At 42.0% G+C, this 119,861-nt stretch overlaps 1 protein-coding gene across 2 annotated transcripts; it reads left to right on the top strand.

The window, feature by feature from the left end:
• Positions 1-11,038: 11,038 nt before the first annotated feature.
• Positions 11,039-113,125, top strand: STAG2 (STAG2 cohesin complex component). Of its 2 annotated transcripts, XM_060250111.1 has the most exons (34): positions 11,039-11,814; positions 64,890-65,044; positions 70,015-70,093; positions 71,616-71,777; positions 76,151-76,247; positions 77,971-78,047; positions 79,070-79,274; positions 80,215-80,366; positions 81,414-81,487; positions 81,593-81,716; positions 83,631-83,729; positions 83,830-83,909; positions 90,329-90,436; positions 91,107-91,218; positions 92,709-92,826; positions 93,475-93,578; positions 94,841-94,933; positions 95,155-95,244; positions 95,646-95,849; positions 96,872-96,942; positions 98,438-98,525; positions 98,613-98,693; positions 99,049-99,141; positions 99,780-99,954; positions 102,803-102,942; positions 103,273-103,374; positions 104,226-104,374; positions 104,906-105,034; positions 105,895-106,100; positions 106,944-107,133; positions 107,224-107,334; positions 108,708-108,834; positions 109,090-109,167; positions 110,986-113,125. In XM_060250111.1, the coding sequence occupies exons 2-34, from the start codon at positions 65,001-65,003 to the stop codon at positions 111,007-111,009; spliced, it is 3,786 nt and encodes a 1,261-aa protein (XP_060106094.1). In that variant the 5' UTR covers positions 11,039-11,814; positions 64,890-65,000; the 3' UTR covers positions 111,010-113,125. The 2 variants fall into 2 exon arrangements, with proteins under 2 accessions (XP_060106094.1, XP_060106095.1); XM_060250112.1 differs by lacking the exon at positions 11,039-11,814 and having other exon boundaries at positions 64,973-65,048; positions 70,019-70,093.
• Positions 113,126-119,861: the final 6,736 nt, after the last annotated feature.

Genomic DNA, 119,861 nt, shown 5'->3' with positions numbered 1-119,861 from the left:
GCTAATAAACAAATCTGTTCCACTCAGACAGTGCATGCCGTGGAATGCTTCACAGATTCACTGGCAATGCCGCAGCAGTTGTACAAGGATTCCTTTGCAAACCAGTCAATGTCAAAAAAGTTCTTCAGTGCTGGGAAGTTTGAAAACTTCTGTAACAGTCCAGTCCTCCAATAAGCATGTTGTTAGAGGTGAAGGACTGTAAGTCAGTCGGCCTATAGAAGGTTATAACCTTGCTTAGGGCCAACCAGCATAACACGCTGCTCTTTGCATAAGCTATTTGGTGCATCTGATGTTGCTCTAGTTTGTTTATATTCGTGGCATGATTGGTGGCTAGATGTGTTATCAATGTGGAATGCCGCCCTTTGCTTGTAATTGACATGACAAATAAGTGCAATCAATAATTACTTGGTATTTCCTGGTTAGGGCACTCATCACATTTTGACTACCTATGACTCAGGTTAGTTAAGTCACATTATAATGAGCATGTTGCAAGATGGAGTTGCCGTCCATGCACATCTTCCTTTGACTTGGGCGTGATTGGGCAGCCAATGCTTTTGTGTTCCCAACAGATAAAACATTGGGAGGCAAAGTTCCTTGATGATACTAAAACAGGGTGGCAGCAACAGAAACAGGCTCCATAGTGATAAAGGAAATTAACCAGCTCTACTCAGGACTGTGGAAGGAAAATCTTTTCATGAAGCAGTTCACATGAACCATATAGTTTTTGACAATGTACTGTGGATGATGCCAGTCTTCATTGTGCAATCATATTCAAAACTGGGATGCCCAATGAAATGAATGGAATTCTTTTTGTCAGATGCTGAGGGTGGCAAAGTGACATGGGTGTCATGAGTGGGAGGAACATGGTGACAAAACCATTGTGCTGTGCCATGTGGCAAACACTTGGCGTTGAGACCCTGTGTTGTGTTGTGGTTAGCTTCAGACTAATATCTGGGAGGCCAAGGATGGAATCCTCACTCTGCCATGGAAGCTTGCTGGGGAAATTGAGCCAACCATTTTCCCTCAGCCTAACTTACCTCAAGGGTTGCTGTGAGGATAAAATGAAAGAGAGAGGTATTTGGGTCCCTGGTGAGGAGAAAGGTGAAGTAAATTAATGAAGTCAATAAGTAGAGAAAATAACGATTGTGTCACTCATTTGTCAAAACAGCTTTTGCTGTGATAAATACAAAATGCATGACAATAAAAACATCATGTATGTTGTTTTATTCTATTGTGTGCATTTGCTTACAATTATTGTGAGCTTGGTTGGAAACAAGTTGGGTTTTTTTACATTTGTGACATTGCCTCGCTAATGTGGCTAATATGGGGGGGACAGTATTAAATGTATACAATCAGTTCATCAAACAGATTTTTGCTTTAGATTTATTGTTCTCAATCATAAGTGTCCTCCTTTGACAGAGCCTCTTCTAAGCATGGGTACTATGGTGGTCTATTTCTGTTGTTGTCGCCAAGGTATGTCAAAGCAAGTTGGCAGGGACTTCTCTTAGAAGTGAACCTTGAAAGCCCCAAGGAGCTGAGTGCTAGTAAGGAGAATGTGGAGGAGGATCCAGATCTAAACTATTGAGCTTTAGAGTAAGCATTTACGTATGTCATTTATTCATGTCTGTAATTCGCCCTGAGCCCTCCTATGGGAAAGGGCGGAATATACCTTACTAAAATAAAATAATAAAACAGTATCTTTGCACGCCAGGCCTCAGATTCAGCAGGAGCTCACAGCAGCACAGCTCCTGAAACTTTCTGAGGGTTCTCCCTCTTCCTCCCCACCTACCTTGTCCATTGAATAGTGGATGCAGCTGCATAACAATCCCTGGATTAGGAGAGAAAAAGATGACGATGATGACATTGGATTTATATTCCGCCCTCCACCAAGAGTGGCTCACAATCTCCTTTATCTTCCTCCCCCACAATAAACACCCTGTGAGGTGGGTGGGGCTGAGAGGCTCTCTCAGAATTTGCCCTTTCAAGGACACAACCTCTGGCAGAGCTATGGCTGACCCAAGGCCATCCCAGCAGATACAAGTGGAGGAATGGGGAATCAAACCCAGTTCTCCCAGATAAGAGTCTGCACACTTAACCACTACACCAAACTGGCTTTCCAGAGCAGCCAGCCAGCGGGGGCTTTGCCACACCCCCAGCAGCCCTCATTAATCCCTGGAGAAGCCTGCACCACCCCTTCTCCACTTATGTGATTTTGCTGGCCTCTTGACTGGGGGTGGCAGCCCAGGAGAGCCCCAGGTGAGCGAAGCCTACTTGGGCTGGCTGAATCTCTAGCCAGCCACAGCAGGCCTCACTTGCCCAGAGCTCTCCTTTCTTGCATCAGGTTGCTTTTGGCTGGGGTGGGGGGATATGCCAATGATTTATGCTAATGAGCTCCGCCACCTATCTTTCTACAAAATTAAACAATGAAAACGTAGTGTACAATTTTTTACAAATAAGCCAAGAGGAAGGGAATGGATGCTTTTTGGAAGTCAGAAGGTGCTCTTCTTGCTGCTGAAAGAATCTGGGAGTGCAGAATTGGCTCTGAAAGATGTATACCAAAAAGCACGTGTGTCTTTAGGCAGCAAGTCTTACTTCTCTTCAGCGTTCAGAAGTCCCAGCTGGTCCTGGCTGGTTCACACTGGTATTTTCTTTGCTTTAGGGACTATACAGCCTGCTGGTGGTTTGGGAGGTTTGAGGAAAGGCAGCAATTCATTTCAGCTCAGTCAGTATATTTCTGCAAAGTTGAGTTGTGTCTGTGCATCTCTGCTAGCATGACTGTAGGTAACCTTTCTTGTTCCATGGGGCTGAGGAACCACCCCAGGTGAGGCTTCAAAGAAATGAATGGAAAATCAGTCATTCCTTGATAACTAACTGCTAAGCATATACCAGGAATCCAGGAGTTCTTTGTAAAAGCTGAGGGCAAGCCCCTATCATGCTTACCTTTTTATTTTCTAGTAATGGGGGCTAGATCTCTCCTTCTGAGGGAAAGCAGTTGTAATTGGTTTCCCCTTTTTGAACAGTGGGAGCTTATAGAGTCCACCTGCAGTCTCCAGACCACCTCAGAACACTAGCTAGAAAGCACACTGATTGGTTGCTGGAATGACAAAATCTGACAGTTCAGGAACTCTTAATTAGCTAAGTGATCCAAAGGAGGGATTTCTTGGTCCTCAAACAGTCATCATAAATAACCCAGGCATAAAACTGAACTGGTTTCTACTATATTTTCTAATGCAAAGGATTTTCCGCTATATTTTCCAATACAAAGGATTTCAATATAAAGAGACACTGTTCTGGGTCCACAGACAATAATAGCCGTTACAGGTTTTCAGTTACTTACTGGAAGTTAGGGATTTATGTGATACTGGTCTGTGTTTTTACGGACATCTCAGAAAGATCTCCCATGCCCCTTCCTACTCCTGTTCAACTTGCCCCCAGGTAGAAATTGTTAACCAATAAGGAAATCTTTTGCTGTCTTGAATGTGAATTTCCGTCTAATCAAGGGGTAAATTGCTTAGTACTTTGGTCAGGGCCTCATGAGTTGTATTACTATAGGACCTGCTACCCTTTGAGATCTTACCTGGTAGGCTACGTACAAAAGAAAAATACTACCCAAAGGTGTTTTTAAAGCATAGCCACTATGCTTTTGAGGATGACAGAAGCCTCCAAAGGGTGTGTGTGGCTTGCTGTGCACTTTGAAAGATGGGTATCAAGCCACTGGTGGTCACTGGTGAGATAGGGGGTGGAATCCGCAAAACTGTCTAAATCAAAATAGGGGTTTCCGGGTTGCTAAAGTTTGAGGAGTCCTGTATTACATTCTGCACTAATCATCTGTACTGATTTTTAACAATCTGTTTAACTTGGCTACAGTCATTTTTGCAAACAGCCTATGTACATGTCTAATCTATGCTGAATTCATATTTAATATAATTTATCAAGTACATTAACAATTGTTTTAAAAGACTGTCTTGATAGTGGATTATATATCATTGAACCTTTCCCCCCTCTTTTGAACGAATTCCTATGCACACAAATGAGCAGTCACCACTGAGTGAATACAGAGGTAAACATGAACGCTCAGACTACTGTATTTAGGAACTGCCTACCCAGCTGGAGGGGAGCCCTGAGAAGGAAACAGGCTGAGAATTGCACTCTAGGGACCCATGAGGAAATGACACTTAGCAGCATATAATAATACTTCTTGCTGCTGTTATGTATAAGGATAAAGTTCCATGACTTTTATATGGCTATCAGTCCATTAGTCCCAAAAGAAAATCCTCTGGTTTTATGTATATTAGTTTTTAGAATCTTCTGGATTAATGAATGCATTGTATCTAAAATGTTTTGACCTTGTTACACATACATCATAAATGGTAGAATGCCCCTTTATTTTCTTTACATTTCCAACATACATTTGAAGTATTTTATACGTTTTTGCTAATTTCTCTAATGTCATAGACCATTGCCACATCATTTTATAAAAATTCTCTTAAAGATCAGAGCTCAGCATAAATTTAAGATCCTTCATCCACATATTTCCCATTGTTTCATTTGTATATTATATCCAAGTTTTTGATCCATTTTATCATAGAATCTTTCATTCTCTGTCTCAAATTTCAATAAGAGTTTGTACATTTTAGGAATAACATGTTTGTTATTTGTACATAATTCTGCTTCAAATTCGGTTTTAGATTGCATGGTCCTGAACAATCTTTTATCTGCTTTAAAGCTTTCTAATAATTGTGCATTAAAAAAACAGGTTTATTGAAGACTGCATTTGACTGGTTCAGTTTTGAATGACTGGCAGTCCAAACTGGAGTTTTCCATGGTGACTTTTAATGGGTTTTTATAATTTTATAGTCAGAAAAGATTTCCAAGTCATTCTAGTGAAGAATAAACTACATTTTAAAATTAAATGTGTCTTGGTTTCCACTGTGTCTCTATTGTACTGACTGCTTCTTTAAAATGGTGCTGATAAAGGCCCATTCTCTCTGCCATCTCTGGCTAGGGGTTCACACAACAGAGTGTTGGGCTAAGATCTGGGAGAGTCAAGTTTGAATGCCAGTCTATCTGAAAACTTGCTTGGGACCTTGGGCCTATCACATTCTCTCAACCTGGCCAGTCTCTCAAGGTTCTGGTGAGAATGGACCCTGACCTGCATAGCCCAGGCAAGCCCAATCTCATCAGATCGCTGAAGCTAAGCTGTGTCAACTCTGGCAAGTCTTTGGATAGGAGACCTCCTTGGAATACCAGAAGTCAAAAGGCAGGGGTAGGCTTTATTCAGCCACCTCTCTGAATATCCTTCATGCTCCCAGTAGGGGTCAGTCACCAGAGGTTACCATGACTTCCAGATTCGTGCTCTCTCTCTCTGCCTTTCTCTCTCTCACACACCCACAAAACACAGAACACAAAAAAACAGACGGTTCTGGTGATGGACTGAAACATAAGAACATAAGAGAAGCCATGTTGGATCAGGCCAACGGCCCATCAAGTCCAACACTCTGTGTCACACAGTGGCAAAAAATGTTATATACACACATACACTGTGGCTAATAGCCACTGATGGACCTGTGCTCCATATTTTTATCTAAACCCCTCTTGAAGGTGGCTATACTTGTGGCCGCCACCACCTCCTGTGGCAGTGAATTCCACATGTTAATCACCCTTTGGGTGAAGAAGTACTTCCTTTTATCCGTCTTAACCTGTCTGCTCAGCAATTTCATCGAATGCCCACGAGTTCTTGTATTGTGAGAAAGGGAGAAAAGTACTTCTTTCTCTACTTTCTCCATTCCATGCATTATCTTGTAAACCTCTATCATGTCACCCCGCAGTCGACGTTTCTCCAAGCTAAAGAGTCCCAAGCGTTTCAACCTTTCTTCATAGGGAAAGTGCTCCAGCCCTTTAATCATTCTAGTTGCCCTTCTCTGCACCTTCTCTAAAGCTATAATATCCTTTTTGAGGTGCGGCGACCAGAACTGCACACAGTACTCCAAATGAGACCGCACCATCGATTTATACAGGGGCATTATGATACTGGCTGATTTGTTTTCAGTTCCCTTCCTAATAATTCCCAGCATGGCATTGGCCTTTTTTATTGCAAATGCACACTGTCTTGACACTTTCAGTGAGTTATCTATCATGACCCCAAGATCTCTCTCTTGATCAGTCTCTGCCAGTTCACACCCCATCAACTTGTATTTGTAGCTGGGATTCTTAGCCCCAATGTGCATTACTTTGCACTTGGCCACATTGAACCGCATCTGCCACGTTGACGCCCACTCACCCAGCCTCAACAGATCCCTTTGGAGTTCCTCACAATCCTCTCTGGTTCTCACCACCCTGAACAATTTAGTGTCATCCGCAAACTTGGCCACTTCACTGCTCACTCCCAACTCTAAATCATTTATGAACAAGTTAAAGAGCATGGGACCCAGTACCGAGCCCTGTGGCACCCCACTGCTTACCGTCCTCCACTGCGAAGACTGCCCCTTTATACTCACTCTCTGCTTCCTATTACTCAGCCAGTTTTTGATCCACAAGAGGACCTGTCCTTTTACTCCATGATTCTCAAGCTTTCTAAGGAGCCTTTGATGAGGAACTTTATCAAAAGCTTTCTGGAAGTCAAGGTAAACAACATCTATCGGGTCTCCTTTGTCCACATGTTTGTTCACCCCCTCAAAGAAATGCAACAGGTTAGTGAGGCAAGATCTTCCCTTGCAGAACCCATGCTGAGTCTTCCTCAATAACCCGTGTTCATCAATGTGCCTATTCATTCTGTCCTTGATAATGGTTTCTACCAACTTTCCCGGTATTGAAGTCAGACTGACTGGCCTGTAATTTCCCGGATCTCCTCTGGAACCTTTTTTAAAGATGGGGGTGACATTTGCTACCTTCCAGTCCTCAGGAATGGAGGCAGATTTCAATGAAAGATTACAGATTTTTGTTAGAAGATCCACAAGTTCAACTTTGAGTTCCTTCAGAACTCTCGGATGTATGCCATCCGGACCCGGTGACTTATTAGTTTTTAATTTGTCTATCAGTTGTAGGACCTCCTCATTTGTCACCTCAATCTGACTCAGGTCTTTCAACACCCCTTCCAAAATTAGTGGTTCTGGGGCGGGCAAAAAGTTCTCGTCTTCTACAGTGAAGACGGAGGCAAAAAATTCATTTAGCTTCTCAGCCATTTCCCTATCCTCCTTCAGTAATCCTTTTACCCCATGGTCATCCAAGGGCCCCACTGCCTCCCTGGCTGGTTTCCTACTTCTAATATATTTGAAGAAAGTTTTATTGTTGGTCTTTATGTTTTTTGCAATATGCTCCTCATATTGCAAGAATAACAGTACTCAGGATATGGCAACATAGAGGCCACAGAAGCTGTCTTTAGCAACATTCTGAAGAGATGTCCACTTCCCAACCATTGTATTTCAGTCATGTACCCTAATGTTCCTTCCAACCCCTCCAGGAGGGAAGACTTACATTTCCAGGGACACTTCATCAACAATATTGGAAACAAAGTCACAGTTCAATTTTTTTTATGACTTGTTATTTCACACTCCATCCATACTGGGCTTGCAGTTAAGTGTACCGTGTGCTTTCAAGGTATGAGAGCCACCAATGACAGAGGGGCATGCAAAGATACTCTGTTTTATTTTTATTTTATTATATTTTATTATATTTATTATATTCTGCCCTTTCCCATAGGAGGGCTCAGGGTGGATTACAGACATGAATAAATAACAAAACAACGTAAATGCTTACCTTAAAGCACAACCGTTTGGATCTGGATCCTCCTCCACATTCTCCTTACTAGAACTCTGCTCCTTGGGCTTTCAAGGTTCACTTCTTTAAAAAGTCCTTGCATTCCCCAGGGTTTGTGCCCCAGGGTTTGGCATACCTTTGCGACAACAGAAATAGACTACCATAAGGCCCACCATCAGATGAGGAACTGTCAAAGGAGGACACTTATGACTGAGAACAATAAATCTAAAGCAAAAATCTGTGTTAGATGAATTGATTGTATATATTTAATACTGTCCCCCCCCACCCACAATTTTAGCCACATTAGTGAGACAATGTCACAAATGTTTTTTTAAAAAACCTTTTCAAAAAGTTACGTCTAATTTGTTCTGGGAAAACCTCACTTTGAGCAGCTGGCACAAGAACTTCACTTTGAACAAGAACACAGTAAATGTCCTCTTTAAGGGAAGAGTCCCCTGAACATAGCAGTATATGACATATGGTGATCCAACCCTAATTTTGGTGTATACTAGTAAACGTTATTTCTTTGGATAAGCATAAGTCTTGTCTTCATTTATATGTCCACCTCAATTCTAAATTAGAACAAATATCCAACAACAGGACATGCCATTTTTCCAGTTCCTTATTCAAACCCTCTTGGTGGCAATCCAAACAGAAGCTTGCGATGCCAGAACCAGTGTTTGGACCAGGCACCATTGTATGTCCTCTTCCAGGAGACAGTCTCTAGAGTGCGGGGATGTGTCATTTGGGGTAGCTCAAAGATTGTTTTGGGGTGCTGTCAAAACATCAGGGGGGACCTGCTTAAATATTTGGTCAAGTTTTAGATAACAATAGTGCCAATTAACAAGATAAGATTCCTTTACCTTAGGTAGCAAAACTACTTTCACCAGCACTCACTCCAATTTAAAATATACATACAGTTTATTTACAAAAATGGATAAAAAGTAAAAAAAAATATCATGTAAGGGGGGAAAAGAGCATATAGCGTACAAAGGAACACACAAAATAACAAACCTCTTTAAACTACTCTCATAGTCTCCTAGCTCAAGGTCACAATAAAGATAACAGTAACTCAGCAGCGCTGTCTTCAGTCAGCTTAGTGGAAGTTCTAGAGAAATTAAAAAAAAAAAAACCCTCCCTCAGAGCCACAGCCTTCCAGCATCATCCTTGGACAGAGTGTCAAGCTTCTCCCTGAGCTTCTGGATTGCTCTTCTCTTTGCTTCTGCATGAATGGATGATGGTCCTTGAATGGTGTTGACTGGACTTCCTTTATACAATGCTGGCTGTCATTTCTGCAATTAAACTACCTGTCACTGTGTCCAGCTAATGAAACAATTGATCTAAGGTGATCTAGATCTTGAACTGTCAAAACAGTCAGACAGTTAACTTGATAGTTCCCAGGTGAACACAATTAACAGGTAAATACTGTTAATAGTTAAAATACTACCTAACCACTTACAATGTCCTGCATATTCATCCAAAAACACTTACAGACCAAGGGTGTTGCTCTTTAGAGAATTTAAGAAGTCCAGGGTACAAACAAACACATACAAACGGTGGGATGGAAGGTCAGTTTCTTTCTTTAAAGTCAGTTTCTTGACAAGTGCAGCTAAGCCTCAGTGTCCACATGTGATTGTCCTGGGGGCACTCGGCTTTGGAACAGCTGGCATGAACTGTGCTTTGGACCAGGAAACACCATATGTCCCCTCAAAGGGCAGAGTTCCCTGAATTGTGGGGGTGTATGATTTATGGTGGGTTCAGAGCTTTTAAACTCACCTTAATGTTTTTGGTGTAGAGAGCCAGTTTGGTGTAGTGGTTATGTGTGTAGACTCTTATCTGGGAGAATTGAGTTTGATTCCCCACTCCTCCACTTGCAGCTGCTGGAATGGCCTTGGGTTAGCCATAGCTCTCACAGAAGTTGTCCTTGAAAGGGCAGCTGCTGTGAGAGCCCTCTCAGCCCCACCCACCTTACAGGGGGGAGAAGATATAGGAGATTTTAAGCCGCACTGAGTCTCTGATTCAGTGAGAAGGGTGGGGTGTAAATCTGTAATTATTTTTTTTCTTTTTGGCTGAATTCATTAATAAGTCATGAATAAGGAATAAATAAGGAACCAGGAACCCACTTCAGCCTCCTAGGGGGAAGTTTGTTTTTATTTTTCTGAAAGGGGCCCTGTGTAGCTTTTCTGCCTTGATACACATGTACTGGATTGCAGTTTAGGGTTAGGGTATACATGCCTTGCCGCTTGCAAAACAAACAGTGATTGCAGAATCAGATTGTATGTACATCTCCAAAAAAGGGTCCAGGCAAACAGGTGTGAAAAACCTCCGCTTGAGACCCTGGAGAGCCGCTGCCAGTCTGAGAAGACAATACTGACTTTGATGGACCAAGGGTCTGATTCAGTATAAGGCAGCTTCATATGTTCATATATATGTCATTCATATATGTTCATCTCATACACGCAGTGAAATGTAACAACTGCACAGGGCTTGTACAAGGTAGAGCTTTTTTGATGTACCATGTACAGCTTGCTCTTTTATATTCGTTTTGTATCTTTGTGAGCTGAGATTTTTAGCTGGATTTAAGACAGCAAGCCGCTTTGCGTCCTGCTGGCCAGGAAAAAGCCAAGATAAAGCTAATTAAGCAACAGAACAAAGTTTGAGTGGTGTCACCTTTAGACCAACAAAGTTTAATGCCAGTATGCACAGGAACGCTGCTACACAGAATTAAACTTTAGAACAAAGTAGGAGTCAAATTTGCACCTTTAAGACCAACAAAGTTTTATTCAGAATGTAAGCTTTTGTGTGTGCACGCACACTTCTTCAGATAAGGAATCAGGTACAGTCAGCAGAGCTACATATAGCTGGTAGGCAGTGGTTTAAAATACAAAATGGTACAAATTTAAAATCCAACCACAGAATAGTAAAATTAACAAATACTATTCTGTGGTTGGATTTTAAATTTGTACCATTTTGCTTGCATTCTAAACCACTGCCTATCAGCTATATGTAGCTCTGCTCATTGTACCTGATTCCTCGTCTGAATTAGAGTGACACACGAAAGCTTACATTCTGAATAAAACTTTGTTGGTCTTAAAGATGCGACTTGATTCCAACTTTGTTCTACCGCTTCAGACCAACACGGCTGCCAGCTTAGAATTAAACGTTGTCGGTCTTAAAATGTGCCACTGGACTTCAACTTTGTTCTCTTGCTTCAGACCAACATCGCTGCGCACAAGTTAATTGTGCGAAGAGCATAAAAACCAGGGTCCTGCCTCTGGAAGCCCAGCCAGCAGTACCGCCTCCAAGCCAGCCTTCCAAGAGCTGCTGCTACCGCCTCCCGCTCCCAGGGGCTCCTCCTCCAGCACACGATACGTGCAGCCCGCCCTCTCAGCCGCACGCGCAGAACAACCGGGGCGAGGTAGTCAAGAAGCAGTGACGTCTCCGAAGGGAGGAGGGGGCGGTGGCAGAATCTGGTGCGCCTGCGCGGCACCTTGTTTACCCCGTTCTTCTTCGAGCCCGGATGGGAGGGGGAGGAAAAGAATGTGGGAAAGCGGAGCGTGCCTCTCTCGCCCCCCTTCTCCGAGTCCTCCCGGCAGATGTCGCTCTAGGCCCAGCAGATCGGAGCGTGCTCAGTGGCCGCCAGGTGGCGCCTGCGCCCTCCATTCGCTCGCCAGCCGCCGAGCTGCGAACACCCCAAACAATCCCCAGCGCCGCTGCCGCCGCCAAATTAAATAATCCGCCCGCTTCATTCTTCTCCCCCCCTTTCCGTGCGCTCAACCGCCACCCCCCCCCTTCCTCAACCTAGGCTCGGCCGGGGCTTCTAGGCCTTTGCCGCCGGGGGCTTAACGAGGGAGGAGGAGGAAAAAAAAAAAGGTAAGGGCGGCCCGAGTGAGTTGGCCTAGAAGTGAGAGAAGAAAGGGGGGTAAATATAGGTGGGGGCGTTGGTGTGCGGAGGGGGAAAGAGAGGAAAAGAAAAAAGGGCGCGCAAGGCCTCTGAGGAGCCGTCACCGCCGAGCAAGGCCGCTGGGCCTCCCTCCGCCGTCGACGACGCCGGGAAAGGTAAGTTCGACAATGGCGTAGAAGCTTCGCGAAGTTGGGGGCTTGTTTGCTCCCTTCGCCTTCTCTGTTTTTTGGACGAGGAGGCGAAATCTTGACGGGGGGAGGGAAGGGTTCGGCGCGGCCGCCGGTAGGCGCTGGAAAGGAGGCCGCGGCGGCCGACTGAGGGAGAAACGCGCAGGCAAGATGGAGGACGCGGGGCCGAGAGAAAAACACACACACACGCACACACACCCCGGCTGGCGACCTCCTCCCGTCCCCAGGGAAAAGGCGGCGGCGGCGGAGGGAGAAAGGAAGGCAGGAAGGGAGCCCGGCTGCGGCGCCCGACAGGGAAGCCTCTCCTTCCCCCCTTTTCCCCGGCCACCTCAAGGCTTCCCCTTTCTCCCCCCCTCCCACCGGGCGAAGGCAAAGGCCCGGGCCCGCCGCTGAGAAAATGGAGCCGCTCCCATGTCTTCCTTCCTGTTTAGTTTCCTCACATCTTTCTCATGCCCCTTCCCGGTTGAGGAAAAAGAAAATGTTGTTTTAGGGGTTATTGGCGAGAAGTAGTCGTGGAGCAACTGTGTGTGGGAGGGAAGGAAGTGGAAAGGGTGCGCGCGCGTCTGGAGAGAGAAACACACACAGGCACTGTTCCCTCTAAGCTGGAAGAGTCTTGTGAGCAAAAATTCTACTTTGTGAGCTACTGGCATGAAAGTTGCGAGCTGTTGCATAAATTAGTGTGGTCTGGGGCCATTTCCCCCCGAGCTAAGACTAAAAGGTGTGAGCTGGAGACTAGAAATCTGTGAGCTAGCTCAGCTTAGAGGGAACACTGCACACAGGTTTGTGCAATATGGGGTGGGTGTTTAGAAATGTCAAGTTGCCTTACAGGCTTTTCTTGCCCCCCCCCCCTCATGCGCCTTTCTCTCGGCCTTTGGTCCCCCCCCCCACAGTCATCAAAGAGCCGAAAACACACAAAAAAGTGGACTCTTCCGCCCCCCTCCCCCGCTAGGATAGTTTCAAAGTAGTGGGCAAGCTTTGGCGTTTACCCAGAACTCATCAGGCTGGATGTTCAGGGTAGATTAAAAAATGGGGGGAGGGGGGGTCGACATGTTCCAGTGTTGGATGAGGGGGGCACAGTGTGTAAACAGAAGCCTCACTTTGACAGTCTCTCCTGCTTACAGAACGGGGAAGTGTAGTTTATTTGCGGGTGTGGAATGCTGTTTCTCCTCCGATTTGTGTGTGTAAAGGGTTACGTACTAGTTTTGTTTTTAAAAGGCTGGGATTGTATGTGTAAGACACAAGTTGTGTTCAGTGGGACCTTTGAATAAACATGCTTAGGACCGAGCTGCAAATATCTGCAACTTTTTTTTCTCCTCGTGACTTTGGAAAGAGACGGGTAGTGTGGAAATGCTGTAGTGGAGGAACTTCGCTCGAGTTTTCTGCCAATAATAATAATTTGCTAGCATGGAAGGGAGCGGGAAGAATATGTCACCTCCCTCTGGTTTTAACTATGAATCTTTTTAATAGGAGCTTCTATTCCGATCTCACGCATGTCTACTCAGGAACGTAGTGCCACTGAATTTAGTGGGACTTACTCCCAAGTAAACGCGCCTAGAATTGGCGCCCCAGGCACTTCTTTGCCCCTTCCCGGTCTTTCTTCCTCGCCTTTCAGTTTCTCTCGGGTCTATTTCAGTTCGAGGAGGGGAAGAGAATCTTCTGGACAAAGTGTCCCGATTGACTTTTTGATGTCCGCGTGCTGCAGGGAGACATGCTGGGTCGTCGCCGGGTGGGAGGGAAGAGGGGGCGGAAGAAGGCTGTTTAATTGGGGTTTTTGGCGCCACTTTTGTTTTAGACACTAGCTTGTTCCCCCCTCCCCCCTTTCAGCTCTCAGCAGTAATTCAGACGATCCTTGCCCAGGTAGGAAGTGATCCCGCTTTACCAGTCGCGTTTTGGTCCTGCTCCCTCCACCCCCCACACCCGTCAGTGACCTCGTTCAGTGTGTTGCGGGGGGGGGGGAGGATTAAAAATGATGAGGTCACCCGGCCTGCGATGGGAGGCCCGGTTCTGTTTTCTGAGCTGCAGGCGCGCTTCTTTGTGATTATTCCGATGGCTGGGTTCCTACATGGGGTTAGATTTTTAGGCAAATCTTGAATCGTGGCACGCTTTTGGAAAACAGCCCTTCCCAGTGACTTAAGGGGTGACTTCCTGCCACTCAAATGTGTATTGTGTTCATTTTTTAATACTAGGGGGAGGAGGGGCGGGAGCAACCCTGGCGGGCATTATAAGAAATGTTGGGTCCCCCGACCGTTTGTCCTCTACGTTTTCCACAGCGCGGCCGTAGTCCTTATTCGGTAGTTCCCTTCTCTCAGGGAGGAGGTGCATTTGATTGCCACACCCCATGCTTGTTTCTAGGCGAAGCTTGGCTGGGGCCCCCTACTCCCCCCCCCCCGCGATGTCGGCGCCTTTCTCTTTGAGGCACCCGAGGTGACCTGCCGAGCCAAATTCGCTGTTGTTGTCGTCGCTCCTGTTGAGGAAAGGAGGGGTTTTGTTAGCACCATAGTTGTGGGTGGGAGCGGGCGGGGAGTCGAGTTACCGAAGTGCGTCACACGCAGTTTAATGGGGCCTACTCGACAGCCTCTTGTGTGTGTTTCCATCTTCACAGAAATCACCCGCCCTCTCCCTTTTGCTCTCTCGGATTGGTCAGCCACACTAGCAGAAGCATCTAGCTTCCTTCTTCCAGGCAAGAACACGGCGGGCTTAAGTGCACTTGAGGAAGGGGACTGGGCTTTGAAAACATGAGCGGATGGGCCTCGAACATAGGAGTGTCTCTGGCTGCAAAACAACTCAAGTTTGCCATCAGTGTGGTGCAGTTTCATATGTTTGTTCCCAGAATGAGCGTTGTTAAAGATTTAGCTGTGATTGGCCAGCCACCTCGGCCAAGCAGTGCTTCCAAAGGTAGCAAGTCCTTTCAAATAAGACATTTGTGTGCTTTGTGTAATTGTTGGAAGTTTGGGGCCTCTGCTTTGAAATTGAAACTAGGGTGTTTGTATGATATAAAGGTTGATGTCTCTGAAACTGCCTGGTTCAACTCAGTGTCCTACTGCCATATAGGATGGCAGATACTGATCAGTATCTTAAGTAGTAGTACTCAGGAAACTACGTAGGTAATGGAGGAGTCTTTACTGAAAATGTGCCTGTTAATTTAAAACTTCAAGATCTATAAATGAGACTCGGGCTACTTAAATAGGCAATTGTTTTTCACCATTAGACTCAAATTGAAATATGAAACCTACAGTAATTGCGTGATATATATATTATTCCTTATTTAAGTTTTGCACTCTTTCCACCCTCTTAATTTAAACAAGCAAATGCCCTGAAACAAGCAAAATTTTAGTAGCACTTTTATAGCTATCCAGCATATTGGGACCAATACTCCCTTCTAAGCTGTGGAGTCTTGTGAGCAAAAATTCAACTACATGAGCAGTTGGCATTAAAGTTGTGAGCTACTGCATAAATTAGTTTGCTTTTGGGCCATTTTTTTCTGAGCTAAGACAAAAAATGTGTGAGCCAGAGGCTAAAAAACTGTGAGCAATTTCACACTAACTCAGCTCAGAGGGAACACTGATGGTGACCTATTTGTGGGTCACAACCTTTCTGTTGAAGATAATGCCCTAGAGTTTTGAACAAAGTTAAGGTTTATATTATGTAACAGTGGGTCTAATCTGCAGTGTCAAGCATGTTTGTGACAAAGTGTTAAAGTTATCAGCAGTTCCTGTGATTCTGCCATCTGTAAAACATGCAATGATTATTTTGTTTGTGCAGCAAACAAGAAATGAAATTGTTGTTGATGCAAGTGACATTTCTCCATTTATAGATCATATAAAGATAGATCCTTGGCAAAGTGTTTGGATAAGAATAATCAGTACAGTGGTATGCCACTGAAATAGTTTGTGGATAGTGTGATGCTGCTTCAGACTTTTAATTTGCAGATCTAGATATCTAAAAGTCAAACCCACAAAATGTTTTTGAGCACCACAGGAGATGAATGAATGTTGTGGCATTCATTCCCATGCAGATTTATAGATCCAGAAGGGCTGTATGCATACAAAACCCATTTAGGAATCATCCACGTTGCACTCAGAACCATTGATTTCAAAATTATGTTTCAAGTTTAGTGTAGGTTTTCTGGAAGACATTGTGTAATTGCTTATTTCTAGTTGAGGAACACTGGTGGAAGTTTAAACTATTGTTTGATTATTTTGTTTTAGTTGTTGCTCTTTGGGACTGTTTTGCCTTTTCACATATATATGGTGACACTGATGAAAAGTATGGTTGATATACTCAGTCTGTTCAGGTTAACTGGTAGGAAGGTTAGTCATTGCAAGACTTCATGCTAATTACATATGAACAAGTTGTGGAGGGGGTGGGGTCAATCAATAAGGGAAGCATCAGTAACTTTCTATTAGTGCATTTGCTTGTGCTGGATTCCCTCCTTCATACATTCTTTATGTTGTTTGCAAATGCATTGGTGAGAAGTTGATGATGCCACTAGCATTAATTTCTGTTAGAATACTATGGCTCCAGTTAGGGAAGGTAGTAAAAATTCTATGTCAGGCTGTAAAGAGTTCAGCTGATTTCTAGGTTGAATATATGACTTCCTGAAAATATGGGGTTATATTTTGCTATAAAAGAATCAAGTTTTTGTGTGTATGTGATTTTCTGTAGTGTCCTAACTATCTCTAATTTTGCTTAGGCAGTATTTGATCGTTGGTATCACTGTACAATACCCAGTAATGTATAATTGTTGCAAAAATTGGTTGTTACAAAGTGTTAAATGTACCTTTACTTGAATACATAGTATTGTTTTATTTGTACAGTCAGCTATAGCTATCATGTTGTATTCTATAAGGCTTTATTGAACAGCTTGGGATTCAGGTCTTTATTTGCCATTATTTGTTATGACAGCATCTCCTATTTATTGTTCATTCTTTTGTGAATATGTGTTAAGTGGAGCCATTGCCAACTTATGGCGACTGAATGAGTTAATGGCCTTCAGAACAATCCTGTTGCTGACACCTTTGCTTAGGTCTTGCAAATCTGTGTGATTATGCCTTTAATGTTGAGTTTTATTTAGTGCAGTCCAAATCCTTCTCTTTATTTTGCTGTGTAATTCTTCCCGATCAGGATTGGGTCACATACCAAATTGGTAAGTGTACAATCTGCTCCTTTATCCACTTTGTTAATTAAGTCTTAAGCAGAAGTAGATGCTACAGAATGCCATTAATCTATCTGCTCATTTATAGATGACTCCAGGGCTTTTTTTGAAGCAGGAACTCCTTGCATATTAGGCTACACCCCCCTAATGTAGCCAATCCTCCTGGAGCTTACAGGGCTACTGTAAGCTTTTGGAGGATTGGCTACATCAGGGGTGTGTGGCTTAATATGCAAAGAAGTTCCTGCTACAAAAGAAGCCTTTGGATGACTCATAATTATTCTTTGAGTGTATCTGACAACCAGGTGTTATAGGTTTTTATAATCTTAAACATTTTCCTTGTTTTCTTATGGGAATATAATGTAAAACTATTAGAATTGCTACTTGTAGCAAGACATGATGTTTTTATCATTGTTGCTGTCCATTAGTAGATGGGTTTTGCTGTAATTTACAGATTGCAATAAGCAGTTTATTATGTTCAGAGACTTGGAAACTTTTGGTAGGCATATGGGCAGTGATCCCTGACCTGGATAGCCTAGTCTAGAATGATCTCATTAGATCCTGGAAGCTGAGCAGGGTTGGCCCTGGTTACTATTTGGATGGGAGACCATCACGAAAGCCAGAAACACTATACAGAGGCATGCAATGGCAAACCAGCACTGAATGTCTCTTGCCTTGAAAACCCTAAGGAGTTGCCATAAGTTGGCTGTGACTTGACAGCAAAAGAACAACAAAAAAATGGACACTGGTGTCTGTAGGTTTCCTAGTCTAATAGGATAAACTTCCCAAGTCTTGCTGTCCTTTGATGTCAAGAAGGTGGAGCAGCATTCAAGATTATGCACTAATAAAGGGATGTCAAACATGCAGTTTGGGAACCGAGTCAGGCTCCTGAAGGGCTAATCAGGCCCATGAGCAACTGGCTGTCATCTGCTTCCTTCTCCTTATATCTTGTTTCCTTCTGCATAACAGCTTGCTTTGCAAGGCTTGCTCAATTACACAGGAGATATAGCGCAGACTCTGTTTTCTTCATTGGCTGAGGCTCCTCCCTGGGGGAGGAAGGGTGGGAGGGAGAGCTTACTTTGCCAGGCTTTCTCAATCCCACAACAAAGCTACTGAGCCACGCCTCTCTTCCTTCTGTTGGCTGAAGCTCCTCCCCCTCCTGGTTCCCTGGGGAAGGAAGGAAAGAACCAGGGCTTCCTTTGCCCAATTCCCTGGATCCCATGGGAGAAATACAAAGAAAGCATCTTTAAAACCAATGAGTGCTAACGTTTTAAGAATGTTTTAAGTTTTTTTAAAAAATATATTTGTGTTTGTGTTCTTTATAAAATTTATCTTTCTGTTACCTAATCTTAAATAGGTACACACATGGCCCGGTATGGCTTGGCCCAACCCAACATGACCCAGCCCAACAAGGTCTCATTTATGTCAGATCCGGCCCTCATAATAAATGAGTTTGACACTCCTGCACTAATATGTATGCTGTGTGGTCTACTTCCAGGTCTCTGTGGCATTGAAATGTGAGGGTTTGGAGGGTTTAACTAAGACTTACCCTGCTGTTTGGCCTAGGGCTTTTGTTGGCTGATGATGACATGAAGATTCCCTCTTCGGGACTTGCTGCTGTCTATCGAGGTCACAAGCCATTATTAGTAGGTTATTTATCTGGCTGAATCCTCTGTAGTCCCATCAGTGCTGGAGGATCTCTCAGGTTTTTTGGTGGAAAGAAACACATGTGCTTAAACTTTGACTCTTCAGTAACAGGGCTTTCTTTGCTTGCCCCATTCCTCCTGTTTGGTGACTGGAATAAATTATAAAGATATATAAATAGTAGAACATTTCTCCTACTTCTGTCTGCTTAGTTAACCTACTTGGAGACAAAATAACCCCCCCACACACAAAAAACTAGTTTTGGCTAGTTAAGCAATGGGTCTTGGGAGATGCATTGAGATGCCTGTGGCAGAGGTGAAAAAAATGTGCAATTGCAATGTTAACAGTTGTGAATGTGGAAAAAAAGTGTTGCAGTGCCATATAGCTCTGAGTTGTGCCTATATTGTTAATATATGCAATTTTGATTACCTCACTTAAGGGGAGGTAGCTAAGCTTGAAATTATGCAAAAAGGCTGAAATATGATTTATGTTAGAAAAATTATTCACCCTTAAAATTCAGCAGATGTTCACTGAACTCAGTGAGCACCAGGCTTAAGGCAAATGGAGAATTGCTACATACTGTATATAATTTCTTAGAATACAAACATGCAGTAGATGAATCATGAAAACCTGTGAACTACTGACTGGTCTCTAATCTGAGTTGGTAAGCAGATCTGGATAGTTGAAGTGCCTGTATATTAGATCTTCACCATTTTGGATGACCAGCAAGTTCTCTTGAAGGCAAGAGGTAGCCTATATCATCCGTGAGATCCATAAATGGTCTCACCTTCCTAGAGATCCAAGATGATGACTTGGTTTACTAACTAGCCATCATCCATGATTCCCATCTCCTCTTAGTCTTCTTGCATATAGTCTTAAGAGAAACATAGGGCCATTTTTGTACAGGGCTGTGGTGAAGGTAAAAATCCATAGAAATCTGCACAGAAGAGACGCCTGCTGTTTTACCCTCTTCAGACTGCAGGGTAAATAAGAACTCTGGCAAGGAGATCAGGCTACTGCTGGGCAATCTGTTTGTCAGGGGCATTTATCCTGATGAGCCAGCAGGTGGATTTGTAGGTATTTGTTCAGGTTTTATGATTTTGGCCTGTTATTGGTATAAAGGAACAATATAGAAATGATGGAGATTAGTTTTTTTGTTCGGGTGTAGTTGGTGCCAAAAATGTGAATCCCATAGATTTTTGTTGCTTTTTTTCCTGCTATTGTATGTACCATATGAAATTGTAAACAGAGTTTGAAATGAGCTCCCCCCCCACACACACTTGGAGTGTTTATTAATGATCAGAGCACTTTTGCATATTCACAACATTCACAAGTATAAGCAGAATCTGTTTAAAAATTGAATTAATATTCTGACTTTGGTGAAGATATGAAATGTTTTGTGTTTTTGAGGGCAAAATAATGATTATTACGGCATAATAATGAAAGTAATCTTTTTACTTTAGTAATCATACAATGTGTGTAATACAGAGTTGCCAGTAATGTACTAGTATCATGAAACTAAGGGATAGTCATGTTCCTTTAGCATGCTAAACAATGAAGAATACATTTATTAAATCTCCACAGCGGACATAAATATTTTGCATTTTCTGTGCACAGCCATTATATTGCTAAATAAAATTGTGGAAACAAGTAAAATGTTTGAGAATAAAACAATCACATTGCAAAACTATTGGATTTTAAGTCAGATAACATAAAGAAGGTGGCTTTGAAGTTGCATTTTGTAGACTGTAATCTTTTGATTCATAGTGTTGGTTAAAAAATGACTAAGAGTAGTGTGGATCTCATTCAGAGAAGCAAAAATATAATCCAGTAATAGCTCCAGTAAAGTACAGAGGAGTTTCTGATTACCACTTCTTCTCCTTTCCAGACTGGAGAAGAGACAGAAATCCTTTTGTGCTGCCCCAGGCTTCCCTACAGTTGTGGTAGCAAACAGTATAGTTGATGTTTTGGGAAGAATTGGGCCAAAGAAAAAAAAATTAAGAAAATTATCTTCCTATGACAAGAAGGCAGGAAAACCTTTTATCTGTTCTTTAGTTAATACAATGATGAATCTGGATAGGCAAAGTGAAATGCTTGTTATAGTTGTGTCCAACTAGTTATCAGGATAGTGTGATAGCTACATGGATAATATCCCACAATTGACTCTCGTGTAGTGATTGTGCTAAAAAGTTCTTATTGTTGATTGAGTTGGGAAGAGAACTCTGCATGTTACTCTTTGTAGAAACTTGGGAATAGCATAGGAACTAGTGATGTTTTTGATTGAAAGCTTTGTTTTATGATTTTTTAAACTTGTTTAGCAATCCTATGTTAATTGGGTTTTCATCTTTCTTGATGTTATGAAAAGCCATGGAATTGGCACAAGATTGAAAGAGTCAGCCTCTTCCATTAAGACGTGACATAAAGATGGATGTCATTTCCCATAAAAGAAGACATTTGTTTCCTAGTAAAAAACTATTTGTTGTTACCTTGTTAGGTTTGCATGTATACAAATATACAGTTATAAAGACTTACGAGTGAATTGTGAATTCCACCAATTCCCAGCCAACTGCAGTTTACCTTCCCCCTCATTTTTGTTAATGGGGGATCAGTGGATCTTCCATAAAAGCACAGGGAGTAAAATGGCTATTTCCCATGGAAAGGTGTAATTGGTGGAAATTGCCACCCACTCTTTAGAAATATATGCTTAGAAACAAGTCAGTGAAATTTCGTTATGTTCTTTCTGTGGGTGCCTTTTTAGAGGATGCCTGGAAGATGCAACTGTTACATTTCTCAGAGAACATTTCTGCATCACTGATGGGTGCAATGCCTGATCTGACTCCGGTCAAGGTAGTGGTAGTGTGTGTCTGTATATTTTTTCAGGGAGCAAAGCAGGAATGGATTCAGTGAAATAACATCTGTGGCAAGAAACACTAGGAAGCTGAGCTGTCTTGTTGCTTAGATATGAGAGCAAGCTTGACTGAGAAACTGTTATAGTCATCTGATGTAGTACTTGCTCTGCCCTAACATGATGATCTCATACAGGTTCAGCAGACCATCTGTTCCTTTTGGCTAGAGCTCTTTTGCCAATATCCCCATGCTTAAAGACCAAGTGTTGGCTCAGTCCTGTCAGAGTGTTGTTAAACCAGAAATCTTGAACTCATAAAGAATGATGTGTGTAATGGAATGTTATCCAGATATACATGCATCTGTTCATAGATAGCTTCATCCTAGTTCCAGAGTAAGAGGATAGCTCTGTTTCCTCAAGCACTTCCTAATCCTGCAAACTGGAAATACTTGCAAATTGGAAATATATATATAAATAAATAAAAATGCTGCTGTTGGCATTGCTTTAATGTTGATTTGTACTCCTGTATGTTTTGCATTCTCTGTTGCTGGAAGCTCTTTGTTCTTGGGTTGTTTCTTGTTTGTTGATGTCAACTTGGTTGCTAGATTTTACTTCCATGCTTGATCTGGTTTAACAGACTACCTGTTGGAAATTGCCTCCTAGTGATACTACTATTTGGGACAGTTCTAATGTGATCAGTATGATACCGTAAGTTTCCTCTTAACTATGCTGTTTCTGCCCCCTACATGACATTCAAGCAAGGTGGATTCTTGATGGCTGCCCTGTAGTCATGGAATGATGTAGGCCACTTTGGATCCCCATTGGGAGAAATATGGGGGTATAAATGAATTAATAAGTTATCAAAACCTATAGATGCATGTATGTTGTCAGTGTTGGACTGCTATCAAGTAGACCGGTTGAGACTTCATTTTTTGCTGTAACTATTGTGTGATATAAAACCTGTTTATATAGTGTGCGTGGCATAAACCTGTGATGAAAATCCGTAGTTGCTGTCCATGGGCTTTCCAGAAATGTATATAGTTTGACAGCAAAGCTTGTTTAGCTGGAAGGAGGAAATTAAGCTATGACTTGTTATTGTCATTATGTCTGTAGTTGATTTGTTGCAGCCAGTTTGTACAGCTTCTCTCTCTACCTCCCTTTTTCAATTAATGGAGAGCAAGCAAATTTATGACCTTAGCTGCTGGAAAAAATGTGTTGGAACAGATGGCTTCCTGCTGCTCTAGAACTTTAGACATTGGTACACACACACACACGGACTGATCCAGTAGATTGCACATGGAGCAGCTGGGACTGAACATATATGTGAGGCCCTTCAAATAGTGGAGCAGCTGATCGATGAAATGTTATTTGTTTTTCAGAAGTACTTTGTGTGAAACACTACCTCTTGAATTGGACGGGGGGAGGACACATGCACAATCCCCATCCAGTTGAGATGAGTTGTAAAAATTTTTGTTTACAGCAGACAGACATATAGAAAAGTTAAAGAATGTAAATATTTTCAAGAATTGTATTCATTTTGTTGAAATCAGTTTGGTTATCTCTAAGAACTCGTTTCTAGTTATAATAGAATAGAATGTCTTGAATTCCAGTGAGATCCAGGTGGGAAGTCATGTTGGTCTGAAGCAACAGAACAATAAGTCCAAAGGCACCTTTAAGACCAGCGAAGTTTTATTCAGGGTGTGAGCTTTCATGTGCACACACACTTCCTTGGACAGTATGGAGTGGAAATTGAAACAGAACTAACAATCTGACAGAATAGAACACCTCTAAAAAAAAGATTTTTGTTTAACCCGTGCTTGAGAGGAGACCAGTGGAGCATGACAACAGGCTTGAAATTTATTACTCTTTACCAGGGCTTATTTTTAGCAAGAACACACAATAAAGCAGTTCCAGCTGGCTTGACATCACAGGCTGTGGCCTAATATGCAAATGAGTTTCTGCTGGGCTTTTTCTACCAAAAAAGTCCTGCTCTTTACAATTAAAAAACCAATGACAGCTTCTCACCATCCAAGGCACATCAGTCTCCAATTCTGACATATTTATACCCTTGTGATTTTCTCCCCCCCGTTGATAGTCATATAACAGATTAAAAAAATAATAAGTTTAGCTAAAACGTCTTCATTATTCTGTATGCTGATTTATTGCCCACCTTCTTATATGTAAGATTGTTATTTCTGTTTCCATTCCATTCTGTCTGAGGAAGTGTGCATGCACATGAAAGGTCACTGAATAAAACTTGGTTGGCTTTAAAGGTGCCTTTGGACTCTGACTTTGTTCTATTGCATTCCAGTAAACAGTGATAACTATTGGTAATACTTAATTTGCAACCAGCAGTCTAGAAGTAAATCAAAATAAGGTTGAGCTTCCTATTTCAGTATTTATAATATATATATATATATATATATATATATATATATATATATAACAGATCATCAGCTTATATAATTATTGGTGATATAGCTTTTAGATCTTTCTAGTCAGTGGACTAGGAAATTCAGGAACTGGTGGGACTGACATACATGGGTGCAGCAAAATTGCCTTGTTACTTTGTGGTGGAGCTCAGTTCCTCTGTTGCCAAAGATGACTGAGAATGGGGCAGCACTTGAAATCTCAGTTGGAAGGGTTTGTGGAGGCAGTGCAGGATTTGCTAGTGTTTGTGCTAGGATGGATTAAAAAGGGGACAGACAAGGCAGGTAGGGAGAACAAAAATTCAGAGAGTTGAGCCCAATAAGCAAGAACAAATACTAGGGACCAATGTTCCCTCTAAACCAGGGGTCCTCAAACTACGGCCCGCTGAGGACGTTTATGCGGCCTGCCGGGTTATGGCAAAATCAGACCGGAAGTGACGTTCGACCTAAACTTGCGTTAGCAATGCACACTTCCAGCACTGGGCTGAGGTGATACCGAGGTGAGGTGAGTTCCCAGGCCGGGGTGTGTGGTGTGGGGAAGGGAGAGAGATGCAGAAGATGGAGAACTGACGGCCCGCGGCCTTGTACAGTAATGGCAGTCCAGCCCTCCAACAGTCTGAGGGACAGTGAACTGGCCCCCTATTTAAAAAGTTTGAGGACCCCTGCTCTAAACTGTGGAGTTTGTGAGCAAAAATTTTACTTTGTGTGTTACTGGTATTAAATTTGTGAACTACTGCATAATTTAGTTTGCTCTGGGACCATTTTCCCTGAGCTAAGGCAAAAATGTGTGAGCCAGAGGCTAAAAAACTGAGCTGGCTCATGCTAATTCATCTTAGAGGGAACACTGCTAGGGATCAGTCACCTTAGACCAATAAACTGGAATGTTGGGGAAAATTAACTGAAATCACTCATCTGCATGTAACCTTGATACTTCTTGGGGCTGTCCTGGCTCAGTAATGCAGCAGCAGGTAATGCATATGTATCCTGTAAGAAGTACCAGTTGGTAGAGCATGGATATCACATTAAAGAGTATTTTAACCACTTTATCCAAAGAAGTGGAGATTTTTTCTCTGTTTGCATGATATGGTTACAGCGGCCTGCCACATCATGTTCCTGTGCTTATTTCCAATATGCCTGCAACTAACATTTTCCTGTGCTTATTTCCCACTTTCTACACTGGACTATGTTTCTCCGCCTCCATCACAGTGTTGGTGATATGTCAAAGATGTACCTTTAAATTTCTTCATGGATTCAAGTAAATAGATGTCCCCCTTAACATTCAAAGTTATATAGTTATATTTATAAAGTATTTGAATTCAAAGGAATCCCTGTGTCTAAGCTACAATTCCACATTCAGGAGGAACAAAATGCATAATATAGATTCTGGACTGGGATTTTTAAAGATAAAAGGTGCAAATGGTAGGCACTTGGTACATCTTCCTTGCTTAAACTAAGCAGAGTTTGTTCTGATAAATGTCTGAATGGAAGAGCCTTCTCTGATATAGAATCTTTAATTTCGTGATAGAAGAAAGTCAGCCCAGAATATAACCCTGCTAAATAAATGAAGGTATTTGTGGAAGGGAACAGAATTCAGTACTGATTATAGTTTTTAAATGGCTGACTTAGGGGTGTTAGTGAGAAATCCTGCACCTTAAAAAAATTATTTTCACTGCTCACCTAATTTTTTCCATTTATGCAACTATCTAAGCGTTCTATCTGAATTCTTAATTCCTCAGATTTTGTTAGGTGTCTGTTCAAAATACGTCTTTTGGGCACCTGCAAATTGCTTTCAATTGTTTCTGTTATAACCTCCCCAGGGTTCCAAATCAAACATCTTAAAAACTCAAATATAGATGCTCAGTTACATCTTAGTTTGTAGGATAATACTTTATTGTAAGGTATTGCTGTTTAATACATTTTTATCCCATTCTCCTTCTAAGAGTTCAGGGTAGTGAACACCTTTCTCCTCTTTCTCATTTGAGTTTTACAACATCTTGGGTAGATGAGGCTGCCTTTGTATGCTGCCTTTCCAAACAACCACAGCAGCTCAAGGCAGCTTACATAAAAAGCCTTACCTGCATGTTCTGCCAATTATTTTTTTTTAAAAGAAATAAAACATAGCTGTATCACTTTCCCTCAGTATTCTCATAAATGACCTTATGTTTCTTATGGAGGGCAGACAGCATAAGGGCTTTTGCATTTTCTTGGGCAAGCAATTCTATTATGCTGGTATCTGACTATAATAAAGATTGATTGAATGCTGGAGCCATCACTAGAAAAGAGTTAGCCTTTAACTGAGACTGAATGACTAGCTCAAAAACATGGCTTAACCAAGGAAACAAAAACATGGCTTAACCTAGGAAAATTGGAGATGGTAAACTATCTTGTAAACTCCTCTTGAACTTACAGCCATCTTTCCTTTGTTAAAATACTCTCTTGAACATTTCTGTATTTTACATTCTCATAGAATGATAGAAATGTGAATTGTCTTTCTGACCTGCTTTTGCAGGCGTTCCTCATTATGAGAGCATCATCAGAGAATGCACATGTAAGATTAATCTTATTTGCTTTTGGAATGCTTTGCTCAGAGGAGCTAAGCTGATATGGAAGAGCATAGCAGGATATGTGATCCTGCAGATATGTGGGTCCATGTTTGTGAAGCAGTTTTGCAGGTGAAAACCAGTACCTCAGATTGAATGCAGTAACTGATTGGTAACTGGAGAAAAAAATGTAATGTGCATACTCCATCCAGCTCTCAATGGTAACCAAGTGTAGGCATTCTGAATCAACTGGAGTTTCCATGTTGACTTTAAGGTCAAGATCCCTGTAGAGTGCATTACAGTAGTTTTCTGTGGTAGGGATCCATATGGCTAGATCAGCTAAATTGACATAGGGAGCCAGCTTCTGGGCTCATTGATAGTGGAAGGCATCTGATGTGGAAATAAATGATAGTGTAAGAGATTTTGGTGCAGAGTGGTAAGCTGTAGTACTGCAGTCCAAGCTCTGCTCACGGCCTGAGTTCGATCCTGGTGGAAGCTGGGTTCAGGTAGCCGGCTCAAGGTTGACTCAGCCTTCCATCCTTTCAAGGCTGGTAAAATGAGTACCCAGCTTTCTTGGGTAAAGTGTAGATGACTGAGGAAGGCAACGACAGCATCCCATAAAGTCTGCAGTAAAAATGTTGTGATGTGACATCACCCCAGAGTTGGAAACAACTGGTGCTTGTTTGCAAAGGGGGACTACCTTTACTTCTCTGAAAGCTGGTTTTCTCTTCTCACAGGCTGTTGAGCAAGTGGCAAACTGTAAGAGACTCATGCTGCCCTTAAACAATTTTACATTGTTGTGTGTTGTACTCCTAAGAACATAAGAGAAGCCATGTTAGATCAGGCCAATGGCCCATCCGGTCCAACACTCTATGTAACACAGTGGCAAAAAAAAATTATATATATATACACACTGTGGCTAATAGCCACTGATGGACCTGTGCTCCATATTTTTATCTAAACCCCTCTTGAAGGTGGCTATGCTTGTTGCTGCCACCACCTCCTGTGGCAGTGAATTCCACATGTTAATCACCCTTTGGGTGAAGAAGTACTTCCTTTTATCCGTTTTAACCTGTCTGCTCAGCAATTTCATCGAATGCCCACGAGTTCTTGTATTGTGAGAAAGGGAGAAAAGTACTTCTTTCTCTACTTTCTCCATCCCATGCATTATCTTGTAAACCTCCATCATGTCACCCCGCAGTCGACGTTTCTCCAAGCTAAAGAGCCCCAAGCGTTTCAACCTTTCTTCATAGGGAAAGTGTTCCAGCCCTTTAATCATTCTAGTTGCCCTTTTCTGGACTTTCTCCAATGCTATAATATCCTTTTTGAGGTGCGGCGACCAGAACTGCACACAGTACTCCAAATGAGACCGCACCATCGATTTATACAGGGGCATTATGATACTGGCTGATTTGTTTTCAATTCCCTTCCTAATAATTCCCAGCATGGCGTTGGCCTTTTTTAATGCAAACGCACACGACCCCAAGATCATGGCTCTTGGTCAGTCTCTGCCAGTTCACACCCCATCAACTTGTATTTGTAGCTGGGATTCTTGGCCCCAATGTGCATTACTTTGCACTTGGCCACATTGAACCACATCTGCCACGTTGACGCCCACTCACCCAGCCTCAACAGATCCCTTTGGAGTTTCTCACAATCCTCTCTTTTTCTCACCACCCTGAACAATTTAGTGTCATCTGCAAACTTGGCCACTTCACTGCTAACTCCCAACTCTAAATCATTTATGAACAAGTTAAAGAGCATGGGACCCAGTACCGAGCCCTGCGGCACCCCACTGCTTACCGTCCTCCACTGCGAAGACTGCCCATTTATACTCACTCTCTGCTTCCTATTACTCAGCCAGTTTTTGATCCGCAAGAGGACCTGTCCTTTTACTCCATGACTCTCAAGCTTTCTAAGGAGCCTTTGATGAGGAACTTTATCAGAAGCTTTCTAGAAGTCAAGGTAAACAACATCTATCGGGTCTCCTTTGTCCACATGTTTGTTCACCCCCTCAAAGAAATGTAACAGGTTAGTGAGGCAAAATCTTCCCTTACAGAACCCATGCTGAGTCTTCTTCAATAACCCGTGTCCATCAATGTGCCTACTCATTCTGTCCTTGATAATGCTTTCTGCCAACTTTCCCGGTATTGAAGTCAGACTGACTGGCTTGTAATTTCCCGGATCTCCTCTGGAACCCTTTTTAAAGATGGGGGTGACATTTGCTACCTTCCAGTCCTCAGGAACGGAGGCAGATTTCAATGAAAGATTACAGATTTTTGTTAGAAGATCCACAAGTTCAACCTTGAGTTCTTTCAGAATTCTCGGATGTATGCCATCTGGACCCGGTGACTTATTAGTTTTTAATTCGTCCATCAGTTGTAGGACCTCCTGTTTTGTCACCTCAATCTGACTCAGGTCTTTCAACACCCCTTCCAAAATTAGTGGTTCTGGGGCGGGCAAAAAGTTCTCATCTTCCACAGTGAAGACGGAGGCAAAAAATTCATTCAGCTTCTCAGCCATTTCCCTATCCTTCAGCCATTTCCCTATCCTCCTCCTCTTTCCAGTTTTCACCTCAACTGTATTTCAGATTTACTAGGCTCTTTCTTACATAAAATATATAAATGAAGTTTTTTAATTTGGTTCAGGGCAAGGATATGGTAAGATATTTACACATTTAAATTTCCTAGGTGTATTGATTAATCTAGCTCGGTGTTTCCCATTTACCGGGTCCCAACGCAGTACTGGGCCATGGCCACCTCTATACCGGGCCATGGATGCCCTCCATAGAGAAAGCCGTGCTACCCACGCGCTCCCTTCATCCCGTTGCTGCATCCCTCGGCCTTTGCCCCACCCCCAGGCTGTCCCTCCTCTTGCTGTCCTTCTGCTTTGCTCCAGCTAGACACAGGCTGCTGGGGATGTTGGGGCTGCTGCTGCTTCAGCTGCTCAGGTCTGGGTGTTGCTCCTCCCCCAGCCATCGCGGAGACCACTGGGGCTGGCTGCAGCTCTCATTGGGCTTTGCCGAGCCCGGCCAGGGAGTCTACACTGGGAGGACATGTTGGGCGGGACTGACCCCACTGCTGCTCCTTGTTACTGTGTTGGGACCTTACTGGGCTCACTGCCAACAATGAAGGATGGGGTTGGTGTGCGCCCAGTGGGGCCGCAACACAGCCACGAGAAGCAGCAGTGGGGGTCGTCACGCCCAACATGTCCTCCTGGGGTAGCCTCTGTGGCTGGGCTTGGCAGCACCGATGAGAGCTGCGGCCAGCCCTGATGATCTCCATGATGGCAGGGAGGGAAGGAGGATCGACACCCAGGCCCGAGCAGCTGAAACAGCAGCAGCCCCTACATCCCCAGCAGCCTGTGCTCGGCCGGAGCGAAGCAGAAGGATAGCAGGAGGAGGTGGCCTGGGGGTGGGGTAAACGCGGAGGGGGAGGCAGAAACGGGAGGGAGGGCTGAGAGACAGGCAGAGGGGTGAATGGGAAGGGAGAAGGCACATGGGACGGAGGTGTGGGCCAATAAAGGGGAAAAAATGCTGGCCAGAGGGAAGCTTTATTTCCCACTTGCCCCCTCTCTCTGTCAGTCAGTCTTTTTCCTACCTAACTATTGCTAATCTGAGTAGACCTGGTGGGGTGGGGAAGGAAGAAGCATGAAATGCCCTGCAATTTCATGTTTTTCCAGGCTGAGATCATTATATATGTTTAGTTCTCCCTCAGAGGTTGTCGGACATCTCTGTGGGTTATTCCTACTGTTCCTTCAGGGAGGCAGGAAACACTTTTTTCACCTTCCCGTTGGCGCCTTCGGAATAACCCCGCCCTCAGTTTTGTTCCTGCCTCTACAGGGAGCAGCAGCACAAGGCTAGGCTAGGCTAAGCCTTTTTTCGCTTTTTCTCTTATTCTTTCCCTTCCATAGCTATTTCTCTTCCTCTCCTTTCTCTTTCCCTGCGCTGGGTAAAGGCAGCAGAGGGGATCAGTTTGGGCCACTTTAGAATGGCCTGCAGCAAGGATGGTTTCCTTTCGGATGAGGAGGGAAAGTCGCACGCCGCGCCTCTCGTGGCGGCGAATTGCATCGAAGGTGCCGACTCGCCTTCGTGGCTTGCTCGCGCCCTTCCCAACGCGGCCGCAGACTATTCGGCTGCCAGCGCCAAGAAACGGCGTGTAATGGAAGCCCTGACTATGTGCCTCAGGGCGGCAACAATCAGCGGCGGCCATTTTGGAAGTGCGGGGCATAGCTCTCAGAACTTCCAACCCCCAGGAGCAGGCACTCCAGAGGCTCGGAACTACCTGCAGCCACGAATGGAAGGCTTCCAGGATGGGGGTAATGTACTAAGGAGCAACCCTCTGGACTCAGAGGCTATGCTCTTTATTAGGCGAGCGATGCAGGAGAAAATGGGATCCTTTTGCGCCCGAATGGGGCTTCTCCCACAGGGACCAACCTTTCCCTTAGATCCTCCCCGCTCCTTCTCCTGGCCCACCAAGGCAGCTCGAAAGGCCCCATTACAGTCTTCCCAGTCCCTAACTATTGAGCCTGAATCTATAGCATCTGGCTCTGATCAGGAGGATAGGGAAGAGGGGGAATGTTTCTCAGAGGAGGAACAGGAGGACGTTAAAATACCCGAGCAGGCTAGTCGTTTCTTCCGTCAGGAAGATTACCAGTTTTTGCTAACCAAGACACTTTCAGCATTAGAAATGGAGGAGGGGCCCATTGATGAGGAAGCCAAGGTAGCTAAATCAAAGAAGTTTAAGTCCAGAACCAGCAGAAATACTGAGTTCTTGCCAAGGGGGGAAACTTCTGAACAAGTATTCCCATTTCCAGAATACTTTGAAAAGCAGGTTAGAGTGGAATGGGAAAAGCCAGCTTCCCTTAAGCAGTTCCCTCACTTAGTAAAAAAGTTGTACGCACTTCCTGCTTACACTAATGAGTTATTACAGGCTCCAACTGTGGACGGTCCAGTAGCAGCTCTACAGTCCTCAGGCCTGGTATCGGAGGATGGCCAGGGTTCTCTTAGAGATCCTCTGGACAAAAAAGCTGAGGCGACCTTGAAAAGACTATATGAATCTGTGGCCATGATCGTGAAGGCATCCTCTGCGGCCTCCCTGGTTTCCAGGGCGTCCATTGTTTGGGTACGTAAGTTACTCCAGATGTTACCAGAGGACAACAGACGTATGTTAGTGGGCGCCTCATGCATTCTTAAGGCAGCGTCGTTTACGGCTGACGCGACCTTAGATATCCTAACATTTGCCTCCAAGGCAATGGCGTCCACTACGGTGGCTAGACGCCTCCTTTGGCTTCGGGCTTGGCAAGCTGACTTTCTCTCCAAGTCTACAGTGGCAGCATACCCTTTTCAGGGGGATTGTCTCTTCGGGGACGCTTTGGATAAGATCCTAGTAGAGACTAGGGATAAAAAGAAGGCCATGCCCAAATTCATTTGGAGAAATGAAAAAAGGGGCCCTCAGTCCTTTCGGACTCAGCATTCCTTGGCCAGATACTGCACCGATTCAAAAAGTTCAATTGGGAAACGCCAAAGAGCTCCTTTAAGAGGTTCATTTGGCTCCAAATTCAATCGAAATAACTTCTCCAAAATGGATAAGCCCGACCGAGAGGCCAAGTCCAAGCAGGCATGACTACAACCACATACCGGTGGGAGCTCGACTACTCCATTTCGCAGCAACCTGGGAAGCTTCTCAGGCAGATCAATGGTCTTTAGAAATCGTACAAGAGGGGTATTCAATAGAGTTCCACTGGATTCCAGCAGACAGATTTGTCAGATCACCTACCCCCAAGCAGGGTCACAAACGTCTCATTACTACAAAAGCAATCCAGCACCTTCTCGACATTCGAACAGTCGAACCGGTCCCGGGGTCGGAGAAGGGGAAAGGTGTGTACTCCATTCTTTTCACCATACCCAAGAAGAATGGCGACTGGAGGGCCATCTTGGATCTCAAGTTTCTGAACCGCTATATCAGGGTACGTCATTTCAGAATGGAAACCTTGAGATTCATTATGGACTCACTTTTGACAGGGGAGTACCTCACCTCCATAGACCTGACCGAAGCTTATCTTCACATACCTATCCACTCTTCTCATCGTCGTTTCCTAAGGTTTGTGGTACTGAATCAACATTACCAGTACAGGGCCTTACCCTTTGGCCTGTCAACAGCGCCCAGAGTTTTCTCCAAGATCTTAATAAATCTAATAGTACAGCTGAGAAAGCAGGGGGTCCACATTCACCCCTACCTGGACGACCTCTTAGTCAGATCCAACAGCAAAGAGAAATCTCTTCGGGACACAGCTCTGGCCATTCAGTGTCTTCAGTCGCACGGGTTCATGGTGAACATAGCAAAGAGTTCACTTCAGCCGAGCCAGAGGTTGGAACATCTAGGAGCGATGATCGACTCCATGTGCAACTCGCTATTTCTGCCTCTGTCCAAGGCCAGGACCATCAGGGACTTGGCTATCAGGGTCATCCAGAGCCAATCATCACGACTAATGTTGCTTGCCAAACTAATGGGACTATTGATTTCGACCATAGACATGATCCAATGGGCCAGATTCCATTCCAGACCTCTTCAAATGTTCCTAAGGCCTTTTCAACTTCACATCATGGAGAGAAAGGACATAAATCTGATAATTCCGTTAACAGTCCAGAGGAGCTTACTATGGTGGACAGACATGACTCATCTTTGCCAGGGCAAACTGTTCCATCCTCCCTCATCCCTAGAGCTGTTCACAGATGCCAGCCTGAGGGGGGGGGTGGGGGGCCACTCTTCAGGACAAACCAGTCCAAGGCAGATGGTCACAACCCGAGGGTCTGCTTCCCATCAATCTCCTGGAAGTCAGAGCCATACGTCTGGCTCTGGTTGCCTTCAGGGCACAATTGTATCAGCAACACGTTCTCATCAGAACGGACAACATTACAGCCAAGGCATACCTGAACAACCAAGGGGGTTCCAGATCCTCGCAGTTACACAAGGAAGCATCAAAGATTCTAACATGGGCAGAAAAGAATCTGGCCTCTCTAAGGGCGGAACACATCAGAGGCCAGGACAACATACAGGCAGACTGGTTAAGCAGACAGGCTATTTGCGAAGGCAAGTGGGCTCTCAGCACAAGTGTATTCGATCTCATATGTCAACGTTGGGGTCAACCAGAAGTGGATTTATTCGCTTCCGACACAAACACAAAGCTACCAAGGTATTTCACCAGGTTCTTCCATCCGGAAGCCGAACAGACAGACGCGTTGACAGCTCTATGGCTCCAGGTCTCCTGTACGCGTTTCCCCCAGTCCCTCTGGTTTCTCGAGTTCTGCGGAGAGTGAGAGTTCTGCAGGCGGAAATCATCATGGTAGCTCCCTATTGGCCACGGCGACTGTGGTTCTCAATGTTGACAGAGCTATCAATAGACCTTCCGCTGTCGCTACCAGTGTCTCCCGACATGCTCCATCAGGGTCCGGTGTGGCACTCCGACCCAGAGTGGTTTCACTTGACCGCGTGGAGATTGAGCGGGAAACCTTCAGAAGTTTAGGCTACTCTTCGGAGGTGACGGACACTATGCTAGCGTCAAGAAGACCTTCCACCATTCGTATATACAACACAACTTGGAAGGCCTTTGTTCGCTGGTGTTGTAGAAAAAAGGTCTCGTCGCTTACTCCTTCCATTGCAGAGATACTAGCGTTTTTACAGGAGGGCCTAGAGTCCAGGTTAAAACCAGCTACGTTACGAAGGCAGATAGCTGCCCTGTCCACCGTCTTACCGGTCATTGGAGGGTACAAGCTATCGCAACATCCACACATCCAGTTATTTTTGCAGGGGGCCAATTTAAAGTCACCTCCGACAGTCCATCGTTTTCCATCTTGGCGGCTCCATACCGTTTTATCAGCTCTTACCAAGAAGCCATTTGAACCTCTTTAAGAGGTGGACTTAAAATGGGTTCGAATGAAAACTCTCTTCTTGATAGCCATAACGTCTGCATGTCGAGTTTCGGAACTGGGGGCGTTATCAGTGAAGGCTGGTCTTTGCGTGTTCCATAAAGAAAAGGTGGTTCTGCGCACAGATCCTTCCTTTCTTCCCAAGGCTGTTTCTAAGTTCCATCGTACACAAGAAATCTACCTACCCACATTTTGTCCACATCCCAAACACCCAAAGGAAGTCGTTTGGCATACCTTAGATGTGCGCAGAGCCTTAAAAATTTTCATCCTAAGATCCGAGTCGATTAGGAAAACTCACTATATGTTCATCAACATCTCTCCTCCCAGAGCTGGAGATAAGATGTCCACTTCGTCAATTAGTGCAGTTCTAAAGGCCTGTATCAGTGAAGCATATAGGGCATCAGGGTTACAAATTCCTAGAGGAATTACGGCCCATTCCCTTAGGAGTGCCTCTACAAACGCGGCACTGCTGAATCGCGCGTCAGTGGAAGAGGTGTGTAGAGCTGCTACTTGGTCCTCTCCATCTACATTCGTAAGACACTATAAGATTCATTCCATGGCATCAGCAGATGCAGCATTTGGGAGAAAGGTATTACAGCACTTTCTGGGGGAGGCCAGCGATGAAGACCAACTAAAGGGGGACTGCTCTGGTAGGTCCCACAGAGATGTCCGACAACCTCTGAGGGAGAACGGCCCATTGGACTTACCGTGAAGGGTCCTTCTCCTCAGGTTCGGAGGACATCTCGCCACTCCCAGATGTAGCTTCATCGCTTATACCTTATTAGGTTCTACTTTCTACAGCTTTTCTCCCTCGTACTGTGTTACGTTCAGTACTATCGGAGTTCAAGGTTACAGTTTATATTGTAGTTATAAGTTGTTAGTTGTGTTTATAGTCCTTCTAGTTAGAGGGAAGACAACACTGCTTTCGGAGTCCCACAACTGAGGGCGGGGTTATTCCGAAGGCACCAACAGGAAGGTGAAAAAAGTGTTTCCTGCCTCCCTGAAGGAACAGTAGGAATAACCCACAGAGATGTCCTCTGAACCTCTGAAGAGAAGGACCCCTCACGGTAAGTCCAATGGGCCGTTTTCTGCGTGTGATCCTTGTGCTTTTCTTGATGTTTTATTTTTACGGTTGCATTGCAAAATCCCACTATTCTACCTTTTGTAAACAATATATTGCAAGAGTTTTAAGCATGTTTATACTTTCTTGTCTCCAGGCTCCACCCCCAGAATCTCCTGGCTCCACCCCCAGATTTTAGTGGGCCACGAAGGAGGTGTAGAAATAACCGGGCCATGGGGGTGGGGGAGTTTGGGAAAGCCCAAACTTAGCTTAGGAAACCTTGGCCTCTAGATCATGTTGTGAGGAGCCTGAGCCCAACATTGTCTTTTAATTTCCAGCAGTGGTTGTTCTGAAATTAATAGTTAGCACAAACAGAACTTTTTTGGAGTATGCATTTAATGGTAGTGGTGTTTTTCTCAAATTTCTCAAATTTAGGCCTTGCTACAGTTTCACATACCATCTTCAGTTAATGCGTGCATTTGCTTCATTGTTATTCCTTAGAATATAAGGCAATTTCTCCACTGTCTCACTTATTTCTTAGTTGTTACATTTCCAAAAATGTCGAGTGTTCCAGTTTTAATTTGTAACTGATAATATTGATTAGATTTATGGTGGCTTATGTAACATTCCTTGTAATAATAACTCGTACTTTTATTTCTGTTAAAATACCATGTTTTAATAAAAATATACTCTGTTCATCCTAGGTGCCACTGATTTCCCTCAAATTAATATTTTTAATAAACTTTTATTTTAACTTTTTAAGGGACTGCAGTGGGTAAATAAAGGAAATGGGGAAAAGAGTAAAATATTGAAACACAAAATGGTAATTTTGCAGATAAAAAGGACAAACCCTCAAATTAATATTGAAGGACTTTTATCTTGGTGGTGGGTACTTGATTTCTAAACATGTGTTCTGTTGATTTAGCAGACCATTTGTAGGTAATTTTCTGTAAGAACAGTTTCCATCTGCTAATTTAATGTTGGTCTGCAGTTTGCTTTCTGCTGGTCTGTGTAGAAGTAACAGTCTTTGTCATGTGTCTTTTGAATGAGAAGGCAGAGAGATGAGATTAGAATCTTTTAACTGAGTAAGAGGAAACAAATCTGGTCAAAGAATTGTATTTTCTTTACCTGTCCCTTTCCTTTTCTTCCTCCTTTCCCATCAGTTGGAGAGCACTATTTGTAAGGTGTGCTTCATATGGCAACTTGAGAGACAGGTACCCTTTTGTACAAGGCAGTTTATATGATGTATGAGCCAGTCAGTAATGGATTGGAGGGGGGTGGGTACTGCAGGAGTATCAAACTTATTTGTTATGAGGGATGGATCTGACATAAATGTCACTTTGTTGGGTCAGCACAGGCTGCTGGGGACGTTGGGGCTGCTGCTGCTTCAGCTGTTCAGGCCTGGGTGTTGATCCTCCTTCCCTCCCTGCCATCATGGAGATCATCAGGGCTGAGCAATAAAATGTAACATGAGGTACCGGAGATATAAACTTTATGAAGGTGTTTTCAAATGGTAGTGGCAGGTGAATGACAATAGCAGGCTTGATTGGATTAGGTGCAAAATGCAGATAAGTAGTAGGCGTGGAGAGACCAACATTAGTAATGAGACAGGAAACCTAGGTCTCAGTTCCATCCAGGAGGATTCAAAGAAAAAATGGACGTAAGTGTGACATGAGAAACCATAATATTCAGTTGCTGACCTAAGAGTAGCAGTGCTCTTACAAAGGAATTTCAAAGGGAGATTAGGAGGACAGGCTGCTGAATTGCAAATGATATTGAAGCCCAAGATAATGCATCCTCCAGGACTGAATTTAGACATAGTTTTCCTGTCTCATTACCAGTGTGTGCAAGAACAAATACAGATAGGAACAGAGAAATCCAGTTTTTCTTTTTTTCTTTTTTTAAAAAAAGGAACAACTTTTCAGAATAAGCCAAAACAGTTTCCTCAATGTAAATTGTAGTCAGAAAAATCCATCTACCCATTCTCCGTCCCTCCCTTTGAAGAAGAGTGCTTGCACACAAAAGCTTACACCTGAAATAAAATCTTGCTAGTTTTAAACCTGCTGTGGGACTCAATTGTTTTCTCTCTCTTTCCTTCCCCTCCCCTCCTTCCCAAAAGAGGAGGAGCAACTCTGGAAACAGAAGCAGAAGCATTTTTTCTGTATGTGTCTGGGGGGGGGGGCTTATCTCTGTATTTCTCAAGCAGGACGCAACCATGGAGCTCTCAGTGTGCCTGTGTAAGAGTGAGGGGGGGGGGGAGGCAAGTGGCAGGAAACAGGAAGCAAAGAGCCACTCTAGGGAGTTGTGGGAAAAGCAAGCTTCCATGAGGCTGCAGCAGCAGCCCTAAAAAAGAAAGCAGGAGAAGGAAGTTTCTAGGGGCTGGACTTGAACCCTTGGTGGGATGCATCTGTCCTGTGGGCTGCATGTTTGATGCTCCTGGTTTAGTGTTTTCTAATTGTAAAACTATGCAATCACAGATTATGTGCATATTGCAGAGGATGCTAATGTGCAAGTCAGGGCTGTATTAAGGTGGAAGAAAAAATACCACTGACAGACAGTCAGTGTAATTAGTCTAATTTACAGTTACTGTGTATGTGTGGAATAACTGGAACTGCATGTGTGTTTGCAGAACACACATGCCCACATTTCTAAATGCTTACATATTGAGCAAGAAAATTACCTTGCAGGTTCATCTGTGGAGCCTGGAGTCAGTGGCTTTTTCTCTGTAATTTATTTCTGAAGTTTTAATTCAAAAAAGAAAATTGCCTCAAAATTAACCTTAAAGCTGGCAAAGTCGACAATGTCTGACTTGAGACACCCCCCTCCCTGGTAATGCCCTTTAATAACTACCGTGTTTTATAACAGTTCTTATGGCTGTAGTCTGGAGAATGAGACTAAGCGACCAGTATAAACACCTCCATTTCTTTTTCTTCAGAGTGATCAGAGTATGGTCTTGGTTACCTCTCATGTGCTAGTTGTAATTCATACACATGTGAATCCTTTGAATTGAGTTTATTTTTTTAAAAAATTTATTACCTTAAATTTTTCTCCTGCCCTTTCCGCAAGCGGACTTAGGGTAGCTAACAGTCAGTTCAATGACTCCAAACAATAAATACAATTAAAAGCATTTTAAAACATTTTAAGAAACATTTTTTGGTGCTGTTCAGCAACAACCTAGGAGGGATCGTCAGTTACTAACAGTGAGCCCATAGTGTAGGGTGGCAGTCCTCTCCCGATTTAGGTACCAACGGCCGGTTGAAATAACTCGGTTTTGCAGGCCCTGCAGAATTGAGAGAGGTTCCGCAGAGCTCTTATGGCCTTTGGGAGGGCATTCCCTTGTCCGTGTAGAGCACAGCCTTGCCTTCTTTGGTCGGTGGATGGACAAAAGATGTTGTGTCTCTGAATGCAGTACTCTCTGGGAAACATGCAGAGAAAGGCGTTCCTGAAAATAGACAGGCCCCCGATCATACAGGGCTTTAAAGGTCAGTACCAACACCTTGAAACGGACTCGAAACACAATAGGTAGCCAGTGTTTGAGACCAGGAGCATTTTTATGAACGAATTTTTTTTATTTAAGGTATAAACTCTAATGTTTTGTTTACCACATTTGGGGGACTGCCTATACAAGCTGGCTCAGCCAGCTAGTACAGCTGAATCAGTTTTAAACTTGGCTTACTTGCTGTTTGTAGTTGCAAACATTATTAAGCACAGGTTCAACGCTGTTGATTTTTTAACCATAGTTAGATCCAGATTGAGCTGCAGACTTGCATGTTTTTTGTTCCTTGGCTGTCTTTTCTAACATGAGTGAATTTCCACTTCCCTTGTCAGTCTTGTATTTCCAGCTCCTTCCACTGGCTAACTATGGGTAATACTAAGGATTAACTTTTAACCAGGGTTTGAAGGTGGCTTGCAAACCATTTGTAATGTTATCCAGGGTTAGTGTTGCATTTTCACTAGCATGAATGTTGAAGATGGATTTATGCAGATGGGGGAAGGAGGAAGGTAAAGACTGGCAGAGTTAGGTTTGCATTGGTAATGCATGTCATTCTAAGAGCTTGCTGTTCAGAAAAAATGAACTGATTAACAGCATTTTTTCCACTGTTGATACAGTGTTGATACTGAGTTGTCACAGAAAATATGGAATAACTTGGTTCACACATTCTGCAGTCATTAAATAGTTATTTTGATGCATTACTTGAACTATTGTGACTGATTCAGTGCAGATAAAGGGTTGAATCCAGACTAAATTGTGTAGTGACAGAAGGTGCTTTTATAAGTGGGATAACACACACACACACACACACAGAGGCATTCAGGAGAAGTATTTCAGTGGACCCTCAGGAATGGCACGAGAGGCAAATGTCTGTAAAAGGAAGAGGGATTTGGCAGAAATGACATCTTACCTTCTGTTGGTGGAAAATTTAGTGTAGATCAAACCCACAACTCACATATTTCCAGTGTCAGTTTAGATATAACAAATGGGGAACCTCAGAGGACTTGTAGGAGCATGTCATTTTCCTTTTCCCCTTTCTTGAAAGCCCCTCATATTATCTCCCCTTCACCTGCTTCCTTCTGATCCTGCCCACCAGCTGATTAGCCCTTTATCTGCTCCCCGTCCTCAGCCTTTTCTCCTTCCCTCCCCCTGGCAGACTCTACCTTGAAAAACTGTGTGGTTATGACCAGCAAGTTGGGTCATGCCCAGTTGTGTAGTGCTGGGCCCCAGGCTATGCCCAGTTATGCAGTGGGGAATATAGAAGGACTTGGCAGGGGACACCTCACTTTCCCATGTACCCCCTTTCTGTGCAATATTTCCTTTTCCTGGCATGCCCCCACTTTCCTTCGTTCTTCTACACTCACCACACCAGTCAAGCTATTTCTGTATGTCTTTTTTCCATAATTGAAACCCATAGCTACATACATCATTTTCTTCCCATTTATCTTTGCAACTGCCTTGTGGTTAGGCTGAGAGTATGTGACTGGCCCAAGATCTCTTAATCAGCTCATGGCACAGTGGGGATTCAGAGCTGGGTCTCCCAGATCCTAGTCTTAAATTCTTAAGGAATTATTAACCTCTCCTTTTTTTAATGAAAGATTTCACATTTTTTTCTGCAAACATGAGTTTTTCAGGTTTGTAAAATGATGTGCTTTTTTCCTGATCATGGCCCTCTAGTTTCTGGCTGTAGGTATCCAGAGATTTGGCTGTGTTGGCAATGAGATATATTGATGATACTTTTCAATAGAGACAGTTGACAATTTGGCTGAAAGCCAGCAAATGATGTTTATGCATGTGTGAACGCAATCCAGACTTTTTTCAGTTTTCCAAATAAAAAAGCAGAAGTATGGACATAGATTTATTCCCTTTTCACTTTTCTTAGATATCTGTACTCATGTTTACAAGAGCAGTTTGACTTAAGGGTAGAAAATGTTTTCGGACACCTAGGAGTCAATGTCAAGCTATCTACATAGACAGTGGAGAAAATATAATTGTTTATGTAAGGTATTCATAATATTATGCAGTCTTGGTTGAATTCAAGAGACAGTTTACAACAATAAAATCTAACTATATTGTAACAAAATAACAGAAAGCTTATGCAACTGTTGTTTCATCTGATGCTCAGTGAAAAAGGGGCATGCTTGCTTGTTCTTCTCCCTCAGAGGTTGTCGGACATCTCTGTGGGTTATTCCTACTGTTCCTTCAGGGAGGCAGGAAACACTTTTTTCACCTTCCTGTTGGCGCCTTCGGAATAAACCCGCCCCCAGTTTTGTTCCTGCCTCTACAGGGAGCAGCAGCACAAGGCTAGGCTAAGCCTTTTTCTCTTTTCTCTTTCTCAATTATCTACTTTCCCCCTCCGTATCTATTTCTCTCCCTCCCCTTTCTCCTTCCCTTCGCTGGGCAAAGGCAGCAGAGGAGACCAGTTTGGGCCGTTTTAGAATGGCCTGTAGCAAGGACGGTTTCCTTTGGGATGAGGAGGGAGAGTCGCGTGCCGCGCCTCTCACCGCGCCGACTTTCGTCGAAGGTGCCGACCTGCCTTCGCGGCTTGCTCGCGCCCTTCCCAACGCGGCTGCAGACGATTCGGCTGCCAGCGCCAAGAAACGGCGCGTAATGGATGCCCTGGCTATGTACCTCGGGGCGGCGGCCATTTTGGAAGTGCGGAGCGTAGCTCTCAGACCTTCCAACCCCTAAGAGCAGGCACTCCGGAGGCTCAGAACTACCTGCAGCCGCAATTGGAAGGCTTCCAGGATGGGGGTAATGTATTAATGAGCAATCCTCTGAACCCAGAGGCTATGCTCTTCATTAAGCGAGCGATGCAGGAGGAAATGGGATCCTTTTGCGCACGAATGGGGCTTCTCCCTCAAGGACCAACTTTTCCTTTAGATCCCCCCCGCTCCTTCTCCTGGCCCACCAAGGCAGCGCGAAAGGCCCCATTGCAGTCTTCCCAGTCCTTACCTGTTGAGCTTGAATCTATAGCGTCTGGCTCTGATCAGGAGGATAGGGAAGAGGGGGAATGGTTCTCAGAGGAGGAACAGGAGGAGGTTAAAATACCTGAGCAGGCTAGTTGTTTCTTCCGTCAGGAAGATTACCAGTTTCTGCTAGCCAAAACTCTTTCAGTATTAGAAATTGAGGAGGGGCCCGTTGATGAGGAAGCTAAGGTAGCTAAATCAAAGAAGTTTAAGTCAAGAACCAGCGGAAATTCTGAGTTCTTGCCCAGGGGGGAAACTTTTGAACAAGTCTTCCCTTTTCCAGAATACTTTGAAAAGCAGGTTAGAGCAGAATGGGAAAAGCCAGCTTCCCTTAAGCAGTTTCCTCACTTAGTAAAAAAGTTGTACGCTCTGCCTGCTTACACCAACGAGTTGTTACAAGCCCCAACTGTGGACGGTCCAGTAGCAGCTCTACAATCCTCGGGCCTGGTATCAGAGGATGGCCAGGGCTCTCTTAGAGATCCCCTGGACAAAAAAGCTGAGGCGACCTTGAAAAGATTGTACGAATCTGTGGCCATGATCGTGAAGGCATCCTCTGCGGCCTCCCTGGTCTCCAGGGCGTCCATTGTTTGGGTACGTAAGTTACTTCAGATGTTACCAGAGGACAACAGACGTATGTTAAAGGGCGCCTCACGCATTCTTAAGGCAGCGTCATTCATGGCTGACGCAACCTTAGACATCCTGACATTTGCCTCCAAGACAATGGCGTCCACTACGGTGGCTAGACGCCTTCTTTGGCTTCGGGCCTGGCAGGCTGATTTTCTTTCTAAGTCTACAGTGGCAGCATACCCTTTTTAGGGGGATCGGCTCTTCGGGGACGCTTTGGATAAGATCCTAGTAGAGACTAGGGGTAAAAAGAAGGCCATGCCCAAATCCATTCGGAGAAATGAAAAAAGGGGCCCTCAGTCCTTTCGGACTCAGCATTCCTTGGCCAGATATCGCATGGATTCAAAAAAGTTTAATTGGGAAACGCCAAAGAGCTCCTTTAAAAGGGGTTCATTCGGCTCCAAATTCAATCGTAATAACTTCTCCAAGATGGACAAGCCTGACAGACTTACTTACTTACTTACTTTATTCGATTTATATCCCGCCCTACCCCACCGAGGTGGGCTCAGGGCGGCTTACAACAATAAAAGCTAACAGAGGTCGATTTAAATACGATTAAAATTATACAATAAAATACATAAAAACCTAAAAATACATAGGCCAAGTCCAAGCAGGCATGACTACAATCACTTACCGGTGGGAGCTCGACTACTCCATTTTGCAGAAGCTTGGGAGGCCTCTCAGGCAGACCAATGGTCTTTAGAAATAGTACAAGAGGGGTATTCAATAGAGTTCCACCGCATTCCACCAGACAGATTTGTCAGATCACCTACCCCCAAGCAGGACCACAAGCTTCTCATTACTACCAAAGCAATCCAGCATCTTCTCGACATTCGAGCAGTCGTACCAGTCCCAGTGTCGGAGAGGGGGAAAGGTGTGTACTCCATTCTTTTCACCATACCCAAGAGGAATGGCGACTGGAGGGCCATCTTGGATCTCAAGTTTCTGAATCGCTACGTCAAGGTACGTCACTTCAGAATGGAAACTTTGAAATTCATTATGGACTCACTCTTGACAGGGGAGTACCTCACCTCCATAGACCAGACCGAAGCTTATCTTCATATACCTATCCATTCTTCTCATCGTCGCTTCCTAAGGTTTGTGGTACTGAATCAACATTACCAGTACAGGGCCTTACCCTTTAGCCTGTCAACAGCGCCCAGAGTTTTCTCCAAGATTTTAATACATCCAATAGCCCAGCTGAGAAAGCAGGGGATCCACATTCACCCCTATCTGGACGACCTCTTAGTCAGATCCAACAACAAAGAGAAATCTCTTCGGGGCACAACTCTGGCCATTCAGTGTCTTCAGTCACACGGGTTCATGGTGAACATAGCAATGAGTTCGCTTCAGCCGAGCCAGAGGTTGGAACATCTAGGGGCAATGATCGGTTCCACGTGCAACTCGCTATTTCTGCCTCTGTCCAAGGCCAGGACCATCAGGGATTTGGCTATCAGGGTCATCCAGAGCCAATCATCACGACTGATGTTGCTTGCCAAACTAATGGGACTTTTGATTTCGACCATAGATATGATACAATGGGCCAGATTCCATTCCAGACCTCTTCAAATTTTCCTATGGCCATTTCAACTTCAGATCATGGAGAGAAAGGACATAAATCTGATAATTCCGTTAACAGTCAAGAGGAGCTTGCAATCGTGGACGGACTTGTCTCATCTTCGCCAGGGCAAATTGTTCCATCCTCCCTCATCCCTAGAGCTGTTCACAGATGCCAGCCTGGGGGGGGGGCACTCTTCAGGACAAACCAGTCCAAGGCAGGTGGTCACAACCCGAGGGTCTGCTTCCCATCAATCTCCTGGAAATCAGAGCCATTCGTCTAGCTCTGGTTGCCTTCAGGACACAATTGTATCAGCAACACGTTCTTGTCAGAACGGACAACATAACAGCCAAGGCATATCTGAACAACCAAGGGGGCTCCAGATCCTCGCAGTTGCACAGGGAAGCATCAAAGATTCTGACATGGGCAGAAAAGAATCTGGCCTCCCTAAGGGCAGAACACATCAGAGGCCAGGACAATATACAGGCAGACTGGTTAAGCAGACAGAGAATCTGCGAAGGCGAGTGGGCCCTCAGGACAGGCATATTTGATCTCATTAGCCAACGTTGGGGTCAACCAGAGGTGGATCTTTTCGGTTCAGACACAAACGAAAAGCTACCAAGGTATTTCACGAGGTTCTTCCATCCAGAAGCCGAACAGACAGACGCCTTGATAGCCATATGGCCTCCAGGTCTCTTGTATGCGTTTCCTCTGGTCCCTCTGGTTTCTCGGGTTCTGCGGAGGGTGAGAGTTCTACAGGCGGAAATCATCATGGTAGCTCCCTATTGGCCACGGTGTCCGTGGTTCTCAATGTTGACAGAGCTATCAATAGACCTTCCGCTGTCGCTGCCAGTATCTCCCGACATGCTCCATCAGGGTCCGGTGTGGCACCCCGACCCGGAGTGGTTTCACTTGACCGCGTGGAGATTGAGCGGGAAGCATTCAGAAGTCTAGGCTACTCACCTGAGGTGATGGACACTATGCTAGCGTCAAGAAGGCCTTCCACTGTTCGTATATACAACACAACTTGGAAGGCTTTTGTCCGATGGTGTCGTAGGAAAAAGGTTTCTTCGCTTACCCCTTTCATTGCGGAGATCCTAGCGTTCTTACAGGAGGGCCTAGAGTCTAGGTTAAAACCAGCTACGCTAAGAAGGCAGATAGCTGCCCTGTCCACCGTCTTACCAGTCGTTGGAGGGTATAGGCTATCTCAACATCCACACATCCAGTTATTTTTGCAGGGGGCGAATTTTAAGTCACCTCCGACAGTCCATCATTTTCCATCTTGGCGGCCCCATACCGTTTTATCAGCGCTTACAAAGAAGCCATTTGAGCCTCTTCGAGAGGTGGACTTAAAATGGATGCGAATGAAAACTCTCTTCTTGGTAGCCATAACGTCTGCACGTCGAGTTTCGGAACTGGGGGCCTTATCAGTGAAGGCGGGTCTTTGCGTGTTCCATAAAGAAAAGGTGGTTCTGCACACAGATCCTTCCTTCCTTCCTAAGGCTGCTTCCAGGTTCCATCGCACACAAGAAATTTACCTACCCACTTTTTGTCCACAACCCAAACACCCAAAGGAGATAGTTTGGCATACCTTAGATGTGCGCAGAGCCTTAAAGATTTTCATTCTAAGATCTGAGTCGATTAGGAAAACTGACTACATGTTTATCAACATCTCGCCTCCAAGAGCTGGGGATAAGATGTCTACTTCGTCAATTAGTGCAGTTCTAAAGTTCTATCAGTGAAGCATATAGGGCATCAGGGTTGCAGGTTTCTAGAGGAATTACTGCCCATTCGCTTAGGAGTGCCTCCACAAACGCGGCACTGCTGAATCGGGCTTCAGTCGAGGAGGTGTGTAGAGCTGCTACTTGGTCCTCTCCGTCTACATTCATAAGGCACTATAAGATCCATTCCATGGCATCAGCAGATGCAGCATTTGGGAGAAAGGTATTACAGCATGTTTTGGGGGAGGTCAGCGATGAAGACCCACCCGATTAAAGGGGACTGCTCTGGTAGGTCCCACAGAGATGTCCGACAACCTCTGAGGGAGAACGGCCCATTGGACTTACCGTGAGGGGTCCTTCTCCTCAGAGGTTCGGAGGACATCTCGCCACTCCCAAATTTATCTTTATCGCTTATATCTCATTAGGTTCTACTTACTTCAGCTTTTCTCCCTTGTACTGCGTTACTTTCAGTACTATCGGAGTTCAAGGTTACAGTTTATATTGTAGTATAAGTTGTTAGTTGTGTTTATAGTCCTTCTAGTTAGAGGGAAGACGATACTGCTTTCGGAGTCCCACAACTGAGGGCGGGGTTATTCCGAAGGCGCCAACAGGAAGGTGAAAAAAGTGTTTCCTGCCTCCCTGAAGGAACAGTAGGAATAACCCACAGAGATGTTCTCCGAACCTCTGAGGAGAAGGACCCCTCACGGTAAGTCCAATGGGCCGTTCTGTAGGATGGCTTGCCACTGATTTAATTAGATGTTTAGTCACCAGTCACCCAAAGGGCCTCATGGTGACTTAATAACATCAAAACCAATAAGGTAAAAGCTACATAAAAACAAATAATAAATATAAGACATTAACATTAAAATATTAAAAACATATGGCTTTCACCATACCACTACTGGAACAGCCCAAACATGTGGCTACCCTCCAAAAACCAACCTAAACATTTCAGCCTGTTTGGTATAGTGGTTAAGTACATGGACTCTAGTCTGGGAGAACTCATTATCCACTCCTCTGCATGCACCTGCTAAGCGATTTTGAAAGAGCTGCTCTCTCAAGAACAGTTCTTGAAAGAGCTCTCTGCTCCATCTACCTCACAGGGTGTCTGTTGTGCAGAGAATAAGCGAAAGGTGATTGTCAGCCACTCTGAGGTTCGGAGTGAAGGGTAGGGTATAAATCCAATCTGTTCTTTTCTTTTTGCATGCCATGTGGAAACAAAACAAGTCTGGGCAGGCATGGTTGTCATCCAAGAGTGCATTCCACAGGTTAGGGGCCACAAGGAGAAGGCCCTTCCTCTGGCTACTGCAGAATTGGAGTAATATGAGCTGGCCATGGTTTTTCAGTCAGCAGCCAGGCAGCTGCATTCTGAACTACCTGTAGTTTCTGAAGGGTTTTCAAACAGCCCTATGTAGAGCAAAGCATTAAGTAGTCCAGTCTGGAGGCAACTGTTGCATGGATCAGTGTGCAAGATGTAACCCAGAGTTTGAGAGGAAAGACACTTTAAGTTGGCCAGGTAGATTTCTAGGAACTAGCATCACATTTTAGGAGCCTGGGGAAAGTACTGTGTAGATTTTGAGCTGGTTCATATTGGCAAGCAGATTCCTTAATTTCTCATTTGATTAGCCTTGTATGAAGCATCTTATATTGAAAAACATTGTGAGTGAAGGAAGCCAAAAGTTCTTTTTGTGATGGTTGGTCAGCAATTATAATTTATTCACATGTGCAAATTACACACTAATGCTGCAGTTAATGTTATAAAAGTGCATGTGTGAACCAGCCGTGTAATGTCAAACAGCTTGAAGGCCACTGTAGCGTAGAAGGTGAGAGCATTGTATGATACCTTGCTTACTACTGAGGAGTGTTAACTTCTGGCAAGCAATATGGTGCCAGGTTCTTTTATTTGACTAACTGAACAATAACAACAACAAAAAGAGCATGCATATTGCTACTAGATGCAGCTCTAAGATGCAGATACATTTTCCCCTCAATTTAAATACTGGTCAATACTAGTTTTTCAGAATTATATTATTCATAATCTATGCCCCCTCCAAAAAAAATCTGGCATTCCTTCTTAAACCCAAGTCCAAAACATGTCTCTCCCCATGCCTGTTTTGCTCTTCTTCTTTTTTTTAATGTTAGGTAATTATGCAGGAGATCAATCATTACGATCTCCTATGGGTTTTGTTTTTTTCAGATCTAAACAGCTGAACAGGAGGCCCCTGAATCTAGTCTGGACTGGAGGCAAGTTGTGTTTTGTTTTACCATGGTCCCAGTTGGATTTAATCCCCCCTGTGAATTTCTTGATTTATTTTTTAAACAAAATGTATGAGATCCTAATTATATATCCCCCTTAGTATGGTTTGTTTGGCTCTAAAATAGTTTGGAGTAGTACTTGTAGCACATCTAAAAACCTTTTTAAAAACATTTTTTAGAACTTTCAGTGCATGCTGCACCACTGATTTTTTTTTAAAAAGCACTTAACTAAAAATGTAAATATTAGCCTGTCTCAGAAATGATTAGAAGTATACACTACATCCATAGGAAGGGCTTCTCCTGATATATTCTGTTTGAAGAACATGTTACCTAAAAGTTCAGTAATGTAGTAATTCAGATGCGCTAATTCAGTGACTTCTGTTACTGCTTAAACATGTCACTGAGTTTTGTAAAAACCCTGCCAATTATTTCCTCCCCCTAATAGACCTTCCACAGATACTATTGTTGGTATGGCAACATTTGTTTATATGTGGCTAAATAAATTATGCTCTAGTTAAACTTAGCTTGATTAAGGTGAGGGAGTTCCTAAGTAATTTTTATATAGAAAATGTACAAAGATGAATAATAACTTATTATAATATTGATGCTGCCTTAGAAATATGTTCAGACTTCCTGTCAAGAAATAGCTAGGTCAACCTCTGGGTGACCTGTCTTTCTTTAGCTTTAGGCTAGAGCTCCACCAAGTGATCTTTCAGCATGATACATTTTCATTTTAAAAGTAAACTGATTATGTTTTAGCATCACGTAGTGGCAGCCTGAAATTCAGCCTTGTCTTCCTGCCAGTCTTTGAGTTGAATTGTATAAGTACATTTTCAAAGTGCAGACAGAAAAATATATTTTTTAATTTTAGTTGGTGCTAAATATCTGTGATTTGGGTTTTAAAACTTGGGGAATAATGAACATTGAAGCAGTACTTAAATATTCTTCCAAACTTTTGAAAATGGTCTTCATTTGCCATGGTTGCAACAGAGTGAACAGATGATGCGTATAAAAACTGGGGGTCAAAAAGCCATGCCATTGGAAACAGATTGTCAAGTGGCGGATAATCTATGCTTAGTCATTAGAGAATGAACATCTTGTTTGATGTACTCACATGCCAAATAACTACAAAGCAAACTGGCTGGAACTTTCTTAAATTGCATGCTGCTGGGTTTAAGATGTCTTTTTGTAACTTTTGGGCAGACATTTCAATGCGTATTAAAATGCATCAGATATTTGTCTTGTAACCAGTATAGATAACAAACATATGCACAGATTATGTACAGAATTAGTTTAAAGATATACCAGGGGTGGCCAACGGTAGCTCTCCAGATGTTTTTTGCCTACAACTCCCATCACCCCCAGCCAGCATGGCCAGTGTCTGGGGCTGATGGGAGTTGTAGGCAAAAAAAATCTGGAGAGCTACCGTTGGCCATCCCTGATATATACTATTGTTGCAAGTAGTAAATCTTGGTCTAGCTGGCCTATACTAGTTTGATTTCCTTAACTTTTCATGTGTAAAGTAAATACCTTACAATAATATAAAATGTGGTATTGTCCTTTTGCTTGTCTTCTAGCGCAGACTTTTTCCTTCCAAAAGCTCTATTCATGGTGCACTGATGTTATATTGTCATATATGAACAACATTTGGAACAAAATGGGCATGCGGTGCAAAGTGCTGTCAAGTTACAGCTAACTTACAGCAGCCTCCTGCGGTTTTCAAGGGAAGAGACATTGGCAGGAGCTAGGCATTGGCTGCTTCCATGTTATGACCCTGGTATTCCTTGAAGGTCTCTCATCCAACTACACTGCTTTACTTCTGCTTAGCTAGCCTTTCAGGTCAGAGTGGGTTGTGTTAACTTAAAACATAAATTCCTTGGTGGTGGCAGGAGGAAGGGTTTAATGCAGGGGGAAAGAAGTGCTGGTTGAATCAAAAGAGGAAGTTTTTTCTTCCAGACCCAGAATTAGTTGTACTTTGAAGCATTACTTCTGCAAAAATGTGTAGTAAGTAATGTACATTAACCATTTTGTAATGATGATCTGATTAATTTGAATGTTATGCAGGTGGCTGCATGAATTCTGAAGTCTGGTTTTTAGACTTGACTTTTAAGTCAGGTGGAAATTTGCATTAGAATTTATTCAGAGGTTTTTGTCCTAGTGACCTGGACCCCTGCATCACTTGAAATGATAGGGAAGGGTGGATCTGGGACTTTCTGCCTACAAAGCCTGCGATGTGTGACTGAACTATGTCCCTTTTAAGTTGTACAAACTGAGCAGTACAAAAGAGACCAATTTCCACTTGAACATCAGGGGAACAGGACTGCTGGCACTTAATGTTAAGGGGTCACATTTTTTTTAGACAAGGGAAGGCAGTAGGAGTTGGGGGTAATCTGGTTCAGGATGACTGAACATTTAGGGATAATGTTTCAATATTTAGGGCCTTAGTAGGTGTGAAGTAGGGATGGAAGCACAGAGTAGCAAATGGTAGGAAAAAAATAACAGTTGTAGCCAGTGATAATGGTTTTCTAGAAGATTAATTGGAAAGTTTTCTGGAAAATATCCAGCACCTGAATAAAGTCTGAATTTGATTTAGAATGTTTATTTTGGTGTATATTTAGTAAAGTTTTGTTTAAATCCATGTGTTAACTTGGGACTTTTATGCCCAAGTCGCAACAAATATTGCTTTAGTTCTGTTTTGATGCGCAGAGTCTTATAGTTTAATTGAAAACTGATTTAATTTAGATTGATACATGCAGGCTGTGACAATTTTCTTTGGCTTTTAGGTGCCAGACTCACATTCCAGTTCTTCAGGGTTTTATATTGCTATGATAAAAGCCTGTAATTTTGTTGCAGGCATAACAAAAACTTTTTTAAAAAAATCTTGGACTTTAGCTAGCCTGTAGTATGTCATTATTGTTACTTCATTTATATTCTGCTTTTCTCGCCATCTGAGGCAACTTAAATAATTTGTCTTTCCTCTAGTTTATCCTCACAACAACCCTTTGAGTTAGTTTAGGCTGACAGTGTGTGACTGATGCATAGGTGGAAATCTGGTTTATCATCTGCACAACAAAAAAATCCCAAAACTTCTCACCCTAGTGTACTTTCTCCCCGATTTTTCATAATCCCCTTTATTGCTTCAAAAACTCCCATTTAATTCAGCATTGGAGCCAGTATAGAAATGAATTCATTCATCACCACTGAATGTTTTTAAGTTTATGTGTAAATAAGCAAAGGCAAGTACTTCATGCAAGTTTATTTTTATGTAAAACAACAAAACATTCTGATGCAATGATAAAATAAGCTTTTGGTTGAATGTCAGTTCTTTGGCCCAATCTGGGCTAATTTGTGGAAGTCTATTATCCCAGACATAGCCTTTTTGTTGGTAAAAGGTAACCCTTCCCTCCCTTTTTTACCTGTAAAAAACCTGGTTGGAGCCAGCCCTTTGTATTTCCACTGATAATTGCTTTGATGCTATAATAAAAATCATCCCTGAAATACTAATGTCAGAAATGAAATTTATAGGTGGCAGTGGTGAACCTGGCACCTGGGATTTGTCAAGCCAGTTTGGTGTAGTGGTTAAGTGTGCGGACTCTTATCTGGGAGAACCGGGTTTGATTCCCCACTCCTCCACTTGCACCTGCTAGCATGGCCTTGGGTCAGCCATAGCTCTGGCAGAGGTTGTCCTTGAAAGGGCAGCTGCTGGGAGAGCCCTCTCCAGCCTCACCCACCTCACAAGGTGTCTGTTGTGGGAGAGGAAGGTAAAGGAGATTGTGAGCCGCTCTGAGACTCTTCGGAGTGGAGGGCGGGATATAAATCCAATATCATCTTCTTCTATATATATTTGTGGTTTTATCCCTCTCCCCGAATATACATGTCTGATCTTACACAATTCCTAGGGATAATCAGCTAGAAAAGATTTATAGTTTGGAGACTGCTAAACTTTATATTACTGTACTGGTAATGGCATCTGTTTGTTATTACTTTTACGGAACAGTGAATCTTTAGAGATGGAAACTTTTCTGTATCACATGTTTGTAGTGGACATACAACGTACGAAGGACATTTGGATAGCATTCAGAGTATATCAATAAATGGATGATACCCAGCTTTACATTTCTCATTGAAATTCCTTGGTGATGCAGTAGAGGTCCTGAGCAACTACCTGTGACTGCTGTGATCAAATGGCTGAAAGTAAATAAATTGAAACTAAACCCAGACAAGATGTAAGTGATAAGCATTGGGATGGTAGATGTCTTCAAGGACCTTGTGCTTCTCACTTTTGATGGGGTTCAGCTAATGCTTGCTGACTGAGTTAAGTACCTTGTTATATTGGATCCAGTATGGATCCAATATAGCTGGATCCATAGCTGGAGAAGCAGTGGCAAAAAAACAGCTCCCCCCAAAAAAACTCAGGTGACCTCTTCCCTTGGCCAAGCACCTGTGTCCATACCATATTAGCATCAGGGCCACATTACAGTAATGGACTTTACATAGGTCTACCTTCTAAGATAATTTGGAGATTCCAGTGAATTCAAAACATTGCAGCTAGAGTGTTATCAGGAGCTAGGTAGAACATGGACATCACCCCCATTCTACAGTCGCTCCATTGGCTGCCCATCAATTACAAGGCTCAGTTCAAAGTACTGACTATTACATAAAAAAGCTGTAGCCACAAGATCTTCGCTCAATGCTGCTGCTGGGCTGTCTTCAGGTACCATTCTGCAAATTGGCAAAACTGATAACTACCTGTACTCATGCATTTTTTGTTGCTGTGGCCCCCACTTTATGGAATGGCCTCCCTGACAAGGTTAGGAAGCCTCCCACTCTCTTGGCTTTCTGCAAACTATGCAAAATGGAATTATTCAAGGAGGCTTTTTGTACACGTAAGTAGGACAGTACTGTAATGTAATGGTCAGAAAGTTGGATTGGTAAAATGGTAAAAATTAATTTTAATTATGCTCCTGTGAGGCAAGGCACCAATTTGCCCACACAAGGTTAATTTATAAGATCAAGAATGGGTTCTGCCCAGCTGATGTCCATTACAGGTTGTAATTGTACTTAATTGAAATTGGAATTAAAGTCATGAGTATTCAATTTAATGGAAGAGATTCTGCACAGATCTGAGAAGTGGAGTGAAATGATTGAACATATGAACATATGAAGCTGCCTTATTCTGAATCAGACCCTTGGTCCATCAAAGTCAGTATTGTCTTCTCAGACTGGCAGTGGCTCTCCAGGGTCTCAAGCGAAGGATTTTCATGCCTACTTGCCTGGACCCTTTTTGGAGATGCCAGGGATTGAACCGCAGGGCCTGTAAGACGACCCTCTTCCGGCTAGCCTATACCTAGCTTGAGAATTTTAATGTGACTTGCCGGATTTCTTTCTTTCTTTTATATACAGTTGAAATATTTATTAATATTTATTAATATTTATTGATAACCATGGTTTTATCTGTTTTTATCTGTTTTAAATGCTGATCCCTTTATATGTTTAAATACTGTAATTTTGTTGAGCCACTTGTGGGAAGGGCGGGATATAAATTCCAAATAAATAAATAATAAATAAATAAAACCTGGGACCTTCTGCTTACCAAGCAGATGCTCTACCACTGAGCCACCGTCCCTCCCTAAAGTTGTCAGATGATTGGGGGGGGGCAAAAGTATGATTTGGTACACACTTTCATAGTCAGTAGCTTCCTGCATGGAGTGATCATGGAGAGCATCAGGAGTTGACCTCCAGGCCTGCCCGGTGACCTGCTGAAGCCAGGGCCATGCTGCTATGAGGTCTGAGATAATGTGAGTCTGTTTGCTGTGCATAGGAAAAGATATTGTTTTAGCCTAACTAAGTTATGCTGGTTTCAGATTTCTGTAATCCAAACCCTATTGCGCTGCTCATTGGAGATCCCATCCTATTGATTGTACTTGCCTTAAACTAAGTTATCCAACTTGAGTCTTAATGAGAAAGGTGGACTATAAATAACTAATAACAACTTATAAACTGGATATAATTATTATTAACTTCAAAGCTAATATGGGGAAGTATATAATAGGCATATAAAAATCTGATGGGATAGTGAAAATCAATAGAACACCTTTCTCCCTTGATACTTTTTTTTTTAAATTAATAGCTGCTTTTCCTTCTTAAGGAGCTCAAGCTGGTTTACAGCATAAATGAAACACAAAAAAAACATTAAAATAAAACCTGTGATTTTAAATCACAATTCAGGATTTTAAGTAAACTACGCCAACTTAAGTAAACTTAAATAACATAGTCTTAAATTGTTTTCTAAAGATCAAAAATGAGGGGTCCAGGTGCACTTCCCTGAGGGGTTTCCCCATAATTGTGGCGCTGCCACTGAAAAGGCCCTTTCCTATGGGCCTAACCAGAGGAGATTCTTTGATTGATGGGACAATCAAGAGAGCTCGTCCTTGTGATCTTAGTTTCTGGGTGGGAGCATGTAACAATTTGTTAAAAAGTAAAAGGGTAGTCTTGTGGGTTATGTTGCTGTGTATTTCATTAGTTATGCAACTCTGTTATATGCTGCTTTGTTACTTTATGCTGCTTTGTTACTTCTTACAACATTGTATAATAGTGGGTTGCACATTAACCTGCTGAAAATGGTTAAGAATTTTATTTTAATATAATGTATAAAATAATGTGTAAAAGGATCTTGGGATTACAGTTGATTACCAGCGGAATATAAGTTTGGCAGTATGATACAACTGTAAAACTCTGATGGGCTTTTAAGCTGCATTAACAGAAGCATAAGAAGCATAGTATCCAGTTTCATTTAATAGTGCCACCACTGAGACATCCTCTGGAGCAGTGGTCCCCAACCTTTTTGACACCAGGGACCAGCAGGGTGGGGGAACTGAATTTGGCCTCCCCCCACGCCGCGCAGCCTCGCCTCCCGCCCCTCCTCCTCCCTCTGTGTTTATTATGTTAAGCCAGGGGAAGTGTCTTCCCAGCTCTTTAAAAGCTCAGCTCCCCCCCCCCCCCAATGGCAGCAGTGGTGAACGATCGCTAAGCAAGCGGTGCTGCCTTTGCCTCCGGAGGCAAGGGCAGAGCGGCTTGTTCAGCAGTCGCTTGCCGCTGCTGCTGGTTTCTCCCGCGGATCAGCTGCTGCCACAGGGGAGGGAGGTGAGCTTTTAAAGAGTTGGGAAGGCGCTTTCCCAGGCTTAACATAATAAACAGAGGGAGGAGGAGGAGGCGGCAGGGGTGTGTGTGGGAGGCTGTGGTGCACCATGGGGGTGGGCATCTCGGCTTGCAGACCAGTTGTTGATGGGCAACGGACTGGGACCGGTCTGGGGCCCAGTGGTTGGGGACTGCTGCTCTGGAGTACTGTGTTAAAGTCTGGGTGCTGCCCTTTAGGAATGAAGTTAACAATCTATAATGGACCTAGAGAAGGGCAACAAATATTGTCAGAGAACAGGAAATCAAATGCTATGACAAGAAGTTTCCATGAACCATGTTATTCTGGAGAAGGGAAGGGGAGACACATTCATGATCTTTCATGGCTGCTTCTAGAACAGGAAAAGCTTGTTCAGCAGACAAGCCTATATCTTATTGGCTTAAATTATAAGTGGGTATGTTTTTTGTTGAACACCAGAAGAAATTTCTTACATAAATCAGGAAACCCATTACATTGGGATCTTCCTTTACTGGAAGTCTTTGGGCAGAAGCTGGACATGCCCTCTGTTTGAAATGCTCTAGCTTTGGGTTTCTTGCACTGAGCAAGAGATCATACGATATGACCTTTAAGTCTTCTTCCAACTCTAGGACAATACTGTCTCTTCCCTATCAAAACTCGGGTAAGGGCGAATTTGAGATGCAGAAATAAATCTTGGATTGGTCTACCTTGGAGAGAGGAGTGATTTCAGATGCCAAATGATAACATATTGGTAATGAGACAGGAAAACTTGGTCTCAATTCAGTCTTGGAGGATGCATTGTCTTGAGCTTCATTATGAATTGCAATTTGGCAGCCTCTCCTTCTAACCTCCCTTTGAAATTCCTTTGTAAGAGCACTGCTATTCTTAGGTCAGCAACTGAATATTGTGGTTTCTAGTGTCAGACCTATGCCCATGTATTCTTTGCCTCTTCCTGGATGGAACTGAGACCTAGGTTTCCTTTCTCATTACCAATGCTGGTATCTCCACGCCTATTACTCCTCTGCATATCATACCTTATCCGGTGTGAGGACGAAAGCAAAGGTAAATAGGATCAAAACCCTTGGGGAAACTTGGAGACCATTTAAAACTATGATCCTAGAAGGTCAGATAAAATATATACCACAAGTCAGGAAAGGCACAAATAGATATAGAAAAAGACCTGCGTGGTTAACAAACAAAGTAATGGAAGCTGTAAATGGTAAGAAAGATTCCTTTAAGCGGTAGAAAGCTAGTCCAAGTGAGGTTAATAAAAGGGAACACAGGCTGTGGCAAATAACATGCAAGTCTGTGATCAGGCAGGCAAAAAGGGTCTATGAGGAGCCATCATCCATTAAACCCGTCTTCCAACTCTTCCATTAGAAGAAAAATACATAAAAATATAGTGGAAGATGGGCTTAGTACATGTAACGAGATAAACAGCCATTGGCAAACTATATGTATTCTGATGGCAAAGTATGTATGTTACATGTTAAAAGGTAAATTAGTTGGATGGGAAAAAGGCTGGGAAGGAAATGCCCTCATTTTGGCCCCGGCTTATAAACAATACGGTGATTAGAAGACATTCTCACATTTTGACATGTTACTGTTTTATTGGTTTCTCATAAGAACATAAGAGAAGCCAATAGATCAGGCCAATGGCCAATCCAATGGCCCATATTAGATCAGGCCAATGGCCCATCCAGTCCAACACTCTGTGTCACACAGTAGCAATTTTTTTTTAATATACACACACACACACTGTGGCTAATAGCCACTGATGGACCTCTGCTCCATATTTTTATCTAAACCCCTCTTGAAGGTGGCTATGCTTGTGGCCGCCACCACCTCCTGTGGCAGTGAATTCCACATGTTAATCACCCTTTGGGTGAAGAAGTACTTTCTTTTATCCATTTTAACCTGCCTGCTCAGCAATTTCATCGAATGCCCACGAGTACTTGTATTGTGAGAAAGGGAGAAAAGTACTTCTTTCTCTACTTTCTCCATCCCATGCATTATCTTGTAAACCTCTATCATGTCACCCCGCAGTCGACGTTTCTCCAAGCTAAAGGGTCCCAAGCGTTTCAACCTTTCTTCATAGGGAAAGTGTTCCAGCCCTTTTATCATTCTAGTTGCCCTTTTCTGGACTTTCTCCAATGCTATAATGTCCTTTTTGAGGTGCGGCGACCAGAACTGCACACAGTACTCCAAATGAGACCGCACCATTGATTTATACAGGGGCATTATGATACTGGCTGATTTGTTTTCAATTCCCTTCCTAATAATTCCCAGCATAACGTTGGCCTTTTTTTTTTTGCAAACGCACACTGTCTTGACATTTTCAGTGAGTTATCTACCACGACCCCAAGATCGTGGCTCTTGGTCAGTCTCTGCCAGTTCACACCCCATCAACTTGTATTTGTAGCTGGGATTCTTGGCCCCAATGTGCATTACTTTGCACTTGGCCACATTGAACCGCATCTGCCACGTTGACGCCCACTCACCCAGCCTCAACAGGTCCCTTTGGAGTTCCTCACAATCCTCTCTTTTTCTCACCACCCTGAACAATTTAGTGTCATCTGCAAACTTGGCCACTTCACTGCTCACTCCCAACTCTAAATCATTTATGAACAAGTTAAAGAGCATAGGGCCCAGTGCCGAGCCCTGCGGCACCCCACTGCTTACCGTCCTCCACTGCGAAGACTGCCCATTTATACTCACTCTCTGCTTCCTATTACTCAGCCAGTTTTTGATCCACAAGAGGACCTGTCTTTTTACTCCATGACTCTCAAGCTTTCTAAGGAGCCTTTGATGAGGAACTTTATCAAAAGCTTTCTGGAAGTCAAGGTAAACAACATCTATCGGGTCTCCTTTGTCCACAAGTTTGTTCACCTCCTCAAAGAAATGTAACAGGTTAGTGAGGCAAGATCTTCCCTTACAGAACCCATGCTGAGTCTTCCTCAATAACCCGTGTCCATTAATGTGCCTACTCATTCTGTCCTTGATAATGCTTTCTACCAACTTTCCCAGTATTGAAGTCAGACTGACTGGCCTGTAATTTCCCAGATCTCCTCTGGAACCCTTTTTAAAGATGGGGGTGACATTTGCTACCTTCCAGTCCTCAGGAACGGAGGCAGATTTCAATGAAAGATTACAGATTTTTGTTAGAAGATCCACAAGTTCGACTTTGAGTGTTTTCAGAACTCTCGGATGTATGCCATCCAGACCCGGTGACTTATTAGTTTTTAATTTGTCTATCAGTTGTAGGACCTCCTCTTTTATCATCTTAATCTGACTCAGGTCTTTCAACACCCCTTCCAAACTTAGTGGTTCTGGGGCGGGCAAAAAGTTCTCATCTTCCACAGTGAAGACGGAGGCAAAAAATGCATTCAGCTTCTCAGCCATTTCCCTATCCTCCTTCAGTAATCCTTTTACCCCATGGTCATCCAAGGGCCCCACTGCCCCCCTGGCTGGTTTCCTACTTCTAATATATTTGAAGAAATTTTTATTGTTGGTCTTTATGTTTTTTGCAATATGCTCTTCATAGTCCCTTTTTGCCTGCCTGATCACAGTCTCGCATTTGATTTGCCACAGCCTGTGTTCCCTTTAACTAATCCCACTTGGACTGGTTTTCCACCGCTTAAAGGAGTCCTTCTTACCTTTTACAGCTTCCATTACTTTGTTTGTTAACCATGCAGGCCTTTTCTTATGCCTGTTTGTGCCTTTCCTAACTTGTGGTATGTATTTTATCTGAGCTTCTAGGATTATAATTTTAAATAGTCTCCAAGCTTCCCCAAGGGTTTTGACCATATTTATCTTTCCTTTCAGTTTCCTCCTCACATGCCTCCTCATCTCAGTGAATTTACCCCTTTTAAAGTTAAACGTGGTTGTGGCGGCCTTTTTGGGCAACTCCCTATTTATACAAATGGTGAAATCAATAACATTATGGTCACTGCTCCCAAGCGGCGCAATCACTTTTACATCTCTCACCAAGTCTTGGGCATTACTTGGGACCAAATCCAGGATTGCCCCACCCCTGGTAGGTTCTGAGACCATCTGCTCCATAGCACAGTCATTGAGAGCATCAAGAAACTCAATCTCTTTCTCTCGACCAGAACACACATCAATCTGCGGGTAGTTAAAATCACCTATTACGACACAGTTTTTACGTTTAGCTTCTATCTTTAAGCCTTCCATCATATTATAATCGTCCTCTCTCTTTTGATTTGGTGGGCGATAACAAACTCCCATAGTTAAATTTCTATGATGATGATGATGATGATGATGTTAAGCCAGGGAAAGTGCCTTCCTGGGTCTTTAAAAGCTCACCTCCCTCCCCCGTGGCAGCAGCTGATCCGTGGGAGAAACCTGCAGCAGTGGCAAGTGACTGCTGAACAATGAAATTGCTGAGCAGTCGGGTTAGAATGGATAAAAGGAAGTACTTCACCCAAAGGGTGATTAACATATGGAATTCACTGCCACAGGAGGTGGTGGCAGCTACAAGCATAGCCGGTTTCAAGAGGGGATTGGATAAACATATGGAGCAGAGGTCCATCATTGGCTATTAGCCATAGCGTATTGTTGGAACTCTCTGTCTGGGGCAAGTGATGCTCTGTATTCTTGGTGCTTGGGAGGAGCAACAGGGCAGGGCTTCTAGTGGCCTGGCCCCACAGATGGACCTTCTGATGGCACCTGGGTTTTTTTTTTGTCCACTGTGTGACACAAAGTATTGGACTGGATGGGCCATTGACCTGATCCAACATGGCTTCTCATGTTCTAATCAAGCCTGCTATTATTCACTTGCATTGCCATTTGAAATCTCCTTTATAACATTTATTTCTCCGGTACCTCATGTTACATTTTATGGCTCGTGTGGCCCAATCTGACAGTAACATTTATGTCATATCCAGCCTTCATAACAAATGAGTTTAACCACCTCTGTATTAAAGTAATGATAAAGAGACTTGCTAAATGCAGTTGCCTTAGAACAGTTGGTTATGGAACTGACTACACATGAATAGGTGAAGCTGCCTTATACTAAAACAGACCATCAGTCTACTGTATTAAGGTCAATATTATCTACTCAGGCTGACAGCAGCTCTTAAGGGTTTAAGTAGAGGTCTTTCACATCACCTACTACTTGGTCTCTTTAGTTCGAGATACCAGGGATTGAACCTGGGGCCTTCTGCATGTTAAGCAGATGCTCTACCACTGACCTATGGTCTCCTCCCCCCCCCAAAGATGTCAGTCCACTTATTTATGGTGCTCGTGCTCTACAAGATGTATGTGTTGCATAACTTCTCGGGAGCTAAAAAAATTGCATGATGTTTTGTGTCAGTTTGGCTGGTCCTTATAGAAAGTATTTACTTGGATTTTAGGCATATTGTGAATACAGTCTGCCAAATATGCTGTATTCGTTCTCCCTCCTGCATTTTAAAATGCTCTTCACCAAATGTCCCTTAGGAAATTTAGTAATAAAATGGTGGAAGGAGGGTCCCTCATATAGATATCCTTTTATCTCTTGATGGCTTTCAGTGGATAAAGACTATAAAAGGTAAGAATAAATTAACAATTTTTAGAAAAGAAAGAAATGTTGGAAACCTCTAAGGCTGGGGTGTCAAACTCATTTGTTATGAGCGCTGGATCTGACATAAATGAGATTTCTTGTTGGTCTGCGCCATGTCAGATTGGGCCGAGCCATGTCGCGCTGGGCCACACATGTACCTACCGTATTTTTCGCACCATAAGGCGCTCCGGACGATAGGATGCACCTTCCTCCTGGGGGGCGATCCGCTGCCTCCGATCCCGGTGCTTCCTCCGTGCCTGCCTGCCTGGCTTCAGCTCTGACGCTTACAGCAAGCGCCAGGATTGGAGGGCAGAGGGAGCGATCCTGGTGCTTGCTGTAAGGGTCAGAGCTGAAGCCAGGCAGAAAGGCACGGAGGAAGCACGCTGCCCCCTCCACAGCTGGTGCTCGCAAAGCGCTGGGTTTGCGGAGGGGGCGGGTGCTTCCTCCATGCCTGCCTGCCTGGCTTCAGCTCTGATGCTTACAGCAAGCGCCGGGATCGGAGGGCAGAGGGAGCGATCCTGGCGCTTGCTGTAAGCCTCAGAGCTGGAGCCAGGCAGGCAGGCGCGGAGGAAGCGCCGGGATCAGAGGCGGAGGCAGCAGATCCCCCCCCCCAAGGAAGGTAAGTACCGGTACCTTCGCTCCATAAGACGCACACACTTCCCCCTCCACTTTTTTTTTGGGGGGGGGAAGTGCGTCTCATGGTGCGAAAAATACGGTATTTAAGATTAGGTAGCAGAGAGATACATTTTATAAAGAACACAGACAAACACAAATATATATATATTAAAACACTTAAAACATGCTTAAAATGTTAGCACTCATTGGTCTTAAAGATGCCTTCTTTGTATTTCTCCCATGGGATCCAGGGAACTAGGCAAAGGAAGCTCTGACTCTTTCCTTCCTTCCCCAGGGGACCAGGAGGGGGAGGAGCCTCAGCCGATAAAAGGAAAAAAGACTTGGCTCAGTAGCACTGCTGTGTGATTGAGAGAGCCTGGCAAAGCAGGCTATTCCTTCACCTTTCCTCCCCAAGGGAGAAGCCTCAGCCTATGGAGAAAATAGAGGTTTTGCTCTGTATCTCCTGTGCAATTGAGTAAGCCTTGCGAAGCGACCTGTTATGCAGAAGGAAGCGAGAGAGAGAGAGAAGGAAGCAGATGACAGCCGGTTGCTTGGGGGCCTGATAGGAGCTCTCCGGGGGCCTAATTTGGCCCCCCGAACTGCATGTTTGACACCCCTGCTCTAAGGGTTTGTACTGGGACTAGTGCTTCTTAATATGGTTTGGATTCTAGGGTGAGCCAGTGAAAGTTGATGGATGATGCTATATTAGATGCCATGTTATTCTAGATTATGAAAACACAAGCAGTCAGAGAGATGTTAGAATGCTGTATTAACTGGCAACAACATTGTAAATGAAATTCAAAGTAAATGTAAAATGATGCCAATAAATAAAATCCTAACTTTGTATATACACTGAAAATCAAAACTTGTTGGAGTCATGGGGGAATAGTGCTGTGAACATATTACCTGTATTAACAGTGAAAAAGTCAAGATTCCATGCCAGGGATTATTCAGGGATAAAAGATGGAGAATCAAACATGCAATATCATCATGTCCTCCTGTAAATCTGTGGTGCACAGTTGAATACTGTCATTCCCTCTCAAAACAGGATGTCTGAGAACTAAAAGCATTGACAAGGATGACAAAATCTAGCAAGGGGCGGGGTTAAGATACCTCTGTCATAAGTATGACTAAGGAGAGACATGATGGTTATAAAATTATGACTAGTTGGAAGGAAGTGGATGGAGTGAGAAGGGTTTTTCCTACTTCCTGGTTATGGCCAGTGTAAATTATGGCACTAGATTCAGGACAGATTAAAAAATGTATAATTTACTTAATCTCTTCCACAATATGTGATGGTAGCTGCTAACTTGGTTGCCCTCAAAAAGGTGCTAGAAAAATTCAGGGAGGAGATAGGTCTGTAAAGAATGACTAGCCATGATGACTAAAAGGAAGCCTTTGTATTCGAAGATAATGTAATTGAAGTTGTTTTGAGGGCAACTATGTTTATGTCCTGCTTACTTAGAAGCAGCTTGTTGGCTACTATAAACAACAGGGTTCTGGGTCAGATGGACTCTTAAATTGATCTAGCAGGATTTTTAAAAAATATATATTGTTTTAATATATAAACTTAAGGGTGCAGAAAGGAGGGGTATAAAATAATTATCAAAAGCTTTTGCATTTATGCAGGACAGAATTCTTTGATATAAAACATAGGTCAAGAGTAGAATAATGGAAATATTTCTCTTCTCAGTACAGTTACCTAAATTTCTCGTAAATTTCTCTGTATATTTTTAAATTACCAGTTTTTAGTGATACAGTAATTTTTGCATGCCATTTACGACTTTAATTCCAGAAAGGGGATTGCACATGTTAGTTAATAAAAAATATTATAGTAAACCTTTTTAATAAAATGGATATATTACATTAATGAATAACTAAGAATAGAGATGATGATATAGATATGTAACATTAATGAATAGGAAAGACAGAAGGCAAAAGAAGGGGACGGCAAAAGATGAGATGGCTGGACTGATGTTATTGATGTAAGAAACACAAATTTGAGCAGACTTCAGTGGATGGTGGAAGACAGGAGGGCCTGGCGTGACCTTGTCCATAGGGTCACAAAGAGTCAGACTCGACTGTGCGACTGAACAACAAAAAACCTTTACCAATAATTGTGCTTTCCATTTCTGTTTAAATTCTTTAATTGGTCTTTTGTTTACTTGATGTGTTAACTTTGCCATTACAACATATTCAGCTAATTTGTCACATCAAGTTTTCATTGAACAGTCTTCTGTTATGGTTTTTTTCCCCTTTGATTGCAAGAGGAGGTATGGGATTGGTAGTTCATTTTCCTGTGTTGATATTAACTTCTCTTGGGGTAGGGAAAATGAAAAAGATATGAAATTGTAACATAAATCTGAGATGAGATGCCATTTGAGGTACTGCTTAAAGAGGAGAGCATTGGCAAGAAAGGGTTGCTTTCTAAAATATATAATTATTTAAATTGACTGTCTTCATTCATATCCACCCTCTTATATTAAATGTTGGAATTTAATGCTACTGCAAAGACTAGATGACTGGGGAAGGCTATGGCAAACCACCCCGTAAAAAGTCTGCCGTGAAAATGTTGTGAAAGCAACATCACCCCAGAGTCGGAAACGACTGGTGCTAGCAACATGGGACCTTTCCTTTTCCAAAGGCTAGAGGAAAGCAATTGGAAAATGGTCTGGAACTCCCCTTCTATTAAGGCTAAAAGCAATGGTATTCAATTCCAGTTTTTAAAAATGTATTCACTTTGGTATTTAAACCCTGTCATGAGTAAAATCTCTAGGGTCTCAAGTCCAGATTGTTGGAGGAATGGTAAAACTAAAGGATCCCGGTATATGTGGTGTCAAATTTTTGGAATAAAGTAGAGCAAATAAAACTTATATTCAATCTAACCGTTCCAGTAGATTTCAAACTTTTTATTTGCTATCTGGCCTGATAAATTCGTGAGTAAAGATCAGAAATCTTTAATCTCGACAATGTTGGCGATAGCTCATATGATGTTTGCTAAAAATTGGAAACCCCCCCCACACACACCCCCACAATTGAAATGTGGTATGATAACTTATGGGTCCAGTATGTAATGGGTAAGACAATGGATAGCCTTTTCTTTGAAAATGATTCTGATTTGGCTATAGATTATGATTTGCTTCGGGCCTCGTTATGGAATTTTTTGGGAATATTCCTTTTTGCCTATTAGAATGAATTGGTTATTTCTTAATTCTTAATACCTAGCATATTATGTATTGTTTTTGTAAATTGTTTGTTATATGCATCCAGTGATCTAAATTGGATTCTTGTATGTTAGATTTAGATTTTTATTATTTATTTTCCTTGTGCTCCCTTTGTATTGGATTAGATTCAATAAAATAAAATCTATTTACATAAATCTGGGATGATTTTGTAGTTAAGAACTGAAAGAAGTTGTAAGGATATTATACAAAATTAGTTATATGAAAATTTGTTTTCTTTAAAGTGTAATGTTGATCTTTTTCCTCCACAGATATAATCTGCTACATAAAGAGAAGAAAATAACGAACAAGTAGATTTAGTGTCTACAGTTGCTTTTTGAATGCATTTCTAATACAATAGTGATCTGGAAGATGATAAAGAAATGATAGCAGCTCAAGAAGCAACAACTAATTTTGCTCTGCTTCAGTAAGTAAGCTAAAATTATGATGCTATATTATAACTATAAGAATGTTTTAACTTTACAGTTCTGGTAGAAAAATATTATATATGTGACTAATAAAATCACAAATTGAAAAGTCATAGCATAATCTTATCAAGGAATTTTATAATGTGGCTTTAATTCTTTGCTTGAACCATCTAGCTATAACTGAAGTGTAGTTGCTGTACATAATTGCCTTTTATGGTTTTTGTATACTCACATGCATATTGTTATGTGTCTCTGCAGAACAGGTTGTAGAAACTAGCCAAAGAACTGGCACACAGATCTGTTTCCTAGAGGACAGACATTTCTCTGCATTTGTGCTGAGGGGAGGGGTGAGCACCTTCCTGCTCAGTTCTCTTCTGTCATGTTAGCAGCTGCAGTTCTCTGCGGAGTTTCCTCTCAACTATAGCGTTTTTGTGCTTAGTTGGTGTTTTATTTTGTGTTCAGTTAGGTGGACATCGTAATTTATTTCTGCTGTGGTTTTCTGCTTCATTGCTCTGTGTGCCTTTGGTGCAGCAACTCGCTTTTAAATATGGTAGCACTTGCTGGAGTAAGCTTCCTGTTCCTGAACATGACCCCTGTCTCCTTTGTTTAGGTGAGGAACAGAAGCTTGATTCTTCATTGTTTTATATATACTAGGCAAGCCTGTAGAAGTTGCTGCTGCTTCTGCGGGGGCTTACTTTGAGGACTTTAGTGCTCTTAATTTAGTTATGACTAAATATTAATTGCTGTTTGGGCACATGTGTTTTGGAAGTTTGCCTCATCTCCAGACCCACTTGAGGTGGCTCACAACTAAAGCAATAAATACTAATCAAGACAATAAGTCAGTAAAACAATTCCTGCAGTAAAAAGATCAGTAAAACAAGCTAGGTCAACAGAATAAATACATAAATGCAGATCTATAAACAAAGACCAATAACAAATCAAGGGTGGAACAATTTAAAATGATATTAATAAAACAGATCTCAGACTGGGAGCAGACCAAAGACAACTAGCAAGAAACACTAAAGGAAGATAAATGTTTTGCTTTGGTACCTAAAGTAAGACAGACACCAAGTGAGCCTCCACGAGGAGGGCATTCCAGAAGTGAGGTTTCATCTTTAGTCACCACTGCCTTCCTTCTACGTGTGGGGGCACAGAAAGCAGAGCTTGAGTAGAGAACCTTAATTAGCAGGCTGAACAATATTGGATAAGGTAGTCATTGAAATGAACAAATATTGGATAAAGTGGTCCTTCAAGTGCCCTGATTCCAAGCCATTCAGGGCCTTTATAGGTAATAACCAACACTTTGAATTATGGCCAGAAACAGATGGGCAGCTGCTGAAGATCCCCTATTGTCACTTCTCAACAATAACCTGACTGCCATGTTGCAGACCAGTTAAAAGATTCTGAACAGCTTTCAAAGACACAGAGTGCATTACAGTAATTCTAACCTAAATTTGATCAAAGCATGAAGTACAGTGGCAAAATCATGCCTTTCAAGGAAAGGCTGTAGCTGGCACATCAGCTGAAGCTGCCAGAAGCTGCCAAATGCCATGACAGAAATGTGAGCATTTAACTGTAGGTCAGGATCCAGCAGCACCCACAAGTTGCTCCTTCAGTGTATTGTTAGAACTCTCTGTCTGGGGCAGTGATGCTCTGTATTCTTGGTGCTTGGGAGGGGCAACAGTGGGAAGGCTTCTAGTGTCCTGGCCCCACTGATGGACCTCCTGATGGTGCCTGAGGTTTTTTTGGCCACTGTGTGACACAGAGTGTTGGACTGGATGGGCCATCCCTGATCCATCATGGCCTCTTTTATGTTCTTCACAGAGAGTAGAAATGCTTCCAGGAAAGGCTGACTCTGCTATTTACAACAGCACCATAGTCTTTTCTGGATTGAACTTCGGTTTATTTGCCCTGGTCCATCCCATTACCTTGTCTGGGCACCTGTTCGGGACTCCCACAGCCCCACATAACTGAGCTGTTAAGGAGAAATAGTGCTGGGTGTCATCTGCTTATTGGTGGCTGCATATGTTATTATTTAACATTCAGTCTTTCTGGATAAATGTTAAATAATAGCTGCTAAATGGCATTGGTGACAAGACAGATCCCTGAGGGACCTCCTGCAGTTACCTTCTAGATTTGGCTGGTCGGGTAAGAGCAGAACCATCAAACACGCCCCCCCCCCCCCCCCCCGCCACCGAAGGATGCCATAGTCGATGTTGTCTAAAGCCACTTACAGAGTCAGTAGAGACATCAGTACATACAGAAAGGGCAACCAGGTTTGTTTCCTCTCTGAAGCCAGGCCCCAGTCTGAATTGAAATGAGTGCTCTGGGGTGACGTTGCTGAACTGAAATGAGTTCTCTGGGGTGACGTTGCTTTCACAACGTTTTCATGGCAGACTTTTTTACAGGGCGGTTTGCCATTGCCTTCCCCAGTCATCTACACTTTCCTCCCAGCAAGCTGGGTACTCATTCTACTGATGTCAGAAGGATGGAAGGCTGAGTCAACCTCGAGTCGGCTACCTGAACCCATCTTCCGCCGGGATTGAACTCAGGTCATGAGCAGAGTTTAGGATTGCAGTACTGCAGCTTTACAACTCTATTCCACAGGGCTCTTTCAGATAATCTACAGGGAGTTAACTCCTTAAATCCATTTATTTCAGTAGGCTTATACTGGAGTACGTTTCTTTGCTATTGCACTGTAAGACTACTGTACGCTATATAGCCACCATCCACTCAGGTATCTTCCCCAAGAATTGAATTGTAGTAGTTAGTTACTTAAATTGTATAGGCCTAGGAATGCCATCTTCAGGAAGGTTATACAGCTGTCTCCTTCAAAGTGAATGTGACTTGCATCTTACTGCAGAAAACGTTATTACATTCCAGTTCTGCTTAACCAATCCAACTTGTCTTGATACTATCAACCCTGAAGGGCAAGGATTGAGCCAGACGTGGTGGGATGCTCACTTTTAAGCAACTTGTCCATTTCATTGGGCCTCATAAACTGAAATCCATGCATGCAAGTAATAATGGACTGCATTCCGATAACATTCTGTTAACTGAACTAAACTAACTGTGGAATCTAAGTCACAGTAGCTCCGGGTTTTACCTGCTAAATGGGTTTTACCTGCAAACATATTGCAAAAGAGTTACAGTGGGACTCCACATTTCTAGATCAATGTCCGCAGGGGGTTAGGATAAGAACCCCCTCACACCCTGGAAAAGCTCTACCAGGCCGCATTGTTGTGGACACAGTGGTGGTGAAGTGAGCTTACTTTTCCACCATCATTACTACAGAATAGGCACTGTAATGTACTCTCATCCATATTTGGTCACAATCACTTTCCAGATGGCAGAGATCAGTTCCCCTTGTGGTGGTGGGGGGAGTGAATGCCTTCACTTGGGTGGGAAGACAGCAAGGGTGGGGGGGGGCACTCACCCAGAGCCTCCTTCTAAAGCCCGTTGTATTTTTCTTCACAACAGACCTTGCTCCTAGTATTTACATAATGCCTCACACCTATAAGGTTTTGGAAACAGTGGACAAGTATAAAAATAATAAAGCTTGCAGCAGTGACAGTATTATAACTCTTAAAACACCAGTGATAAAATTTAAGACATACCAATTTGACAGGAATATAAATAGCATAAACTTTATTTAGCAGCAGTGAAAACTACCACCACCAAGCAGCAGAAGACCAAGTGATTATACAAAAAAAGAAACTCAGCCATACCGCCATAAAAGCTAATCCCTGAAACCAGGAAGAACAAAAATGTTCTCAAAGCTTGGCTGGAAACACACCTTGTGGATAGTGATTAAAAAGGTAAAGGTAGTCCCCTGTGCAAGCACCAGTCGTTTTTCGACTCTGGGGTGACATTGCTTTTCACAGTATTTTCATGGCAGACTTTTTACGGGATGGTTTGCAATGAATTTTAAAAAAGGGTCTGTATGTGTGAAAAGTAGCACATGGGTTTAATGCAAAATAAAACCTCTTTTCTGTGAAATAACTACATGTATCAAATTTGATACAGGTGAGCCTTCTCTATCTAGTCCTCTTTATTTGGCCTGCAGGTTCCCTGGATTACATAGGTTCTGCATTCATATTAAGACAGATTTTTTTTAGACCTTTTCTCTCCCACTGCCCCCACTAACTTGTTTGTTGCAACCATGTTTCTCTGTACATACTAAATACCTACTTTGATTTGTATATTCATAAAGGCAGATTATTAAAATATTTGCATAGAAAAATGGTAGAAACACAGAAGCCAAACATTCCTCCTTTATATACTTGTTGCTGATTGAACTTTGGTAAATCATTTGAAGTGAAAAATCATGTTTTTGCCACACTTTGGAAAGAATTAAAAGTCTGGAAGTTATCCATCCTAGGCAAAACAAAGGTATCTTTCTAGTGGGTCATTAGGTGATATTATAGAGTGGTTTTGATTTATTCTCTCTTTTAAGGTTTAATTTTTTAATATATTGCTACACCTTGGATCCTGAGGTACTTGGCAGGTATATTTTAAATAAATGCACAAATATGCTGAGATTAGTCCTGTACTTGTTCATATTGGAGATAGTGTTCCAGGAAGTTCAGGTTGTTTAGAGTTCAGTATTTGCCCCATGACACAGGATGGTAAAGCTGCAGTACTGCAGTCGGAGCCTTCTGCTCACGGCCTGGATTCGATCCCAGCGGAAGCTGGTTCAGGTAACTGGCTCCAGGTAGACTCAGCCTTCCATTCTTCCGAGGTCAGTAAAATGAGTACCCAGCTTGCTGGGGGGAAAGTGTAGATGACTGGGGAAGGCAATGGCAAACCACCCCATAAAAAGTCTGCCGTGAAAACGTTGTGAAAGCAACATCACCCCGGAATCGAAAACGACTCGTGCTTGTACAGGGGACTACGTTTACCTTTCTATTTGCATGGTAGCAGCAGTAGTTGAGTTAAAGAAACTCAAATGAAGAATGTTTCTTTTCAGGGAGTCTGAAACTCACTTTTCTTCTGATACTGACTTTGAAGATATTGAAGGAAAAAATCAAAAACAAGCAAAAGGAAAGGTATGTGAATCTGAAAATTGATCTTAAAAGAGAATAACTATATTACATTTGAATATATTATTTGCGTCAGGGTTTTTTTTGTAGAAAAGCCCAGTAGTAGGAATCATTTGCATATTAGGCCACACTCCCTGATTCATTGTTGTTTCACGCAGGGCTTTTTTGGTAGAAAAAGTCCAGCAGGGACTCATCTGCATATTAGGCTACACACCCCTGACACCAAGCCAGCCTGTGAATTTCTGCTTTTAAAAAAAAAAGCCCTGCTTTGTGTCACCAGTATTTGAGGACCCAACTTGCTGGAGGGAAAGTGTGAATACAGTGCTCTCATACTACTGTATGGATGGAATCCAAAGAGGGTAGATAAGTTTAATACTGGAGAATGGGGTGAAGAGTTCTTCATGACTTTGTCTTGGAAGGTCCTGAGGCTTCTGAAGAAGGCTTTGTGAATCTGCTGATGGAACAAATAGCTCAGTTCCTAGAATTTTGGCGTACATTGTCAAGTTTTGTGTCAGTTAACTATAGGTCACCATTATTAGATGTAAAAATTTCAGAACTTTTGAAGCCATGGAAAAAACCCTGAAATTTTGAGGGAAAAAAAGAAATAAATGCAATAGTTACTCTTTATCAGATCTAAAGTTTTACTGCTTTGACCACATAAAATGCATAATTTATAACATATGGAATGGTAATATTTGACATTTGTGGGATTTAAAAGTTACAAATTCTTAGTCTTTTACAAGCAGAATGTCAAATATACCCAGTACTTGAGAGAAGAAACTGCAGGCTATGCTGTCTGGTTAGAGAGAGTTCAGTTCTCAATGAAGCTTCCAGAGTTTTCTTCTCAGACTTGGGTTAACTTTCTCCCTCAACTGCTTCTGTTCTTTTTTTCCCCTCCTTTTAGCAAGTTAGGGCAATAAACTACTTTTTACCCAACTGTGGGCATATGTATTGCAGGGAGAAGTGAAAAGGTCAACTACAAGTCAGGGTAAAAGGACAACAGCAAGTATATAACAGTTGAAAAAGCCCTGCATGCTTTTCTCATGAAGATTAGGTATTCTTCTAGGTGCAGAAATGCATCTTGGATGTAAGAGCTGACTATGTCTACGACATGCCTATCTTGCCTTTGAAAGCATTTCACTCATTCCAAGAGAATATTACATAGATTTTTTTTCCAGTGCTTTCTTGAAATCCCAATTTTTCCTTTAGTAAGGTTGAAAAAAGGCCTCAGAAACAAAGGGGGAAAGCCCCACCCCCCTTTCCTCAGTTTCCCCCTAGGCCTTCATATCTTTAGTCATACTGTACTATTAAAACTTATTTATTTTGACTGTTTCTATGCTGCCTTCTTCAGAGTCCTGCTTGAGGTGGTTTGCTGTAATGTGAAATTGCAAACTATTGTAAGGTTAATACTAATATTACAACTCTAACAAAGCAGTTTTATGAAATACATATGCACATACCCATTATTACGAATCATGGAATGTAGCCTAATACCTTTGAATATAAAATATATTTGCTGTTTACATAGACTTGCAAAAAGGCGAAAAAAGGCACAGGAGAAAAGGGGAAAGTTGGAAACGGAGGAGGGAAGCCTAGTGGTCCAAATCGAATGAATGGGCATCACCAGCAGAATGGTGTGGAAAACATGATGTTGTTTGAAGTCGTTAAAATGGGCAAGAGTGCTATGCAGGTAAGCCTACTATAAGTCTTAAAATGGATGTGCAAAGTTTCAATTTAATGATTATAGAAAGCCATCTGTGTAGTAGTAGTACTTTATTCACGGTCATCCGACCAGCTTAATACAAACAGAAGCAAAATCATAAAAACAAACCCATCACCTCTTACACAAAGTTCCTTACGCCAACTATTACACATATTGTTAAAAATCATAGCCAAGATTTACATTCTCAATTTCCCTCCTTTCCAACTGAGCAACATAACAGAAACGGGCAATCTTAGTTGAAACATCAGAGTGAGTGTCAGACAGGAGGAAGGCAATCTGCTCATCCTCCGGCCTGCCCGCCAAGGGCCCGAGAATTGGAGAGATTAATCTTGCTCTCAAGTCATTGTAATTTGGACACCGCAAAACGATGTGGAGAGTTGTTTCGACCTCATTGCAATTACAGGGGCACAATCTTTCCAGATATGGGGACCCAGCGTAACGCCCCAAAAGCACCGAAGAGAAAAGTGCGTTGAGTCGTGCTTTTGAGAAAGCTATCCGATATTTTGGGATAGTGATGTTGAAAAGATACCTGGCTGGGGACAGTACTTCAGCTTGCTTCCCTAAGAAAATGTGCGCAGAAAGACTAGCTCTAGCAGATCTCAGTTCCAGCTCAACCAACCTCAGGCGCAAAAGTTCTTTCGCATCCCTCAGTTCCATCATTGCTAGGGACTCAGGGGAGAGATCACAGAGTCTAAAATAATCTAGACACCTTTTCTCCCAAGTTCCCACAAAAGAGTCGAAGAAAATCAGATGGGGAAGGCCACCTGGCTTTGAGAGAACCCTCAAAAAGTAACAAAGGGTGTTTAACCACATAGACGTCTCGATGCTTGGGACGCCAGATTCCAACCTGATGGCAGTGTTTGGCACACAACTGGGAACGGACAGAAGCTTGCGCAAGAGTTTGGTTTGTACTATCTCCAACGGCTTGGTGGTTGAATAAGGGCCAATTTCAGCGCCATAGAGCAACTGGACCCTGGTCTTTGCAGTATGCAGCCTTAGTGCTGCAGGCAAGAATTTGGCCCCTTTAGAGATGTAAAAACGGTAAAGCCATCTGTGGTGGAACTGGCCTGCAGGACCTGTTCCACCCTGCCCTCCAGGATTTTCACAACACTTGGAGAGGCTTTTCTCTTTCTCTTTGGTAACCTGCCACCATTACCACCTGACTTTTGTAGAAATTAGCCGTTAGAAGGGTCAGGACTCCCAGCTTCCCTTCCACGTTCTAAGGCCTTGCCTCTGTGTTTCCCTCTGCCTAGCATCTGGTCGCCACAGGGACAGTTTACTGCTGAGTGCACTCTTGGAGAAATAGCCACATGTCAACTGCCTGCCTTTTCCCTAACATTCCTTCTAAATTGCGTGTCCAAGACAGTGGAGGTCATTTTGCTGAGCTTAAGACCATTGGTCAGAGAAGCTAACAAATAAAGGAAAGGACAGTGGAGGTCTTTGTGGTACAGGGAACCACTACCAGCATAAAAGTTATAAAGTATTTATTAAAAAGAAAATGTTCACAATCATATTTTTAGCACAGCACCAGACTGAGCAAGGGATAGAGCAGGGGTGGCCAAGGGTAGCTCTCCAGATGTTTTTTTGCCTACGACTTCCATCAGCCCCAGCCATTGGCCATGCTGGCTGGGGCTGATGGGAGTTGTAGGCAAAAAACATCTGGAGAAGCTACCCTTGGTCACCCCTGGGATAGAGAAATGAGTAAAACACGATTCCTCTGTCCCTCTCTGTTCATGCCCTATCAGATGTTAAAATAGGACAGGCTCCTCCTTAGTTTAGACCTCTATTGGGTTTATTGTACATTGAAGCATCCTTCCCAGTGTCTAGACCAGGGATGTCAAATGTGCATCCCGTGGGCCATATCCGTCCCCTGCAGGGCTGGTATCTGTAGAAGGAGCAACTGACTGTCTTCTGTGTCTGTCTCCTGGATGCTACTACTGCTGTGTGGAATAGCCTCTCTGAGGGGGAAGGAAAATAAAAGAGTGCATGCAAAGAAAAGTTTTCCCCGTTCTCTTCTTGCTTCCCTCACTGGGGCTGCTGCTGCATTGCCAAACCTGTTTTCCCTCCTTTGGGTAGGAAGTGAGGGGGAAGGAGAAAGAGGGCACATGCCAGTGCACCAGAGAAAAGCTCCCTCTTCTCTCTCCTTGCTTCCTCCACTGGGGGCTTCTCCTTGTTGCCAAGCCTTTCTTCCCTCATTTGGAGAGGGAAGGCGATGGAAGGAAAGAGAGAGAGCGTGCACAAGAAAAGGGGGTGTTGTGGAACTTTCAAGACGACCAGAGTTTTATTCCAGATATAAGCTTTTATGTGTATGAACACTTCTGGGGGGTGGGGAGGGAGATTCTTCTGACAAACCTTGGTCTGCTGTTCTCTTTGAGTCCTGATCACTCACACACGTTAGAAAGGGAAGGGGGGCAGGGAAGAGATACATCTGGGGCAAGGGGAATTAAAGGGAACTATTTTGATTTATTCTGAAAGTTGTTTTTTTTAAATTAAATTTCTATGTGCATATCTGGGATTTCATTTTCTTTCAAAAAGTGTTTAGCAACACTTGGATTAAATTCCATGGTTTAATGACTGGAAGTAGATGACTCTTTTTTTAAATGATGGTTCCATATATTCCAGTTCAATACATGGCCTCCCTCTCTCCCCTCCCACCTCACTGGCTGCCTTTCTTCACATTAACACCACCCCTTTTAAACTTTTTATTATCACTAGCAGTAAGTGGATTTTGTCCAGTTTGAAAACAACACATTATTTCATTTGGAGCGATAACAGCACTGCTTGCAATCTTTATTAGTGGAAGGAAGCAAGAGTCCAGTAGCACCTTACAATATTTGTGGCAGGTTATGAGCTTTTGTGAAATACTGATCAATTCTTCAGAGTTACGTCCCTTTATTCTTTTCATCCTCCTGGTCCAAACTGAGACCTAGGTTTCCTGTCTCATTACCAATGATGATATCTCCACACCTACTACCCTTCTACATATCACATCTAATTTAATCAAGCCTATTGCTATTTGGCATCTGAAATCATCTTTATAAGGTTTACATCTCTGTTACCACATGTTACATTTTATGGCACACATGGTCTGGCCCAACAAACTGACATTTATATCAGATCTGTCCACCATAACAAGTGAGTTCGACACCTCTGGTCTAGACCAATTATATTTGCATGAAGGTGGACTGAAATAAGTGTGGAAAGCAAGCAATTGAACGGACTCCCCCCCCCCCTTTCTGCCTGTTCTCTTTCCAAAGGGGGGGGGACTTTTAAAACTCTGAGTGAGGGTTTTGCTTATTTGAAACCTCCAAAGAAAAAAAAAAGCATGTCTTTGACACCTTCTATGAGATAGTTCTGAAAGTTTCAATCTGTTTATGTGAATGCTTGATAATGTTTAAAAAAAACTATATGCTTTGTGTTACTGGGATCTGAAAGTGAAGCTATAAAGCAAGAAACCCCCCCCCCCCCATAACATATTGGCTCTTCTTAAGAGAAAGCTCCAGAAGCCCAATGTACCCCTATTAAAATTTGGTTTTCTAAATTCCAAATATTAGTACAGGTAGAATAGTTTCAAATGTATTGAAGTCTTCCCTAAATGTTCCTGCCTGTATATGTGGACAGAGATCTTCCTGATGTATGCTTGCAATCCAGTTCTGTGTATGTTTGTAGAATGTAATGAGATTTAAAAGCTGTCTGTCTGCTTCTTCTGAATTATTCTGGTAATGTAACATCAAGAAAATGCAGTGAACTCTTCCTTGTTGCTACAAGTCGTACAAGCTTTTGTGTGAGAAGGGTCCATAATTTTTTTTTTTTTTAAATCTCAGAAATCCTCATCTCTCTGAGAGGTGACATACATAGAATAATTAAATCCATAGTTAAACACTATAAGCCCAAGCAGCTTGTGAAAATTGAGGTTATTTTACTTCATACATATGGCTTGGTTACCATAAAGGTTTATTCCACTTGAAATACAGTGACTTTAATTGTTCATGCATTTGATTTTGTATACTTACATAAACCTTTAGACTAATAAATGTTTGATGTTATGGGGTTAGTGGAAACATTTTATTGGTTATTCTTTGTGCTTGAAAAAACTAAAAGGAAAGTTAGTGCAATCCTACGTATGGTTATTCCAGTCTAAGCCCATTAAAATCAATGGGTTTTGCTGGAGTAACTGCAGGATTGTACCATGTTATCTCCTAGAAACAATATTCTGTAAGTTACGTGAAAACAGAGAAATAAATTTTTAGACTAAAAATCATGTGGTTTGGAAATGATACTAAGCAGCATCATGCCTTGCCCTTTTTTTAAAATAGTGGTTTATTTTACTTTTCTCCTAGTCTGTAGTGGATGACTGGATAGAGTCATACAAGCATGACAGGGATATAGCACTTCTTGATCTCATCAATTTCTTTATACAGTGTTCAGGCTGCAAAGGTAAGAAGTTTATTTTGGAAATGGCACTTATGTACATGACCTTTTAAACTGCATACCTTTTGTACATATAACAATGAGTGTTTTGTCCTCATTCCACCCAAATTAAGGCTTCTGTTCCTGGCCAACTTCCTTTCTTCAGTATCCTGTGCTTTTGTAATTAGCTTTTTTCCTCCCCCCCCGCCCATTGTTCTGTAAAGCTAGTTAAGATTAATTGATATTTTCCCTCTAGTGCAATAATTGTTTGTGTGTATGGCCTGCTACAGAGTGTTTTTTTTCAGATGTCATGCCAAACTACATTTAAGGAAGCTTAATTATGAACTATGATTTGTGCTAACTACAGCTTGCTAAATTTGGAAATCATAATTGCAGCAGTACTTCCTCTGTTACAAGCTTCTACTCCATGGGTATGCAGAATGACGTTAAGTGTCAAAAGACAAAGCAAAGAACCGTGAATTTATCTGCTATACATTTGGAAACACATGTTGTTTATACTGTTCATCATTTAGAGCCCAAACTGTGGTTTGACTTGATATCTGAATTGAGCCAAGGTTTTATTATTAGATAACTTCTAATGTTTACGTCAGATGGCACATTCTCTTCTAAAAAATCCCTTTTACCTGTGATAGCAAAGTTGTAGCTTAAGCCCAGGACTTCTTAGAATGATGTTTTTGCTGCTTAATGTATACACTTGGGATTGGCAACTCACGGCCTTGTTAGATGGCCCTATTCTTGTTAGTTGCAAGGAGCAGGGGAAGAAACAAGGGGAGAAACCCATATTAGGATGGGATCTGTGATTAGTAGACTTTTTTAATGGTTTGAGGCCTTGAAACTTTTTTAACTTTAAAAAAGTTTATCTGAAACATGCCACATACATATCACTCCAGAAAAAGAGGTGGGGGGGGGGGGAGAAGAAAAAGGTAAAGTATTTTAGAATGTGGAATAAATGTTAACAGTAAAATTCATAACAAGAACTTTTACAGTCGAGGGCAATGTCTACAAAAAAATCAAGGTAGGAAGGGCCAACATTGCATCGCAAGTTTGAATATAACATTCCCCCTATCTGGCAGGAAATGTTGAATGTGATGATTGGGGTATCAGGAAAATCATTTGTAAATGAATCAGGTGGGTAGCTGTGTTGGTCTGGAACAATGTAACATCTGTTGGTAAATGAAGTAATTTTGGTGGTCCTTGGAAATTTGACCGTGTGATCTCTCACATTTTAGAACCAGTTACACAAAAGTTTGCTTAACTACTCTGTTCACTATATGAAAAATGTGATTTTGTTTGAAAGAAGTTTTATAAGTATAACATTGTCTGCTGTGTTTCCATTTTGTTACCTCATTCTGATTCTTTTGAGAATACTGCATATTTTCAGACAGTTTACTTAGTTAGTTATTGCTTAGGTATTCTTAGAAATATTTCAGTGGTACTTGTGAGAAATAAGCATATTGAGTGGCATATTGCTTCAGGACTTTACAGTTTATTTCTCTGCACCTTTCCAAAGGTTTGATGGTATAAGACAGTATAAAAAATTATTTGTTTAAAATGCTAGTGACTTTAAACATGTTCTAATTTTATGCTGGTTTATGTATGTGTGAGAGAGATTTTATACCTCTCACATTTAAGTATTTCAGATCCAGAGCCTAAATTGTTCCCAGTTTACTGATTTGAGCTTTTACTTCTGTTATGGCTGTGGTATTAATTTACAATCAATACTTTGTAGGGGTTGTTACAGCAGAGATGTTTCGACATATGCAAAATTCTGAAATAATTCGAAAAATGACTGAAGAATTTGATGAGGTAAGTAATGCAAGTGCACTTTGAAAATTGTGTGCATTTTGTGAAATGAGTCATTTTGCTGTATCCAAGTCCTCTTGGAAATATATTTGTAATTGATTGGGGGGGGGGGTAGTTGACAAGTAAAAGCACTGTAAACAGACTTATAATTATAGTAACAATTAATTTGAAAACTTAAAATTAAAAATTGCAACATGCTATTAAAGGGCCACCTTAACTACATGGTATTGTTCACTCTGATTGGTTTAAAGCTTAAATTTGGAAATCACATGCTGTACAAAGAGGACACGGAACACTTGTGCCGTTTTATACGCTGAGCACTAATGTATATTTATATAATTTTGCTGTTCTTGAAAATGTTGCACATTTTTTTTTCTTGACCATTTCCAACTGCTTGTCTTAAAGAATCTGGCACTTTGTCTTAGTACAGCATTTTCTATGTGGGCCATAATCTGCTCTGAATAGGTTCCTTATTTGTGCTGGGGAAGAGATGCACGCTAAATGTTGTACTGTAAATAGGTAGAGTAGCTAAAGAGGGCAAGTTCATATAGTTATACAGGAAACCTGGATGTCCCATTGATTTCTTATACTTCTACAAAAAAAATATTTTTCTGGGAATGGCATGTTTTCTTGTATAAACTACCTGTTGATTATTACTAAGGCAATGTGGTTTTCCTTAAGTAACAAGACAATTTCAGAGTAATTACTGTAATTCTTATGAGTGTATATGTACCTGTTGACTTGTACATCTTGGTTCGGTGACAGTTTTTAAAGAGGGAAGAACAGAATTCTTGGCTGTATTATGAAGGGCAAATGAAACCTCAAATCTTTTGTTTATTTGGCAGTGCTAAAGCTGTCAGTATTTCTTCTTTCTGATAGAAGTCATGCAGGTGTGGAAGAAGAGAGCTGAAATGTTCATTAACCTTGCTGTTTTGAGTCCTTAAATCATTGGAATTCAGTTGTTCTATATTTAAAATACGGAATTAACTTCATTGTTGTTCACATATAAATGTTTCCTGTTGTAGGATAGTGGAGATTATCCACTTACCATGGCTGGTCCTCAGTGGAAGAAATTTAAATCAAGTTTTTGTGAGTTCATTGGTGTGTTGGTCCGGCAGTGTCAGTATAGTATCATATATGATGAATATATGATGGACACAGTAATTTCGCTACTTACAGGACTGTCGGACTCACAAGTCAGGGCATTTCGACATACTAGTACACTGGCAGGTAAGAATTTTTGAGAAGAGTTTTTATGTTCTATAAACTCAACTTCTTCCCCATTTTAGTACATTTAACTTTAGGAGGTTTTCTGTTGTTGGAAGGACTTTGACTTGAAACTGGTGAAATTATGCACAGGCTTGCAGGGGAGGGCAGGCTATAAACCAAATGTAATCCTTTATATAATAAAAGCCCTGTGATAGGCCAAATCCAACTCTCCCATTGGCTGTGGTGTGCGCTCCGTAAACCATTGGCCCATCAACTGCCACTCAAGGTCTGTTGTGTTCCATTGGCTGAGGATTGAGGCACTGCTTGACGTACCTTGCCTCCCTCTATATTTCCCTTCTCTCCCCAGCGCGCCCCCCCCCCCCCAAGTCAAGGCCATGACACTCACCCACGGCAAATTGCTAGCGCCTGTTGTATTTCTTCTCACAACGGGCCTTATTATTAGTAAATAAACAATAGTGGCAAAGAGCAAGTTAAATTGTTCTCTTGGGTAGCCCAAGTGGGGATGGTCCCAGGCTGTTCATCAGTTTTGCTTTGGACATTACAACATTATGTATTCAAAAGTGTGTGAATGATTTATTTGCTTGAATCATGTCATTTATATTGTTGTACCATTCACTTATTTTAGTCACTTAGTTTCTCACTCCTATGATAACTAAATATAAAGAGCTAAGTTAAACCATTGGTCTGTTTTGCCTAATTAAAGCAGCTCTCCAGGTATTTGGCAAAGCCTATTATCATTCTTGCTCCTTAGGATTGTTTAGCAAGAAATGTTGCAGAATAAATCAATTCATTCCACACTTTTGAGTTAAGCATTCAAAATCTTTATTATGTTGAGTATTTGGGTCTCAGTATGTTTTTGTAAGCCATTGATTATTATTAGTAAACCCCAATCATCTAATGTAAGTGTCCTCCCCTCCCTTTTTCATTTTGTACCTTTCAGCTATGAAATTGATGACTGCATTAGTGAATGTGGCATTAAATCTGAGCATTAACATGGACAATACACAACGTCAGTATGAAGCAGAACGAAATAAAATAATTGGAAAACGAGCTAATGACCGACTGGAACTCTTACTACAAAAAAGGAAAGAGGTTAGAAGATCTGTCAGTTATGCTAAGGGTTGGGCAAGAGAAAGAAGCTGACAATAACAATTAAAAGTAAAAAAATGCTTTTGAAATAATTTGTAGAGCACCTACAGAATTTATGTTCTAATTTACATTTACAATCTCTGTGAAGCTTTAAACAAAACATTTCTGTGCCGATATTTTTCCAACTATTTCGGTACAGAGTGGGAGGGAGGATGCTGTCAGTTGATTGAGAAATGCATCTTGCCATTTCTTGACTGTTGATATGTATTCAAAGTATATTTCCATAGAATCTCCCCAAGGATGATGGGTGTGTTTGGATACAGTGGAAAATGGCGTAAATTAGCAATTCTGCTCCATCCCTCAGTGGATATGATGGACCAAAATTGCTTTTTGGACCTCCTTTTCCTTTTTAGGTGATGTTACTTTGGCTAAGAATGTAAGATCTCCTGAATATAATTATCGTCCTCTTCTCTGCCACCTGCACCCTTAGGGATGAGAGCATTCTCTCTGAGCTGCTTCTGGGTACACATAGGCTCTTAAGTGTACTGTGAAGAGTTCCCTCCTTTGCAGACAGTATCCAAAGTTTAGGTTCCCCGTTTCCCAGAGCAATTGTCCTTTGCTCATTGTATGTCTTGAGATTAGAATGATGAAAGAATTGTGCATTTGTGTATACTGACAGCAGTTGTGATAACAGTTGATCTTTTTCTATAAATTGTGACCTTCCAGCATTAGTTGTTTTAAGTGTTTGCAGAACTTTTCCATTTAGACATGTAAGCAGCCTTTTCATTGCCATAATTGCATACTTTTAGTATGTGTGGTGGTATTTGTCAGCAAATAATGATAGCTGTACACTTAAACTTGATCGTCAGGGTCCTAGAATCTTAGTATTTTCATTTCATTGGAGAAAATTGCCAGATAGTTAAACAATAAACCTGTATTCTGTCCTTCCATGAAATACTCTTAAAAATCATATCAGTGTTAAGTAGAGGTGATTCAAATCCTTGATTATCAACATTACAGCTTGCCCATTTTAATACTTGTGTTTTTCAGCTTCAGGAAAATCAAGATGAAATAGAAAATATGATGAATGCAATTTTTAAAGGTGTATTTGTTCATAGATATCGGTGAGTTTAATTCCTGTGTACCATACAGTCCTGTAAGATTAACTTGCTAGTATTTCTTACATTTTGTCACATTTTTAAATTTCCTCTACCTCTTGTCCATTACAGAGATGCAATAGCTGAAATAAGAGCAATTTGTATTGAAGAAATTGGGATCTGGATGAAAATGTACAGTGATGCCTTCCTCAATGATAGCTATTTAAAATATGTAGGGTGGACAATGCATGACAAGGTAAGGTGCTGTGCGTGTTGTACCTTTTCTTGTTTAGAAGCAATGTGGATTTTCATGAAATAGAGTACATGCATCCCACTATATTTGGTTTACATATCTTTGTAGCCCTGAATTGAAACTTAACTGCTCAAGTAAAAAAGTATCTAAATAAATATTTCCCCAAGTCATTAGAAATTATAGTGTAGTTAGTTTATATACTGACTGGAATCCAAACAACCACACAACGTAACTCTGGTTTTTCCCAATGGGCCTTTGTGTTTGTACTTCAGAATAGCATTAAGTATGCCTGTGGCATGGTAAACTACTTTTGAATGTGAGGAGACTTTCAGAAAGCAATATGCAATACAGGAAAAAATCCAGTTAGGCATGTTCAGAACCTTTGGCATACACATATAGTACAAGCTTTGTTAACTGGCATTAGTGGGAAATGGGAAATGCTGGTTAACCCAAGCTAGTGAATAACCAACTTTTTCCAGCCAGCGTTAGTAAATGTGAAGCAGCCATGGCCAGGATGTGGCCAGAACATGCCCACTCCACCACTGCCTGCTTAGCATTGCTTCAGCCCTCTGTCCAACAAGAATTGAGTGGAAGAGTAGATAAGGTGCCCTGGCTAGCTTCTGACCATGGATTCCTCTCACTTGGTGGTAGTGCATAGGGTTGGTGCTGTGAGGTTTTCTGTGTACGGGTGTAGGAGTTCCACTTTCAGCCCCCTTGCCAACAATTGGTGCAGTCCTGTGGCCTCAAAACTGGGAAGGGCATTAAATTACCCCTTTTGTGCTACTACCCGTGGACTGTCTTTGCAACACTTGGCTCCCAGCTGGATCTCAGCACGCCTGTTCTACCTGGCCGCATGGGAAAATAATTCTTTTATAGACTTCTTTAGCTCTACTTCAGGTTTAGACTAAATTTGCTGCTCCTCCTCGTCCTTAGAAGGCATAAAACTTGGGGAATCACCTTCCATTCCTTTCCACCTTCTGCCCACGCCATCCTCCTCACAGCTGCAGTCAGCCACTGGCTCCTCCATCCAGCCACCCTTCCTTGCCAGGCCTGACTTAACTGACTCCAGCTCCTGGCGGGACCTTCACCTTCTTCCAAGGGTGTGCTCAAGTTCCTTAAATTCCCCAGTCTTGCTGCAGGTGTTGCCATCCCATTATTTCCTTGCTCATTCAGCTTGGCTTCTCTGTAGCTCCTGGGTGAGCGGTATCAGCTGATGACATCATAAGCAGTTGCAGTGGCTTTGCCTAAGCTGCAGTCACCATCTTTACTGCTCTCTGACATTCCTTTGTTTCTGTAACCAACCTACTGCCCTCAGATCATGTCTCACCCTTTCTGTCCACCAAGATCTTCAAGACAGTGAGTAGGGTTGTCCTGCATTCCTGGTTTGGACATCCTGTATCACACAAAGTCATGAGAAGCCTCTGGCCCATGGCCAGTGCCCATGGCAAGAAGTGCTGCTATGCTTCTCCTTGCATCAGAACAGGTAGTGGAGGAGCAGGCAGCGCTTCTTGGCCAGCATGCAGTTGTGACTGACAGTTATTTGGCAGTAGTCTGAGTGGGTAGTGCCTGTGGCAAGGACTTGGAGCCTGGTCATCCACAGTCTGCTGTTGCTCAAGAAAGGCATTGTTGTAGCAGTCTTCGTTCTGGTAATTTCATCAGTTGCTGAGTGCCACATAACAGATTTTACTGTACCTTTTTTGGACTCCAGCCTCTGTTTGGGTTATGCTTAAGCTGGGAACATTTCTCATTGTTGTGATAAGAAGTATTACTGATTATTTTTTCCATTTACCAAATAAAAACTAGAGTAGTGGAAAACCTGAAGAACTGATGAACTATAATATGCACATAGAAGTATTGAAAATGCAATGTATAAGATCCCACATACCTCAGATTTCATTGTGGTTTTTTCTGTTGTAGCAAGGGGAGGTAAGACTCAAATGCCTTACCGCTTTGCAAGGACTTTATTATAATAAAGAACTTAATTCCAAATTGGAACTCTTCACCAGTAGATTCAAGGTTAGTGTTATTTGACAGCCTATTTTTAAAAAAGCATAGCACTTTACACTTCCTGTTTCTAACGTTTGCCATTTTCCAAATTATTTTTGTCCTCTTTTAGGATAGGATTGTATCTATGACTCTTGACAAAGAATATGATGTTGCAGTACAAGCAATAAAACTACTTACTCTTGTTTTACAGTAAGTATTTCAAAACAGTCATTAATACCAATTGTCTGCATTTATGTATCTTGTTTGCTGGGGGAGGGTTTGCGGGGGGTGTCTTGAAAATACTTCATTCATTGGCCCCTTCTGACGTGCAGAAGGCAGGTCATGATTCTTGCTGCCACCAGCTGCTCAGAATGGCATGTTGTGTTGGCTGCTGCTATCTTTGTTACTTTGCCAGCTGCTCATCTAGGTGGGTAAGACGAGTGAGTGGCCTTCTTCCCCCCCCCCTCATGTGATAGAGGAGTAGGTAGAGGAAAGCCCTTGCTGCTGCTACCAAAGGTTGTGGTTCCCTCAGCATTCCCTTCAAATCTTGATGTTGCTCCAAGGGAGAGGAACGTAAAGTAGTAGCAATTGCTCAATCAGTAATGGCTTGTTCATTTAGGCTAATGAGTAAACCAAGCTACAGTGGTGTGGGAGTGGGTCTACTGTTCAGTTACTTCATCAGTGGTTGCCCATTTATCTTATCTTTATTTATCTTCAGTTGGCTTTTCATAGGGTGAGTGGGTGGTGGTGTGTGGGCTTGCTTGTACTTGGAGCAGAAGAGAAGAAGCCCAGTAGGACACAAACCAAAGGACAGAGAAGGCATCCTCTCTTTGAGAGGTGTAACATTGTTGCAGCAGTAGCAGAGCAAGGATTGGATCTTATTCATGGTATCTGTACTTCACACCTATGGGATATAGCACGCCTGCGCCAATCCTGATTAGTAACTTCAAAGCCTAGAAAAGAGGATTTTTCCACCCTTCCCTGTGCCATGTGCAGGGGCTCCTCCATGCATGTTCATAGGATCCCACCAGTTCCTTTCTGACTGCTGTATGGATAGGATTTCTTTCCTCGATCTTGTCAGCACTTCAGTTTTCACACCAGGAACCTGAGGGAAAGAAACTTTGGTGCATTAGTAACTTTTATCTCTTGATCTCCTGCTCCCACTTCTCCCTTTCCTCCTTTTCCTTGGAGGACCTGGGGCCTAGTCCCTCTTCTCCCCTTTTCTGCTCCATGCCCTTTCCCAGCACCACGGCATGGAAAAAAACAGGGGTGGGGGAGTTCTTCAAAAGGTGCACCAAGAGCACCAGTAAAATTCCCCCACAGGACAGACACCTCCTCTGCCTCCTGTCTCACGGAATCTCAAACCCAAGAAATCTGTCTGCATTGCATCAAATTTTCCAAACAAACCTGGAGAAATCAGGCAGCCTGACTTCGCACAGCACTCTTGGAGTCTGCTTTGTCAACACACAAAATTGCATCCTCCCAAGACGACCTCAGGCACGTCTCCCCTTTCCTTGTCGACCTCTATCCAGGCAATCCTTGCTCAGTCTGATGCTCACCGGGCAGTGCTGAAACAGCCAGCCTGGCATCAAATTCCTGCCAAGAAATACAGGGAGGATAAAGAGCATAAAAAGGACAAAGAAAAAAAAGCAGCACAAACAGGACTCAGAGAAATCCAAAAGTCTACATTGCTGAGCTGACTTGAAAAATCTTCCTCTCCTCACTGTATCCTGAAGCCATCCTTGATTCCTCCTATCCATCTGCTCAGTTCTCCATTCCAATCGACTCCACCGTCTAAACAGTCAACTCAGCTATCCCGACTTTCAGATTCGCAAGTCGACCTAACTCAAATAACATTCCACTCTTTTTTGTCCGGCACTGAAGGTAGCCGACTGTTAACTAGGTTCCAGCTGCTCATTAACCAGAGAAGCCCTCCAATTCGACTGCTTCCTCGAATCCAAAGCTGCCTCCCGTCCAGTGGGACCCATCAAGCATCCGCCACCACCAACCCCATGGGACCAACGTCAGTGGCAGTATGTCGTTGGAACATACACTGTGCCTTCAGCATTCTTCCCTAACCTCCGCTGGACTGGGACATGAGCTCCCTCACCTTCTGTCACTCTTGTCGCTGAGATCCCAACTCAGCACTGGAACCTCTGAGACCAAAGCAGCCACTGACCCATCAGCCTCCAAAACAGCCAGCAACCCAGAAACACTGGCCTCCACCGACAAAGCAGAAAACTCTGTCACCACTGACACTTCCTTTGGATCCATCTGACTCAGAAGCATCACCACCACATTCGGACCGAGACTACAACTGAACTGATGAACTTCCAATAGCAAACCATCCCCAACACAGAATGCGGTGGAAGACCCCCCAGTCTCGCCCTTGAAAGATTTGCAGGTTGATGGTGACTTCATCAAATATATGGCTCACACACTATCCCTATCCATGGTACAACCTCAGCCTGTCATGGGGGACACAGTCTTTGACAGAGTACAGAGAGATGCATTGGTGCCTATGATCTTAGTCCTCCTCCAAGCAGCCAAGAGTTCCTGTCAGAAACCAGCTTCCACTCTGATATCCAGAAGAAGAATCAACTATAAGTACAAAATTAAAGCAACAGCAGCCAACTTCCTTTTTGCTCATCCAAAACCCAACTCAGTAGTCGTCACCTCCTCCTCTAGAGGCGAATGTACCCATTCCTCTTCTCCTGGCAAAGAGGGAAAATTGGATTCCCTGGCACAAAAAAATGTATTCAGCTGGAGCTCTCATCATTAAAACCACCAGTTATGCTTCCTGTATGAGCCGTTATCAATATGCCTTGTGAAAACAATTAATGGAGATTCTTGCCTTATTGCCAGAGGATAAACACCAGGAAGCTTGCTGAATCCAAATGGAGAACATGCTACTCATGAAACACCAGGTCAATGCTGCTAAACATTCCCTGGACATCTCCAAAACTTTAATGTCTGCCATCAATCTGATGCTTTAGTTTTGGCTCAGAGCTACCGTGCTACTGCAGGACACTCAGTCCTTCATTGAAGACCTACTCTTTGAAAGGGAAGGATTTTTTAGCTTAACTACTGACATGGGCGTACAGTACCTAGACAGGGGCATCAAAATTTCCTGCAACTTAGGAGTTTCCTCCTCCTCCACCAGGTCTTCCAAAAAACTTGAAATAAACCCTGGTCCCTTCAACCAGATCCTCTCCAGATTGGTCCTGGACTCCTCTGTCGCATCAGAACCAGTCTAGACCTTCCTATGGGTCAAAATCCAAATTCTCACCATCTGCCTCCCAAGCTGGCAAACCGAAATCCACCAAGACGCCTAAGCAGAATTTTTGACTCTCCAACTTATTTCCACTTCTACTTACCCAACTTGGAGATGCATAACATCAGACCAGTAGGTCCTATCCATCATTGACGAGGGTTGCAAGCTAGAATTTGTTCAGACTCCTCCTCCGACAGGCCTCATAGCCCCTTCTTCTATGCTCCTAGAAGAAATTGACAGCCTTTTCACCAAATTAGCCTTAAAACCAGTGCTCGTATCACACCCTTCTGAATTCTATTTCTGCTATTTTATCCCCAAAAAGGATGGGGGCATTTGCCCCATTATGGATCTCAGGGCTTTGAAAAAAATCATAACTACAAAAAGTTCAGGATGATGTTGTTGTAAAACCTCCTTCCGCTCCTTTGGAGGGAGCATGGATGGCTACGCTTGACCTGAAGGATGCATATTTCCATCTATCCATCCTCCCACACTATCGCAGGTTTCTCCGCTTTGCCATAGGAAACCTCAGTTTTCAATACAATGCTCTCCTCTTCAGCATATCCACCTCCACATGCATCTTCGTCAAGACCATGGTGGTTATAGTGGCACAACTTTGTCTCCAGGGGATAACCATCTTTCTCTATATAGATGACTGGCTGGTGGTAGCGAATTGGAAGCAGAACCTCTGTCATCACCTCGATGGCACAATGTCCCTCCTCAGAGATCTGGGTCTTCAGGTCAACCTCCAGAAATCAAACCTAGAACCTTCCACACAGGTCCATTTGGAGCCATCTTGGATTCTTGTCTCTGCAAGGCCTTCCTCCCATCCCAGAGGGCAGAATCTATCATTTCTCTAATCAGGCTAATTTGCATACAGGGAGAAGCATCTTCCCTCCAAATTCTGTCAGCTACATCAGTCATAGCCCTAGCCCTGAATGCAACCCTTACAACTCTTGATTCGTCCGAGTTTTCCAACCCCTGATCCACCCTCACTCACATCGTCTCTAGCTACCAACACGTCCTGGACTGCGTATCGTGATGGGAGGACTCCATGAATCTGATGGCAAGCACACGGTTCCACCCTGCATCCCCAACCTTGCCCATCATGACTGACGCATTTCTTTGGGGTTGGGGAGCACATCTCAACAACCTAAGCATAGGAGTATCAATTACCTTGAACTGCTTGCCATCAGCTATATCTTTTGGGGTGGGGGGGGGAGCCTCTCCCAGGCCCGGTTCATGCCCACTCCACTAGGGCTCTCACAGCCTCTACAGCATTCCTAAAAGGGATCCCTCTACTTGAAATCTGCAGAGCTGCCACATGGGCCACACTTCACACATTCATGAAGCACTATGCTCTTGTTGTTTGCCAGTCTCAGAGGATCTCTGTGGGCTGAGCAGTCTTGGCAAGCAGCTTGTGTCTGAGTCCCTACAGCACCCACCTCCAGGTAGAATTCTGTGGTTTTGGTTTGCTATTCTGCCATAAGAGTGAAGCAGAGAGACCATGAAGAAGATAAACAGGCTGCTTACCTGTAACTGGTGATCTTCAAGTGGTCATCTATGCATTCACACCACCCGCCCTCCTTCCCCACTGCTTCAGGTCTTCCTCTAGGGGCTTGTAGCAGTCAGAAGGAAGTGGCAGGGACCTCATGCCCCTCCCCATGAGCATGCATGGTGGAGCTCCTGCACACGGCACAGGGAAGGGTGCAAAAGTCCTTTTTTCTCGACTTTTGAAGTTACCAATCAGGATTGACGCAGGTGCACTATATCCCACAGGTGTGAATGCACAGATGACTGCTCAAAGATCACCAATTACAAGTAAGCAACCTGTTTTGCTGGAAGTTCTTAGTGCCATGGTAGCTGCCTATCATTGCCAACCTTGGATGCCATCCTTGCTTTTTTAATGTAGTTCTACAAAACTCCAAACATATTACACATTTTGTTTGTGATGCCAGTTTTCAGAACTAATTTGAAAACTGGATCAAAATATACATTACAGACTATAAACGTTGATGGAAGTTCACTTCTTGGAGCTACCCAATATACTTATCTTTGCAAAGGGTTTCAGGGTCCCCCCCAAACAGTGTTAGAATCAGAAATTCATTTTTCTGAATGAATGTTTCAGGTCCTTGGCATTCTGTTTAGGGCTCAGAGTCTTTTAATGTGCTTTGCTGTCGTCACAAATTCTGTTTAAACAGTTTTCTCAGCATTGTGCAGCCTCTCCAGAAAACTGGAATTTTGTGGTAAGAAGCAAATTCCAGTTTACCAAGGCATTTTAAAATGTGGCACATTGGAGGTTGATCAGACCAGGAAGTGTTCAATCAAGTTTCATGCTCTAGAGGTGGAGGGAGCTGGGAGGAGTGAGAATTCTGTGAGCAAGCTGTGTTTGTCCACAGTGTTAGCAAAACTCTTAATTAAACAATTTATTTTTATGTTTGTGAAGTCATATAATTTTCTACTTAAAATGACAAATTGCCTTTCAACTCCTTATAAAATCTTAAAAGTATGAGTGCAGCCATACTAACCCAGTTTTCAGAGCCATTGTAGTTGCCAAGTAATTAGCTATCATCTGATCTATCTTGACTCTTTAGTTTGACATAATAATTTGAACTGTTTTCATGGTCATTTTATATAGTTTATTCTTCTTCATTATAAATGTATTAAAATACTTCCCTGAGGAAGGTTTCCCATTATACAAACAATATTAGAAGAATATTCCACTGTAATTCTCAGTATGCCCTTTATTTGCCACAACTGCCACTGGCTTTGGAGAGAGCCATTTCTGGCAATAGAAATAGCAGTGAAACTTGGCAATCTTTTGCATCTGGTTATTAAGAAATACTTTCCTTTTTTAGAACATTAGCTTTCTTATATTCCCCCTTCCTATTACAGTATAGAATTCAGTGCAACTTGTGCTTCAGGAATACTCACAGAAAAGAGATTCAAGTTAATATGTTTGCCAGGAGAAACATTTTGGTATTTAGTAGTCTACATAGTTAAAGCTTTTAGATGCTCTTTCATTGGAGTTCACATGCTTAAGTTAATTGTAGTGGTGGATTTCTCTGATGCAGAGTAATACAGTTATAAATGTTGGGAAAGGCATCAAATTGTAAACGTCATTCTAATATGCCTTACCCTACATTACTTGAGGTGTATGTATTCAGAAAGGTAATAACACATGGGTGTATTCAAGCATATAATTAACGTTAATTATTAAATATAACATTTCAAGGAAGATCTGTGATTGGAATTATATTCACATTTTAGTCTCATACTCAAAATAAGTCTTTAATTTATGTCCCTTATCCTCCCTCCCCCAATTAATATTCTGAATGTACCTTTTTCCAATTTGTAGGAGTAGTGAAGAAGTTCTGACTGCAGAAGACTGTGAAAATGTCTATCATCTGGTTTACTCAGCTCATCGGCCAGTAGCTGTAGCAGCAGGAGAATTTCTTTATAAAAAGTAAGTGGGAAAAATTATTTGTATAGCTGCCTTTTTGAAATGTGTAGTTCTCCTGATGGCACTTCTTTATGGCTCAGTTATGCAAAACCACAGTTAAGGAAGGTAGTGTAATCTGTTTAAAATTATGTCTGAACAGACAAATTGCTTTTGTATGGTTGGCCTCCAAATGCTGATAAAGTGGAATTGGTTAGTTCCAACCTTGGTTTGCCCTGATGTTGAAGTGACTTGCTAGTTGTGGCCATTGCTTTACTTCCAGAGGCCTCCAGACCTAACAATTGGACTGCTGACTAATATGAAAAAAGGAAGCAGACAAGTAGCTATGAACAACAGTGGGAAGTGCAGACTGTAATTTGGGTTCTAAACTGGCTAGCAGAAATCATGGTTCACTGTGATACTTGAACTGAGTTATTTTGTTTCTTGGATGAATGGGTGCTATAGTCAACCAGTTGCTGAAGGTGAACACTGAAAGTAAAAATAGGAGGCTGTCACAGTTTATTGTGATCCTCTGACCTCAAGAAATGTTCTGTGATCCTGTAAAGGTAAATATGCAGTAGTGAATTTTGTTGCTTTTTAAATTTTGGTCTAAACTTTTTATAGATTGGTACTCAGTTCTTTTTTTGTTTCTAGAAGAAAGTAAATGTTTAATAGTCTTCCTTAATCTTTCTTAAAGGCTTTTCAGTCGCAGAGAACCGGAAGAAGATGGAATTCTTAAAAGAAGGGGAAGACAGAGCCCAAATGCTAATCTTGTCAAGACATTAGTATTTTTCTTTTTGGAAAGTGAAGTAAGTTATGACAGTCTCGTTCATTTTCTGTAACTACAGTTAACAGTAACGTTGTACAGTCCTTTCTCTCCTACATGGATACCAAATTACAGTTCGTCTTCTGCTTAGTAAGAAGTGTCTGACAAGTCCACAAAGTACACAAACCAGCTTGATAGAACAGCTTTAATTGGTTTGAATCAGATGAGATGTCATATTATTGAATAAGCAGCAAAATATTTTTAGCCAGCCAGCCAGATGTTCAGAATGCTGACTGCGCCTTTAATGTTTCAAGGCTTCAGGGCTTCTACATAGTTTCAGAGGGTAGCTGTGTTGGTCTGCAGTAGAACAGTTAGATTCAAGTCCAGTAGTGCCTTAGAGACTGTTAAGGTTTTTGGAGTATAAACCGAGAACACAAAGAAGACAAAAAAGCTTTAAGATTAATGATGAAGAAATTAAAATTGTTCAAGATTTTCTATTCCTTGGCTCTGTCATCAATCAAAAGGGAGACAGCAACCAAGGAATCAGGAGATTGAGATTGGGGAGGGCAGCCATGAAGAAGAAAAGGTCCTTAAGTGTAAGGATGTGTTGCTGGTAATCAGTACCAAGTTAATTCATGTAATAGTATTCTCTATTACTATGTATGGGTATGAAAGTTGGGCAGTGAAGAAAGGTGACTGGAACAAAATAAATTCCTTTGAAATTTAGTGTTGGAGGAGAGTTTTATGGATACTGTGGACTGCCAAAAAGGCAAATGAGTGGGTTATATAGATCAGAGCAAATCTAAACTGAGGTGTTGGTCAACATTATGAGAAGACAAGACTCATTGGAAAAGACAATAATGCTAGGAAGAAGACAACAGGAAAGGAGGAAGACCCAAATGAGATGGATTGACTCAAGCAAGGAAGCCATGACCATCAGTTTGCAAGACCTGAGCAAGGCTGTTAATGCTAGCATGTCTTGGAGGATGTTAATTCATAGGGTCGTCATAAATTGGAAGTAACTTGATGACACTTCTCACACATACACTTTCCAAGAGTCAGTGCTCCCTTTGTCAGAAACAAGTAGGAATGGAGATCTGAGTTTTTATATTCCAGTCAGAAGGTGAGAGGGGGGTTGTGAAGAAAGCATTCAGGATGCAAAGATGCAAGGGATATTGTAATCGGCTTGAGTAGAACAAAGAAAAAATGCTTGGGGACAGTGAATTGGCATCTGTAGTGAGATTAAGAATTCTGTGTCTGTGTTCAGCCCTAGAGGGATGCATTGTTCTGAATTTGTGAATGAAAAGTACAGGACTTGTACAGTATTTGATCATGGTCAAGAAATTGTTTTCTGACCTATTACCCATCTTGCTTTGTGTTATATATATATTTATAATAAGAAACTTCACAAGCAAGCAGTATTGGTTTCAGTCACAGCCCCTGCAGTATTCAAACTCAATAGTAGCTATTGGGCTGCATGTATAACTTTTGTGAGACAAAATGTTAAATACGAAGAAATCTTTTTTTTTTTAGTTACATGAGCATGCAGCTTACTTGGTGGACAGCATGTGGGATTGTGCAACTGACCTCTTGAAGGACTGGGAATGTATGAATAGTCTTCTGCTGGAGGAACCACTCAATGGAGAAGAACGTAAGAGTTCACTGTGTTTTCTGTTCTTCCCTGAACCATTTTTGTGTTTTCACTACTGAACATTTAGAGTTTGTCATGGATGAGAAGGCAAAATCTCTTATGTCCAGTACTCAGGTTTCCTGGCATTGGCTCTGATACACTGTGTCGCATTTTACTTGGAAGTAATCCCACTTCTTTTGGTGAGATTTACTCTCAGGTCATTGTATGTATGTTGTCATCTGAGTATGTTGAGCTTCCCTCCCCTCCTTGTCCAGCTCAGTTTTTCTTTACTGGAGTTAGAATTGTTTGAAATAATTTTTGAACGGAACAAATACACTAGTTTTACATTAGTAAAACTTCTAGTGTGCCAGTTTTCCTTAAACAGCTGATCAATAATGCAACACCTGAAAATGCTAGAATTTTAAAGTGACTTGCAAACTTGAATTTTAAATTGACTGTGTTACATATTCCTTCCCCTGCTGTGTTTTTTGCTTAATTCTTATGAGATAGTAGCAAGAAATATGAGGCAGTCATAAGGTTAAAGTTTAAAATACATCACTACTTAGTTAAGCTGTTATACAATTAATATAACTCTAGCTCTTGTGATGTGATGTCATATACAAACATACTATTTGAAATCTCCTCCCTCTTCCCCCCCCCCCCAAATAGCCTTGACGGACAAACAGGAAAGTGCACTAATTGAAATAATGCTGTGTACAATTAGACAAGCAGCTGAATGTCATCCCCCTGTAGGAAGAGGCACAGGAAAGCGGGTAAGGTATTTTTTTGTTGGAGATTTTTATTGTTGATGACAAAGTTAAATTAGTTTGAAATTTCAGTGAGGCTTTCTGATCACAAAGGACTTTATCATGGTGGGTTGTCATCGTTTGGACCAGTAACATGACTTTACCACACCTTATAATGTTACTTTATCAAGGTATACACCAACACATACAATAATATGAAACAAAACCACGGTACTTTTATGTGAACTCCAAGAGAAATGGAAACATGAAATATTTTTTTAAATCACAAGTTACTGTAAGGTGTGTGATGATTGGAAGCAGAACTTTATGATGCTAAAGCATTTTTTTAAAAACAAGATATCATTTATTTGTTTTATTTACAACATTTGTATCCTGCCTTTCTGCCCATCATAAACCAATCTCTGATGCCCACTGTTACCATTAAGAAATGGCTAAAATACAGTTCCATGTCCCTCAGGTACCTGGGAATGGCTGTGAACTTCTGTGGCAAGTAGGTGGTCTGGCACAAACCAGATTGTCCTTTGTCCAAAAAAAGACTAACTCTTCCAGGATAGTCCAATGTGGAATGGAAATTAGTGGGTTATTCTAATGTAACCAGTGTTCCCTCTAAGCTGAGCATGAGCTAGCTCACAGATTTTTAGCCTCCAGCTCACACATTTTTGTCTTAGCTTAGGAAGGATGACCCCAGAGCACACTACTTTATGCAGTAGCTCACAGCTTTAATGCCAGTAGCTCACAAAGTAGAATTTTTGCTCACAAGGCTCTGCAGCTTAGAGGGAACATTGATGCAACCCCAGATGCTCTAGGTAGCACTCTTGAACCTTAGAAAAATTTTAGGGGTTCCATCACAAGCCCTTTCTCAGGTTGCTGTTTGTTTAGTCTCAGAAAGCAAGGGCACATTGCTTTTTACCTTGAAGGCTAGAATGAATCAAAATAAAAAGTGACACCTTAAAGGTTTCTATATTTCAGTTTTGAGGTTTTTGTTTCATGAAAGGTCATATTGAAATAAATGTTAAAATAAATAAAGGTTGGTCTTCAAAGTTCTGATGTGCTCTGCCAAATTATTTTTATATAGTTGTCATGTGCAGATTATCACATTGATAGAATCTGGCATTGATGATGCATATCTATATGAGCTCTGGTTCTTCGTTTTCAAAGAGATCTTACTTTTCAAGATGCTGTTTGTGCAGTTTGCTTATCTGCTGTTGAATTAGAGAACTGCTGTGTCCCTACTGTTGGTTGACCCTTAGTGGGCTTTTATAACTTAGGTACTCACAGCAAAGGAGAAGAAAACACAGTTAGATGACAGGACAAGAATCACGGAACTTTTTGCTGTGGCACTCCCTCAGTTACTAGCAAAAGTGAGTCATTTATTTATTATTGGGATTGCTTCATTGCAGTTCTAGCTGCTCACATGCAGTTTTGAACAAAAATACAATTTCATGTATAGGAGTTGTGTTTTTGTTTATGATGCTCTGTTTAATGATAGTGAATGTTCTAGATTTTGTGATAAACCTCTGTTAGAGATGATGGAGCGTGTTCTACAGAAGTGTTCCGGTTTTAACTGTCTCATTTTTCACAGTATTCTGTAGATGCAGAAAAAGTGACCAACTTGTTACAGTTGCCACAGTATTTTGATTTGGAAATTTATACAACAGGACGACTAGAAAAGGTAAGCTAATTGACAATTACAGAAGAATTAATGGGGATGAAATCTGAACAAATAATCCTCCTGCACTTAAACTGCTGGTTGTACATAAGGCTGTTTTGAGGTTCATTTTATACAGCAAGGCTTCAGTCAACACTTAGCCATGGAATAAATGGATCTTCTTTGTGGCTTCTGTGCAGTCCCACACCTGGGCACAGTATCCATGTGTGTGTGACTGCACAGAAAACCACTCGAAGATCATGTCTTAATGTTCATAAACATTCCTTTTTGAAAGAAGGGCCCTTAATGAAGGGCTATTTATTTAACATTGTCAGTTTGTGGTTGCTTCAAGTTTGATCAAACATACCTTGAATAAAATGTTTGCCATAGTTTTTCATCTTCGTTGCTGTTGTTGTCTTTTGCAGCATTTGGATGCCTTATTGCGACAGATTCGGGATATTGTAGAAAAGCACACAGACACTGATGTTTTGGAAGCTTGTTCTAAAACATACCATGCACTCTGTAATGAAGAATTCACAATCTTTAACAGAGTTGATATTGCAAGAAGTCAGCTAATAGATGAATTGGCAGATAAATTTAATAGACTTCTTGAAGATTTTCTGCAAGAGGTTTGTATATCTTGTTCTAATTCTGTATTTCTTGTTTTGTGAATATTTACTTTGCAGAGTTAGAGACTTCTGATTTACCACAGAATACAGTGAAAAGTGTCTTGTAAGGCACAAACAAGGAATATTTCCGTACATCAGATTGCGAGAGTTTTCTCTCTTCACGTGGTAAATGAGAGGCAGTGGAAGAGGAATTAGAAGTTAATTTGCCTCTCATTGGCCCTGTTCACACAGCATGTTGAGTCCGTGTTAAACTGACCCGGTTCTGTTCCCAATATCTTTGTTCTGGATATTATCGATCAGACTACCATACTGCAATTCGAATCACTCCGCGGTGAAACCGTCTTCTGCCACCCACATGACGGCACCATGCAGTTATTTTTTTCTCCACTTTTATGCGCATTGTGTGAATGCGAGCATTATGCGCATGCGTGCTATGTGTGCATGTGCATAGGTTAAAACATGTGTTTATGCAGTTATGCACATATTGCTAAGTAGTTAAAAAAATGGTGACCGTAAACCGGATGTCTGAGGCTCCTTTTGCTCCGGGACAGCCTTCAGACATCCGGACGTTGGTAGAGAACTATCCAGATGGTGAAACTGGAGAACGCAAAAAATACCACAAAGGAGTAGGTAACAAAATACTCCGGTTCCGAGAAGGATTTTTTTTTGGGGGGGGCTACTATGGGTTAATACCGAGAGGCAGATGCTGCTTTCTGATCAGCTACTTTTAATCCGGTATGAAACAGCAGCGACAACTGATTATACTGTGCGTCTGAACAGCCCCATTGTGTCTAATACAACCCTTAACACCTGCTGAAATTCTCTTGATATGTGTATACCTCTCAGATAGAATTATTTCACATCTGACTTGAGTATGTATCAAGTAATACATTTGATAGCTCTCATTGGTTTTTTCCATTTTTTTATTTGCGGTACTGGAAAGCTATTCTTAATAACGTCAAATAAATTGCACTTTTTTTGAAAGTCCCTACTTTTATTGCAACAGTGTAACTCTTTGACAGGGTGAAGAACCTGATGAAGATGATGCTTACCAAGTCTTATCAACATTAAAGAGAATCACAGCTTTTCATAAGTAAGTAGAAAAGCAGTTTACCCACACTTGTGACACTTCTGCATTTTTAATGTAAAATTTACATTCTTTTCATGAGGAATTGCTACTCTGATAACTAAAATTAAAATTACTTGGACAACTATAATTAAAATGTTCATCCAGTATATTTATTTATAAGCTATCGTAAAGCTTTGAGCTGTTGTGATCATTTCAGCAGCCATATATGTAAATCCTAAAGGGGCATTTGCCTACTCTCTGCTCCGTCCATCCAGCTGTTTCTTCTGCTACCCCCACTTCGAACTCGCTGTCTTTGTTAAAAGGTGATGTTGTTCTACCTGTGTCACAGGGGGACTCTCTCCCCCCCCCCTTTATGACTCCTGGAAATTTATTCCTGGGGTTGAGAGATTAGCATAAATTTATAGCCTTACACATCATATGGGCAGTGGGAAGGAGGAAGAGAACAAAATCTGTCTTTCCTTCTTCTTTGAGTAGAGCTCTCTCCACTGCAGCTACCTAGTCCATCTGGCTAGTCTATCTGGCTATGTGGGTCTTTGGGCCACATGAATAAAGTTTCCTGGGGTTTGAAAGGGCTAGCATGTTGGGGGAGAGAATATTGGAACGTCAGCACCTTTCACAGGCATTTCTGGGATCCAACTTGAAATTTGGTACATGTACAGAGTATATAACAGAGTATATTGTTAGTCTTTATGCTCAGTATAGGTGTGCACTCGGTATATATTGAGCTGAATAAATACACGAAAAATACCTTATTGCTATTTTTTTGGTATTTATTCAGCCAAATCAGATTTTCTTATCTGATCTGGCTACTGGTCCAACTGAGCCCAAAATAATATTGTTCAGCTTTTATTTGGAAAGTTCCCTTTAAGTGGCTTGGACAAAGCCAAGCTGTGCACATGCCTCACCTCCCCAAGTTGCTCTGTGGCAGGGGCACATGTCCGTGAGTGAAGGGAATGCATTTAAAGCTTTCCCTTTGCTCGCTGAGGAGTGTCACCAATGTGACGCAAGTCATGGAAGGAAGGGAAAGTGTGGAGCCAAATACAGTCAGGAATACTGATTACTTCCTGAATCCCAATATCATACCGGTATTGGGATTCAGGAATATCAGTATATACTGATATTTTGGGGGGTTGGTATACCTGAACCTGAAAAATACCATTTTGTGTGTGCGCACACCTCTAGTGTCAAGGAAGATGTGCCTAAATTTGTGCCTGTCAGTGGATGCGGGGCAGAGAGGGAGAGTGAGGCCCCCATTTTAATTATATGGATGGACTAGATGACCCTGGAGGTCCCTTCCAACTCTTATGATTCTTTGATTGCTGATTCCGCAGCTCAGTGTTGTGTTAAACACAACAAAACTCTGTGGTGACAGTGTACATGTCTGTTGCAGGTTTTCCAGTTGCTACGTACAATGTCCTGCCAGAATAGTGTTATATGCCAAAGCAAAGGCAATTGAGCTATTTACAGTGTTATCACTTGTCTTTATTTCTCTTTCCAGTGCTCATGATCTGTCAAGATGGGACTTGTTTGGTTGCAATTACAAGTTGTTAAAAACAGGAATTGAAAACGGAGATATGCCTGAACAAGTCAGTGTTTTTTTTAAAAAATGCTATTTTTTAAAAAAAATAATAATTATAATTATTGTGTGCTAATCATTTTTTCTTATTTTACAGATTGTTATTCATGCATTACAGTGTACTCACTATGTAATCCTTTGGCAGCTAGCAAAAATTACTGAAAGCAGCTCTACAAAGGCAAGTCTTGTTCTGATGCTACTAGAAATTTACAGTTGTAGTGCCTAGAAGCAGTATAGAAAACTATAATTATACTGCACTGCCATGCAAGCTTCTTTTGTCCCTACTTGGAATGCCTGTGAATATGATGAGCATAGGGAAAGGAGAAAGTAGCAGAGAGCATGGGGATGCAGGAATGTATTATGCCTAGGCAAAAAGATTCTGCATTGAATTGAGCCTTGGATCTCCTGTTTCTCAGTTGTTAACTTTCCTGCAGTGCAACAATTTCTCATTCTCCGAGGAAGCATGCATTTTTCTCTGTGGCAACCAAGTATGGTTACAATGATGCTTACTGTTTTCATGTTTTATTTTAAAGGAGGACCTTCTGCGCTTAAAGAAGCAGATGAGGGTATTTTGTCAAATATGCCAGCACTACCTTACCAATGTAAATACTGCTGTTAAAGAACAGGTTAGTTTTTGCTTGATCCTTCTGGGATTTATAAGCTGTTGTAGGAGAAACATCCAGTCGCCTGTAGAGAGAAATAATTCTTTAATTTTGTCACTTTTGTGGGAGAGGTATAATGAAATTATTTGGACACATATGTTAGAGTGTTGGTGAAGTGTTACCTTTGGGAACTGCCAGTCTGGAAAATAGAGCTCCCCCATCCCAACTCAGGTTTACAAGTGCTGAATCCTCACCTATGGAGAAAATAGTTGGGAGATTCTTTAATAAACACAGACTTTTCTTAAGCAGCATGCTTTTGCTGACTAAAAGTCACATGCAAAAAAATGAGAAAAGCAGACAGAGAATTACTTTAACAGAGCAAATGGTATCCTTGACTGAAAAGGAGAATACTGCTTTATGAACCTCCCTTTAAAGTTAAGTGTGAAAGAATAACAGAGGAAAAAAGTTTTTCAGTGTTCTTCAGGTGTTTTGAGAGTCATATTTGCTTATTATCAGACAAGAATTTTTAATGACAAGAATTAGACCTTTTTGTCTTGTTAACATACTTGCTTTGATTTAGTATGTATGGATTCAGTTGTACATGCATGGATTCTGTTCTAACCTTAAAAATAATTTCAAACCCCTGGTATTCCTCTTTGCAGGCCTTCACTATTTTGTGCGATGTATTAATGATCTTCAGCCATCAGATTATGTCAGGAGGACGTGACATGTTAGAGCCATTAATTTACAGTCCTGATTCTTCATTGCAGTCTGAACTGCTCAGCTTTATTCTCGATCATGTTTTCATTGACCAGGAGGATGACAGCAACAGTGCAGGTACAGGCCTTTGGGAACAATTTTCTGATCAATTGGCAGATATCTGCATTAATTTATTTGTGTGTATGTGTGTGTAATACTCATTGGCTTCAATGTCTGCTTTCACAGTACTCTTGAATAAGAATTGGCAACTGGAGGCTACAGGGCTGGCTAGTTCCAGCCCCCAAAGGAATTGCCACCAATGAAGCCTGTGTGTTTGAGAGCCATGGTGACTGTATCAGCTGTCAGATCATTTTGAGGATAGGGATGGAACCTTCCATCCTCTTTTACCCCCCCCCCCAAAAAAAAAATCTCTTTTAAATTATTATTGGCCACTTCTCTGAGTGTTTTCACATTCATGGTTGCCAGTTTTTTAGAACAGGTTGCTTGTTGCACTCAGCACTTTTTCGGTAAATTCGTACTGGCTATCAAATACTGCTGGTGGTTAGGCTCTACTTGTGGCCTGTAAACAAATTGCACCCGAGACCTGTAGCCTTGAACACAAGGGAAAACATTCTTGGTAATTATTGCATGACTTGATATAGTATTAATCAAGCTTTGAGAGGTCAGTTCTAGTAGTTAACTGAGCTCAGCTTTGTTTAAAACTATTCTCTTTATTGTTGAATGGTCTTTGGTAGGCTTCATATATGGCTTAACCTGTTTGAGCCCCCTGTGATGGATGCTCCCAGTGACATGGATTCTTAGTTTTCTTATTGATCTTTGCTCGTGCTTTTTAACTGTACTTCGATTGTTATCTTTGCATTCTTTTGAACCTTTTGTGGTCTTCCATACATATATCAATTAGTGGGGACAACTGTGGGGTATGAACTCCAGGAAGCATCCTATTCTGCAGGAATCTCATATATACAGCATAGTAAGATACAGAAACACTAAAGCTAAACAAACCTATGTCTGTACTGCAGCAGTTCAGACTGCTGGTGAGGGCTGTCATGATAGCTTCCTTCTTTGTGAAAAATATTAATTTCCTTTGTATAACAACTTTCTATGTGTAGGATTCCTTTTTTGTTTGTTTTTTTATGTCATCATGTGAGCCCTCATTGCTGGCTGAGGCATGCCACTCCTGTGAGACCTATACTGCTTCAGTTATCAGGTTACGTAATCTAAACTGCAGGATCTCAGGTTTGCTTTGAGGTTGTCCTATATAACCTTTAAAACTTCCTAGCTTTGTGTTTTTGGCCTGATTTTGGGTCGTTTTAAAAGGGAACTTCAGGGTTTCTGTTATGCAGTGTTCTAGATATACTTTTTTTTTAGTGTTACAAGAGGTGTTAAAGAGATATACGATCTGAAGAGAAACCAGAGTGTGTTAAAGAGAGATAAATTAGGTTGGTACAAGAGAAACTGTGTAGAATATTTTTAAAAAGACTGCTGTGCTGCTTTTTATGTATTGATGCTTATGTCCAAGTACATTTTGAATATGTAACGTTAAAAAAAAAGTAAAAAAAAACGCCCTCAAAATCCAGCAACTAGTGTGAAAACACACACACAAAAGAAAGGTATACTTTAAACAACAACAAAAACGTAGAAACAAGTCTTCTCTATGCCATTTGCTCAGATATTCATAGAGTTCTAAGGTTCTCAATCCACTGATTTACCAATGGTGGGTATTTTCTTTCTGATGTTGTAATACAAGTGTTCTGACTGTAATAAAGGCACAGATTCATTTTTGTTAGCCTCCAAGAGAGTGCCAGATAGTTTAAAAATACATAAACCTCAAAAATAATTGAATATTCCAATACAAAATTACTGAGTGATAACTTCTTCCCAGAAAATCTGAATGATTGGACATGTCCAAAGCATATGTTTAAGGGATGTGTCCTTTGAGTTACAATGCCAGCAGGCAGACCCTTTACTCAGTCCCTTGTGGAAGAGTCACTGTGGTGTCCAGTATATCCTACATAATTTTTTTTTGCTGTATAAGTTGCAACTTAAGATAATAGAGAGAGCAGGTATGAACTTTTAAGGCTATATCACCTTGCTTTGGCAAAATGGCAATCTCGCTCTTTATTCCATTTATTGCTGAGATTCTGCATATCATATTTATTAACTGACATCAAATATTTATAGACAAATGTTGTCGGTTCTGTTTTCTGCCTCAGTTCAATTAGAGTTTCCAGGAGCAAAAGGGGATTCTGAGAGCCTTAATCCCACAGGGCCATATTTACATGCCAACAGATGTTGCAACTGTAAATATTGCCATTCAACAGAAGTTAAGTCATATTTGTACCTCAGCCGAGAAAATGACAGAAACTCACCATAAAAGTCTGTCAGTTTCTCCAATGTTAACCCCCCCATTGGTTTTAACCTTTCATAAAACAGATTATCTCTCCCCCCCCCCCCATTTTTAGATCTGTATTGGCCCATCATGTTAATTTAGCATTTGAAAACAGAAAGTGCAAGTTTTAAAAATAAAGGGTGGCAATTTCCATTAGTTCTTCCCTCCCACTGCTGAGCTCCCCAGACATCCAATGGACCTCAACCGGAACAAAAGGGGGGGGGCGTGGAGGGTGAGTTGGCAAAAATCACCACCTCCTTTTAAGAAGACATATGGGTGTTCGTCTTTACCTGTAAAGGTTCTGGCTTGTTAATAATTGTATTAAGTGGATAAATAATAGAACTCATCTGAAGTGGTGTAGGATGTGACTGTAAGTATTATGAGTATTTGAATACTTTGCATAAGAAGATAGTGGCCTGATAAATGGATCTGAATGAAGTATTTGCAATAGCTTACAAGATGTGCACCAACAGCAGTAAAGGGCAAAAGATGTTCTCAAGTGTTGAGCTGTTTATGAAAAATTGGATAAATTCAGATTCCTTAATGTTGTGCACAATCCTTTTTTTTCTCTTTAAGATGGTCAGCAGGATGATGAAGCTAGTAAGATCGAAGCTTTGCACAAAAGAAGAAATTTACTTGCAGCTTTTTGTAAACTTATTGTATATACTGTGGTAGAAATGAATACCGCTGCAGATATCTTCAAGCAATATATGAAGGTAATCTTAAATATTCTGAATTTTTCTGCAAATTTAAGGATGGGGACTGTATTTTCATTGTGTGTAGTCAACTAGCTTGCTTTCATATGTTTCATGTTAAAATACAGAGTGTGAATTGTTACATTAAAGTTGTCCCTACTCCCTTTCAATTGATTATATGGCAGTTTGTGTATCTTTTATCGCTGTCAAAAACAGTAGTAGCAGTTTTTCACATTCATATTTGCTAAATTTACTTTTGATGGTACTGTTCATACAAAACCATGTTTACTAGCAAATGTATCTCTTCTGTATATTAAATTTCAACTGTTTTGTGTTTTCCCTCCCTTTTAGTATTATAATGATTATGGAGATATTATCAAAGAAACAATGAGTAAAACAAGGCAGATAGACAAAATCCAGTGTGCAAAGACTCTTATTCTCAGTTTACAACAGGTAAGTGTTTCTCTGATAAAGTACCTGCTCTAGATCCTGATTAGAGATAAATAGATCTTTAAAATGTAATTCTTCGTTTTACTCCTCAAGTCTGTAGTTTAATTCCATTTGTTCATACAGTTCACTGTGTCAGTAGATTATAATTAAGTCAGGTGCTATTCAGGTAAAACACACCCCTCCTAGGATTGTCCTGGGGGTGAGTTGTGGGTGGGAATTGATAACAGCACTGGATGTTATTTCCATTCCTCTCACGGTAGGGAGAAATTAAATTCTTAAGGTTAAATAAAATAAAGGTCCCATATTCATTAAGGGACCTGAGCATATGTTACTCCCAAGTATTCATCTAGTTCTAGATCTTCATTTGTTAAGGCTGATATTTTAAGCTGTTAGCTGAATTCTTCTGTGTGAGTTTCATAGCTCATATAAACTTGTCATGGATGCCCATGTCATGACTAGTGTACCTCAGATGAACCAGCATGCAAAATTGAGCACTATGGTGCTGCTTTGCATGTTGTAACTACAGATCCATCATTCAGGAATGGAGTACAGAGGATAGTTTTTAGACCATACAGTAAATTTTATAGTATTTTCACTGACTGGGTAATTCAGTTTGAATGAAATCCTTGCAAGTCTCGCTGAAGGGTAAATCAAATATAATAGTAGTACTTGAGAGCAGTTCTGTACTCATGGACTAGCTCTTCAGACTGTTTTGATTAAAGACGTTAGAAGTTAATTATTTGGTAAGATTTGCTGAAGAAATTCCATATAAGGAATGTTTATTAACAGCAGTTTTTCCACAAAATTGTATTAAGACTGAGGGGGAAACTGATAAAACTCTCTTTATTATGCAGCTATTCAATGAGATGATCCAAGAAAATGGTTATAATTTTGACAGATCGTCACCAACTTTCAGCGGCATTAAGGAGTTAGCTCGACGTTTTGCTCTAACGTTTGGACTTGATCAGCTGAAAACGAGAGAAGCCATTGCTATGTTACACAAGTAATTGCTAAGGTTTTCTTTGCTTTGAACAGTAATGTGTCCAGCATTATGAACAACTGCTAGCTTTTTCTGAACTTAGTGATGATGGATTTCCCACTTCCCATCTCTAGCCATTGAAAGGAGACACAAAATAAATAGTGAAATGAATGTGAAATAAAATCTTAAAACAGCCTTTTCAGTTTGTGCACTTGTAGTCCGTACTTGTAGTATTCATATACCTCTGATAAGTTAAAGCCAATTGCAAGTGTTGTCAATTGAGCGCCTTTTTCTTTTCTTTTCAAAAAAAAGAAAATGAATGAGGAGGCTCAGAATTGCATATGAAGCTGTCTCATACTGAGTCACACTATTGGTCTTTCACATTCAATATTAGTCTGCTGTGACTGGCTGTTGGCTTCCCAGGGTTTCAGGAGGAGGTCTTTCACATCACCTGATAATTTTTTAAGCCGAATATAGACTGTTAAAATATTTTCTGTTCTTCTGTCCTTTTATGCAAACTTAGAAATACTTACTCTGATTCTTAATTGCTTTTAGGGATGGCATAGAATTTGCTTTTAAAGAGCCTAATCCACAAGGCGAAAGTCATCCACCTTTAAATTTGGCATTTCTTGATATATTAAGTGAGTTCTCTTCCAAACTTCTCAGGCAAGACAAAAAAACAGTGTAAGTATTTTTTTATGTGTGTGGTTCTCCTTTGGAATTTCTTACAATGTATGCTGTCTTGTATAACTGTCAGGTCTACTATAGTTGTTAGAAGAAAATAAGCATATTTTAAGAAACTTTGAATGTTTTAAGTGAGTTAACTCAACTACATCGCTATGTTAAATCCACATAAGTAGCCATGTTGGTATGAAGCAGTAGAACAGAGTCCAGTGGCACCTTTAAGACCAACAAAGCTTTCTTTATTCAAGGTATGGGCTCAAGGTATGAAAGCTCATATCTTGAATAAAGCTTTGTTGGTCTTAAAGGTGCCATTGGACTCAGACTCAGTGAGTTAAATAACTTATATGAATCTCCTAAACTAGTCTGGTTGTGAGTGAGCATCAGGCTTAAAAACACAAATATTCACACTGTGAAGCATACTTGATAGGCTTGTTTTCACAGTGTTGTGTTTGAACAGGGTGGATGCCAAGATGATGGAATTCCTTTCCTAGAATGGCCCATGCTGCCCTTTAAACACCAAGTTAAGATACTACTTCAGAGAATTTCTAGTGTTGCATATATAACCTTTGAATATTGGAGCTGATTTAGTGATGCTGTTTGGATTTTTTAAAAGAAATTATGTGTTATAGTTTAAGGCTTCTCTTAAAGTATCATGAAACAATATATTTATAAAGAAAGATGAGCAGGACTGGTGAGCTCTGTCATGAATTGCAGGACTTGACAAGATGTAATGGTCCCCTGTGTCTTTCAGAATTTTGAAATTAAAGTTGAGTGTGTGTATAACAAGCCTTTAACAGTTTGTCCCTATGTCTACGGTATATTAAATGTGTACTTATTGCTAAGTCTTTATTCTTTTAAAGGTATGTTTACCTGGAGAAGTTCATGACCTTTCAGATGTCTCTCCGAAGAGAAGATGTGTGGCTTCCGCTCATGTCTTATAGGAACTCATTGCTAGCTGGGGGTGATGATGACACTATGTCAGTTATCAGTGGAATCAGTAGTCGAGGGTCTACAGTAAGGAACAAGAAAACAAAGCCAGCCACAGGGAAACGGAAACTACCTGAAGGTTTGAGTCATTCTTACTCTACAGTATGACTGATGCTTGACTTTTAACGGCAGTGTGGCTGTTAAACTGCTACACTTTCTGGCTTTCATCTTTACCAGGGTCTCCCTCACTCATGAAATTCTACCCATTCATTTTCTTAGCTTAATTCAGATGGCACATTTCTTGATCTCCAAACCACAATCTTGCACAATTCCTTCTCCCTTTCTTGGTTTGTTACCACTATAACTCTGTCCTGTTTTTCAAGAAATCTTGAGCAAGCTGTAATCCCATACACACATTCCTTCTGTGCTCACAAGCCATGGAGGCAGGGAACAAAGCTAGAATGCTCATACCCACTCTCCATCTCTTCACATTCAGTCAATATGTATTGTGTCTGTGTGTAGGCCTAATAAGTAGTGGAAACAGGAGTTGTTTTCAAACCAGAGTTCAGAGAGGTGATTAACCATAGATTGCCTGTGTTCTGGTAGAGATTACAGCAACTATATGACTACAGCAAGCCAGGAAAGGGAGAAGGGGATATTGCTGGGAGAAAGGAAAGGAAATGGCACATTAACCCATGGCATGTTCCTAATCTTCAACTGTTCACATCAGAATTGGTCCTGTTTGTGTTGGCCATTTAGTTTGACAGAGCATGACACAATCTAACACATAAGGGCATCAAAACATATTAAAATGTGAATTTACCACAGCAAACAATTATGTAGATGTATAGAACATACCATGCCAGTGTGTTTTTAATTGATGCTCTGTGCTTTTACAGATGACATATGATAACAATGTTGTTGCGGTTCACACTGTTGTAGTAGCGTGTCAGTTGACCTGAATTTGTTGGTTTGTGTCTAGCCGAGGAGAGTAGCAGTAGTGACAGCATGTGGATGAACAGGGAGCAGACAATGCACACGCCAGTCATGATGCAGACACCACCACTCACTTCCACCATCATGAGGGAGCCAAAAAGATTGCGACCTGAAGAAAGTTACATGGGCGTCTACCCAATGCAGGCTGAACACCATCAACCTCCAATTGACTACAAGTATGTATATACTCTTTTAACCTCTCTAGTATGTTTCCTGCTCAAATATTGGGTCTGCCCATGTTTACAAAGAAAATATTTTCTTTCAAGCACGCAGGTAACATGGATGTTGGCTCAGAGGCAGCAGGAAGAAGCAGCCAGGCAACAGCAAGAGAGAGCAATGAACTATGTGAAACTGAGAACCAACCTGCAGCATGCCATGTGAGTTTAAGCAGAGAGCCAAAATTAGAATTAAGCACAGAGCCAGAGTTGGAATCTCACTTGTTCTTTGCTGATGTGTTAAGTTCTGTTTTTATTCTTTGCCTCTGAGATTTGATATAAATCTGATGCTATAGCTGGGGTAGAAGAACTTGCCCATAACACTTCACACTTGCAAGGCATTTCTTTTAAACCGGGCTGCTCTCAATGCAGAGCAGCTTTTGGTATGCTGTGTGAGTACAGATTCCTACAGGTGAGTTCTTCTGCTTTGATAGGTGTTGTATCAGGCCTTCATGCATTGTTTTTGTATGCTGTGATACATGGGCTATTACTTGAAGCTACTTCTCATGCAGTATTTACACACACATCCCTATAACTTGCTCCCCCTGCAATTGCCCAAATACCTTTTAAAAGTTACATTTCCATTGATTTAGTGAAAGTCCCACTAATGAGCCATTTAACTCTTTGTGACAATCAACTCCCCCCCCCCCGCCCTCTTCATTTAGGAATAACTAGGAAATAGTTTCATGCTTAGGCTTTCTTGAGAAATATGAGAGTACAGCATGGCTACATTGGGCAGTACTTTATACCAGCATATTAACTATGGAAGGTGGAAGAAATTGTGTTGTGTAGGTTCCAATCCATAGTAATAGAAATGGCAAAACAAAAGCAGTGCTTAAGCAGATTTGACTTGTGTGGTCCTTTCTCATCCAGCAACACACTAGTGCTTCAAAAGAAGCACAGGCTCTATTGGATGTGATCGCTGCTAGATTTACATGCAGAAGTTGTCCTTAAACATTCTTCAATCTCTTGAACTTTGTGAATCATAGAGATGGAAGGGATCTCCAGGTTTCTCTAGTCCAACCCCATGCACAGTGCAGGAAATTCACATGTACTTCCCCCATACAAACACCCCCAGTGACCCCTGTTCCAAGCCTAGAAGATGGGGAAAACCCTCTAAACTCTCCAGAATCCCCTGGCAAAACTGACGTGCAGAATATTGCTGCCTGACCCCGAAAGGGTGAACAGAATTTTCCTTGGTCTGTAAGAAGGGGCCACAAGAACTAAGCACTGATGCAACCCTTCCTGCTCCCACACTCAGTGTTGAATTGGTCTGTGTCCTGGGGTGGAATCCTGTTTGTATTTTCATAAGTAGCTTTACCCTGAAGAACTTACTAGGACCTTGGTGCGAAGTTCTTTGCATATGGGATTGCTTTGTTTATATTTGAATGTAAATTATATAAGTGCTTAGCATATCTCATCTAGTTATTGACTGGGCTGCTCATCTTACAAACTTTACTACAGTTGATGCAGTGGGTTTCTGTTTCGATAAACTCAATGAAGTTGTGTGTTAATTATCTCTCTCTTTTTTTTAGTCGACGTGGCACAAGTTTGATGGAGGATGACGAGGAGCCTATTGTTGAAGACGTAATGATGTCATCAGAAGGGCGTATTGAGGATCTCAACGAAGGCATGGATTTCGATACTATGGACATAGATCTAGTAAGTAACATCATTTACTTTGTCACTCCACTCTTTTAAACATTTGTGCTGGTTTATCTATTTTTGTTTATTTTGTGTTAGCTGAAATTCATGAGGTTATCTATCTACTGCCCAAGATCAGTAGAGGCATGTGGCTATATTTTGGGAATGGTTGGCAAAAGAGAAGCAAAAGGTTTTTAATGAAACTTTGGGGTTGGTGATAGTGATCATCATGTAGATAACAGAATGCACCTGATATTCTTTCTTTTTTTACAGCCACCTTCAAAGAATAGGAGAGAAAGAACAGAGCTAAAGCCAGATTTCTTTGATCCTGCTTCAATCATGGATGAATCGGTAAGTGTTCCAGGACAAATAGGTGAATTAAAAAAGTTTGATTATAACATTCAGGGGTCTGAAGATTCAGTTACCATGGCAAACATCCCTTCTCCTAGGCTAAGGTGGTCTTCACAAATGCTATTAAAGGTGCTCAGAAGGCTTTTGAGTTCACCGAATCATATGCAGTCTGCTTTCCATGTACCCTGGCACAAAACACAGGAAACCACCGTGTGTGGAGTATAACCAACGAAGAAAAACACTGTGTAACAATTAATCACTTATATTAGCCACACAACAATCAGCCGTCTTGTCTATAACACAGGCAGTTAAGGTTCTGCCTGCATTGTAGACAAGACGACTGATTGTTGCATGCATAGTAAATATTGCACAGTGGCTCCATTATATAAGTGGCCCGAAGAAGACTGGAATTGAAATGTGCTGTTTCTACCTGGGACACATGTTGTTGCCTTTCATCTTCACTAGAAGCTTGACAGCGGTTTGCTGCAATCAGTAATTGGGTGACTTTGTAGTTTTGGATTTCAGCATATTGTGAATCTGAGAAGATTCTTAGATGTGTTATTGAAAGATGCTTGGATGGAACAGTAATAATTTCAAATTGAATAGGACAGTCACAAAAACAAGAGTTGTTGGTCAGTACATTATTATATCTAAAGTGCATTACAGTATAATTGCTTAATTGTTACATGGTGTTTGTTGGTAATATTCCTTAAACCTACACAAATTAAACTGAGTCACTTTTGTTAGAAAACAAGTCAGTTGGAAAAGTGACTGCAGTTCACAGGTGGCACCACATGAGGGCAGTAAATACAATATACTACTTCTGTTCTGTGGCTGCTGTAAATACATAACTTGCTAAAGATGTGTTGATCCTCTCTCTCTCCCTGCCCCCATCATTTCAAAAGAAAGTCACTAAACTTTAAAGGACTTATGAACAAAAGCAATATTTTTTCCAGCATAGGGGACAGCAACAGTGGTTGCTTCAGAAGGTCTATGTGAAACTGAAAGCTGTCACTGTGTAACAAAATGCATTTTGATCCCATAGGGCATTTGTTTTCTTGAATAAATTATTTGTACTCTAATGCAGCCATGTTAATAAGTATTAATTCCAGTTGTATCCATCTATGTATACTTGGAAGGTGTGTGGAGTCTTCTGTGCATTTCTTTCTGATTCTTTAGTTTCTTCTAATTCCTGCAAAGATCCTTCCTGTGATTTGGAGGCCCATTCAGAGCCATTAGAGTTAGAGGGAGGGAACTACAGAGAGAATGAAGGGGGTAAAATCACTCCTCATAATCACTGCAGCTTTGCAGGTGGAAGAGAAAGGAGAGGCCATTTCACCTCTCCACTGCAGCCTGCCAGTTGTCCCAGTTACTCCTCCACATCAGTCCAAAGACCCTAAGAATTATCTTTCTGTGAGTTGGAAGGGGTTGCTGGCACAGAGGAATGCGAAAAAATTGGCACTGTGCACGTGGGAATACAGGCCATTGTTTCATTACTATAGTCCATCCTGACCTTATCACCCACAAGCTTGGACTAAATGTTTTGCAGTTTTGGCTTCTGAACAGCTAAGTTTGTTTAGTAGATTGCTGAGAACTGTTACAGACATTGAAACCACTTCATCTTGATGCTACCTTTTAAAATTCCTTTAACTGAATTTATACTTGGGAAAATATAGATTGTTTTGCCACAGACAGTCTTTGAGTATTGATGTTTACTTTCAGCACATGCACACAACATATATGTTAATTATATGGCATTGATGATATAACATATAGTTTGGATTCTCAAATTTTACCTACTTTTCCCCTCTCTTCTAGGTTCTTGGGGTATCAATGTTTTAATACAAGTGCAGCAAATAACTCCGCCGTGAAGTCATTTTCTAATATGAAAGAGGAGATTTTTAAAATTAAAAATAATTGCGGTAGATACAGTGATAATCTGAACAAGATTTTTCTCTAAGGAGAATGATGTGCTTACAAGATCAAGTGCATTGAAGGGGCAGTTTTGTTTGCCTGAAACATAAAGGACAAGTAAACAACCTGAGGATAAGCTACAGTTTCTGTTGGAAAACCAGTATTTTATTTATGTAATATTAGTTTATTTCCAAATCCATAGTAGAGATTCCATTTTTTTTGGAAATTCCCTCTCTGCTGGGGAGGTGCTTGGTACAGTTTCAAGCTCTGCTGTTCATAATCGGTTGGATGCATTCAAATGATTATGATTTTTTCCTTAGCTTATATTGTTGCAGTCTTGTGCTGAGATGACCGGGGGCTTGTTTTCAAACCCTAGCATTTGTAGAACCAGAAGAGAAAGTTTAAAACATTTTCAGCAAGACGCTCAAAATTCTGGGCAACAGAAACGTTTGGTTCAGTTAGTAAAATGAAGAAAATACAAGTTGATTATTCTAGGTTTTTAAAATAAAAGCATCCCCACACTTCATTATTGCGTATTCATGAAATAACTAGGAACCATGAACTGCCGGAAAGCACTGAGATCAATCCTGCTTACCCATTAACAACCCTGAGAGTTTGCTTGTCCTTTAAGAAAAATGTAATGTTGTGAAATTCCTTCCAGTAGTGCCACTGTATTTTGTCTCCAAATAAAGAAGCTTATTGTAGTATGTTTGCAGAAAAATTCTAAACAAAAAAATATACAGCTTATTAGAGTGTGGGATAGGGGTCTAAATTTTAAATAAAATATATATATATATAAATTGGTGCTGATTTTATAATTGCGCAGTTTGTTTAGTTTTTTCTTACTTTTAAATTCCAACTTAAAAATTATGAGGTTTCAGAAATATATTGAAAGTTTAACAATGTTTAAAAATAGATAAGCATGAGAATTCATGCTTTAAAATGATTTTTAAATTTGTATTTTATATTGTTTTATCTATCTGTCTTTGCAAGCAGTCTTCAGGTTAATGATACTTCTAACAGGTTACAGTACATTTCCTCTGTATGTAAATTAATTGGATAATAGAAGATTCATAAATATCCCCATATAATATTCTTTGAAAGCTAAGCTTTAAATTTCATTTCATGAACTTCACAATTAAATCATTTTAAAACATGCAGATCTATGCCGTTTTGACATCAACTCACTCTGCAAAAGCTTAGGCAGCTAGACATCATTTAAAGGAAATGTTAACTTATATTACATATGTATATTTTTTGTCAGTTGTCTCTCAGTTCTTGAGGTATATTTCAAATCATTCCATGCGCCTTAATACGCTTGCAATACAATAATTTTCCCAAATGAGCAACTATGAAGAGACTTCCTGTTAATTCAAAGATATTAATCATTTGGGCTGTGGTAGCCATAAACCATGGGTTCTCTAAAGTATCATGGCAACATAATTATTTTGAAAAATCATGGGTTTCAATGAAAACAGAGCCAGATCTGCCTAGCTCCATTCTACATCAATGCTCTCATGTCTAAAAGTACTGCCTATCTTAAACTTTTTTTCCATACCACTGCATTTAAATAGAACTGCTGAGAGGACTGTATATATGATTTTAAACTTTAAGTTGATTTTTTTCTGACTCTTAAAGAAGGAGTGTTTCTTTGTGACAGCAGTTCCTACAGCTTTATGTTTTCAAACAACTAAAAAATGTTTTATATATTTACCTTAACCTGTTGTCCTCCACATTCTATTGTCCTAATTGTACTGTTTTCTGATTTGTATTTATGTCTTGAGACAAGTAACTTTTTGAATAAAAATAAACCTACAGTATGTTGTAAGTTTGATCTTTTTGAATCAAGGGTAGAGGAAGACAATAAGAGTGTGAATGGTGCAAATGTTATGTTTATAAAAAAAATTAAAGCTTTTTCCATGTCTTTTAAGTGTTTGTCTCAGAATTGGGATAATGTATGGAAAACTGCACTGTTTTATATTTGTAATAAATTGTACAAGTTTTTAAAATGTGAATAAAGCACTAATTGGGTTAATAATTTAAAGTAGAATTGTTATGCAATCATGATTGGTGTAAATATTTCTTCAGCAAGAGATAGGGGTTGCATCTTTTCCTCCCAAAACATTGTATTATCAAGCTTATCAGCAAGATATCTGCAAACAGAATTTGAAGTGTGTGTGTGTATCTATAGTGTGTATATACACACATGCACACACTCTCTCACAACTTGTTCATATATATATCTCTCCAGTAAACTTAATCCTACAATGCTGTGTGTGTTTGTAAGGCAGAAAATTGTATTCAGGAAGGTTGCTGTCTAAACAAATATGCGTAAGATTGGGCAGCTGGTGCTATTTAGATCAACAGGACTTAATCACAGTTGACTTCCATAATGTTCTAAGAGACTTTCATTGTGCCTTATGATACAGCTGTCTAAAAAATATAGGCAAGAGCATTTACATTCAGACATTTCCTGTTAAAAATTTCCAGTATTTTTTCTATGCCTGTTTTTACTATCCAAAAAGTTAAAGTACCTAAGTGTTTAAGTTGTTCCAGTTCAGCTTAGTTTCACGTTTTAGGTGATTCTTTTGTTAGTTAAGGAGCCCTATGGTGCAGAGTGGTAAAGCTGCAGTACTGTAGTCCGAGCTCTCTGTTCACAACCTGAGTTCAATCCAGGCGGAAGCTGGGTTCAGGCAGCCGGCTTGAGGTTGACTCATCCTTCCATCTTTCTGAAGTTGGTAAAATCAGTACCCAGCTTGCTGGGGAGAAAGTAGATGACTGGGAAGGCAATGGCAAACCACCCTGTAAAAAGTCTGCTGTGAAAACGTGATGTGACATCACCCCAGAGTCGGAAATGACTGGTGCTTTACCTTTACCTTTTTTCCTTAGTTAACCTAAGATCAGTTTGAAATCAACTTATTTGTTCTTATTAGGAAAGCATTTAAAAGCAGACAGTGTATTTTTGTTCTTGTTTGCTCACATACCATTGGATCCTGGGGTAGGCATGAACCGGCTCACAAGCCATAATTCAGCACAAATTTGGGCTAGTTCAGAGCCCCCAAGCTGGTGTTTGGGGAAAGTGTCTACCCTGAACATTACCAGACTTTTGTCTGGTTCAGTTTGGCTGTCTGGGGCCATTTAAACCTAACAGGTGAGTGGGGCAGGGTCTGCAGCTGAGCTGTTAGGTTTATATGGCTGCAAGCCATGGCACTGATTGGTTTCTCTCCCACTTCAAAGTGAGAGGAAGTTAAATGGAATATGAAATGAAATGGCTGGCAGCCATTTCAACCTAACAATAGGGTAGCAGCACTCGTCAGGGGTTAAGTTGAAATGGCTGCCAGCCATTAAACTTGTCAGTTTCTCATTCCTCCCCCCTCCCTTTCACGCAGACAGGTTAAATGGCTGCCAGATGTTTGACCCTTCCTGGGCAATCCCCCCCTTCTGACCACAGTGAGGGGAACCAGGTTCACTGGACTGGCTTGGTTTGGGGTTGCATTCGAGGGCTGCCCCTTAATTGGGTATTTTAGGTTTGTTTCCATGACTTGGGTTTTTTAGGTTTGTTCCCATGACTTTGTACTGCCAGATTTGATCATTGTTACCCTTTTGAATCCCATAGAGGGTTTGTCACTAAATTGGAGAACAATCTAAACCAGGGGTGTCAAACTGATTTGTTACGTGGGCAGGATCTGACATAAATGTCACTTCGTTGGACCTAGCCATGTGTGCCATAAAATGTAACGTGAACGTATATAAACTATATAAAAGTGATTTCAGATGTTGAATGGCAATAGCAGGTGAATGAACAGTGGAAGGGACAGTGGCTCAGTCGTAGAGCATCTGCTTGGTAAGCAGAAGGTCCCAGGTTCAATCCCCAGCATCTCCAACTAAAAAGGGTCCAAGCAAATAGGCATGAAAAACCTTCGCTTGAGACCTTGGAGAGCCACTGCCATTCTGAGTAGACAATACTGACTTTGATGGACCGAGGGGGGTCTGATTCAGTAGAAGGCAGCTTCATATGTTCAATGGCAATAGTGGGCTGGATTAGGTTAGGGTTGATATGCAGAGGGGTACTAGATGTGGAAATACCAGTGTTGGTAATAAGATGGGAAACCTTAGTCTCAATTCCATCCAGGAGGATTCAGAGAAGAGAAGAGATTGGATTTATACCCTGCCCTTCACTACCCAAAGGAGTCTCAGGGCAATTTACAATCTCCTTTCCCTTCCCCTCCCCACAGCAGACACCCTGCGAGGTAGGTGGGGGTGCTGTTTCCCAGAACAGCCTCTGACAGAGTTATGACTGACCTAAGGTCACTCCAGCAGTTGCATGTAGAGGTGTGGGGAATCAAACCAGGTTCTCCCAGATAAGAGTCCATTCACTTAACCACTACATCAAGCTGACTCAGAGTCCAGAAGGATGCAAAGAGTAAATAGACAAGTCTGACATTAGAATCCCCAACATTCAGTTGCTGACCTACGAGTAGCAGTGCTCTTACAAAGGGATTTCAAACGGAGATTAGAAAGACTGGCGAATTGCAATTGATAATAAAGCTCAAGACAATGCATCCTCCAGGACTGAATTGAGACCTCGTTTTTCTGTGTCATTACCAATGTGCGCTATTATCATTTGGCATCCAAAATCATTCCAAGATGGACCAATGCAAGTGTTCTAATTCCTAAGCAGGGTCTTTTTGAAAGAAATTAAAGTCCAGATAGGAACAGAGAAACCCATTTTTTTTTTTTAAAACACCCTTTTCAGAATAAGCCAAAATAATTTCCTCAATGTAAATTGTGTTTGTCAGAAGAATCCGCCCCTCCTCCCACCTACCCAAGAAGTGGACTTGTACTCAAAAGCTTATATCTGGAATAAAACATGGATCTTCTTCGTGGTCTCTGTGCAGTCCCACACATGGGTTTTCCCGCTGGAACGAACCCGACCTCGGAGAATTCAAAGCTAGCCTTAGGCGTTATTTTTGGCGCGCACTTCCTCCCGCCCTGGGGAGCAGGCATCCACTGCGCATGCCTGGAGCGGGGGGAAGGCGCTCCACCCACCAGTTTCTTTCCGACCGCCGCCCGGGATAGTCCTTCCTCGTTGCGTCTCCTCTCAACTAGCCTCCTCAACTGCTTTTTTTTCCGCTACCGCTAACGTCTTTCTTCGTTTTTCTCCACGTTTACTTCTGTCTGGTATAGTATAAAAAAAAAATAAATTCTTTATATATCCTCCTGTTTCCTTTATCTCTCCCCTTTTCCTCCTTCCCCCCCCTCCCCCCGGGCGTATGGAAGGAAAAGTAATTAAAATCACTTTTAAAAAGTGTATTCGCTGTGGGACTAAGATCCCCTCCTCAGACGGCCACGCTTTGTGCTTAATTTGCCTGGGCGACACCCACAGGATTGACGCTTGTGCTCACTGTGCCCAGTTCGGCAAACAAGCTAAAAAGAACCGCGCCGCTAGACTGAATAGTCACCTACTGACCCAATCTCTGCGCCCGGCTATGTCTCAGTCTTCCGATCCGCAGAAGTCTCCACAGAGGGTGGGTACGGTCCAGGCAGCTTCTGTGGCTATGACTCCCAGGAAGCTTAAGCCCTCAAAACACCCGAAGAAACACCATGATTCCAAGAAACAACATGGTGACTCGACGGGAAAAGAGAAATCTTCTTCGCCTCACCAGTCAGCTTCGGATGCGAAAGCCGCCTTAGCGGTCTCTTCACTCCGAGTGCTCACGGCTCCAACACCGCCTCCAGTCCTGACTCCGGTAGATGCTATCGAATCCGAGGTCATCCGAATTGGCTCTCGTTCGCCTTCAATACAGGAATTCCTGCCGGAGGACCTCTTGGCGAAGGAACCTACACAGCCATCTTCACAGCTTCTTCAGCAACAGCAACTGCAGCAGCAAAAGTTTCTACAGCAACAGCAACTGCAAAAACAGCTCGACCTTGACTCCTTCCGGGACTTTACTGTCCCTCGTACCTACAAGGACGCTATGGTGTCTCCACTTCGCTTCGACTCTCCACGCCATCGAGACCACGCACCCGATAGACGTCACGGAGGATCACTCTCTAGGGACAGACATCTGGCATCCCCCAGAATGAAGCACCGGTACCAGACATCCCCATACCGGGAGAAGACCACACGATACCGTGAGCGATCCTTCAGTAGAGACGAGGGGAGTCGGTACTATAGCAGATCACGCTCTCCATCCCGCTGCTCTTATCCGCGCTATACGCCGTCAAGATCCCCTTCTATAGAATCCTACCGCACCCGTAGACACCGTGACCCACGGCACCAGGATGTGGGACATCGAGAAGGGTACCACGGCCGGTATCAACGACACGACTCGTCTAGGTACCAACAACAGGATCCGGCACGGTACCAGCAGCAGAAGGAATTGGGCCGGTACCAACCACAGGATTCAGCATGGTACCAACAACAGCACAGCCCAGCACAGTACCAACAACAGCAAAGTCAAGCACGGTACCAACAGCAGCAAAGTCCAGCACGGTACCAACAACAGCAAAGTCCAGCACGGTACCAACAACAACAAAGTCCAGCACGGTACCAACGCCACCTGTCATCTCGCTCCGAACATGCGGTATCGCCTCGCCATCGAGTTCCAGTCTCTCCTACACCGTCAACATCCAAGCAAACTAAACCGCCCTTACCACCGGATCCCGAGGATCCACGGGACGAAGACGAGTCAGACCTTGAGGCTTCAGACTCTTCACAGTCCTTATCTCAGCCGGCCTCCCCAGCCTCTGACATAGTCAAGCCTGCAGATCTCTCTCCCTCAGAAGGGGCCAAGTCCTATTTGGACCTCATAACCGACATGGCCACAACTTTGAACATTAAGTTAACCACCGACCTTCCCAAGGTTACCGATGTCGTCCACGATTTGATCAATGCAGACCTACCTGCTACTTCATCATTGCCCATGCTTCCAGTACACTTAGAGGCCCTCAAAGAGGCCTGGGATAAGCCAGCCTCTATACCACCAACATCCAAACGTGTTGAGTCACTGTACAAAATTCACGCCCCGGAGTCAAAATTTTTGTTTAACCATCCAGCGCCTAACTCTATGATTGTGCATTCGTCGTCAAAAACTAAGCAAACACGCCACCCTGTACCACCGGAGAAAGAGGGGCGTAAACTAGATACACTGGGGAGAAAACTTTATTCAATCTCCACAGCATCAGTAAAAATTAATAATTACATGGCTCATTTTGCGGCATATGCACACAACATTGCAGCACAGCTCACCACTCTGGTACCATCGCTACCTGAAACATCACAACGACAGGCCACCAAACTGCTAAGAGAGCTCAATCGTCTTAGCAAGCAACAGATTAACACTGTTCGCCACTCAGTCGGATGCACATCCAGGTCAATGGCAACCGCAATAGCTCTCAGGAGACACACCTGGCTTCGCTCGTCCTCCTTACAACAGGACATTAAGTATAAAATAGAAGATCTCCCATTTGATGGGCAGGGCCTGTTTAATGCCACCACGGATGACATCCTTACCACCGTGGATGACAGTAGGAAAAGGGCGAAACGACTGGGGGTAACCCAACAGCAACCTCAAGGTAACAGGCAGAGACCTTGGAGGACCCCCTTTTACAAGCGCACCAGATCTCCAAAGCAATCTGATTACTGGAGAAGAAGGGCACCCCCTGCAAAGCAACCCTTTCAACAACGCCAAAGACCGCAAGCTCCCAAAAAGACCACTCCTCCAAACAAGCAGTCTCTTTGACTTCACCTCCTCCACTCCCAGACTCCTCCCCTTCCTATCGACCTGGCAGTCCATAACAACGGACTCTTGGGTTCTGCAAATTGTAAAGAAGGGTTACTTCATAGAGTTCACCTCACAACCAAAGAACTCGCATTTCCTTGTAACCCCCCCCTCACAGGCTCTAAAAGACGAAATCAACATCCTTCTGGCCAAACAGGCCATAGAGCCAATCCCCCCCCAATACCATCGCACGGGGTTTTACTCCCGGTACTTTCTGGTACCGAAGAAAGACGGGGGCCAGCGCCCAATCCTGGACTTACGCAGACTAAACAAATACATACGTCCCACAAAATTCCGTATGATTACCCTACAGTCCACACTGCCACTCATTCCCAAGGACGCGTGGATGGCCCTGATAGACCTGCAGGACGCGTACTTCAATATTACCATCAGCAGCTGCCACAGAAGATTCCTGAGGTTCGCCATAGGGGATGCCCACTACCAATTCAGGGCACTCCCCTTCGGCCTATCAACCGCACCAAGGGTCTTCACAAAATGTATGGCAGTGGTAGCAGCGTTCCTCCGTCAGCGGGGCATAGCCCTTTACCCCTATATAGACGATTGGTTGATGGTGGGAACCTCGGAAGAGCAACTCAAGGAGCACATTCAAATAACACTTCACCTCCTCGCTACCCTAGGGTTGCAGGTCAACCACCAAAAGTCTCAACTCTCCCCCTCGCAGACAATACAATTCATCGGGGCATATCTATCCACCACAGACCATATGGCATACTTACCCATGGACAGGGTCACGACTATCCAAACCCTGGCCAACAGTATAATCTCCCATCCGACACAAACAGCTCTCGTGTTTCAGCGCATGTTGGGTCTGATGGCAGCAACAACCGCTGTTCTCTCATATGCTCGGCTCCACATGCGACCTCTTCAACTGTGGTTCGTCAAAACCTTTCACCCACAGAGGCAATCACAACGGACGCTACTTTCAGCTCCCAACCACATTCTGCCATCCCTACAGTGGTGGACAAGCCAGCACAA

Source organism: Heteronotia binoei, chromosome 11, assembly GCF_032191835.1.
Source record: "Heteronotia binoei isolate CCM8104 ecotype False Entrance Well chromosome 11, APGP_CSIRO_Hbin_v1, whole genome shotgun sequence".
NCBI lineage: Eukaryota > Metazoa > Chordata > Lepidosauria > Squamata > Gekkonidae > Heteronotia > Heteronotia binoei.
The sequence above is the reverse complement of the archived record's forward strand: the minus strand, read 5'-3'. Positions and strand labels throughout refer to the sequence as shown.

Bases quoted from the DNA above. Each gene is read 5' to 3' on its own strand.
- STAG2 (XM_060250111.1), top strand. From the start codon at position 65,001: ATGATAGCAGCTCAAGAAGCAACAACTAATTTTGCTCTGCTTCA. The intron at 65,045-70,014 runs GTAAGTAAGCTA...GTTTCTTTTCAG, and splicing joins ACTAATTTTGCTCTGCTTCA to GGAGTCTGAAACTCACTTTT. The intron at 90,437-91,106 runs GTAAGTGGGAAA...TCTTTCTTAAAG, and splicing joins GGAGAATTTCTTTATAAAAA to GCTTTTCAGTCGCAGAGAAC.